This window comes from Capricornis sumatraensis, chromosome 1 (genome assembly GCF_032405125.1).
Source record: "Capricornis sumatraensis isolate serow.1 chromosome 1, serow.2, whole genome shotgun sequence".
Taxonomy (NCBI): Eukaryota; Metazoa; Chordata; class Mammalia; order Artiodactyla; family Bovidae; genus Capricornis; species Capricornis sumatraensis.
The window spans coordinates 89,836,849-89,981,027 of record NC_091069.1 but is presented as its reverse complement, the minus strand read 5'-3'; positions in this window follow the sequence as shown (position 1 = coordinate 89,981,027).

Genomic DNA, 144,179 nt, shown 5'->3' with positions numbered 1-144,179 from the left:
AGCTTGTGTTACTTCATATATATATATAAATTTTTTGACTTTTTTTTTCTTTTCTTTAATAGTTTATTTTTGAAAATCCAACCTCTATTCTAGATTTTTAATCTTTGCTTTTTGGTATTTGTTATCAATTTTGTACCTTTAAGAACCCAATCTTCAGTACTTATTTTTATGTGGGAGTGAGATTACTGGCTTGACTGTTCTCTCCCTCTTTGGACTCTCCTTTTTCTCCACCAGATCACCTCTATCTCCTCCCTCCCCTTTCTCTTCTCTACCCAACTCTGTGAATCTCTTTTTGTGTTCCGGGTGGTGGAGAACACTTAGGGAACTGATTACTGGCTGGATCTGTCTCTTTCCTTTTCATTTCCCCCTTTTATCCTCCTGGCCACCTCTGTCTCCTTCCTCCCTCTTCTCTTCTCTGTGTAACTCTGTGAACATCTCTGAGTGGTCCAGACTGTGGAGTGCACATAAGGAGGTGATTACTGGCTAGCTTGCTCTCTCCTCTTTTGATTCCATCTCATCTCATTCAGGTCACCACTATCTCCCTCCTCCCTCTTCTCTTCTCCATGTAACTCTGTGAACCTCTCTGGGTGTACCTCACTGTGGAGAAACTTTTCATCTTTAACCTAGATGTTTTATCAGTGGTGCTGTATAGATGGAGAAGTCCTGAGGCTACTGTAAAAATAAGACTGAAAACCAGAAGCAGGAGGCTTAAGTCCAAATCCTGAGAACACCAGAGAACTCCTGTCTCCAGGGAACATTAATTGACAGGAGCTCATCAAATGCCTCCATACCTACACTGAAACCAAGCACCACCCAAGGGCCAACAAGTTCCAGAGCAAGACATAGCATAAAAATTCTCCAGCAACACAGGACCATAGCCCTGAGCTTCAATATACAGGCTGCCCAAAGTCACTCCAAACCCACTGACATCTCATAACTTATTACTGGACACTTCATTGCACTCCAGAGAGAAGAAATCCAGCTCTACCCACCAGAACTCCAACACAAGCTTTCCTAACCAGGAAACCTTGACAAGCCACCTGTACAACCCCACCCACAGTGAGGAAACTCCACAATAAAGAGAACTGCACACATTGCCAGAATACAGAAAGGCCATCCCAAACACAGCAATATAAACAAGATGAAGAGACAGATGAATACCTAGCAGGTAAAGGAACAGGATAAATGCCCACCAAACCAAACAAAAGAGGAAGAGCTAGGGAATCTACCTGATAAAGAATTCTGAATAATGATAGTGAAAGTGATCCAAAATCTTGAAAACAAAATGGAATCACATATAAATAGCCTGGAGACAAGGACTGAGAGGATGCAAGAAAAGTTTAATAAGGACCTAGAAGCAATAACAAAGAGTCAATATATAATGAATAATGCAATAAATGATATCAAAAACACTCTGGAGGGAACAAATAGTAGCATAAGGGAGGCAGAAGATAGGATTAGTGAGGTAGAAGATAGAATGGTAGAAATAAACGAATCAGAGAGGAAAAAAGAAAAATGAATTAAAAGCAATGAGGACAATCTCAGAGACCTCTGGGACAATGTTAAACACCCCAACTTTTGAATCATAGGCGTCCCAGAAGAAGACAAAAAGAAAGACCATGAGAAAATACTTGAGGAGATAATAGTTGAAAACTTCCCTAAATGGGGAAGGAAATAATAACCCAAATCCAAGAAACCCAGAGAGTCCCAAACAGGATAAAGCCAAGGCGAAACACCCCAAGACACATATTAATCAAATTAACAAAGATCAAACAAATTAACAAAGATCAAACAAAAGAACAAATTAATAATTAATCTAATTATTAATTTGATAAGTTATTTGATACTTTTATATTATTTGATTATTAATAATTAAATTAACAAAGATCAAACAGAAGAACAAATATTAAAAGCAGCAAGGGAAAAATAGCAAATAACACACAAAGGGATTCCCATAAGGATAACAGCTGATCTTTCAATAGAAGCTCTTCAGGCCAGCAGGGAATGGCAGGACATACTTAAAGTGATGAAAGAAAATTACCTACAGCCCAGATTACTGTACCCAGCAAGGATCTCATTCAAATATGAAGGAGAAATCAAAAGCTTTACAGACAAGTAAAAGCTGAGAGAATTCAGCACCACCAAACCAGCTTCTCTAGACAGGAAACACAAAAAGGGTGTATAAACTCAAACTCAAAATAATAAAGTAAATGGCAAGAGGATCATACTTATCAATAATTACCTTAAACATAAATGGGTTGAATGCCCCAACTAAAAGACAAAGCCTGACCGAATGGATAAAAAAACAAGACCCCTATATATGCTCTCTGCAAGAGACCCACCTCAAAACAAGAGACAGATCCAGACTGAAAGTGAAGGGCTGGAAAAAGATATTCCATGCAAATAGAGACCAAAAGAAAGCAGGAGTAGCAATGCTCATATCAGATAAAATAGACTAAAACAAAGGCTGTGAAAAGAGACAAAGAAGGGCACTACATAATGATCAAAGGGTCCATCCAAGAAGATGATATAATAATTATAAATATATATGCACCCAACATAGGAGCACCACAATATATAAGTATGAAAAGGGAAATTAGCAATAACACAATAATAGTGGGAGACTTTAATACTGCACTCACACCTATGGATAGATCAACTAAACAGAAAATTAACAAGGAAACAGAAACTTTAAATGATACAATAGACCAGCTAGACCTAATTGACATCTATAGGACATTTCACCCCAAAACAATGAATTTCACCTTTTTCTCAAGTGCACATGGAACCTTCTCCAGGATAGATCACATCCTGGGCCATAAATCTAGCCTTGGTAAATTCAAAAAAATTGAAATCATTCCAAGCATCTTTTCTGACCACAATGCAGTAAGATTAGATCTCAATTACAGGAGAAAAACTATTAAAAATTCCAACATATGGAGGCTGAACAATATGCTTCTGAATAACCAATAAATCACTGAAGAAATCAAAAAAGAAATAAAAATATGCATAGAAATGAATGAAAATGAAAACACAATAACCCAAAACCTGTGGGATACTGTAAAAGTAGTGCTGGGGGAAGATTCATGGCAGTACAGGCATACGTCAAGAAACAAGAAAAAAGTCAAATAAATAACTTAACTCTACACCTAAAGCAACTAGAAAAGGAAGAAATGGAGAACTCCAGGGTTAGTAGAAGGAAAGAAATCTTAAAAATAAGGGCAGAAATAAATGCAAAGGGACCAAAAGTGACCATAACAAAAATCAACAAAGCCAAAAGCTGGTTCTTTGAGAGGATAAATAAAACAGACAAACCATTAGCCAGACTCATCAAGAAACAAAGGGAAAAAATTCAAATCAATAAAATTAGAAATGAAAATGGAGAGATCACAAGAGACAACACAGAAATACAAAGGATCATAAGAGACTACTATTAGCAATTATATGCCAATAAAATGGACAACTTGGAAGAAATGGACAAATTCTTTAAAAAGTACAACTTTCCAAAACTGAACCAGGAAGAAATAGAAAATCTTAACAGACCCATCACAAGCACGGAAATTGAAACTGTAATCAGAAATCTTCCAGCAAACAAAAGCCCAGGTCCAGACGGCTTCACAGCTGAATTCTACCAAAAATGTAGAGAAGAGCTAACACCTATCCTACTCAAACTCTTCTAGAAAATTGCAGAGGAAGGTAAACTTCCAAACTCATTCTATGAGGCCACCATCACCCTAATACCAAAACCTGACAAAGATGTCACAAAAAAAGAAAACAATAGGCCAATATCACTAATGAACATAGATGCAAAAATCCATAACAAAATTCTAGCAAACAGAATCCAACACCACACTAAAAAGATCATACATCATGACCCAGTGGGCTTTATCCCAGGGATGCAAGGATTCTTCAATATCAGCAAATCAATCAATGTAATACACCATATTAGCAAATTGAAAAATAAAAGCCATATGGTTATCTCAATAGATGCAGAGAAAGCCTTTGACAAAATTCAACATCCATTTATGATAAAACCCTCCAGAAAGCAGGAAAAGAAGGAACATACCTCAACATAGTAAAAGCTATAAATGACAAACCCACAGCAAACATTATCCTCAATGGTGAAAAATGGAAAGCATTTCCCCTAAAGTCAGGAACAAGACAAAGGTGCCCACTTTCACCACTATTATTCAACATAGTTTTGGCAGTTTTGGGAACAGCAATCAGAGCAGAAAAAGAAATAAAAGGAATCCAAATTGGAAAAGAAGAAGTAAAACTCTCACTGTTTGCAGATGACATGATCCTCTACATAGAAAACCCTAAAGACTCCACCAGAAAATTGCTAGAGCTAATCAATGAATATAGTAAAGTTGCAGGATATAAAATCAACACACAGAAATCCCTTGCATTCCTATACACTAAGAATGAGAAAATAGAGAAAATAAGGAAACAATTCCATTCACCATTGCAATGAAAAGAATAAAATACTTAGGAATATATCTACCTAAAGAAACTAAAGACCTATATATAGAAAACTATAAAACACTGGTGAAAGAAATCAAAGAGGACACTAATAGATGGAGAAATATACCATGTTCATGGATCAGAAGAATCAATATAGTGAAAATGAGTATATTACCCAAAGCAATCTATAGAGTCAATGCAATCCCTATCAAGCTACCAATGGTATTTTTCACAGAGCTAGAACAAATAATTTCAACAGTTTGTATGGAAATACAAAAAACTTTAAATAGCCAAAGCAATCTTGAGAAAGAAGAATGGAACTGGAGGAATCAACCTGCCTGACTTCAGGCTCTACTACAAAGCCACAGTCATCAAGACAGTATGGTACTGGCACAAAGACAGAAATATAGATCAATGGAACAAAATAGAAAGCCCAGAGATAAATCCACACACCTATGGACACCTTATCTTTGACAAAGGAGGCAAGAATGTACAATGGATTAAAGATAATCTCTTTAACAAGTGATGCTGGGAAAACTGGTCAACCACTTGTAAAAGAATGAAACTAGAACACTTTCTAACACCATACACAAAAATAAACTCAAAATGGATTAAAGATCTAAACGTAAGACCAGAAACTATAAAACTCCTAGAGGAGAACATAGGCAAAACACTCTCCGACATACACCACAGCAGGATCCTCTATGATCCACCTCCCAGAATATTGGAAATAAAAGCAAAAATAAACAAATGGGATCTAATTAAAATCGAAAGCTTCTTCACAACAAAGGAAACTATAAGCAAGGTGAAAAGACAGCCTTCAGAATGGGAGAAAATAATAGCAAACGAAGCAACTGACAAATAATTAATCTTAAAAACATACAAGCAACACCTGAAGCTCAATTCCAGAAAAATAAACGACCCTCTAAGCCTGGTGGCTTAGAGGTTAAAGCATCTGCCTGGAATGTGGGAGACCCGGGTTCGATCCCTGGGTCAGGAGGATCCCCTGGAGAAGGAAAATGGCAACTCACTCCAGTACTCTTGCCTGGAGAATCCCATGGAAGGAGGAGCCTGGTAGGCTACAGTCCATGGGGTCGCAAGGAGTCAAACACGACTGAGCGACTTCACTTCAATCAAAAAATGGGCCAAAGAACTAAACAGACACTCTCCAAAGAAGACATACAGATGGCTAACAAACACATGAAAAGATGCTCAACATCACTCATTATCAGATAAATGCAAATCGAAACCACAATGAGGTACCATTTCAGGCCAGTCATAATGGCTGCGATCCAAAAGTCTACAAGCAGTAAATGCTGGAGAGGGTGTGGAGAAAAGGGACCCCTCTTACACGGTTGGTGGAAACGCAAACTAGTACAGCCACTATGGAGAACAGTGTGGAGATTCCTTAAAACACTGAAAATAGAACTGCCATATGACCCAGTAATCCCACTGCTGGGCATATACACTGAGGAAACCAGAATTGAAAGAGACACGTTTACCCCAATGTTCATCTCAGCACTGTTTATAATAGCCAGGACATGGAGGGAACCTAGATGTCCATCAGCAGATGAATGGATAAGAAAGCTATGGTACATATATACAATGGAGTGTTACTCAGCCATTAAAAGAATACATTTGAATCAGTTCTAATGAGGTGGACAAAACTGGAGCCTATTATACAGAGTGAAGTAAACCTGAAAGAAAAACACCGATACAGTATCAGTTCAGTTCAGTCACTCAGTCCTGTCCGACTCTTTGCGACCCCATGAATTGCAGCACGCCAGGCCTCCCTGTCCATCACCAACTCCTGGAGTTCACTCAGACTCACATCCATAGAGTCAGTGATGCCATCCAGCCATCTCATCCTCTGTCGTCCCCTTCTCCTCCTGCCCCAAATCCCTCCCAGCATCAGAGTCTTTCCCAATGAGTCAACTTTGCATGAGGTGGCCAAAGTACTGGAGTTTCAGATTTAGCATCATTCCTTCCAAAGAAATCCCAGGGCTGATCTTCAGAATGGACTGGTTGGATCTCCTCGCAGTCCAAGGGACTCTCAAGAGTCTTCTCCAACACCACAGTTCAAAAGCATCAATTCTTTGGCGCTCAGCCTCCTTCACAGTCCAACTCTCACATCCATACATGACTACTTGAAAAACCATAGCTTTGACTAGACAGACCTTAGTCGGCAAAGTAATGTCTCTGCTTTTGAATATGCCATCTAGGTTGGTCATAACTTTCCTTCCAAGGAGTAAATGTCTTTTAATTTCATGGCTGCAGTCACCATCTGCAGTGATTTTGGAGCCCTCCAAAATAAAGTCTGACACTGTTTCCACTGTTTCCCCATCTATTTCCCATGAAGTGATGGGACCAGATGCCATGATCTTCATTTTCTGAATGTTGAGCTTTAAGCCAACTTTTTCACTCTCCACTTTCACTTTCATCAAGAGGCTTTTTAGTTCCTCTTCACTTTCTGCCATAAGGGTGGTGTCATCTGCATATCTGAGGTTATTGATATTTCTCCTCACAATCTTGATTCCAACTTGTGCTTCTTCCAGCTCAGCGTTTCTCATGATGTGCTCTGCATAGAAGTTAAATAAACAGGGTGACAATATACAGCCTTGACGTATTCCTTTTCCTATTTGGAACCAGTCTGTTGTTCCATGTCCAGTTCTAACTGTTGCTTCCTGACCTGCATACAGATTTCTCAAAAGGCAGGTCAGGTGGCCTGGTATTCCCATCTCTTTCAGAATTTTCCACAGTTTCTTGTTATCCACACAGTCAAAGGCTTTGGCATAGTCAATAAAGCAGAAATAGATGTTTTTCTGGAACTCTCTTGCTTTTTCGATGATCCAGCGGATGTTGGCAATTTGATCTCTGGTTCCTCTGCCTTTTCAAAAACCAGCTTGAACATCAGGAAGTTCATGGTTCAGGTATTGCTGGAGCCTGGCTTGGAGAATTTTGTGCATGACTTTACTAGCATGTGAGATGAGTGCAATTGTGCGGTAGTTTGAACATTCTTTGGCATTACCTTTCTTTGGGATTGGAATGAAAACTGACCTTTTCCAGTCCTGTGGCCACTGCTGAGTTTTCCAAACGTGCTGGCATATTGAGTGCAGCACTTTCATAGCATCATCTTTCAGGATGTGAAATAGCTCCACTGGAATTCCATCAGCTCTACTAGCTTTGTTTGTAGTGATGCTTTCTAAGGCCCACTTGAATTCACCTTCCAGGATGTCTGGCTCTAGATGAGTTTTCACACCATCGTGATTATCCATGATTATCTGTGATTATCCGATGCAGTATACTAATGCATATATTTGGAATTTAGGAATATGGTAATGATAACCCTTTATGCAGTACAGCAAAAGAGACACAAATGTGTAGAACAATCTTTTGGACTCTGTGGGAGAGGGCGAGGGTGGAATGATTAGGGAGAATGGCATTGAAACATGTATAATATCATATGTGAAAAAATTGCCAGACCAGGTTCGATGCATGATACATGATGCTCGGGGCTGATGCACTGGGATCACCCATAGGGATGGTATGAGGAGGGAAGAGGGAGGGGAGTTCAGGATGGGGAACACATATACACCCGTGGTGGATTCATGTTGATGTATGGCAAAACCAATACAATATTGTAAAGTAATTAGCTTCCAATTAAAATAAGTAAATTTATGTTAAAAATATTTATTATTTAAATTGTCTATTTCCCCTCATTTTTTCCCTTTGTGAAGCTTAGTTGTCTACCCTCCAATAGGTTTTTAATGCTAACTTAATTTGAAATTTGACCCTTATATGGAAGCAATAGTTCTTTGTAAATGTTAGGATTTGAGGGAAATTTGTATCTCATTTTTTCTTTGGGGTTCATGCAAGTGCTTATTTCTTAGCTAAAAGATTGGAATATTAACTGTGGCTGACATTGGCAATTGCTTTTTAAACTCTGAAGAAAAATAATGAAAAATTTGACATTTATTCTCCCAACTGCCACTGGATTTATAATGACATGCTGACATTTAATGGTTTTAACACTTGTTACAGATGATCTAGCAATTTGTATGCTGATCATTAGGATCTAACTTTTTTGATTAAAAATTGGTTAAAACTAATTAAAGTGTGACACTTAAGACTTTGCAGAACTATAAAAGTCTTAACTATTAAGCATATCCAAGAGGGCCAAGTCTTAGATATAAAATTCCAAGTTTTGCTTAGATCAAGGATTAAATAGCAATAAATAACTTCACCTGCAATTGCACGCTTATTGTTTTCTAAGACAGTAAGCAAATGTTATATAAGAAAGAGAAGATCAAATTTGCATCAGTCAATATGTGACCTTGGGCAAACCATTTGCCTGTTGATTTCTTCATCTACAAAAGGGAGACTGATGGCTTTGTTACATATTTCAAAATGCCATGAACATTAATGAAGTAATATCTGTAAGACATAGAATTTGTGAGAATATTTCTTTTTATGACTCTTGCTAAATTCTCTGTAATTCAGCTCCTCCATTACTGGGCAGCTTTAATTGCAGGACAGTTCTTACTTATTTTAAGCTAAAATCTGTCTTCTGCTAATTTTTATGCATTTATTATAGTTTTATCCTCTGAAACCATGCTATCTTTAGTTCCTCTACTACTTGTTAACACTTTAAGTATTTGAAATAAGCACCTTAGTTCCTCTCTAAGGTTTTGAAAAATCTGTATTCCGCCTAAAAAAATATTTGCTTTTTTATTTATGAAAAAATGTAAAGAATCTGAAGGAATTTTCATTTTCTTATGTCAAATTGTGATCACTAAAACTATTCAATAAAAACTCAGCTACATATAATAACAAAATGACACATACAAATATTTTGTCATCATTCTATAGTTGTTTATAATACAGAGAAGGAAAATAATGAGGCTGACAGAAAGCAAAAGCATTCTGACAGCTGAGCGCATGCTGCATTTTTAAGATGAACTTGACTTACAGAGAATGCCTTGATCTGGCACAGAGGCAACTTTAGGGGGTGCAGAGTAATAAGGAAATGGGAGGAAGATCTAGTTTGCATTTGAGAATGAGTAGAGGTTGGACTAGAATGTAGAGAAATTTCTTTTCCAGTGCTATGGCTATAGCAAATGCTGAATATATTTATTTGACCTTCTGGTATGATGGTGTTTTGTTTTAGCCTTTTATTTGGGGTTGATGTAAGTGTAGAACCTATAGTACTATTTTGTTGCTGGTCATCTTTAATGTTTCTTCGTGAGATTTATATTTTATCAATTCGTATTTTTGAAGTATGCATTATGGATAAGATATTGTATGGGGATGTTAAAGTGAATTAGACAAGTTCTCTTTATTGAAAGAGCTGTATTATAGGTGAGTGAAAACAAGGAAGTGCCTTCCAGAAGTCCAGGCCTTCCCATGGAGCTGGATCACAAGGTAGAGAGGGGACCTCTCAAAGCTTCTCAGAGGAAAATTTAGGCTGGGTCTTGAAGTCTGAGTGAAAGAAGAGGACATTTAGGCATAGGGATGCAAAGGTGTATATGCAAAGGCACTGAGGATAGGCTCCACAAGGTCTATGTGGGTCACCAAATAAAGTTTGGAAATGACTTGAGATAGGGAGCTAGAGAGGAGCAGCGGTGGGAAATAAATCTGAAGAAGGAGCCAAGAGCATTATTGCACTGGCCACCTGCCAAGTCCTCCTTTAAAAGGGACTGTATTATGTTCTCTTCTTGCTTTCCATTGTTTCTGCCTTAGACTAATGTTTTCATCTTCTGCCACAAGACTTGTTCTACTGACAGCCTGGTTTGTTTTGCTCCAGTCACTACTTTTAAGCTCTTCTCCCTTTATGTCTCCATCTCGGTCCTCAGCCCCTAACTATAGGCCTTTCATTCGGGTTGCTAAGCCCTGGTTATAGGCTCTGTGAGCCCAGGCTACTTAATTATACTGTCTCTTGTCAGAGGCTTTATGGAACTCCTAAATAGAAGTTTCTATCAATCAGTATTAAAAAGAATATATTAGCTCATATTACTGACAATTTGCAATGTGCATCAGCATAATTCTTTCTTAGATATAGGGCTCAACAAATGGCAGCAGAATTTTGTCTGTGATTCTCCTGCTATTTGACTCTATTTTCTGCTGATTGTATGCTCAGGAAAACTCTCAATTTGGTGGCCTCTGGTAGCTCCAGATTGATGATATTCACAGAGTTATAATTCTCAGTATAAAGAGTATAAACTTCTGTTTCTCAACAGTTACATCCATCTTGAATTTGAGTCTCATTGGCTTGTATTGTGTCTTGTGCTCTTCCCTAAATAAACTACTATGGTCAGAGCTGAGACCAGGCCATTTTATACACCTGTATCAGAAGCTGGAAGCTTTGAGGTAGCTGAAGCCCAAACGACAGGCACAAAAGTGTACAAGAAGTGGTTTTGCCACTAGAATGCCATTACCAGGAGGAGAAATGTGTCCTTGGCAGCAAAAACATACATTTTCTAACCTAAAGATTTTAAAATTGAATATCTATTCATTCTTCTATCCTACAAAATTTGTTGAGTGGCTGGGATTTTAAGGTACCTGTGATAAATTAACATGGTTACTATCTTCAGAATGATCATAGTCTTTTGCTGGGAAGAGATATGTAAGGTCCCATATTAATCAATAAGAACAGCTATTTTTGGATCCTATTTATTCTGTCTTCAACCTGATCATGGGAAAAACTGTTATAGTTTTGCTGAAATTGTGTACTGAACGTACTATGAATGTCAGGGCTGAAATGAAAATATAAATTAAAAATTTTACTGCATTAAAAAAATTTGTAGTAATGTTTGGAATACTGTGGCAGAGGCAATGAATGAAGCTGTGATACATTCACTAGAGGGAACCAATGGGAATACAAACATGTATGGTGCTCAGTTGTGTTTAACTCTTTGCGACCTCATGGACTGTAGCTCAGCAGGCTCCCCTGTCCATGAAATTTTTCCAGGCAAGAATACTGGAGTGGATTATTATTTCCTACTCCAGGATATATTCCCAGCCCAGGGAGTGAACCTGAGTCTCTTGTATCACCTGCATTGGCAGGCAGTCTCTTGCATTTCCTGAACTGGCAGATTCTTTACCACTGTGTCACCTGGGAATCCCACATATGTGTATGGTGCTGTCATGTCCGACTTTTTGTGACCCATACATATATTACTTGGGTGTAAGGTTGGAAAATCTGTGGTACTTTAGAACCTTTTGAAAGAATAAAAGTATATGAGTTCAGCGATCTTGGGTGTAGAAGTAGTCCATAGAGTAGTTGAGGGTGATCATATTCTTGAGGAGCAATGACCCTCAGTGAATATTACAGATAGTTCAGTTCATTAGGTCGCTCAGTCGTGTCCGACTCTTTGTGACCCATGATTCGCAGCACGCCAGGCATCCCTGTCCATCACCAACTCCCAGAGTTCACTCAAACTCACGTTCATCCAGTCGGTGATGCCATCCAGCCATCTCATCCTCTATCGTCCCCTTCTCCTGCCCCCAATCGCTCCCAGCATCAGAGTCTTTTCCAATGAGTCTTTTCCAACTCTTCACATGAGGTGGCCAAATAATTGGAGTTTCAGCGTCAGCATCAATCCTTCCAAAGAATTCCCAGGGCTGATCTCTTTTAGAATGGACTGGTTGGATCTCCTTGCAGTCCAAGGGACTCTCAAGAGTATCCTCCAACACCACAGTTCAAAAGCATCAATTCTTCAGTGCTCAGCCTTCTTCACAGTCCAGCTCTCACATCCATGCATGACCACTGGAAAAACCATAGCCTTGACTAGACGGACCTTTGTTGGCAAAGTAACGTCTCTGCTTTTGAATATGCTCTCTAGGTTGGTCATAACTTTTCTTCCAAGGAGTAAGTGTCTTTTAATTTCATGGCTGCAATCACCATCTGCAGTAACTTTGGAGTCCCCAAAAAACAAAGCCTGACACTGTTTCCACTGTTTCCCCATCTATTTCCCATGAAGTGATGGGACCGGATGCCATAATCTTCGTTTTCTGAATCTTGAGCTTTAAGACAACTTTTTCACTCTCTTTCACTTTCATCAAGAGGCATTTTAGTTCCTCTTCACTTTTTGGCATAAGGGTGGTGCCATCTGCATATCTGAGGTTATTGATATTTCTCCTGGCAATCTTGATTCCAGCTTGTGTTTCTTCCAGCCCAGTGTTTCTCATGATGTACTCTGCATAGAAGTTAAAGAAGCAGGGTGACAATATAGAGCGTTTTCCTATTTGGAACCAGTCTGTTGTTCCATGTCCAGTTCTAATTGTTGCTTCCTGACCTGCATACAGATTTCTCAAGAGGCAGGTCAGGTGGTCTGGTATTCCCATCTCTTTCAGAATTTTCCACAGTTTCTTGTTATCCACACAGTCAAAGGCTTTGGCATAGTCAATAAAGCAGAAATAGATGTTTTTCTGGAATTCTCTTGCTTTTTCCATGATCCAATGGATGTTGGCAATTTGATCTCTGGTTCCTCTGCCTTTTGTAAAACCATCAGGAAGTTCATGGTTCACGTATTGCTGAAGCCTGGCTTGGAGAATTTTGAGCATTACTTTACTAGCATGTGAGATGAGTGCAATTGTGCGGTAGTTTGAACATTCTTTGGCATTACCTTCCTTTGGGATTGGAATGAAAACTGATCTTTTCCAGTCCTGTGGCCACTGCTGAGTTTTCCAAACGTGCTGGCATATTGAGTGCAGCACTTTCACAGCATCATCTTTCAGGATTTGAAATAGCTCCACTGGAATTCCATCACCTCCACTAGCTTTGTTTGTAGTGATGCTTTCTAAGGCCCACTTGACTTCACATTCCAGGATGTCTGGCTCTAGGTGAGTGATCACACCATCATTATTATCTGGGTTGTGAAGCTCTTTTTTGTACAGTTCTTTTGTGTATTCTTGCCACCTCTTCTTAATATCTTCTGTTTCTGTTAGATCCATACCATTTCTGTCTGTTATCGAGCCCATCTTTGCATGAAATGTTCCCTTGGCATCTCTAATTTTCTTAAAGAGATCTCTAGTCTTTCCCATTCTGTTGTTTTCTTCTATTTCTTTGCATTGGTCACTGAGGAAGGCTTTCTTATCTCTTCTTGCTATTCTTTGGAACTCTGCATTCAGATGCTTATATCTTTCTTTTTCTCCTTTGCGTTTTGCTTGTCTTCTTTTCACATCTATTTGTAAGGCCTCCCCAGACAGCTATTTTGCTTTTTTGCATTTCTTTTCCATGGGGATGGTCTTGATCCCTGTCTCCTGTACAATGTCACAAACCTCATTCCATAGTTCATCAGGCACTCTATCAGATCTATTCCCTTAAATCTATTTCTCACTTCCACTGTATAATCATAAGGGATTTGCTTTAGGTCATACCTGAATGGTCTAGTGGTTTTCCCAACTTTCTTCAATTTAAGTCTTAATTTGGCAATAAGGAGTTCATGATCTGAGCCACAGTCAGCTCCTGGTCTTGTTTTTGTTTACTATATAGAGCTTCTGCATCTTTGGCTGCAGAGAATATAATCAATCTGATTTCAGTGTTGACCATCTGGGGATGTCCATGTGTAGAGTCTTCTCTTGTGTTGTTGGAAGAGGGTGTTTGCTATGACCAGTGCATTCTCTTGGCAAAACTAAAAAAAGAACAAAAGTATTCTAGCAGAAACCTCTAAAAAATTCAACGCTCAGCTGTCTTTCTTATTGGAGTGCCACGACACTCATTCACATGAAATATACTACACATTTGAAGATGTAATATGTGTCTTTATAATGAATAATCCACAACAACATGGACTCTTGCATCCACATAGGTCTGTTTATCTGCAGATTCAGTCAGAGATTCTAGATAAGTGCCAAATGTAAGTGGCTTTCTCAAGATCATGCATCTTATTTTCTTGTTCTCCTAATGGTTTGAATAAAATTCTAATCCTATTATATATGTGTTTCAGCTTGCAGTTAAACTTGTTGTTATTGTTGCTGGCTTTGAAGATCTCCTAGAGAAGGATTACAAAGGAAAATACATAACACTCTGGAAGAACATAGGTTTCCTGGTCAAGAATCTCAGTACAGGAAGCATAACTTGCTTTTTCTAACTAGATTGTTCATAAGAAAGTTTATTGTTGTTGTTTAGTCTCTAAGTAGTGTCCAACTCTTTGCGACCCCATGAACTGCAGCATGCAGGCTCTTTTGTCCTCCACTGTCTTCTGGAATTTGCTCAGATCATAAGAAATACAAGTCCTCTTTTCTCTTTCTCTTTTATTATTAAGTAGATAGAATATTTAAAAATATGTGTTTAATATAAGACAGTGTTCCCACCACCTAATTTGACAAATGGAAAATTACCAGTAAGTTTGAAGGTTTCTTTCTTCTCTTCCCAAATTCTATACCCCTCTCTTCCTTCTTGCCTTGACTTCCTAAGTCACTTCAGTCTTGTCTGACTCTTTGTGACCCAATGGACTGTAGCCCACCAGGCTCCTCTATATGGGATTCTCCAGGCAAGAATACTTTAGTGGATTGCCATGCCCTCCTCCAGGGGATCTTCCTGACCCAGACATGGAACCCATGACTCCTGGGGCTCCCACATTGTAGGCAGATTCTTTATTGCTGAGCCACCAGGAAAGCAGTTAGTCCTTCTTATATAAGAATTTATTCAGCTTCCCATGTTTTTTAACTTTAAGATAAATGAAAGTGAGCTTTTGCTTCTCTTCTATGTGCTTTACTTTTTTCTTAACATTATATTCTTGAGATTTATCTATGTTATAGCTTTCACTGTAGTTTGTTCATTTTAAGTTGTCATTATTCCATCATATAATGGGCAGTATTGTACGAATATAACACAATTTATCATTCTACTGTTGATGAGTGTTTTATGTTTCCAGTTTCTGTTTTAAACAGTGGTAGGACTATTCTTGTCCATGTTTCTTAGATTGAATGTAACTGGAAAGTCATCAGTTCACTCGCTCAGTCGTGTCTGACTCTTTGCGACCCCATGAATTGCAGCATGCCAGGCCTCCCTGTCCATCACCTACTCTTGGAGTTTACCCAAAGTCATGTCCATCGAGTCAGTGAGATGCCATCTAGCCATCTCATCCTCTGTCTCCCTCTTCTCCTCCTACCCCCAAACCCTCCTAGCATCAGGGTCTTTTCCAATGAGTCAACACTTCACATGAGGTGGCCAAAGTATTGGAGTTTCAGCTTCAGCATCAGTCCTTCCAATGAACACCCAGGACTGATCTCCTTTAGGATCGACTGGTTGGACCTCCTTGCAGTCCAAGGGACTCTCAAGAGTCTCCTCCAACACCACAGTCCAAAAGCATCAGTTCTTGGGTGCTCAGCCTTCTTAACAGTCCAACTCTCACATCCATACATGACCACTGGAAAAACCATAGCCTTGACTAGATGGACCTTTGTTGGCAAAGTAATGTCTCTGCTTTTGAATATGCTATCTAGGTTGGTCATAACTTTTCTTCCAAGGAGTAAGTGTCTTTTAATTTCATGGCTGCAATCACCATCTGCAGTGATTGTGGAGCCTCCCAAAACAGAGTCTGACACTGTTTCCACTGTTTCCATATCTATTTCCCATGAAGTGATGGGACCAGATGCCATGATCTTCGTTTTCTGAATGTTGAGCTTGAAGCCAACTTTTTCACTCTCCTCTTTCACGTTTATCAAGAGGCGTTTTAGTGCCTCTTCACTTTCTGCCATCAGGGTGGTGTCATCTGCATATCTGAGGTTATTGATATTTCTCCTGGCAATCTTGATTCCAGCTTGTGCTTCATCCAGCCCAGCGTTTCTCATGATGTACTCTGCATATAAGTTAAATAAGTTTATTTATAACCTATTGTTCTCCAAGATTTCTCTTTGGAGAATTATCCATTTAAGTCTTGGGACCATTTTCTATTGAATTTTTGTATTTTTCTCATTGATTTTTGGTTTATATATTGAATAAATCTTCACTTTTTCATGACTTGTTCATTTTCCTCTGTCAGAACATTTTAATGAATAGAATACTGTAACTGCAATATACTCAAATGTAGCCATCCTTTATAGTTTTAACTTTAACCTTGTGTAAGAAATCCTTCCTTAATCCAAATAGACATTATTTTATTCTTTTCATAAAAACTTACAGTTTTGCTTTCTTGTCCCTGCCCTGCCACAGTTATGTTTTTAATACCCTGGAGTTGACTTTTCATAATGTGAGGGTAAAATTTCCTTTCCTTTATATGGATACCAGTGATTTCCGAGCCATTGAAGAAAATGGTGTCCTTTCCATACTGACTGACAATGTCATCTTTATCAGACATCTTTATTTCATATATGTGAGAATCTTTTATTGGGGCCCTTCATTCTATACCATTGGTCTATTTTTCTATTCTATGACTAACATGGTGTATTAACTGGCATAGATTCAAAATAATTATTATCAGCAATGGCATTCTTCACTTTATTTTCTTCTTCAACCTATGTATTCTATTTTGGGTCATTTGAGAGTAAGTCATGATACTATGAGAGTTTTGATCACAGTTGTGAGATTTTATATTGATATATTACTGTTATTCACTACACAGTCCATATTCACATTTCAACCATTGTTCCAATTATTCCTTTTATAGCAGCATCTTCCTCTGAATCCAGATCCAGTTAGTTGTTATATTCCTTTAGTTTCCTTTGATTTGGAACACTGTCTCTTTTAGCTTTAATTATAATGATATTTTTGAAGAGTATTGGCTGGTTCTTTTCTGAAATATCCCTCAACATGGGTCCAGCTGTACTTTTAATAGCAATGCTATATAAATTACAGTTTTTCCTTTTCAGTGCCTGATATTGGTTCAGTTCGGTTCAGTCTCAGTCATGGCCAACTCTTTGTGAGCCCAGGGACTGCAGCATGCCAGGCCTCCCTGTCCATCATGAAATCCTGGAGCTTGCTCAAACTTATGTCCATGGAGTCAGTGATGCCATCCAACCATCTCATTCTCTGCTGCCCTCTTCTGCTTTTGCCTTCAATCTTTCCCAGCATCAGGGTCTTTTCCAGTGAGTCAGTTCTTTGCATCAGGTAGCCAAAGTATTGGAGTTTCAGCTTCAGCATCAGTCCTTCCAATGAATATTCAGGACTGATTTCCTTTAGGATGGACTGGTTGGATCTCCTTGCAGTCCAAAGGACTGTCAAGAGTCTTCTACAACACCACAGTTCAAAAGCATCAATTCTTTAGTGCTCAACTTTCTTTATAGTCCAACTGTCACATCTGTATATGACTACTGGAAAAACTATAGTTTTGACTACATGGACCTTTGTTGGCAAAGTAATGTCTCTGCTTTTTAATATTCTGGCTAGAGGCTCTTATATTTCATCAAGAGGCTCTTTAGTTCTTCTTCATGTTCTGCCATAATGGTGGCATCATCTGCATATCTGAGGTACTGATATTTCTCCTAGCAATCTTTATTCCAGCTTGTGCTTCATCCAGTCCAGCATTTCTCATGATGCATATAAGTTAAATAAACAGGGTGACAATATACATCCCATCCTTGACCTACTCCTTTCCCAATTTGGAACCAGCCTGTTGTTCCATGTCCAGTTCTAACTGTTGCTTCTTGACCTGCATACAGATTTCTCAGGAGGCAGGTCAAGTGGTCTGGTATTCCCATTTCTTGAAGAATTTTCCACAGTTTGTCCTGATCCACACAGTCAAAGGCTTTGGCATAGTCAATAAAGCAGAAGTAGATGTTTTTCTGGAACTCTCTTGCTTCTTCCACGGTCCAACAAATATTGGCATTTTGATATCTGATTTCTTTGCCCTTTCTAAAACCATCTTGAGCATCTGGAAGTTCACGGTTCACGTACCGCTGAAACCTGGCTTGGAGAATTTTGAGCACTGCTTTGCTAGCATGTGAGATGAGTGCAATTGTCCAGTAGTTTGAACATCCTTTGGCATTGCCTTTCTTTGGGATTGGAATGAAAATTGACTTTTTCCAGTCCTGTGGCCACTGCTGAGTTTTCCAAATTTGCTAACATATTGAGTGCAGCACTTTCACAGCATCATCTTTTAGGATTTGAAATAGCTCAACTGAAATTCCGTCACTTCCTCTAGCTTTGCTCATAGTGATGTTTCCTAAGGCCCACTTGACTTCGCATTCCAGATGTCTGGCTCTAGGTTAGCGATCACACTATCGTGGTTATCTGGGTCATAAAGATCTTTTTTTTGTATAGTTCTTCCGTGTATTCTTGCCACCTCTTCTTAATATCTTCTGTTTCTGTTAGATCCATACCGTATCTGTCCTTTATTGTGTCCATCTTTGCATGAAATGTTCCCTTGGTTTCTCTAATTTGCTTGAAGAGATCTCTAATCTTTCCCATTATATTGTCTTCCTCTATTTCTTTGCACTGAGGAAAGCTTTCTTATCTCTCTTTGCTATTCTTTGGAACTCTGCATTCAAATGGGTGTATATTTCCTTTTCTCCTTTACCTTTCACTTCACTGGCTTCCCTGGTGGCTTAGAGGTTAAAGCATCCACCTGGAATATGGGAGACCTGGGTTCGATCCCTGGGTCGGGAAGATCCCCTGGAGAAGGCAATGGCACCCCACTCCAGTACTCTTGCCTGGAGAATCCCATGGAGGGAGGAGCCTGGTAGGCTATAGTCCATGGGGTCGCAAAGAGTCGTACACGACTGAGCAACTTTACTTTACTTCACTTCACTTCACTGGCAAAGAGAAGTATGTCTTTTCTTTTCTCCTTTTCCTTTTGCTTTGCTGATGAAGGATTCTTATATCATTGCCTTATATAAGAATGTCAATTTCTTTCATTATTTAGACTATTAATTTTGATTAGCTGGTTAGGTGGTATCAACCAGATTATTCTACTATAAAGTTTTAATTTTTCTCTTATGCAATTAATAGGCAGTCAGTGGAAAGATATTTTAAAATTAGGTAAATATTATGTGCCTTATCAAACTTTTATCTAACAGTTCTACCATCCATTGGTAATCTTGCCCAAATCAATACTATGATTTGTAATCAATTGTGTTTTAATCGTATCACTCCTTCTACACTTACCATTGCCATTACTAGCAATAAGATACAAGTTTGTTTTGTCCTTTTTCAAATCTCTTGACCACTTAAAAATATTTGCTGTTTACTTTTCTTTTATTTTGTTATCAATAAAAATTTAGCTCATGTTTTGTATTTTTATGTGTTCAATACTTTCAACATCTGATCTCTTTTTTTAATCTCTCCAACCTTTCTTATTTCCATAACATTGTGGGGAAATTACCAAGATGACACCAGTCAGGCTCTCTGGCCCCATGCTCTCACACCCTCTTGCCCCATGTCCTGTAAACAATGACTTTGCATCGTTATGTAACAGCTGTGCTCACTTATAGCACTGCATGCGTGTCACAGGTACTTGCTTGGTTGTGGGCTACTGTGTACAGAATGCCTGTATGAGCTTCACCATGGAAGCCCTGGCTGCTACTTCACTGGGGCTACACGGAGCTCCATTATGTTATGGCTCTGTTATGGTTATGTTGTGGCCAATGCTACAGCTGCCACATCATCCAGGAGAGAGGCTGTGTTATGGTTGCTGTGCCAGCCAGGAGAGAATGAATTTGTCTGCACTTTCTATGGCTCCTTGCATCTTCTTCCAGCCTCTTAGCTCAAGCCTTACCTACCTTGGGGTCAATGAACAGTGCAGACAGTATGAACAGCAAGACAGTTGGCATCATGAACAGGATCAGTGATACACACATATTCAAACATGAAGAGAAATTTAAAGAAAATTACAATCAATATCTTTATACTTTCCCCCTAGATCCAACAGTTTTTATCATTTTACCACATATATTTCATCATTATCCAATGCTCTATCTATATGTATTTTATATTGTTGATGAATGATTTAAAAATAAGTTACAGGTATAATACTTAACTCTTAAATATTTCAGTATGCATTCCTAACAAAAGGAAACTTCTCCTAGATGTCAATAATACCATTCCTATACCTAACAATGTCTGATTTCTTTTGGTCTGATTTTTCTATTTGGTGTTTCCTTGTATGTTTTGTAGTTTTAACTATGAATTCAATTTTCTTGCTACTTTGGCTGAGGCGATTTTTTGTCTTTTTCCAGGCACTTTTGGGAACAGTCAACAGTCTAACTTCCAAGCATTTTACCTTAGAGGTCATACCTGTGGGACCGCGTTTCATAGATGAAGTCTTCTGTGGCATTCCCTGACTTGGAGGGTCTTTGGCTTTATTTACTGTTCTGGTGTCCTGGGAGGTCCTGATGAGTGAAGGTCAGGTTCATCAGTTTTGGCTTTAAAACTAAATCTGATTCTGGTGATTTGCTCATCATTCTTAATTCCTGTTTCCACTTAACTTTTGGCCTCTGAATATTTCTTAGCATTAATTATCCACCGAAACATCTTAAAATAAGTTTTAATAATTTCTCTAGTCTTTTTAGTTGTTTTTTTTTTTCAGGCAGTTTGTTGGGTTCTGAGCCACTATACTGCTAGAAATGGATTTCTCCCCAGTCTCCTTATCTTCATATGAACCTCTTTACCTTTGATCAAATCATATAGACATGAACATGTTCAAATATACCAGTGGGAAAGACTTCAATGTGCCTGTTTGTTCTCATAGAATGATGCCTATACATTCTTTGGTGGTATAATGAAATAATTTCATGTAGTTCTTGCCTATAATCCAGTTTTACTGGTCATGTATTTCTTTTAACATTTTGACCACATTGATGAAACAGTAAGTAAAGTGTTTTGGTAGGGAATTAAATTAGATATTATGGTCCAAACAAATTTAATTATTCATTTACCCTTTTTCATTTCTAAATATTTGTTTGAAGTGACTCTCATAATAATAAACAGGCATTTCATAAATATTGATTGGGTAGGCAAGCAATGAATGAATGAGCAAATAAGTATTGTTCAATAGCTCAGCCTCAATTTAATATTCACAGGATAGCTTTCGGTTGGCTATCAAAGAATGAGTCAGGTTTATGTCTGGCCTCATCGATCTTTAGTACCTTCTACAAACCTGAAAATGGGAGGTTTGGATAGAGAGCTTTTCAGTGAAACATTGTGAATATTTGCCTCAGTTGAGCCACTAAATTGAATTTCCAACATAAATCCTGTCCTAGGCATCAACAGTGTAGTATTATTCAGAAGGGTACAATTGATGTAAATATAATTGCTGGCTATTTATCAAGTCATACCATTCTTTTTCCACCAAGAGCTAAACAGGTTGTAGCATTTGCTGTGATTGAAATACATTGAGTTTTCAAGAACTGCTTCATAAAGTCTGCTTATTATATTTGGAAACATTTTGCCTGAAATTTGGTCTGCTGCTTCTCTGAATAGGGTCGACTGTGAGAACAGTCAGAAATTATAATAGAATTATTAATATAAGGACCTTACAAATCTCAGAAGAGAACCTCAACTTGCCCTAGATAATAGCCCAAAGCAAGACAAAACATTTCCTGAGCGGGATAGAGAGACTCAGTGTCCATGGTCAGAAAAGAGTCATTTTAGTAACTGGCCTTTAGATAGGGACTTATCTAGAAAAAAGCAAAACTGGGTTTCTGGTACTTAGCAAGGCTTAAAATAGCATCTGAAATATTAATGGAGAAATGCATTAGACTGCAGATCAGCTCCATCTAAGCTTCTTACAGAGGTTATTCCTTCCACCCCACTCCCATCTCCCACTCTTCTTTGAACAGGATACAACAGTTTTTACTTAATTTCTGAATCTTTTTGTATCTAAAATGGTAATAAAAGCCTTACTATTCAAATACGTTAGCATAGTGGGCTTTTCTAAGGAATTTCCTGTGTGGTATGCTTCAGAGGTACCCAGAGTCCTACAAGACTAGGCATCCTACATTCTAGAAACCAAGTTTTAAAGGTTATGAAAGTCTTGACTGCTAAATAATTCCTTAATTTCAGTTATAAATAAAAATATTATTACTACTTTCCTCCTATAATGTTAGAGCCAGTGGCTCAATGGAAAGTTACCTATTTGTAGGTTGCCTAATTTCTATTACCTCTAAGTAATTCATTTACCTAGGTAGTTCATGTTGACTTTGGTCAAATAGTTGATGAAGATTATAGTATTCCAAAGTTATTTAATTTATTCTTTATCTTTGCCAATGACTGAGGCTTGGAGGATTAAATGTATAAATTTAAAATAGCTACTTATATTCAAATATTTGGGGTTCATTAACCAAGTCTATAAGTTGTTTGGTACCAAAAACTCTACCAGATGTTACTTGTAGATATTTGGCTGCTAAACATGATGGTAGTATGTTCTGACAGCTGAAATAGACACAATGGTGTAAAGATCTTTATGTTTTGTAATGATCTGTGTCCCTATAACCATTCACTGATCTGGGAAATAAGCAATTGTGTGAGATTTATTAAATTTAGAGAAAAGTTCTGGACATAAGAATGTTGAAATCACTTGAAAAACACCTCTATAATGTCTTGGCACAATTTTAATCCAATAGACAATTTAACGTGATTTGAGTTTTCTTAAAAGTGTGTTGAATTGTTCTCTTAAAAACATGTAGAGGCAATATTAGAATGGCCAGGTTGCATCCATTTCACTTATTCTATTTTCTTGATATGAACAGATAATCCATACAGGACAAGACTAGTCCAGAATTTGCATTGTCTAGTTTAATTTGGCTTGGTTGCTTAGTTCAGTTCAGTTCAGTCACTGAGTCGTGTCCGACTCTGTGACCCCATGGACTGCAGCGTAACAGGCCTCCCTATCCATCACCAAATTCTGGAGTTTACTCAAACTCATGACCATTGAGTCAGTGATGCCATCCAACCATCTCATCCTTTGTTGTCCCCTTCTACTCCTGCCTTCAATATTTCTCAGCATCAGGGTGTTTTCCAGTGAGTCAGTTCTTCGCATCAGGTGGCCCAAGTATTGGAGTTTCAGCTTCAGCATCAGTCCTTCCAATGAATATTTAGGACTGATTTCCTTTAAGGTGAACTGGTTGGATCTCCTTGCAGTCCAAGGGACTCTTAAGAGTCTTCTCCAGCACCACAGTTCAAAAGCCTCAATTCTTCAGTGCTCAGCTTTCTTTATAGTCCAACTCTCACATCCATACATGACTACTGGAAAAATCATAGCTTTGACTAGATGGACCTTTGTTGGCTAAGTAATATCTCTCCTTTTTAATATTCTGGCTAGGTTGGTCATAATTTTTCTTCCAAGGAACAAGTGTCTTTTAATTTCATGGCGGCAGTCACCATCTGCAGTGATTTTGGAGACCCCCGAAAATAAAGTCTGACACTGTTTCCACTGTTTCCCCATCTATTTCCCATGAAGTGATGGGCCAGATGCCATGATCTTAGTTTTCTGAATGTTAAACTTTAAGCCAGCTTTCCACTCTCCTCCTTCATTTTCATCAAGAGGCTCTTTAGTTCTTCTTTGCTTTCTGCCATAAGGGTGGTATCATCTGCATATGCAAGGTTATTGATATTTCTCCCAGCAATCTTTATTCCAGCTTTTGCTTCATCCATCCCGGTGCTTCTCATGATGTACTCTGCATATAAGTTAAATAAGTGGAGTGATAATATACAGCCTTGATGTACTCCTTTCCCAGTTTGGAACCAGTCTGTTGTTCCACGTCTAGTTCTTAATGTTGCTTCCTGACCTGCATACAGATTTCTCAAGAGGCAGGTCAGGTGGTCTGGTATTCCCATCTCTTGAAGAGTTTTTCACAGTTTGTTTGGATCCACACAGTCAAAGGGTTTGGCATAGTCAATAAAGCAGAAGTAGATGGTTTTCTGGGACTCTCTTGCTTCTCCCATGATCCAGCACATGTTGTCACTTTGCTCTCTGGTTCCTTTGCCCTTTCTAAATCCAGCTTGAATATCTGGAAGTTCATGGTTCATGTATTGTTGAAGTCTGGCTTGGAGAATTTTGAACATTCCTTTACTAGTATGTGAGATGAGTGTAATCGTGTGGTAGTTTGAATATTCTTTGGCATTGCCTTTCTTTGGGATTGAAATGAAAATGCACCTTTTCTAGTCCTGTGGCCACTGCTGAGTTTTCCAAATGTGCTGGCATATTGAGTGCAGCACTTTCACAGCATCATCTTTCAGGATTTGAAATAGCTCAACTGGAGTTCTGTCACCTCCTCTAGCTTTGTTTTAATTGATGCTTCCTAAGGCCCACTTGACTTCCCATTCCAGGATGTCTGGCTCTAGGTGAGTGATCACACCATCGTGATTATCTGCATCATAAAGATCTTTTTTGTATAGTTCTTCTGTGTATTCTTGCCACCTCTTCTTAATATCTTCTGCTTATGTTATGTCCATACCATTTTTGTCCTTTGTTGAGCCCATCTTTGCATGAAATATTCCCTTGGTATCTCTAGTTTTCTTGAAGAGATCTCTAGTCTTTCCCATTCTATTGTTTTCCTCTATTTCTTTGCATTGATCACTGAGGAAAACTTTCTTATCTCTCCTTGCTGTTCTTTGGAAGTCTGCATTAAAATGGGTACGTCTTTCCTTTTCTCCTTTGCCTTTAACTTCTTTTCTTTTCTCAGCTATTTGTAAATCCTTTTCAGACAACTATTTTGCCTGTTTGCATTTCTTTTCCTTGGGGATGGTTTTGTCCCTGACTCCTGTACTATGTCACGAACCTCCGTCCATAGTTCTTCAGGCACTCTATCTATCAGATCTAATTCCTTGAATCTATTTGTCACTTCCACTGTATAATCGTAAGGGATTTGATTTACGTCATACCTGAAAGATCTGTTGGTTTTTCCTACTTTCTTCAATTTAAGTCTGAATTTGGCAATAAGGCCTTATTGCCTTATTTCCATATTGGTTTCTTAACTATAATCTAAAACCTTACTTTATGTATTTCCTGGGAGGGTATCCAGGTACAACTCCAAAATGTGAAAGATAGATGATACATATATTTGACAGAACTGCTAATTAGAAAAATTTTAAATCCTGAGATGGAGGAGACATCCTAAAATAAGATCATACCTGGAGAACAACATGTGTAATGTTAGGAGAGGCAGCTTAGTCAAAGATTAACCCAATAATTCTCAGATTGGAGCAAACTTAGATAGTGGAAACATGGCTTAGGTAGATTGAAGAAGCTAAATGAACCAGGATTTTAACAACAAAATGAGTTGCCAGTATTTTCAATGTTATGATTTGTGTGCACTGGCTTTTCTGAAGAGGGCATTGAATAGTGGTGATAATAACTATAATATTAATAGTTACAGCTAAATTTTATTCAGAACTTACTGTTTTACTCCTTGTTACTATTTTTTAAATTCCTTATAATGACCTCACAGTGTAGGTACTATTATTATAATCCCTATTTTACAGATAAAGAAATTGATGTTTAGAGATGCTATGTAATTTGTTCAGCTGGGACTAAGGAGCCAGGATTTGAAAATTGTGCTTTAAAAATTACTAAATTATGTAATCAGTCAGTGAATTTAGAGAAGCATATTCCAGGAATAGAGCACAGAGCACAACTGGGAGTAACAGTCATTTTGCTTAGATAGCACATTGAATAGGATGAAGTGGAGTCTGGAAAATAATTATAGGGATATTATTTTTACATATCAGATGGATGAGTAAGCAGTAAGACATGTTTACATGTCTTGGCTATTGTAAATACTGCTTCAATGAACACAGGGGTGCATATATCTTTTCAAATTAGTGTTTTTATTTTCTTTGGAAAAATACCCAGGAGTGGAATTGCTGGATCATATGGTAGTTCTTCTCCCCCGCCCTCCACACTTTTGTTGTTCTTTTCTTAAAAAATTTTAATTGGAGGATAATTGCTTTAAAACATTATATTGATTTCTGCTCTGCAACACTGTAACTCAGCTCTAAGTATAAACACATCCCCTCCCTCCTGAACCTGCCTCCCACCCTACCCCCAGTAGTTCTATTTTTAACATTTTGAGGAAGCTCCACATAATTTTCCAGCGGCTGCACCAATTTAGATGCTCACCAACAGGGCACAAGCATTCCTTTTCTTCAACATCCTCACCAGTACTTGTTCTTTGTTGTCTTTTTGATAGTAGTCATTCTGACAGGTGTGAGATAATATCCCATTGTGGTTTTGATTTGCATTTCTCTGGTAACTAGTGATATTTTGTATCTCACAATTGCCTCTCTTTTTTTAACCTAATATATAAATACTTAGGTTTTGCACTTTGGTCTTTATTTACATATGAGAGCTCCTATCATGTGAAACTTATCATAAATATATTTGTGTGCTTTTTTTCTTGTTGATTTATTTTTTTGTTACAGAACCCTAGCCAAGAATGTAAGATGGGCAGTGGGAAAATTTTTCCTCCCCTGCAGCAACATAGTGGAAAACAAGGCAAGAGAGATTTAAGAAGGAAGGTGTGGTCCATAGGAATAATGCCCCAGAGTAGTCACATAATGTGAAAACAACAAAACACCAGAATTGCTATCAATAAGGATTTCTATCCAGCACTTACTTGATTTCATTCATTGTTTAGCACTTTATACACATCCTCCACTTAATTCTCACAGCAGTTCTATGAAACGTTGTTGTTGTTGTCCTTATTTACAGATTGGGAAACTGACACTTAGAGAATTATGCCAAAGATCACACTGCTAGTACAAGATTCAGATCGAGATTTTTTTGGCTCTAAAGTCCAAATAGTCACCATGATCATGCACTGCAATGTGAAGAAGAGCGATGAGAGGTTTCGGGGTCTAGGTTACCTAAGAGGATACTTCTGAAGTGCTGAGCTCACCAGTATGGTTTATTAAGCAGACACTGGATAATCATCTAGTAGGGATATTGTAGACAGGATTCTTAAATCAAATGGGAAGGAACATAAAAGATTCTCCTGAAAAAGTTTACCTGTTGAGTTTGGTGGTCTTTCCAAAGAAGAGGTAAACATTCCTATTATAAGAAGGTACTGTGTTGTCATTTTGAGTATCTCATATTTTTTAAGTGATATAATGCATGTCTCTGGCTATCATATCTGGAGGCATTCTGTATTTTATATAAATTATATCTATACATGACTTTTAAAATAAGAGGTACAGGTCATTAATGTTCATTACTGGTTTGTAGGACAGTGTTTAACCTTAATATGCTATTCACTCTAGGACTACAAAATTCTGAATGGGAGAAAATACTCTATACTTACATTCCTGGATATATTTAGATTGACTTCTGATTTACCGAATTTATAACAGGTCAAGTGTTTCAGCCATCTTTGTACATTTATTTGTCGATAACCTTCATAATTTAGGTAAACATAAGTAGTGGTTGGTGGCTGCACACTTATCGATAATTGTAGCTGCAAAGGCTTCTGCCTTCCTATAAGTGACAGTTACATTTCTTTAATCAATTTGAAGTGTATTCTGGATTTACTGCTAATCTACTGACTGTGGGCTCTGTTCAGTACAGGTCAGGAAAGTAATCACAACAGAAATGTAAAAAACATAATTATGGTACCATCCAATCCAGTCAAATCAAAGCAAATAGCTAATTTTCATTTTTATATGGTCTGTCAAATACATTTAAAAGACAATAGTCATTCATAAGTATGGATAACAAATTCTTGAAAGCATAGACTGTGTCTAATTTATCTTTTCTGCAGCAACTCCCACAAATCTTGGCTCAATAAACAGTGTATACTCATACACAGTTGTGATTTGCAATAATAATTAATCTCACCTGCAACTATGAAAAACTGTGTTGATTTTTAATGTAAAATGAACCGAGTAAAAAGATTTTTTTCTTTCAGGTTTAATTAGTTGTGTGTTTAAGTGATGACTGTTAGAGAGATTTGATTAAACAAGTTATCAATTTGTGATTTTAGTGGGAATATTAAATTTCAATTTTTAGTACTATTACAAAATTTATAATATAAAAACAATTTAAGATGTTTAAAAAAACTTTTTGAGGATAAAAGAAAGCTTTAGGCTCGAAAGAGATTGGAAAGTGTAAGGATTATTCTCATTTCCTGAGGGGTCAACAGGTAGATTGGGATGGAAGTTGTACTTGTTTTTAGTGGCATTCTGGGGACTTCCCTGTGGGAAATTGGGAAGAAGGGACCGGGGACCATATGAAGGGCAGAGTGTCAGGAGGAATTGGATGCTATCTTGTTTTCCTCTTCCATCCCTCCTTGTTCCCTCTTTCTCTGGGAGAGACTCCAGTCCCTTCCTCAGCCCCTGCCTTCCTCCTTCCCTTTCACCTTCCCTCGTTCCGTCTCTATTGGTGGGAAAAGACTCCAGTCCCAAGAAAATGGACACTCCATGCCTGGACATAAGTTTGATATCCTTCCCCCTTTGGATTTGGAGGAGAAGGGGCATGGGAGGAAGGCCTGGAGACTCTTTGGTTCCAGAGCTAGGAAAAGCACAAGTGGGTCTCAGTGTTCAGTGTAGTTCAGTTGCTGTACTGATGAGGCTTGAGGGGAGCTGAGACCCCATGGAGTGAGCTCTGCTCTTGAGCCAGGTGCTCTGGCTACCTCTGACCTGGAAAGGATGAGCTAATTTCTTTTCTTTCTTTTTTTTTTTTTTTTTGAGTAAAGGTACCACTTGCTTGTCCAGTTCCTGTCTATTTGGGCTGCTTCTGCCCAGAGGGGAGGCCCTTTACTTCTGCACATAGGGGTCTAGATAGACAGAGAACAATGGATAGGGGCATGTAGGGGTATCTCCTGAAGCCCTATCACGTGTCCAGGGCCCCTGGATTGGGACAATGGTGTTTTCCTTAAGGCAGCCCCAAGCCCAACAGTGAAATGGATGCTTCCATTTTCTCCCCTAAGAAAGCTCATTAGAGTTTCAGACCTTAGTACTCCACTGCAACCTGACTTTCAGGTTTTCCCCTAGTTCTACATGCTCAGGGTCATGCTCTTCCCTAAGTTGGCAGCGTTAATGATATATAAATGTTTTATTATGACATGCATCAAACATGCAGAATATTATAGAGAAACACATTACCAATGTCTATCTACCCACCAGGTCAGATCTGTTTATTTTGCCATACTTGCTTTAGATTTTTTTTTCAGAATTAATACATTCAGGTAGAGTTAAAGCATTAGGAGTGGCTCTCACTGATTCTATTCTTCTTTCTGCCCTGAAAGTAACCATTACTTTGAATTAGTGATTGCCATTCCTGTGCATATTGTTAATAAATTATCATTACTACACAAAAAGAATAGAGAACACTGTTTTTTATGTTTTAAAAATTCATCTGAACAGTATCATGTATCATTTTACAATGTACTTTTTTAGCTCAGCATTTTGAGATTTACCCATGTTGATGCTTGTAACACTTGTTCATTCCTTTTAACTGAATATATCATTGGTGTAAGGTATAGTTCTGGCCGAGGCAGAAAGGAAGGAGAGACGTCCTCAGTGGAGGTCAGTCAGTCAGTCCGTTCAGTTGCTCAGTCATGTCCAACTCTTTGTGACCCCATGGGCTGCAGCACTCCAGGCCTCCCTGTCTATCACCATCTCCTGGAGTTCACTCAGACTCTTGTCCATCGAGTCGGTGATGCCATCCAGCCATCTCATCCTCTGTCGTCCTGTTCTCCTCCTGCCCCCAATCCCTCCCAGCATCAGGGTCTTTTCCAATGAGTCAGCTCTTCGCATGAGGTGGCCAAAGTACTGGAGTTTCAGCTTTAGCATCAGTCCTTCCAGTGAACACCCAGGACTGATCTCCTTTAGGATGGACTGGTTGGATCTCCTTGCAGTCCAAGGGACTCTCAAGAGTCTTCTCCAACACCACAGTTCAAAAGCATCAATTCTTCGGCATTCAACTTTCTTCACAGTCCAACTCTCACATCCGTACATGAACACTAGAAAAACCATAGCCTTGAATAGATGGACCTTTGTTGACAAAGTAATGTCTTTGCTTTTTAATATGCTGTCCTGTCCAGGTTGGTCATAATTTTCCTTACAAGGAGTAAGCGTCTTTTAATTTCATGGCTGCAATCACCATCTGCAGTTATTTTGGAGCCCCAAAAAACAAAGTCTGACATTGTTTCCACTGTTTCCCATCTATTTCCCATGAAGTGATGGGACCAGATGCCATAATCTTAGTTTTCTAAATGTTGAGTAGGTTACCTTTATTCAGGCAAGGCAGGGCAACAGTCAGCCTAACGACCAGGTGAGCGAGAGAGGAATCAAGCAGGCTTCATATTTAAAAGGAGGTTTGTGGAAGTGATAAGGGAAACGTTAGTCAGGTGGGATGTTTGGGGTATTCTTTAGTTGAGATGGCATTTGTAGTTGAACAGGGGATGGAAGGTTTTGCGCAGGGGGTGATATGTCCCTGGCAGATGTAGGGGGTGGAAGGTTTCTGGACAGAGACTGATAAGTCCCAAGTAGATGTAGGCCCGGAGCATCAGGGTGGGACCTAAAGTTCGGTTTTGTTTTCTCCGAAGTTAGATGATTCAACAAGGGCCTTTGAGACCATTTTTTTCCCCCTCTAGGCCCAAAGACTCCTTCAATTGAGTTGTAATATTTATTCAAAGGAGGATCATTTTTAACCCCCAAAGCTCCCAGGTCACTTACCATAGCCATGTTGGCTATTTGATTATTTAACATGAATTTGTTCAAGGACTGTCTATAAAGAGATTTCCAGCTTGTCAAGCCCTATTTTCCCTGCTGGGACACAGAAATAAATATGACACAGCTGTGGTATAAAGTGGAAGACAGGTATGTAAACAAGCAGGGGTTCTGCAGCCTGAGCTGTGCAGTGTTGAGGTACGTACAGTGTGCTTGGGATCATAGAGGAGGCATGGAGGGATAAAAGTAGGAAGACAGCAGTTAGACAAGCTTTCAAAGAAAAAGTGACTTTTCAGCTGCTTTAAAAGAATGAATTTCCTGGGAACTAAAGTGTGGGGAGAACTACCCTTATAAAGAGATTGGCACCTGTAAAGAAAGGCAAGTGAATTTTGAAAGAGAAGAGTATAGTCAATAAATTGTAAGCAGATTAGTTAGGCAGGAACTGAGGGGGAAAATCACCTGGCTTTTATATGATTTTCCTTCCCTCAGAATCAGATGGATATTTGGTGCCTACTACTCATAGCACTTGTAGCAGCTTCTTATTGCCATTGAGAAATACGGGTATATGAGTACATCCCCCTCATTGAGATAGTTTTCTAAAACTCTCCTGTATTTTTTTTCTAGAGGTTGATAGAATGGCTTTCAGGGTCCAACAGACCTGGATTTAAAACACAGCTCTCTTATATTCTAGGTGTGTGACCTCGACTCTTCTGAGTCTCAGATTCCTCATCCGTGATTTGGAATAATAGTAGTTTCCCTGCTATTTCACTAGTTCAGAAAGATAATAGCATAGTCATGGACTCTCCAGGCATTTCTTCTCTCTTGGGCTGGCAGGATTCCTGCTTTGCAAGACTCTTAAGACAGGGGATGTGCAAGTCACTTCAGTCATGTCCAACTCTGTGCAACCCTATGGACTGTAGCCCGCCAGGCTCCTCTGTCCATGGGGATTCTCCAGGCAAGAATACTGGAATGGGTTGCCATGCCCTCCTCCAGGGGATCTTCCCAACCCAGGGATTGTCTCTTATGTCTCTTGCCTTGGCAGTTGGGTTCTTTACCGCTAGCGCCACCTGGGAAGTAAGACTGCAAAGTCTTTTGTGTTCTGTACTCAGTTTAATCAGGAAATGGGGTGGGCTACTTGATACAATATTTTCACAGATCTCAGTGCAGAATGTTTATGGGGATCCCAGGAAAACAGTTTCTCTTACCCTCGGAAGATTTTGAAAAGCTAGGTTAAGCAAAGTGTGACAACTTTTTGACTGCAAGATATCTCAAAAACTTTCATATGTTAATATTTTGCATCTCAAAGAATGAAATCATGGTACAGAACATTTCCCAAACTTATTTGATCATGGAATTCCTTTTCTGGATACCTACTTTTATTGATATTTTTGAACCACAGTGCTTCACAGAACAAAGCTTGGGACCTGACTTAGTGCTTGGTCAAGACACAGTGTCAGGACATGAAGCAAATTATTAGTTTCATCCTTGAATCTTAACAACTCAATTTTTTCCTCTGGAAATGACAACAGAGAATGATGCATAGTAGAAATTGTGTTTGTCCTGTGGGATATTAATTTCCAAATGTTTGTGATGCCTTAGAGAAAGATCTCAGGTTTTTTATATTAGTCTAATATAACTCTATTATCCCATTCTGAAATTTCTATACATCTTTATTTTTTTAACTTTTAGTTTTTAAATTTTATTTATTTTTTTAACCAATGTTGTGATAGTTTCAGGTGAACAGTGAAGGAACCAGTCATACATACACATGTATCCATTCTCCTCCAAACTCCTCTCCCATCAACACTGCCATATAACACTGAGCAGAATTCCAACGTGCTATATAGTAGGTCCTTGTTGGTTATTCATTTTAAATGTAGCAGTGTGTATGTGTCCATCCCAAACTCTCTAACTATCACTTTCCCCCATTGTTCTCCCTGGCAGCCATAAATTTGTTCTCTAAGTCTGCAAGTTCATTTCTGTTTGGTAAGTTAAATTCATTTGTATCATTTCTTTTAAGATGCCACATAAAATGATGCCATACAATATTTCTCCTTCTCTGTCTGGCTTACTTCACTAAGTATGACACCCTCTAGGTCCATCTCAGTTCAGTTCAGTTCAGTTCAGTCACTCAGTCGTGTCCGACTCTTTGAGACCCCATGAATCGAAGCACACCAGGCCTCCCTGTCCATCACCTACTCCCGGAGTTCACCCAAACTCATGTGCATCGAGTCAGTGATGCCATCCAGCCATCTCATCCTCTGTCGTCCCCTTCTCCTCCTGCCCCCAATCCCTCCCAGCATCAGGGTCTTTTGCAATGAGTCAACTCTTCACATGAGGTGGCCAAAGTATTGGACTTTCAGCTTCAGCATCAGTCCTTCCAATGAACACCCAGGACTGATCTCCCTTAGGATGGACTGGTTGGATCTCCTTGCAGTCCAAGGGACTCTCAAGAGGCTTCTCCAACACCACAGTTCAAAATCATCAATTCTTCGGCACTCAGCCTTCTTCACAGTCCAACTTTCACATCCATACATGACCACTGGAAAAACTATAACCTTGACTAGACAGATCTTTGTTGACAAAGTAATATCTCTGCTTTTGAATATGCTACCTAGGTTGGTCATAACTTTTCTTCCAAGGAGTAAGTGTCTTTTAATTTCATAGCTGAAATCACCATCTGCAGTGATTTTGGAGCCCCCCAAATAAATTCTGACACTGTTTCCACTGTTTCCCCATCTATTTGCCATGAAGTGATGGGACCAGATGCCATGATCTTCGTTTTCTGAATGTTGAGCTTTAAGCCAACTTTTCCACTCTCCTCTTTCCCTTTCATCAAGAGGGTTTTTAGTTCCTCTTCACTTTCTGCCATAAGGGTGGTGTCATCTGCATATCTGAGGTTATTGATATTTCTCCCGGCAATCTTGATTCCAGCTTGTGCTTCCTTTAACCCAGCATTTCTCATGATGTACTCTGCATAGAAGTTAAATAAGCGACGTCCTCCTTTTCCTATTTGAAACCAGTCTGTTGTTCCATGTCCAGTTCTAACTGTTTCTTCCTGACCTGCATATGTGTTTCTCAAGAGGCAGGTCTAGGTTCATCTATATTGCTGCAAATGGCATTATTTCATTCTTTTTAATGGCTGAATAATATTCCTATGTATATGTTTATCCAATCCTCATCAATGGACATTTAGGTTGCTTCCATGTCTTTGCTATTGCAGGGAACATTGGTGTGTGTGTATCTTTTTGGATCGTATTTTTCTCCAAATGTATGCCCAGGAATGAGACTTTAGGGTCATAGGGTAGCTCTGTTTTTGGTTTTTTAACAAACTTCCATACTATTCTTCATAGTGGCTATACAAATTTGCATTCCCACCAACAGTGTAGGAGGGTTCCTTTCTTTCCACACCCTCTTCAGCATTTATTATTTGTGAATTTTTTGATGATGGCCGTTCTAGCTGGTGAGAAGTGATATCTCTTTGTGGTTTTGATTTGTATTTCTCTAACAATTAGCAGTGTTGAATGACTTTTCATGTGCCTTTGACCACTGTATGTCTTCTTTGGAAAAATGTCCAGGTTTTCTGCCCATTTTTCAGTTGGATTGTTTGTTTTGTTGATGTTAAGCATCTCAAGCTGTTTGTAAATTTTGGAGATGAATCCCTTATTGGTCACATTATTTGCAAGTATTTTCTCCTAATCTGTGTGTTGTCTTTTCATTTTGTTTCTTGATTCCTTTGTTGTGTAAAAGCTTTTGAGTTTAAATTGGTCCCATTTGTATATTTTTGTTTTTATTTCCATTATTCAGGGAGACAGATTGAAAAAGATTTCTAGTTGTAAAAGAACTTGAGCAAAAATTTTTAAATTTGTATAGAGACACAAAAGACCCTGAATAGCCCAAACAATCTTTATTTATTTATTTCAGTTTTTTATTTTTTATTTTAATTTAATTTTATTTTTTTACAATATTGTATTGGTTTTGCCATACATCAACATGAATTCACCACGGGTGTACACATGTTCCCAATCCTGAACCTCCCTCCCCATACCATCCCTCTGGGTCATCCCAGTGCACCAGCCCCAAGCATCTTGTATCCTGCATTGAACCTAGACTGGCGATTCATTTCTTATATGATATTATACATGTTTCAATGCCATTCCCCCAAATCATCCCACCCTTTCCCTCTCCCACAGAGTCCAAAAGACTGTTCTATACATCTGTCTCTTTTGCTGTCTCACATACAGTGTTTTCATTATCATCTTTCTAAATTCCATATATATGCGTTAGTATACTGTATTGGTGTTTTTCTTTCTGGCCTACTTCACTCTGTATAATAGGCTCCAGTCTTTGAAAAGAAAAACAGAGCTGGAGGAATCAGGCTTCCTGACTTCACACTACACTACAAAGCTGCAATAATAAAAACAGTATGGTACTGACATGAAAATAGAAATACAAATCAATGGAACAGAATAGAAAACCCAGTAATAAGCTCATGCACCTGTGGTCAATTAATCTATGACAAAGGAGGCAAGAGTACACATTGGAAAGACAGTTCCTGCAACAAATAGTGCTGGGAAAACTGGATAGCTACATAGCTTAAAAAAAGTGAAATTAGATCATTCCTTAACATTATACACAAAAATAAACTCAAAATGGAGTAAAGACCTAAATGTGAGACCAGACACTATAAACCTCTAGAGGAAAATATAGGCAGAACACTCTCTGACATAAATCACAGCAATAGAAATCTTTCTTAAATCTATTAGATTTTTTATTTGAATCATATCTTAGTACTATAACTAAAGACATGTACTGTTTTATAAATATGGTACTCCTTATTTGTCCTCAAGTTACCTATCTCAAGGGCTTCCCTGGTGGGCTCAAACAGTTAAGAATCTGCCTGCAGGAGACACAGATTTGATTCCTTGGTTGGGAAGATCCTCTAGAGAAGGGAATGGCTACACATTCAATATTCCTGCCTGGAGAATTCCATGGACAAAGGAGCCTGGTGGGCTACAGTCCATAGAGTCACACTGAGTCAGACACAACTGAATGACTAATACATTACCTGTCTCAGACTTGAAATTGTGCCTTATTTGAACATTTTAGGAATCTCCACTGTTAAAGAGTGTCAAGTGTGGATCCTTCATTATATAAAGAAAACAAAGGGTTAAAAAAAAGCTCTCTGGATAGGGATGGGGTGGGGAGGAAGGTAGGTGTGGGTTCAGGATAGGGGGACACATTTGCACCCATGGCTGATTCATGTTGATATACGGTGAAAACCACCACAGCATTGTAAAGTAATTATCCTCCAATTAAAATAAATAAATAAATAAATTTTAAAAAGCTCTCTGGATAGTCTAAATTTCTGATCTGGCATATCAATAATATCATTTCTTAATGAGAAATTCAGAAGGGAGTGTACATTAAATATTAATGGTGATGAATGACAAAATATGATCTTATTCTATTTATAATTTATGATATAGTTCTTCTTTCCATAAAGAATTTGAAAAGTTTACAAATAAAAGACACATTTATAGTAACACTCTTAATCAGAAAGAAACAATTACTAACAGTAACAAACTATATAGATGGGGAAAAATATATGTGTTACAATGTAGGTTAATGTTGTTACAGCAATTGAAAATTAAATTGGTGCAGGTCTTCCTGGCAGCTAAGGGGAAAAAAATTGGGGGTGGGAATAGTGCCTTATGAAGTTATAACATTAAAGCTTTCATCAGCAAAGTTATTATTTTTATTTTTATTTTTTTTGGGTTTAGCTAATGCAATCAGAATACATTGCTTGCTGTTGTGTTAACTGGGTCCAGGGGTAAAATTAAGAATTCCTAGAAGAATGAAAGGATCATATATTCCTTGGGTTTTAGTAATTTTCACTGGATAGGAAAAAAGCACCCAGTAAAGATGCTTTTATTTAAAATTATTGTGTTATATTGCTTAATCTTTTTACTATGAGCAAAGTAGAGTATTGCTCATTTAGGCCATGGACCAAACAGCCAGGAAATACCATGGATTAAATCGAGTACAATTTGCTTAACCTCTATATGCTGTTGGAAGGATATCTTCAACCTTTTTAGATGCATAGATCAGAAGGCAGCCCCACTTGGGGCATAGCTCTCTTTGCTATATCCCAGATCACAGCATGAAAACAATTTAGAAATAAAGGTTCTGGGGTTGTCCACATGTTTCCTCATCTAGAACCCACTGCTGCATCAATTCTGACCCCTTGAATAGCCACATTCCTGGGAGTTGACACCTGCCACTGGGAAGCATTCTTATCACTTCCTGAGACCCTGAAGCATACTGTTTTCTGGCCTACCCTTTTAAACTTTCCTACTGCTTTGAGGCTTAGAATTATTTGCCCATGGTTGTTCCCCTGAGCAGGACATGAGTTCCACAGGTATGTCAATAATGTGTTGCCCCTTGGAAATAATACACTTCAAAAAGTCATTGATTATTTATTTAGAAGGAAGGTAGAGAATGTGAGGGAAAGGGGAGAAGGAGATTCTCTGGTACTGGCACTTATTCTCTCCTCTGTGGCCAGGTCTGGTCTCAGACATTCACATCACACTTAGCGAAGCAAAAATGTACAGCTGACTGAATACAGCAAAATGCAGTGGTAATGCTGATTCCCTAGGTGTCTGAGGTGTGCCACTGGAGGCTTCAAGTCCCATCCCATGTGGCTTATCAAAAACACTTTCCTAATAACTCTTATGGTCTTCCTGAAAGGACTTCTGGTAAATGCAAGCTTCTCTATTTAATCACATTTCAGCAATGTTCTAATGCCTTTTATTGATTGGTGCCCCAGTCAGCTGCCTGGCTGGCCTTCACTTTAATCAAGCTCTGGTAGGCTTCAATGGAAATTTCTTTGGGGTCTTTTACATACGCATCTATGACCCTTTTTTTAAAGCTGTACTGAAGCTACAGAAATCATATTCCCCCAAAAAAGGTCAATAGTGAAGTCACTTCATTTCAGCAAATGAAGCATTAAAAAAAACCTTGCCTGAGGAAATGTGGAAGAAACTTGGCCTGTTTTGGCCCCTGATTACTCCTTCTTTGATGTGATTTTGACTAGGGAAAAGAAAATAGAAATTTGGGCAGTTTAAAAACCAACCAGCACGTTCATAGATGCAGCATACACAAGATCATCTACCACAGGATTAGTTCTCTGGCGTTAGGATGAGTGCTACCTGGAGGGTGTTTAAGGTTATTTAAACTTTCTAAGTGAACGTGTCGTCTTTGATTAATAGTGCCTGTTGTATTCTGGGAAAAGCAGTAATACTTGGGAAAATCGAAATTGCTGAACATTAAATGGAAGAAAGAAAGAATATTGGAAATAAAATTTAATTAAATGAGACTTGATGTTTAGATGGAAAATACGTTATTTTCATATGGTTTGCCATCCATCACTGCCATCCAATCCTCTTTACTATGGAACAATTCAACTTATATGGTCCAGATGTCAGAAACAAAAGGTACATATATCTTTTGGTAAATTTGAAGAAGTGAAGAAACTGGATTGTGTATTTTTACCTTTTTCAAAGAGACTCATGTTTTCAGTTTTTCTGAATGTTTTACTTAATTGTACAACTTGCATTCTAGGAGTCAGAAAAGAGCCTTCTGCTCAATATAATGGACTCAATATAATGATCTCCCACCTATGAGGGCCCTGAAGGTGTTTACTCATCTGTTCATTTATATAACATGCTCCCCTGTCTGTTCCTTCTCTTAATCCTCATTCTCATATTCTGGTGTACCCTGGGACAGGTAGCAAGATTAGTGTTATGTAGAACATGCTCTTAAAGAATCCTTATCTGAATGTGTGCCACAGATTAATAAATGACAGAGCACATGCTTTGATGAATCTGAGTGAACTTGCTAGGAGAGAACTAGAAGAGAACAACTTTCTCTGAAAGATGAAAAGCAGTAGGCAGGAAGAGGAAAGGGTGAAGCCAAAAAAAGAAAAAAGAAAGAAAAAAAACTTCTTAGAGGAAGAAATATGTACCTTGAAGGATTAACTACAGTTAGTCAAACTGAACTTGCTGTCTCTCTGAATGTTTTTGGTTTGTATATGGACTTATAAAAATCATAAAAATGTGGGATGCTATTTTTTTTTTTAAAGACTGAATGAAAACATGATCCTCCAACTTGGAATGTCCATAGTCTTCTCTTAATGCAGTTAACTGTAGTAATAATGGTGATTGATTAGAGTTGGTGAGACCCATTTTTCGTCTCTGCTGTCTGATCCCTTTATTTGATAGAATTAGAAACTGAGGCCCTGGTTTGGGAATTTGGGACCATAAAATGATGTGTCTACTAACACTGTATGAGTTCAGAGCTCATCTGGGATCAAGTCCTTTTTCTTCTAACTTCTAATCTGAAATCCCTTCTGCTCTACCATACAAACTGCTTCAAATTAACTTTTAACCAGAGAATAATACTGCATGGTATATATTCAGGAGATTTGATCAGCATAGTATCCATGATTGTAACACATTTTCTGGGGTTTTATGATCAATAGATATCAGAAAGTAAAGTTATTATATGTACCTAACTTGAAGGTGATTTCAGAGTGTGGTTAATCTCCTGTATACAATGAGTTTTTTTTAAAAGATTCATTTTATTGGTAGACAAGGCAGTGCAGAGCAGTGAGTCTAAGCAACAGTGCTTTTTAGGTCCAGCCAATTTCTGATTCTCTGAGGCTAAATTCTATTAGGCATTAAAACTCAAATTTCAGGCGCCTTGCATTGTGAACACAAGGAACATCTATAGCAAATGTCTCATCTTATAACTACTGGGTACTGATTACTTTTAGAATAACTAGGCTTATAATGCTTATGGGCTAAAATGAAGAAAAATTAATTTCTAAAAACATGTAAGTATCTTTCTTCTATGCTTGAACTGAACTGGGAGGACGGTAGATGATACTGATGAAAACAACCTGCAAGTTCTCAGTTTGGTCTTTTTTCCTCCAGAGCATTTATAGGGTTACCAATAGACATGTTAATAATAAGTACCATTAATTGGGCATCTACCACATTCTAAACATTTTAGATACATTATTCCAATGCACATAGTAATCCTGAAAGTCAATGTATCATCTTAATTTTACAGATGAGAACAATAAGGCTCATACAGAAGTTAGGCACCTTGTCTTGAAGAGGAAAAATTAAAATTTTACCTCCTTCTCCTTCTGCCTCTGTAACTCAGCTTGCTCCTTGCAAAGTCTAGATCATGTAGGTCTCAGAAAGTGGGGACTCACAATACTAGGAACTAGAGCTTATCTCACTCCCTTGTCCTGCTCTTTGCAATAGCCCCAGCCCCTGCAAACCAACAAACCTGCTTGATCGTGCCTGTCCATGTATAAAAACTCTGTAACCCCTTTGTTTGGGGCTCAGAGCTTGGAGTGTTAACTCCCCTGGGCCTGCCAGTGTAATAAGCCCGAGTTCTCCAACTCTCCAAGTGTAGCGCTTTATTTCTCGAGTACTGGTTTTTGCAACATTTCTGGAGGCCCCAGTGAAATTCCAAACACACTGGCCCCTTGAGCTGCTGGACTGGTGGCTCAGCCAGGTCAGAGTAGAGGAGCCCCAAGATGAACGAGGAGACATGCTGCCTGACAGTATTCTGGGTTCTCTTTTGGACCAGTGTTCTGACTCTCTGGGTTGCCAAGCCCTGACTGGACTCATTGGAGGGACGGCTCAATGGTGTAGCTTTATGGCCTTCATGGCTATGGAGTCCAAGTGGGCCCTAGCCAGGGTCAGAGCCATTGCCAGACAGCCCACCTCCCTCTGTGTCCCCTGCACCACCTCATGAGCAAGATTCCAGCCCTGAGCCAGTAGGGAAGCAGCTCCGCTCGGCCAAACGATCTAACCCGCTGACTGCGGTCCTTCAGATGCCACTGCGAGAAACTCAAGGTCCTCAACAAGTGAGCGAGTATGGCTCAGTCCCTGATCGTTCCATCCTCTTTACCAGCCCTTCAGCACTACTGATCTCCTAAACTGGAAACACCATAGCCCAGCATACTCTGATGAACCACAGGCTATGACTGACCTCCTAGAGTCCATTTTCCACACCCATCAGCCTACATGGGGACAACTGTCACCAGCTCTTCATCACTGAGGAAAGGTGACGCATCTTGACCGAAGCCCAAAAATGGCTCTGAAGACAAGCCCCCCAGAGGTCTTAGATGTAGAAAGATGGGCATGAGAAGCGATGCCAGAGACGAGACCTAATTGGGATTTTAATACCAAAGAAGGACAAGAAACCCTGGATAACTACCATGATGCCCTTTTACATGGACTTCGAGTGGGGGCCAAAAAGTCCACCAATATGTCCAAAATTACAATGATGATCCTAAAGGCAGATGAGACCCCCACCGATTTCTATGAAAGACTGTGTGAAGCGTTCCGGACATACACCTCATCTGACCCTGAGACCTCCGAGAATCACTGGATGATTAATGCTGCCTTTGTGGCTCAATCCTGTGCAGACATCCAATGAAAGCTCCAAAAGCCAGAAGGTTTTGCTGGGATGAATGCCGTACAGCTCCTAGAGGTAGCGAATAAAGTCTTTGTGAACCGAGACCCTGAAGCCCAACAAGAAGCAGAGAAAAAAAAAATGAAACAGAAAGCAGCCCTGCTAGCAGCAGCACTGAGGAGCTCAGATCCAGTGAAATCGACTGTTTGCTCATGGAAAGGAGAAACTAAGAAGAGACCACCACTACGCTATGACCAGTGTGCCCATTGCAAAGAGACCAGACCCTGGGGGAATGAGTGCCCCCATCACAGAGGGACATCTAAAGGGTCAAAGAAGTTCAGTCAACCCAACAAGAAAGGTACCAGCCTGAGCCGGCTGTCCAAAGCCTTATTGGCCTGGCTAGAGCAGAACCAGAATAGGGAAGACCGGGCTCCCTGATCCTGGGCCCCCAGGAGGCCATGGTCACGATGAAAGGGGGCCAATCAATGACTTTTATGGTGGATCCTGGAGCTGAACACTCTGTGGTAACTACAGCTGTGGTTCCCCTCACAGGCTGAACAGCAACTATTGTTGGGGCCACAGGGGACATGGCAGCCTGCTCATTTTGCAAGTCCTGTTCATGTCAGCTAGGGGGCCATCTAGTGACTCATGAATTTCTGTACTTGTCTGGAATGCCTCATTCCCCTGCTGGGTAGAGACTTACTGACAAAACTGGGGGCAGAAATCACCTTTGCCCCCAGAAAGCCTGCAAGCCTCACCTTGGGGAGCCAGTCGGTTCTGATGATGGCCGTGACTGTGCCCAGGGAAGATGAACGGCATCTCTATTCATCAGGGAAGGAACAAATAAGTCCCCCCAGACTGCTAAAAGAATTCCCTGATGTCTGGGCAGAGAAGGGCCCCCCAGGTGTAGCCAAAAACCATGCTCCAATTGTAGTGGACCTGAGACCAGGAGTCACTCCTGTTAGACAAAAAAAAAATATCCAGTACCGCAGGAGGCATGCCTGGGAATTTGGGACTGCATTCAGTGCCTATGAGATGCTGAAATCCTAATCGAATGTCAGTCTCCCTGAAACACTCTGCTCTTACCAGTCAGAAATCCTGGAGGGAATGACTACTGCACCATCCTGGCCCTCTGCCCCATCAACAGTGCAGTAATCACCATCCATCCAGTGGCCCCAAATCCTTACATTCTCCTGAGTCTCTTACTCATTCAGGCAAGATAGTTCACCTGCCTCGATCTCAAGGATTCATTCCTCTGCCTCTGGCTGTCACCAACTAGCCAGCTCTTGTTTGCCTTTGAATGGGAAGACGCACACACCGGGAGAAAGACACAGCTGACTTGGACTCGACTGCCACAAGGCTTCAAAAACTCACCTACCCTGTTTGGTGAAGCCCTGGCTGCTGATCTTGCTGCCTTTCCCAGGAAACCTTTAAACTGCACCTACTCCAGTACGTGGATGACCTGTTGCTAGCAGTGCCACCCAAGGGGACTGCTGGAGAGGTACCAAAGCCCCGTTGGCTCTACCCTCCACCATAGGGTACAACGTGTCATGGAAAAAGGCTCAGATCTGCAGACAGGAAGTCAAGTACCTGGGGTTTGTCATCTCAAAAGGGCATCAGGTGCTCGGACATGAGAGGAAGCAAGCCATCTGTTCAATGCCTTGGCTGAACACCAAGCAAGAAGTTCATGAGTTCCTAGGGGCTGCCAAATTCTGCCAGACCTGGATACTGGGTTTCTCTGAAATTGCCAAGCTTTTGTTTAAAGCCACAGCAGGGTCTGATAAGGACCCCATAGAGTGTGGACCTGACTAGGAAAAGGCCTTCAAGAAGATAAAGAGACTCTTGACCAGCACTCCAGCATTAGGGCTGCCAGATGTGATTCAGGACTTTAATCTCTTTGTGCATGAGAAAAATCACACTGCACTGGGGGTCCTCACATAAACAATTGGGCCATGGCAGTGCCCAGTCGCATACCTGTCCAAGCGGCTGGATCCAGTAGCTGCAGGATGGCCGCCATGCTTCCGGGCATTAGCTGCCACCGTGGTTTTGGTCAGAGAAGCAGATAAGCTTACTCTAGGACAAAATATAAATGTAAAGGTTCCCCATGCTATTATTGCCCTGATGAACAGCCAGGGGCATAAGTGGCTGACCAACTCCAGGATGACTCACTATCAAGGACTGCTTTGCGAAAATCCATGGGTCCAACTTGAGACTTTGTGGACGCTGAACCTCATCACCTTTGTACCTACAGAAATGGGAACCCCTGATCATAATTGTGAGGTCACAGATGAAATTTTCTCGAGCAGGCCAGACGTGACAGACATTCCCCTCCAGAACCCAGAACTGGAACTGTTCACTGACAGAAGCAGTTTCATTCAACATGGGCAGTGCAAAGCAGGCTATACCATAGCAACAACTGATGAGAGAGTGAAGGCTGCGGCCTTGCCATGAGGGTGGTCAGCACAGCGGGCTAAGCTATGGGCACTTGCCAAGGCGCTAAGGTACGCCGAAGGGAAACGAGTCAACATCTATACTGATTCAAGGTATGCCTTTGCTACTTTTTGTGTACATGGAGCCATTTATAAAGAAAGGGGACTATTGACAGCTGGGGGGTGGTGCAGGGGTGGAAAGGAGATTAAAAACCAAAAAGAAATCCTTCAGATGTTGGAAGCAGTCTGGAAGCATTCCCAAGTGGCAGTCATCCATTGTAAAGGCCATCAACAAGGAACTGATCCAATCAGCAAAGGAAATCAGTTGGCTGACCAGGGAGCCAAGGAGGTGGCAACCCAACCAAGCCCCACAGTGGGCCCTGAGTCAATCTTTAAGGTCCTCTTGACCCAAGAATTGCCTCTGTCCCTGAGATACACCAAGGAAGAAGATCAATGGGCTCTAAATGAGGGAGGAATAAAAGAAAAGGAGGGCTGGTGGAAGCTTCTAGACCAAAGACTCTGTCCCCAGCAATTTAGCAATCCAGCTGGTAAAGCAACATCATGAAATGACTCATTTAGGAAACTGTGCTGGAGAGTTGACTGAGCTGCTACTGTTTCATTCCTAAGCTCCCAACCCCATGTGCCCAGATCAGTGCTAGATGTGTGACTTGTGGGCAAAACAATGCCAGCCAAGGACCAGGACCCAACCCAGGGGTGCAGACAGTTGGGACACTGCCCTTTGAGGATCTAGAGGTGGACTTGACTGAAGTCAAGCTCTATAGGGACTCTAAGTATTTACTTGTGGTATCTGCACCCACGCAAGATGGGCTGAAGCCTACCCCACATGCACTGAATGGGCACGAGAAGTGGTCAAGGCCTTATTAAGAGACTTAATCCTGAGATATGGGCTGCCTCCCTCCGTAGGGTCTGACAATGGGCCAGCTTTTGTGTCTGAGATAATCCAAACTTAATCCAGGACACTGGGAATCAAACAGAAGCTTCACACTGCTTACAGGCCAGAGAGCTCAGGGAAAGTTGAATGCATGAATCAGACCCTCAAAACCACATTAGCTAAACTCTGCCAGGAGACCCAGTTATCTTGGATTGACATATTACCCCAGCCTTACTCTGAGCCAGAAGCACCCTGAGGTGCTCAGGCTATTCCCCCTTTGAGATCTTATATGGGGGAATGCCCCCAGTGATAGGAAAATCCAAGGGAAACCCCCAACAACTAGCTGACCTGGAGATGTCCTGACACCTCTAGGCCCTGGGAAAAGTCTTCCACCATATCGCCTGAGAAACCTTAGAAAGGACACCCATTCCTTTGGACAATTGGGTTCATCCCTATCAGCCAGGAGATGAGGTATGCGTTAAAGATTAGAAAAAAGAACCACTTCAGCCAGTTTGGACAGGCCCTCACATGGTTGTCCTGGCAACCACTGCTGTTAAAGTTACAGGCATCATCCTTTGGTGTGACTTGGTGTGACTCACCACACCAGAGTCAAGAAGGCAGCGGCTTCCTGTAATGAGGACACCTGGAAAACAGTTCAGGACCCCATAAATCCCTTCAAGGTCTGGTTCCAAAAACAATGGCCTTCACCCACGAAAGAGGCTTAAACCTGCTCGAGTCACTCTGGAAGCTGACTAGTCCGTGCACAGCAGAAGCTTAAGGATTCTTCAGCCTTGCTCCAGCCACACTCCAGCAGCTGGCTGGTCAGTGCACAGCAGAAGCTTGAGGATCTGGCTATTAAAATATCAATGGATTTTCATCGTCAACCCTGGACTCTATCCCTGATTGGTATTATTGCTGTGCTCTTTGCTGCAGGACTATCTTCAGTCACACCCTGGGACTGGGATTTGTGTCAGAAGCTGTGGTTAGCTGTGTTATCTCACTGTAGTGGGAAGCCTCATTCTTATTAGATGTCTCTTATGATCAATTCTCCCTATTAACTAAATTGCTCCACAGTATAACTGACCCCCCTTCATGATAAGGTCAGTTGCTATAGCCATGACAACCCAGAGATGGGGAGAAAACCTTTTGTTAGTGTTCAGTTATCTGTTATGTGCAGGCTGCTTTGCAGCCTTTTGGTGCCCTTGCTCTTACAGATGGTGCTGTTCCTTATCTATCAAGTACCTGTCAACATTACAGCCAACCCTTAAAATTGCTTACTTAACCATCAGCTAGAACAATGTGTAATAGCCAATCCTATAGGCCAGTCACCTACTGCCTTCGTAACCCTGTGATGTATGTCCAGGGGCCTGGGCTCCACAAATGCTTTCCAGTCACACCCCCTGCTGCCGCTACCTTTCCCCCACCTGAGGATCCAACCCCGGGTGGCATCCCGACACCATGGCATTGCTATCATCATGCCCCTGGGCCTCCATCTACCCCAAATGCCATGCAGATGTTACAACCCGGAACAGGTGTCCAAATAAATGGAAAGCCTACCTGACAGGGACAGTAATGCAGACAAGTGAAATCACGGACCAACTTTGCCCTAAAAAATCAGGCTCTCCCTGTTGGGGTTGTGACCCAGGTTACAGGGTTAACCCCCCTTAGGCCCTCATCCATACCAGGTTCTCAATGCAACTCATCGCCTTCTCAATGACACCACCCCCAGCTGGCCAGGGACTGCTGGCTCTGCTTATCCTTAGGAGCTCCACGGTACTTAGCTACACTAGTACCATTAAATAATGCAACAGCCATGGGAACTCATATAGATCCAGCCTTACAAGGGCCAGTCTTAAGGGCAATTGAATTGACTCAAAAGGCTCCAGAGTGCTTTACAAATGATGGAGGAACTGAACCTTAGGCAATTTAGCCAGGAATCAACGTAATCAAACTTTAAAAGGTGAGTGGCCCACTCATCCTCTCACAAACACAGTATGGTGCCGCCCCCATCAAGGCCTTTTCTTTGTTTGTGGGACAGATGCTTACTTATGTCTACCAGTCAACTGGATGGATATCTGCACCTTAGCTTTCCTCACTCACTGGATGAATATTGTCTCTAATAGCCAGACTCTCACTGTACCTATGGCAGTGTATACATGGTCAAAAAGAGCCATCCAGTTTCTACCCCTACTAGCTGGTCTAGGAATCATGGCTGGGATCAGTTCAGTTCAGTTCAGTTGCTCAGTCGTGTCCAACTCTTTGCGACCCCATGAATTGCAACACGCCAGGCCTCCCTGTCCATCACCAACTCCTGGAGTTCACTCAGACTCACATCCATTGAGTCAGTGATGCCATCCAGCCAACTCATCCTTGGTCGTCCCCTTCTCCTCCTGCCCCCAATCCCTCCCAGCATCAGAGTCTTTTCCAATGAGTCAACTCTTTGCATGAGGTGGCCAAAGAACTGGAGTTTCACCTTTAGCATCATTCCTTCCAAAGAAATCCCAGGGTTAATCTCTTCAGAATGGATTGGTTGGATCTCCTTGCAGTCCAAGGGACTCTCAAGAGTCTTCTCCAACACCACAGTTCAAAAGCATCAATTCTTCGGTGCTCAGCCTTCTTCACAGTCCAACTCTCACATCCATACATGACCACAGGAAAAACCATAGCCTTGAGTAGATAGACCTTAGTCGGCAAAGTAATGTCTCTGCTTTTGAATATACTATCTAGGTTGGTCATAACTTTTCTTCCACGGAGTAAGAATCTTTTAATTTCATGGCTGCAGTCACCATCTGCAGTGATTTTGGAGCCCAAAAAATAAAGTCTGACACTGTTTCCACTGTTTCCACATCTATTTCCCATGAAGTGATGGGACCAAATGCCATGATCTTCGTTTTCTGAATGTTGAGCTTGAAGCCAACTTTTCCACTCTCCTCTTTCACTTTCATCATAGAGGCTTTTTAGTTCCTCTTCACTTTCTGCTATAAGGGTGATGTCATCTGCATATCTGAGGTTATTGATATTTCTCCCAGCAGTCTTGTTTCCAGCTTGTGCTTCTTCCAATCCAGCGTTTCTCATGATGTACTCTGCATAGAAGTTAAAGAAGCAGGGTGACAATATACAGGCTTGACGTCCTCCTTTTCCTATTTGGAACCAGTCTGTTGTTTTAGAACCATGTCCAGTTCTAACTGTTGCCTCCTGGCCTGCATACAAATTTCTCAAGAGGCAGGTTAGGTGGTCTCGTATTCCCATCTCTTTCAGAATTTTCCACAGTTTCTTGTGATCCACACAGTCAAAGGCTTTGGCATAGTCAATAAAGCAGAAATAGATGTTTTTCTGGAACTCTCTTGCTTTTTCCATGATCCAGCGGATGTTGGCAATTTGATCTCTGGTTCCTCTGCCTTTTCTAAAACCAGCTTGAACATCAGGAAGTTCATGGTTCACGTATTGCTGAAGCCTGGCTTGGAGAATTTTGAGCATTACTTTACTAGCATGTGAGATAAGTGCAATTGTGCGGTAGTTTGAGCATTCTTTGGCATTGGCTTTCTTTGGAATTGGAATGAAAACTGACCTTTTCCAGTCCTGTGGCCACTGCTGAGTTTTCCAAATGTGTTGGCATATTGAGTGCAGCACTTTCACAGCATCATCTTTCAGGATTTGAAATAGCTCAACTGGAATTCCATCGCTTCCACTAGCTTTGTTTGTAGTGATGATTTCTAAGGCCCACTTGACTTCACATTCCAAGATGTCTGGCTCTAGACTAGTGATCACATCATCACGATTATCTGGGTCATGAAGATCTTTTTTGTACAGTTCTTCTGTGTGTCTTGCCACCAATAATACACAGAAGTATTCTTAAGTATTAAGAAGTATTCTTAATATCTTCTGCTTCTGTTAGGTCCATACCATTTCTGTCCTTTATCGAGCCCATCTTTGCATGAAATGTTCCCTTGGTATCTCTAATTTTCTTGAAGAGATCTCTAGTCTTTCCCATTCTGTTGTTTTCCTCTATTTCTTTGCATTGATTGCTGAAGAAGTCTTTCTTATCTCTTCTTGCTATTCTTTGGAACTCTGCATTCAGATGCTTATATCTTTCCTTTTCTCCTTGGCTTTTCATCTCTCTTCTTTTCACAGCTATTTGTAAGGCCTCCCAGACAGCCATTTTGCTTTTTTGCATTTCTTTTCCATGGAGATGGTCTTGACCCCTGTCTCCTGTACAATCTCATGAACCTCATTCTATAGTTCATCAGGCACTCTATCTATCAGATCTAGGCCCTTAAATCTATTTCTCACTTCCACTGTATAATCATAAGGGATTTGATTGAGGTCATACCTGAATGGTCTAGCGATTTTCCCTACTTTCTTCAATTTGAGTCTGAATTTGGTAATAAGGAGTTCATGATCTGAGCCACAGTCAGCTCCCAGTCTTGTTTTTGTTGACTGTATAGAGCTTCTCCATCTTTGGCTGGAGAGAATATAATCAATCTGATTTCAGTGTTGACCATCTGGTGATGTCCATGTGTAGAGTCTTCTCTTGTGTTGTTGGAAGAGGGTGTTTGCTATGACCAGTGCATTTTCTTGGCAAAACTCTATTAGTCTTTGCCCTGCTTCATTCCGCATTCCAAGGCCAAATTTGCCTGTTACTCCAGCTGTTTCTTGACTTCCTACTTTTGCATTCCAGTCCCCTATAACGAAAAGGACATCTATTTCGGGTGTTAGTTCTAAAAGGTCTTGAAGGTCTTCATAAAACCGTTCAACTTCAGCTTCTTCAGCATTACTGGTTGGGGCATAGACTTGGATAATTGTGATATTGAATGGTTTGCCTTGGAAACGAACAGAGATTATTCTGTCATTTTTTAGATTGCATCCAAGTACTGCATTTCCGACTCTTTTGTTAACCATGATGGCTACTCCATTTCTTCTGAGGGATTGTTGCCCGCAGTAGTAGATATAATGGTCACCTGAGTGAAATTCACCCATTCCAGTCCATTTTAGTGCTCTGATTCCTAGAATGTCGACGTTCACTCTTGCCATCTCTTTTTTAACCACTTCCAATTTGCCTTGATTCATGGACCTGACATTCCAGGTTCCTATGCAATATTGCTCTTTACAGCATCGGACCTTGCTTCTATTACCAGTCACATGCACAACTGGGTATTGTTTTTGCTTTGGCTTCATCCCTTCAGTCTTTCTAAATTTATTTCTCCACTGAACTCCAGTAGCATATTGGGCACCTAATGACCTGGGGAGTTCCTCTTTTGGTATCCTATCATTTTGCCTTTTCATACTGTTCTTGGGGTTCTCAAGGCAAGAATACTGAAGTGGTTTGCCATTCCCTTCTCCAGTGGACCACGTTCTGTCAGACCTCTCCACCATGACCCGCCCGTCTTGGGTTGCCCTGCAGGCAATGCTTGGTTTCATTGAGTTAGACAAGGCTGTGGTCCTAGTGTGATTAGATTGACTAGTTTTCTGTGAGTACGGTTTCAGTGTGTCTGCCCTCTGATACCCTCTTGCAACACCTACCATCTTACTTGGCTTTCTCTTACCTTGGGCGTGGGGTATCTCTTCATGGCTGTTCCAGCAAAGCACAGCTTCTGCTCCTACCTTGGACGAGGGGTATCTTCCTACCGCCGGGAGGAGCTACCCTGCATCTGAGGTCAGTGCGGCCAGGAGGAGACACCTCGCACCCGAGGCCAGTGGCGGTGACCCTGAGGAGCCACCCCAAGCCTGAGGCCAGACGCGGTGACCCTGAGGAGCCACCCCAAGCCCGAGGTTAAGGGTGGCAGCTGGGAGGAGACACCCGTGACCGAGGCCAGGGCCAGCGGCCGGGAGGAGCAACCCGAGGAGCGGTGGCTGTGCAGGCGCAGGAGGGCCTAGAGGAGCTATCCTACATTGAAGGCCAGGAATGGTGGTGGTAGGGAGAAACCGCTCGTCCAAGGTATGGCTGGGATAGGTATGGGAATAGGAGGAATTGCGTCATCAACCACCTTTTACCACACACTCTCCAAAGACTTCACAGACGACGTTGAGAGAGTGGCCAAATCTTTAGTGGCCTTACAGGACCAAGTAGACTCCCTGGCTGAGGTGGTTTTACAGAATAGGAGAGGGCTAGACTTACTGACAGCTGAAAAGAGAGGACTCTCCTCTTCTTAAATGAAGAATGCTGCTTTTATGTAAACCAATCAGAAAGAGTCAGGGACATAGTTCAACAGCTAAGGGAATGAATCATAAAAAGGAGAGAGGAACTAGCAAATTCCTGGGGTAACTGGAACAATATCTGGAGCTGGGCATCATGGCTTCTCCCTTTAGCCGGTCCTCTCTTTGTGGCGCTCTTGTTTGGCCCTTGTATCCTCAATGAAGTTACGTAGTTCATAACCTCTTGGATTGAATCCATAAAGTTACAGCCTCCTAAACAATGGAGACCTCTGAATGTCCTACCAAAACATGAGATGATTCTTTCTACAATGAGTGATAGAAGCATCAAGGGGCGGGGGGAATGAAGAAGAAAAGTTAAAATTTTACCTCCTTCTCCTTCTGCCTCTGTAACTCAGCTTGCTCCTTGCAAAGTCTAGTTCACATAGGTCTCAGAAAGAGGGAACTCTCAATAGTAGGAACTGGAGCTGAGCCTGCTGCAGTTCTTTGCAATTGTCCTAGCTCCTGCAAACCCACAATCCACAATCATGCCTGTCCATGTATAAAGACTCTGTAACTCCTTTGTTCGGGGCTCAGAGCTTGGAGTGTTAACGCCTCTGGGCCCACTGGCGTAATAAACCTGAGTTCTCCAACTCTCTGAGTGTGGTGCTTGGTTTCTTGAGTACTGTTTTCTGCAATAGTCTCAGATATGACAGTTAGTCAGTATGCCAGTTAGAAGGTGGATGGAGCTAACCAAACCAGGCTGGAGTGACGCTATGCCCTTTACATGTTTCCAGAGATTGTCTGATTTGTTTTTGTATCTTCAAGTCCTAGCCAGTGCCTGGTCTAGGAAGCATACATTCAGTTGTTTGAATTGGCTTTAGTTAAACAGTGAGGATTTTGATGTCTAAAAATTTATGTATCTGAAAATGTCAGCTGAGAAATAGTCTGTGAATGCAGTATGCCCAGCTTTGACTAAAAAGCTGATTATTCTCTGCCATGTATGTATGTTACTTGCAGGCGAAAGGCAACCTGAAGCCCACAATGTCCATTCCAGCTAGAAGAAGTCAGAGGCCTGCAGGGGAATCTCTGGCAGAGGGAGGAGAGCAGTCATCAGTGCAGCCTCTTACTCTGCCTCTGAGGCTGTTCTGCTTTCTCTCTCTTTCTCTGCTTGCCCCTCCTAATGCTTACCTACTAGACTTGATCTTTTCCTCTTCCCAGTGTCTTGCCATGTTGGCCCAGATTAAGAGCTTAGTCTGGACTGAAGATTCCCACATGCTCCAGCCTGCATTGTGAATTGACAAATATTCGCTGAGAGGTGATTGTTCTCAGCTAGTTTTCTCTTTTTAGATTTGTGGCTTCATCCTTTTCTAATTTGTTCTTGCCAGCAGTTGCCATGACCTGATGTCAGGGGGATCAGAAGGAAGGATTGATACAGAGAATAGTAGGCCTAGGAGTTAGAGGGCAGGAATCTGTCCTTGAGTGGTAGGAGGCCAGGAATTAGTTAATCCCTGTCAGGAGGACTTAGGAGGAGGTGTGGGGATTGACTTAGGGGATAGACTATATTCCCTTTAAAGAAACTGAAGAGCAGGATGGAAAATTTTAAGACATTCTTTGGATGCAAATTACATGATCAAAATTTGGGTAAGCTAAGTACCAAAGGATGATACTTGGATGCCCTGCAATATCCAAAGACAAAGGCATCCACCTCTCAGGAATAACCTGGAAAGGGGGACCTGAAAGCCGCTTCCATTATCCATCTCTCTCTCCCTTGCTTCTCTCTGGCTCTTTACCTTGTTTTTCTCCCTCTCCAGCATCTAGTCCCAGGAAGTGTGGGCACCAAGATAATCTTAGCCTTACAGTTACAGGTACAGAAACTGAGAGACTAGCCTCTTTGGTTTTTACCCTTTCATTTTTCTTCTCTTGTCTTACTTTCTTCTTTTTTACCTCTCTCTCCCTTCAAGTTCCATAATTTTCAGGAATAAATAGTCAAATCAGCTTGGGTCACAATGTTAACCCTTGAACCAATTATGTGGCAAAGGGCACAGACACATTATAGAAACATGGCAGGCTTGCTGCTGTCATGCTGTTGGGGTGGGGAGTGACGATTTTCTGGAAAATGGTACAGGGAACACAATTCATAATTACCACCCTCAAAATCCAATCAGTGGTCCCTTAATTAGTGTGATGATTATGTGTAATAATGCAAACAGCCAATTTTATTGGGCCCAACCAGAATTACGCCAATTCTAAGAAGTAGTTAGTATTACTCTCATTTTATAGATCAGGAACTAAGCTCAGTATAGCCCATACTATTAATTACCACACTATACTGCCTTACCTGATAACTGGGTAATCATTATAGAACTATAACATGAACTATTTGAAAAGGTTTATTAAATGATAGTGCAAATTAACTCTTTATAGTACACTTTTGTGATCAGCACACCAAATAGCTGCACTTTAAGCCACAATGCAGCAACAAACTATCCAAGATACATTAATAGTGCCCTGTGATTGTGCAATGTTTTTTGAGTGTTTCAAAATTGTCAACTGTCTATTTCTATCCCAACTGGGTAAAGTAAGACTTGGAAGTATGATGTAATCTAGTGAACATAAATCCAGTGCCAAAGTGAAAAATAAAATTTAGTTTTCTGATTGCCCAGATTTTCTGATGTCAGTTCTGCTTTTCAGTTGAGTAGCTAGAGTTTGTCCCCCACCCCACCCCCCCATGGTGGGGGGAAATGATTCTGTGGTTCTGAATAAGAACTAACTTCTGTTTTGATTTTTATGATGATGGAAAGGAATGGTAATGTCTGAAGTTTCAGAAAACCTGGTAGAAAGACCTTTTATAACCTAGGGCATAAGCAGCAGCACCTCAATAAGTATTTTTTGGTTGCAGCTTGATTTAGCGCAATTTGATTTAAGGGTAAGAAAAGGATAAACTGGGACAACTGGAATAGTTGTAGCCTTGAATCTGTTCAGACAACAGTCTCACTGACCAAATATTTCCGCATTAAAGAGATGTCATGATTTAGACTTCAAAGATCTTAGTTCTAGTCCTGTCTCTCTTCTATTTACTAGTTGTGGCATATTCATTGAGGCTTGGTTTCTTCATTTATAAGATGAAATATTGGTAACAATTACTTTCACTATCTCAGTTTTATCCTACACACCAAATGAAATGATTTATATGAAAGTACCCCTCTAGATGTTAAAAATGTTACAAAATTTTACCTTTTATGATTAAGATTTATTTAAGAGATTCAAAAAAAGTATAGAGAATTATGAACACACACTTCTGGATCTACCACATAGTTTAAAAAAGAAAAGATTGCTGATGATTTGAAGTTCCCTCCTACCGCACCCTAGTATACTTGTCCCTGATCCAATTCCTTCCTCTTTGTCTCCAGAATTAATTATTTTAAATTTATTCAGCATTACAAAGCATTTACAAATAATTTTATAACATATGCATGTCTCTCTAAAAAATATGTATTTGATCAATTAGGTAGGTCGTGTGCATTCTTCTGTTTCCTGCTTTTTCCACTTGATTTATTTTTACAAATTTTGTTTTATCAAAGAATTTGTTTAATTGTAATTTAGTAATTTGAATTTAATTTTTGTGCAATTTAGAAAATGTATTCATTCTCTCATTGTTGGAACACTAACTTGTTTCTTGTTTTCTTTTAAAAGTTACTGCTGTGCACAATGCTATCTGTGTTCTTTTAGAATCACCTTATGCACAGGAACTTGCTACTTCACAAGTGGAGGTTGTTTTGTTCTTCCTGCTCCCTCATATCCTTGGCCGTGGAGGTAAAATACACGTGTGTCTCAGGTGTCCTCCTGCCTATACTACCTAAGTTTGACTGTCCTCTCAGGCCATAGTGCCTGCTGTCCCCCGTTGTTGTTGTCTGCTATTCCCCTCTTCACTCTCCTGTCCCTCAGTTCATTCTTCCTTATCTGTCAGTGATTTTTGGTCCTGTTCACTATCCCCAAGAGTACATCAAAATAAGACATACCCTATAGTACAGTTGGCAGAGACAGTATAGGAACACTTATCCATGTCTTCAGAAGGCGGTTGATCCTGCTATGCAGTAGCACATAATGGAAAGCAGTCTCAGTGTAAGTTGACACAGGATGACTAGCTTTGTTTCCATTTGACTTGGAACCTGGAAATAATCTAGTTGTGCCTAACTGTAAAACACCGGTTTATAACAGTTCTCTGGTATATGGACAAGGGCCAGTTCTTTTTTGATAAGGCATGGTGATAACCTCTGTAATTCTTACCAATTTGTTCTGTAAGGAAATAGTATCATATCATGACCACACTTAATTATGATGTAACACTGGCATTGTTGGTAAAATTCTATGACTTTATGTAAACCAGTCAGTCATATGATAACACTGATATTGATGATCAGATGTATTAGAAGGTTGAATTAAAACCTTCCTAGGATGTAATGCCAGAAAAACTAGATTTATCTAATTATCAGCTAACTTCCATCTTTTAAAATTTATTTTAATTGGAGGATAATTGCATTTCAATGTTGCCTTGGTTTCTGCTGTACATCAACATGAATCATACCAGCTACTTCTAAATCAGTTCAGTTCAGAAGCTCAGTCGTGTCCAACTCTTTGCATACCAGAGTTTATGACCCCATGGACTGCAGCATAACAGGCCTCCCTCCACTCCATCACCAACTCCTGGAGTTTACCCAATCTCATGTCCATTGAGTCGGTGATGCCATCTAACCATCTCATCCTCTGTCGTCCCCTTCTCCTCCCGCCCTCAATCTTTCCCAGCATCAGGGTCTTTTCCAATGAGTTAGTTCTTCACATCAGCTAGCCAAGTATTGGAGTTTCAGCTTCAGCATCAGTCCTTCCAATGAATGTTCAGCACTGATTTCCTTTAAGATGGACTGGTTGGATTTCCTTGCAGTCCAAGGGACTCTCAAGAGTCTTTTCCAACACAGGAGTCTTCTTCAAAAACATCAATTCTTTGGCGCTCAGATTTCTTTATAGTCCAACTCTAGAAATCCATACATGACTACTGGAAAAACCATAGTTTTGACTAGACGGAGCTTTGTTGACAAAGTAATGTCTCTGTTTTTAAATATGCTATTTAGGTTGGTCATAATTTTTCTTCCAAGGCATAAGCATCTTTTAATTTCATGGCTGCAATCACCATCTGCAGTGATTTTGTAGCCCCCCAAAATAAAGTCACTCACTATTTCCATGGTTTCCCTATCTATTTGCCAAGAAGTGATGGGACCAAATGCCATGATCTTAGTTTTCTGAATGTTGAGTTTTATTTTTTATTTTTTAATTTATTTTAAATTTTAAAATCTTTAATTCTTACATGTGTTCCCAAACATGAACCCCCCTCCCACCTCCCTCCCCATAACATCTCAGTGGGTCATCCCCATGCACCAACCCCAAGCATGCTGTATCCTGCGTCAGACATAGACTGGCAATTCAATTCTTACATGATAGTATACATGATAGAATGCCATTCTCCCAAATCATCCCACCTTCTCCCTCTCCCTCTGAATGTTGAGTTTTAAGCTAACTTTCACTCTCCTCTTTCACTTTCATCAAGAGGCTCTTTAGTTCTTTGCTTTCTGCCATAAAGGTGGTGTCATCCACATATCTGAGGTTATTGATATTTCTCCCAGCAATCTTGATTCCAGCTTGTGCTTATTCCAGCCCAGCGTTTCTCATGATGTACTCTGCATATAAGTTAAATAAATGGTGAAAATATACAGCCTTGATGCACTCTTTTCCCTATTTGGAACCAGTCTGTTGTTCCATGTCCAGTTCTAACTGTTGCTTCCTGACCTGCATACAAATTTCTCAAGAGGCAGGTCATGTGGTCTGGTATTCCCACCTCTTGAATAATCTTCCACAGTTTGTGTGATCCATACAGTCAAAGGCTTTGGCATAGTCAATAAAGCAGAAATAGATGTTTTTCTGGAACTCTTGCTATTTTGATAATCCAATGGATGTTGGCAATTTGATCTCTGATTCCTCTGCCTTTTCTAAAACCAGCTTGAACATCAGGGAGTTCATGGTTCACATACTGTTGAAGCCTGGCTTGGAGAATTTTGAGCATTACTTTACTAGCATTGAGATGAGTGCAATTGTGTGGTAGTTTGAACATTCTTTGGCATTGTCTTTCTTTGGAATTGGAATGAAAACTGACCTTTTCCAGTCCAATGGCCACTGCTGAGTTTTCCAAATTTACTGGCATATTGAGTGCAGCACTTTCACAGCATCATCTTTCAGGATTTGAAATAGCTCAACTGGAATTCCATCACCTCCACCAGCTTTGTTCTTAGTGATGCTTCCTAAGGCCCAGTTGACTTCGCATTCCAGAATGTTTGGCTCTAGATGAGTGATCATACCATTGTGATTATCTGGGTCATGAAGATCTTTTTTGTATAGTTCTTCTGTGTATTCTTGCCACCTCTTCTTAATATCTTCTGCTTCTGTTGCTGCTGCTGCTGCTGCTAAGTTGCTTCTGTCATTTCTGACCCTGTGTGACCCCATAGACTGCAGCCCACCTGGCTCCTCTGTCCCTGGGATTCTCCAGGCAAGAATATTGGAGTGGGTTGCCATTTCCTTCTCCAATGCATGAGAGCAAAAATTGAAAGTAAAGTCGCTCAGTCATGCTCGACTCTTCACGATCCCATGGACTATAGCCTACCAGGCTCCTCTGTCCATGGGTTTTTGCAGGCAAGAGTACTGGAGTGAGTTGCCATTTCCATACAATTTCTGTCCTTTATTGAGTCCATCTTTGCATGAAATATTCCCTTGGTATCTCTAGTTTTCTTAAAGAGATCTCTAATCTTTCCCATTCTATTGCTTTCCTCTATTTCTTTGCACCGATCATTGAGGAAGGTGTTCTCATCTCTCCTTGCTGTTCTTTGGTACTCTACATTTAAATAGTATGTCTTTCCTTTTCTCCTGTGCCTTTTACTTCTTTTCCAAGTTATTTGTAAGGCCTCCTCAGACAACCGTTTTGATCCTTTGCATTTCTTTTTCTTGGGGATGGTCTTGATCCCTGTCTCCTGTACAAAATCATGAACTTCTGTCCATAGTTCATCAGGCACCTGTCTATCAGATCTAATTCCTTGAATCTATTTGTCATTTCCACTGTATAATCGTAAGGGATTTGGTTTAGTTCTTACCTGAGTGGTCTAGCGGTTTTTTGGTACTAGTTCATCATAGGGCTTCCCTGGTGACTCAGACTATAAAGAATTTGCCTGCAATGTGGGAGACCTGGGTTCAGTCCCTGGATTGGGAAGATCCCCTGGAGGAGGGCATGGCAACCAACTCCAATATTCTTACCTGGAGAATCCCCATGGACTAAGGAGTTTGGTGGGCTACAGTCCATGTGGTAGCAAGGAGTCAGACATGACTGAGTGAATTTATCATAAGGGCTAAGTAACAGTTGACGGAGGGGAGAGAGATTAGTTATCAGATTAGCACACAAATATAAAAATGTAGGTAATGGATATAGGCTGGATTAGCTTTTCTTTAAATCTGTCTATAGCCCACACTGGCTTCTCCAAATGTTAGGCATATTCATATTAATACTATTATATAGTATTATATACTATTATATAGTATTAATACAATTATATAAATGCTTAGCTTAATGTAGATACTCAAAGAGAAACATTTTGCTATAAGAGAACTTAGGTGAAGGGCCAGGTACTGCCCTGTACAGAAAGGTGCTGGGGTCTCAAACTTTGCACATTCCAAAGAAAGGACTAGCCTTTGGCCAGCTTCAGAGAGATAACCTCCAAGCCCTAGAATATCTTTCTTGGTATGTGTATCTTTGTATACCTGGGCCTTTGGGTCATGACAGAGAGTTAAATGTCTCCTTGTTATAAGGAAGGACCTTTACAATTACATTTGGCCCACTTGGATAATCTAGTATAATGATTCTATTTCAAGATTCTTAACTAAATTAAACCTGCAAAGTCCCTTTTTGCCATGTAAAGTAGTTGGGTTTTTGGAAATTAGGATGTGGACATCTTTGGGGAACCATTATTCAGCCTACCACACTCAACAAAGTAAGCATGTGTAAGAGAAATTACTTCTGAAAGGTGACACCCACCCAAGCATCTGTGCATCTGGTAACAAGACACTGTGGGACTGTGTGAAAGGGGAGAGCACCTGTGCTGTCTAAAACAGGGCAGTCCTTGCTTAGAACTGGTGATTGTTGCTGTGTGGGAAGGTTGGCCTTTAGCTGCCAGAGAAGACAGGAAACTGAATGTGTGTATAAAATAGCCCAGTGTTAAAATGTTGACAACTTAGTCAATTTAAAAATAAACTGTGGGGATCAAACAAAGCAAAAACAAAGCTGGTGTTCTCTGTTGTTTACACCTTCACGATGATAATAAAACTTTGAATGAAGTGTGGCGATAACTTTGCTGTTCCCTCACTAAAGGCTGGGATTGCCTCCCTCCCCATGAGAAAAACAATATTTTATAATAGTGCAAATGTAATATAGAAAGTATTACATTGGCCACCTCATGTGAAGAGTTGACTCACTGGAAAAGACTCTGATGCTGGGAGGTATTGGGGGCAGGAGAAGAAGGGGACGACCGAGGATGAGATGGCTGGATGGCATCACTGACTCGATGGACGTGAGTCTGAGTGCACTCCGGGAGATGGTGATGGACAGGGAGGCCTGGCGTGCTGCGATTCATGGGGTCGCAAAGAGTCGGACACGACTGAGCGACTGAACTGAACTGAACTGAATGTAGAAAGTGCTCCTGCATCTAATCCTTATGACTCCTGTGTAAGGTTGGTTATACTCCCTGTTTTCAAGGGAAGAGTCTAAAGAATTAGCAGGTAAAAAAGGGCTTGTCCAAGGCCACTGAGTGAGGGTGAAGGGCAAGGCCAGGGATTTATCCCAGGTCTTTGCCTTCCAAATTCTATCCTTTATCCACTAATTTTTTTTTTTTTTCACTTCCTTCTATGTATAACTAAAGTGAAAGTGAAAGTGAAGTCGCTCAGTCATGTCCGACTCTTTGCGACCCCATGGACTGTTGCCTAACAGGCTCCTCTGTCCGTGGGATTTTTTGGACAAGAACACTAGAGTGTGTTGCCATTTCCTTCTCCAGCAGATCTTCCCAACCCAGTGCCTGAACCTGGGTCTCCCACATTGTAGGCAGGCGCTTTAAGGTCTGAGCCACCAGGGAAGTTCATGTATAACTAAATCTTGCTAAATTAATTAAACAAGGATACCGTTAGACTGAATTGTCTTTAATGCTGTGGAGATCTGGGTAAGCAAACTAAAATCTACGCCTGTAAATATCTGAAGGTTATGAAATCAAAACCCAAGGAGAGCCAATCAGCCAACAGGGCTTTAAGCTATAGCCAGTCAGTGCTTTCTTTGCTTTCCTTCTGCCTTTTCTGTATAAAGTTTTCCCCCACCTCCAGCCCCCAGGCTCCCCTTGGTGGTGTGCTCCTGACCACTTCATGTTTGGTGCTGCCTGATTTGGGCCAGTCATTGCTGAAATAAACTCTTGACATTTTAAAATATGCCTCTTTTATCTTTTTTTAAAATTAATTTTATTTATTTATTTGGCTACAGCACTCGGGATTGTTTGTTGCAGTATACAGACTCTCTAGTTGTGGTGTGCGGGCTCAGTAGTTGAGGTGCACAGGCTTATTAGTTGCTCCATGGCATATGGGATCTTAGTTCTGTAACCAGGGATCGAACCCACATCCCCTGCATCACAAGGTGGATTCTTAACTACTGGACCACCAGGGAAGTCTCCTGCCTTAGTTTATCTTTTAACAGTCTCAACCACAAATTGACACTTGCCGTGGGTGCTTGTCATCTACCTCTACGAGGATTAAACCATATGACACTGAAGCTGCTAACCTCCAACACCCCCTAAAGGAGTTCAGGATGGAAAGCAGAAATGAGGCACTTGGTGCTCCTGGAAACTGTCAGCACAGGTCTTTAGATAGTTAGATATTCTCAGGAGCTGACTTTATGAGCCCAGTTCTTACACCTTCTCATGATGACGATTGTTTCTCCTGACTAGCAGAAGCTTCATGACACCAGCAGAAACTTTCTACAGAAAATATGTGCTTGATGGCACATATTCCCCCTTTACCAAAATCACATATACACTGCCTTTTCCCCCTACCTCTTTGGAACAGTTTCTCAGAGCTATCTGAGGTGCTCTCTCCTGGGCTGCAGTCCTCTTTTTGCCCCAAATAAAACTTGCAACTCTCATGTTGTGCAATTTTTTTAGTTGACATATGTCAGTCAGTTGCTCTTAAGAGTTTTTCATATAGGTCCTGCTGTTTCACTGACTCAACTTTTCTCACAGAGAGGTACAGGATTACATGGTGTCTTCCCAGCTCTGTTCATGGAGCTGCGGATAACAGCTCAAAGGGAGAGGATGGAGTCCTGGAGAAAGGAAGAAAATGATTAGGATCCAGCTTGTATCTGTCGACTGAAAAATAGAGTCACAACCTGAAAGTAGATATTTTATTTGGTGGGAATGTTTCAGACTGTGAGCCTGGGAGAGGAGCATCTTAGTAGCTTTGAGAAAACTGCTCCAAGGAGGCAAGAGGGGAAGTCAGGCTATATACATACAAGTTTGCAACAAAGGGGACAGGGAGTCTGAACATCAAGATCAGGTATCAAGGGATTTAGCTTTCTATGTATGGAAAATGCAAGCCTCTGGGCTCACTGAATTCATTCTTTTCATATGCTCCTTAGCTATCTGGGGCTAATCTTGTTGCCTTGTTCACCTTGCTTCTTGCATTCCCCCAGCTCCTTAGCAATCATCACGGTGTGTGTGTGTGTGTGTGTGTGTGTGTGTGTGTGGCGGGGGTGGGGTGGGGGGGGTGGTTGGCAGTAGGTGGGGTGGTGGTGGCAGCATGCTCTGGATAGCCTTGAGCCCTCATTCACATTTGGAGGCCAGAAATAGCTAATGGCTGTGACATTTCTTATTTATTTATTAATATGGCAGGAGATGCTTTCATTTCACATATTCAAACCTGAACTACTGTCCATGTGCATCAAGAAAATGCATTTTCCACTATTCTTGCATTTTAGATAAGCATGATAAAACCAGCTCATATTTTCCCTCCTCCTCCAAAAGAAATTTAGAAAGAATTTGTAGCTCCATTTTTTAGCAAGGGCTGTGAAGACATGCAATGTGAGAGATCAGTGCAGAGAATGAACAGGAATGCACTCTTTCTTTGACATCTCATTTTAAAGTCTCACTTCCCATTTCTTAAACTGAGCAGGCCTCTTGATCAGCATTTCAATCTCTCTTCTTTCCTCTCCTGCAGTTATATTTTGTGTACACCAAACACTTACAGTTGTTAGCCATTAGTCAACTTGTACTATTGATTATTTTTCCTTTGTTGCTTTTTTTCCTTTGAAAGCTTCATTCAGCACTCTGGCATTAAAAAAGCTTGGCATGAATAAAAACAACATAATTGTCCCTCTTTCTGACTCTGTGAGAAGCCAACACAAGAACAAGTTGCATACATCTTCTGTGGCTAAAACGACTTTTAAAACCTGTGGCTGTGCTCAGGGTACTGAAGAAGGATGTGCAGAGCACTGAAAGAGGGCCATTAGTCAGTGAGTAAACTTTCCTGCACAGATATGCAGGAAGGGCCTGGAACACTGAATTTTTGTCTTTATTGTTTCCTGTTTACTGCCAACTACCAGTTACAAACTGGGTACAAATTTCTCAACCTTTGGCCAGCAGCACTCAATTTCATGCTCTCTAATTTATATGTAAACAAAGTTGCAAATTCATCTAATTATATTTCCCTCAAGTTTTTCCACATTATTATGGATGGGGTTGTTTTGCTTGTGATTTATTTCACTCTGGTTAACTCCTGACTTTCTGGAACATTCCACAGCATTTCTCAGGAAATTACAACTTGTAAAAATAACCACCCATTCTGCCTGATCTGAGCACCAAATTATAGCTTCCCAATCTTAGACTATTGCTTAGAGCTGAAAACAAAACCTTGAAGACCCTAAATCAAAATTTATAGCACCATTTGAAAAAATAGTAATTAGTAGCACAATCTTCACCAAATAATAATAATAAGAAGAAGAAATGGGGAAGAATTAAGTGGAGGCAAATATGACTCTGAGAGCTATCTAGAAACCTCTCCCAAGAGAAAGGAATTGAGAAATAAATTATTGCCTGCTGTATCAGTAAACAAAGGATTTAGCCACCACCTAACCACTGCTTCAAAGGTGAGCCTCAAGGGAAACCAGGAAGGAAACAAAGAATTCCTGCAATCTAGCAGTCATCAGACTGCATGCAGCCACTCCTGACTGGACTGTGTAGCCTAAGAAAACTCAGGATGTGAAAACACAGGATACTGGCCCCAGGTAGCTGAAGTGCATACCAAAGAAATGATTTCAGTTCATTTCAGTTCAGTTGCTCAGTCCTGTTTGGCTCTTTGTAACCCCATGGACTGCAGCACACCAGACTTCCCTCTCCATCACCAACAGCCAGAGCTTGCTCAAACTCATGTCCATTGAGTCGGTGATGCCATCCAACTATCTCATCCTCTGTCATCCCCTTCTCCCCTTCTCCTCCTGCCTTTAATCTTTACCAGCATCAGGGTCTTTTCAAATGAGTCAGTTCTTCCTATCAGGTGTCCAAAGTACTGGGGTTTCAGCTTCAGCATCGGTCTTCCCAATGTATATTCTGGACTGATATCCTTTAGGATGGACTGATTAGATCTCCTTGTAATCCAAGGGACTCTCAAGAGTCTTCTCCAACACCACAGTTCAAAAGCATCAATTTTTTGGTGCTCAGCTTTCTTAATAGTCCAACTCTCAAATCCATACATGACTACTGGAAAAACCATAGTTTTGACTAGACAGGATTTCATTGGCAACATAATGTCTCTGCTTTTTAATATGCTGTCTAGGTTGGTCATAACTTTCCTTCCAAGGAGTAAGCATCTATTAATTTCATGGCTGCAGTCACCATCTGCAATGATTGTGGAGCCCCCCAAAATAAAGTCTCTCACTGTTTCCACTATTTCCCCATCTATTTGCCGTGAAGTGATGGCACCAGATGCCATGATCTTCGTTTTCTGAATGTTGAGCTTTAAGCCAACTTTTCCACTCTCCTCTTTTACTTTCATCAAGAGGCTCTTTGTTGTTCTTCGCTTTCTGCCACAAAGATGGTGTCATCTGCATATGTCAGGTTATTGATATTTCTCCCAGCAATCTTGATTCCAGCTTGTGCTTCATCCAGCCTGGCATTTCATATGATGTACTCTGCACATAAATTAATTAAGCAGGGTGACAACATACAGCCTTGATGTACTCCTTTCCCAATTTGGAACCAGTCTGTTGTTCCATGTCTAGTTCTAACTGTTGCTTCTTGACCTGCATACAGATTTCTCAGGAGGCAGGTCAGGTGGTCTGGTATTCCCATCTCTTGAAGAGTTTTCCACAGTTTGTTGTGATCCACACAGTCAAAGGCGTTGGCATAGTCAATAAAGCAGAAGTAGATGTGTTTCTGCAACTCTCTTACTTTTTTGATGATCCAACAGATGTTAGCAATTTGATCTCTGGTTCCTCTGCCCTTTCTAAATCCAGCTTGAATGTATGGAAGTTCATATTTCATGTCCTATTGAAGCCTAGCTTGGAGAATTTTGAGCATTACTCTTCTAGCATGTGAGATGAGTGCAATTGTGTGGTAGTTTGAACATTCTTTGGCATTGTCTTTCTTTGGGAATGGAATGAAAACTGACCTTTTCCAGTCCTGTGGCCATTGCTGAGTTTTCCAAATTTGCTGTCGTATTGAGTGCAGCATCATCTTTTATGATGATGCTTTCACAGCATCATCTTTTAGGATTTGAAATAGCTCTACTGGAATTCCATCACCTCCACTCTAGCTTTGTTTGTAGTGATACTTCCTAATGCCCACTTGACTTCTCATTCCAGAATGTCTGGCTCTAGGTGAGTGATTACACCATCTAGGTTATCTGGGTCATGAAGGTCTTTTTTGTATAGTTCTTCTGTGTATTCTTGCCACCTTTTCTTGATATCTTCTGCTTCTGTCAGGTCCATACCATCTCTGTCCTTTATTGTGCCCATCTTTGCATGAAAACACAGGATACTGGCCCCAGATAGCTGAAGTGCATATCAAAGCAATGATTTCAGTGAACTAAAACTCTTGCCTCTTTCCATAAATAGAAAAAACTAAATTCCTTAACTTGAGATCGTTTAGTTTTCTTTTATTAATAGTAATTTTCTGTTCCAACTTCCTGGTATCCTTGCAAAAACTGCTGTATATCCTGCCTTCCTCTTTGCCTCCTGGGAACAGTTATTAGAGATGCTGTCTTCTGGGCTTGAAGTCCTAAGAATGTCTGCCAAATAAAATGTAGCTGTCAACTTTTAGGTTGTGCATATTTTTCAGTCGATATGATTTTTATACTTTTCCCATCCCAAAGAGGAGACTGATATTTGCATATCTGATGTGCGCTTAGTCTATAGCTTTTGTCTTTCAAACTCCATTCTCAAGGAATAATATCCTCCCAAAGTCAGCCTGAGTTCTATGGAACGTTGTGTGTTGGCTGCTGTATTCGTTTCCTAGGGGTGCCATAACAAATTACTACAAACTGGATGGGTTAAAGCAATAGGAATTTATTATCTCACAGTTCTCAAGGCTAAAAGTCTGAAATCAAGGTGTTCGCAGGATCATGCTCTCTCCACAGGTTCTAGAGAAAGATATTTCTTTGCCTCTTTTCTAGCTTCTGGTGATAACAAGCAGTCTTTAGCATTTGTTGGCTTATAGACATGCCCTTCCAATCTCTGCCTGTTTTCACTTGGTATTCTCCTCTGAATCTCTGTGTATTTTTTCCTCTTATTGTTAAGACACCTGTCATTGAATTTAAGGCTCAACCTAATCCAGTTTGCTTTCATCTTAACCAGTTATATCTACCAAGACCCTGTTTCTGAATAAGATCACATTCTGGGGTTTCTGGACAGGTATAAATTTTGGGGAGACACTGTTCCACCCACAGCAGTTGTTCATTTATTTAAAGTTAGTGTACATGATGCCAAGTGTGAGTATTTTGATCACATATCTGAGAGTTTTGTTTATTCAATTATCTCATTTGAACATTTTGAGGATGGAGACTCCTATATATTTTAGGGATACTATCAAGTTTGGTAGATAGAACCCATCCTGTCCACTGTTCACATGTGGGCAGTGTCCAGGCCTTTTCCATGTGTCTAGCACAATCAAATAATATACTTGAGCAATCAAGACAGAAAGGACTAAATCCAGAATGCAGGAGGATAATTTTGAATCCTCCCTGCTAAGGGCAGTGCAAAGAAGCACCACACTAAGTCCCCAAGAGGGGTTTAGGCTAAGACCTATATTGTTATTTTCTAAAAGTCCTTCTTCCTAAGTTTTTACTTGTAATTGAGTTATTAGAATTGATATTTAGCATGTGACCTACACTTTCAAGATCAAATGGAAAGCCTATCTATAGCTGAAGTGGATAATCAGTTCAGTTCATTTCAGTTCAGTCACTTGGTCATATCTGACTCTTTGTGACTCCATGGGCCCACAGCATGCCAGGTCTCCCTGTCTATCACCAACTCCTGGAGTCTACTTAAATTCATCTCCATTGAGTCGGTGATGCCATCCAACCATCTCATCCTCTGTTGTCCCCTCTCTTCCTGCCTTCAATCTTTCCCAGCATCAGGGTCTTTTCAAATGAGTCAACATTAGTCCTTCCAATGAACACTCAGGACTCATCTCATTTAGGATGAACTGGTTGGATCACCTTGCAGTCCAAGGGACTCTTAAGAGTCTTCTCCAACACACAGTTCAAAAATAATAACCCCTTGCATTTCACACTGGGAAAGACCTATCTGTGTGCTGCTAAATATTTTAATGATTATTAAATTATTATTAATAATAGCTAATACAGAGCTATTAAAATTTACTCAGTAAAATATTTCAACCTTGAATGAAGTACTAATATTAACCCTTTCTATTTGACCCAGTTCAGCCACTTCTGGTACATTCTGAGAAAGAAAGAGAAAAGCACAAATGCATCGAGCTGCTTTCTTTACAGGTTTCTTAATTTCTGATCTTTAATTAGTCTCTCGCCCTCTCTTCTACACATGCAGATGTTTGGTTAATAGAGTAAGCTGATGATAATAAGGGAAATTTGTTACCAGTAATAAAGTTCCTGAAGGTGTTGCCACTGTGTATGGGTGATGGGAGATCCTGAACATTAGAGAATATAAAAGATTGGCCTCAATGAGAAAATGTTGGGAGTCAGAGAAGTGCTATCTTGGAAAATAGCAGATGGATCTAGGCATAGTGGATGTCAAGAAACTTAAAGCACAGGAACCTGATGAATTCCAAGATGGGCATACTGAGATAGCTATAGTTAACCCACATCTTAAAAGCATTCATTGAGTGTTCAATCTTCAGTTTTTCCCAGTAACAACTATTTCTCTATATCTGATAAATTTATGCAGCTATCCTTGGATTATCCAGAGGGAAGTGGGATAAATGATAAAGTTTGCTTTATTATATTACAATGAGGTGACATCATTAATTAGAGTTTGTTAATTCCTGGATTATCAGTTGCTCAGCTATGATTATTGCAGGGTTTTGAAATGAATTGTGGATTCTTTTCTGAGTATGGGTAGGATATGGAATTTTTAAAAAATAGTCTTTTCTTACTATCCCAATTTTCTTTACTAGAACAAAAGAGGAAGGAGAAATTAAAAGGCTACAGCAGTTGTTCCAAACTGTCTTTCTAAACTTGATATGGCACCATTTCTAGAGCATGGTCTGTCTTCATTAAGGTCCCTGAGAAGAAAATAGGATATGGATATTGAAAAGAAATTTTATTTTTATTTTCCTCCCATGCCAATCACTTTCAAGTTCACCATATTTCTGAATTGTGTTTATTAGTCATTCAGTAACTACATTAGCTAATTCAGTAAATTAGTAGATTAGTTAAGAAACTGAAACATAAATTAATCAGTGCACTTTCAATCATCATACTGTCTGCAGTTTCAAACATCATAATATTTGTACAATATGAAAAGACTATTAGATGACTGCTAGGATTATCTGCTTTGAAGAGACTTATTAAGTTTGCAGTTATTTTACTTACAACATCAAAATTAATTTATTTCAGATTCTTAGAAATCAACACACTTGTAAAGATGTGGTTTTTGTTTCTGGGTATTTATTATAGATATTCACCTCACAAAAGGAAAAGCACTTCAGGCAAATAATTAGTTTGGGTCATAATAACCCAATGACCTAATTTTCATCTATTTTTAAGCTAAATCAATGGTTATTTGTTTGAGAATCGACATATGTCACTGACTATTCTAGACACCAGTGGTATAGGGGAAAAAGCAGATCCTACTTGAATACTTTCCTGGTAGTTCAGATGGTAAAGAAGCTTCCTGCATTGCAGGAGACCTGGGTTCAATCCCTGGGTCGGGAAGATCCCCTGGAGAAGGAAATGGCAACCCGCACCAGTATTCTTGCCTGGAGAATCCCATGGACAGAGAAGCCTGGTGGGCTCCAGTCCGTGGGGTTGCAGAGACGTGGACGTGACTAAGCTGCTGACACAGGCACTTGAACGCTGGGCCTCATGTTCTAGCAATGTGTAGTCAGGGAGACAGACAGCGAGCAGCAATAGCGAATATGTATCGTCTTGAGTGCCGTCAGACTGTAAAGTACCACGAACAAATGGGAAGCAGAGTAGGAGGATGCTGAGAGAGACAGGATGGTGGCTTTTCTTCAGAGACTTAAAGGAGTGAACGAATGAGCACAGGGCAGAGGTGGACTTACTGTGAAGCGAATGAAGCTTGTCTGAGAAACTTTCACTTACAGGGATCTCTGGGAGTGATGGGAGGTGCTGGACGCTATAGATTGTCCTTATGCGGAGGGGGAACTGGATTGCTATGAGGAGTCAAGTAACATGCCAGTGTTTTTGTTTTCAAAAAAGAATGGATGGAGGTTGCATTTACTGAGCTGGGGACTTGAATTGAGAGTTCAGCTTTGAAGATAGTAAGTTCAAGATAGACATCCGAATGGAGATGTAAAGTGGGTTGTTGGTTACATGTATCTACCACAGTTATCATGTCATTTAATCCTCAATGCAACCCTATTGTGTAGGTATCATTATGCCTGCATAAAAGTTAAAAAAAAAAGTGATTTAAATGTTATCCAATATCATCCAAAAATCTATGGCAATTCAGCAAGACTTGAACTTAGATCTTCTTGGTGTCTGATTTCTTGCTCTTCCCATTGTGTTATCTTTCTTCACCTTTTCATTCTTTTTCCTCTCTCTCTTCCTTTGCATTCATTCATTCATTCGGTATATACTTATTAATCCACTCTCCAGTGGTAGGTATTAGGTTACAAACATGAGCAAGACACGGTCCCAGCCTTCAGTTCACCTATGATCTTAGTAACCTTTTGGATATATTAAAGTGTAGAGGAAACAAAACCCAGTTAAACTGGTAACTTGACATTTTCTTGAGTCTAAGTAAACATAAGTTTTATTTATTTATTTATTTTAGTTTAGGTTTTAAAATTAATTTTTATTGGAGTATAGTTGCTTTATAATGTTGTTAGTTTCTACTGTATAGCAAAGAGAATCAGATATATGTGTGTGTGTGTGTGTGTGTGTGTGTGTGTGTACATCCCCTCTTTTTTGAATTTCTTTCCTATTTAGGTCACCACAGAGCATTGATTAGTTCCCTGAGCTATGCAGTAGGTTCTCATTAGTTATTTATTTTGTACATAGTATCAATAGTGTATATATGTCAGTCCCAATCTCCCAATTTATCCTGCCACTTGTTTTCTGTATGTTTGTTCTCTATGTCTGTGTCTCTGTATTGCAAATAAGATCATCTATACAATTTTTCTAGATCCTACATATATGTGTTAACATACGATATTTGCTTTTCTCTGTCTGACTTACTTCATTCTGTATGACCGTCTCTAGGTCCATCCATATCTCTACAAATGACCCAGTTTCATTCCTTTTTCTGGCTGAGTAATAATCTGTCATATCTATGTACCTCATCTTCTTTATCCAATCCTCTATCAATGGATATTTAGATTGCTTCCATCTCCTGGCTATTGTAAATGGTGCTGCACTGAATACTGGGACATGTGTCATTTTGAATTATAGTTTTCTCTCAGTATATGCCTAATGGTGGGATGGATGGGTCATATAATAGTTCTATTTTTAGTTTTTTAAGGAACCTCCATACCATTGTCTACAAACAGCTCATGCAGCTCAATATCAAAAAACCCCCGAAAATGGAAGACCTATAGACATTTCTTCAAATGGTCAATAAACACATGAAAAGATACTCGACATCATTAATTATTAGAGAAATGCAGATCAAAACTACAATGAAGTATCACACCAGTCAGAAAGGCCATCATTAAAAAATCTACAAACAATAAATGTTGGAAAGGGTGTGGAGAAAAGGGAACCCTTTTGCACTGTTGATGGAATGTAAATTGATACATCATAAGTTTAAAAAAATAGAATTCATAGTAATTTTCTGGGGGAAAGAAAATTACTAAAATTAACATAAATTTCAATTTTAAGACACTGACTTTAGATAGAACAGATAAAAATATATCTTAGAATTCAGAAAATGCAGTGCTTATAATTAACATTTATTGGGCCCTGTTAGTCTAAGCCCTGGTGTGCTTCATTTCAATTAATCATCACAACAAACCTTTGGGGTAGCTGCTATTGTTATTTTTTTAATCTTACAAGTGAGGAAACTAGGTGTAAAGAGGATGTCAAATGGCAAAGTGAGGAAGCAAACTCAAAGTATCTGATTAAAAGGTGTCATTTAATGACCCCTTTGAGTCAAGACTTGGGTTCTAGCCTAGATTTGGTTTCTAACTTTGGGATTTCTTGAGTCTTTGAACCTTAGCATCTTCATTGGAGAAGTTAGATTTGAAAATCTGGGTATCTTATATTCTTTACCAAGATTATAACAATAGTTACTACATTTTATTGTGAAATAAACTCATTTAGAAAATGACTGGACAATAAATCATCATTTATTCAATACCTACTCTGTGCCAGGTTGTTAGGTGCTTCATATAGCTTATATTCTTCAATAATCACAATACCCTGCAAAGGTCAGATTTGTTACACGTGTAATAGATGAAGAACAATTAATTTGCTGAAGGTCAAATAGCTGGTAAACTTTGGAACTAGACCTAACTCTGTTCTGAATCCAAATTCCATAGACTTTACACCATTTTGGTTTTTGCCAGAAAAGTAGGGATTATCTTAGATGTAAAAACTCAAAAAATGTCAACTCTCAGGAAAAAACAAGACATTTTTGGAAGTGTTGAGTCTAGTTAGCAGCAAAGGGTGTTAAAACGTTAAAGTGTTTCTTTTTCCTCCCACAACTTCAGCCTAGTGTGAGAATCTCAACTAACTTAATGTCTTTGTTTGGAAAGCTTTTTGTAGATAAGACCTGTCAAGATTCTTTATTAGCAGAATCTCAAAATCTATAAATTTACCTTTTCCAGACATGTCATATCAATAGAATTACACAATATGAACTTCCTTAGGAAGTTCAGATGTCATTAATATAATATTGTGTAAATTATCTTGTAGGCACAAACAGTCCCATACTGAGCCTTTTTGGAAGTCTACATAACAACTTTAATTGCCTAAAGGGCCACTTATGAGCATGAAGTATACTGATACTTATGTACATCAGTATTCTTAATTTCAGATATAAACAGAAGAGGAAAGAATAATATAATGATCCTTATCACACAGTACCAACAGTTATCAATGTATTGCCAATCTTGGCTCATACATATTAATAACTTCCTGTAGCTTGCTCCTTAAAGTTTTTATTTTTCAAAGCTTTATTGAGGCATAATTTACACTCCATAAATCAATCCTTTGTAAAATTCAGTGAATTTCAGTAACTTATAGTGTTATACAACCACCCCCATAATCCTGTTTTAGAATACTTCTGTTACCTCAAACAGATTCTCTCATGTCCATTTGCTTTCAATCAATCTCTTACATCCATCCCCCGGGAAATCACTTATCTTTCTGGGCTTTCTGTATCTAGAAATTTGCCTTCCTTCATATTTCATAAAAATAGAATCATGCAATATTTGTAATTTTGCATCTAGTTTCCTTCACTTAAAAAATTGCTAAGTTTCCATTAATATTTTAATGTTTGTTTTATTTTTATTGCTGAGTAGTATTGCATCATGTGGATATATCTTCTTTTGTTTAAGCAAACAATTAATTAGTCTAATTCCTTTGAATGTTCATACAAATTTTAGAATCAGCTTGTCTATGTCAACAACATTTCCTACATAAATAACATTAAATCTGCAGGTCATTTTTGGGATAATTGACATAATAACTATGTTGAATCTTCCAATTCACAAAACAAGTATGTTTCTTTACTTAGATGAAAGAAAAGAAAGTGAAAGTTGCTCAGTCATGTCTGACTCTTTGTGACCCCGTGGACTATACAGTCCATGGAATTCTCCAGGCCAGAATATTGGGTGAAGCTGTTCCCTTTGCCAGGGGATCTTCCCAACCCAGGGATCAAACCCAGGTCTCCTGCATTGCAGACAGATTCTTTACCAGCTGAGCCACAAAGTAAGCCAAAGAATAATGGAGTGGGTAGCCTATCCCTTCTCCAGGGGACCTTCCTGGGGTCTTCTGAATTGCACGTGGATTCTTTACCAGCTGAGCCACAAGGGAAGCCGTTATTTAGCTGAGGTTTGATTTATTTCATAAGTGTTTTATGGTTTTCAGCATATAGATACAATTCATGTCTTGCTATTTTATACCTCAGTATTTCATTTTTGAAGAGAGCTGTTGAAAATGATGTTTAAAGTTTAAATGTTTTAAAAATTTAGAGTTTCAAATTTTCATTATTAACATGTAAAAAGAAGATTGAGTTTTGTATTTGATATTGTATCCTACAATCTTGCTAAACTCACTGAAACATATTGGGATTTTTTTTTTTTTTTGGTAGAATTCTTGGGATTTTCTACATAGACTTTTGTGTTATCTGTGAATAGGAACAGTTTTATTTCTTCCTTTCTAGTTTTATATGCCTTGTGTTTATTTTCTTGTTTCATTACATTGGCTATAACTGCCAGTATGATGAATACAAATGAGTAGAGTGAACATCTTTGCCTTGTTCCTGATCTCTGGGTAAAGCAAAACCATGAATTTTTTTTTTTTTTTTTTCTTTTTTGGCCTCACTCTTGTCATGAACAAAGCAGGACAATGTGGTCAGTGGCCATAGGCTGGGAAACATCATGCACTACCTGACCTGTGTATATACTTGTGCTAATCACACTTATTGGGGGGCTGCGCACTGCATTTCCTAATTTGTTTATTTGTTTTGTTATTGGTTTTTGTAGATGCCTTTTTATTAGACTGAGTAAATTCCCTTCTATTCCTAATTTTTTGAGAGTGTTTGTCATAGATGGTTGTTTAATTCTGTCAAATGCTTTCTCTGTTTCAAATGATATTATCACAGTTTATTTCTTTACAGTGTTTATATGGTAGATAATGCTGATTTATTTTTATATTTTAAACCAGTCTTACATTCCTGGGATATCCTCTGTTTGGTTATGGTACTTACAGTACTTTTTATTTTTCTTTTTAACTCTGCTTTAATTCTGTTTGCTCATATTTTATTGAGGACTTTTGTGTCATCCTGGCATTGGTGGCTATTGATGTTTTTTCCCCTTGCTGGTTGGATTTTTCTGGTTTTTCATATGTAGAGTAATTTTGAATTGTACCTATGCATTTGAACATTATGCTATGAGACTCTGCTATTGTTTAAATATCTTTGACAATGTTGAAAATTTTTGTTTTAGCATATAGTCAATCCTGTACAGTACAGTCTGTAAGTTCCAAATGGTTATAGTTTCAATATCAGTTTTGTTTTGTTTTTTTTTTTTTCCCCGCCCTTGGCCACTCTGCAGGTCTTCCAGGGTCTTAGTTCCCCAACCAGGAATTGAACCTGGGCCCCAGCAGTGAAAGTGCTAAGTTCTAACCCATAACACCAGGGAATTCCTTCAGTTCCATTTTCAAAGCTCTTGCATTGTTATTTATATCTATTCTGTGTGTGTGCTACTGAGTGGTAAGTGTGGGATTTGGGCAGTAGCTGGATCATGCCCCACCTTGGGACTATGCCCTGGCATCGTGGAGACTGTCTGAATAAGAGTTCTAAGCTACATGTTGATTTTCTTTCTTGTGGCTTTGTACTCAATCCATCCCTAGTACTAATTGGATGTGTAACTTTTTCCAGTTAGTGGGGAACAATTTTGGTGTTGAAGCAGCACAACCCTGTATGTGTCTTTGCAGAGATGCTCTATTTAGTGTTTATTTTTGGGATAAATGGATAGTCTGATTTAATATAATAAGCAAGTTTATGCTAAACAATTAAGCCCTTTACGTGAAGCAGTTATTAGTCTTTTCTAGTCTCTGGATCTTTATTTTGACTTTGATTTTGAAACCAACACCATGCAACTGGGTTTTAACCCATTTTCAATGAAATGGTAAAGAATGATCGAAAACACATATGTCAGTTCACTTGGAAGCTTGTGTATAGATTCAAGCTGATGGCTCCCTAACTTGAAAACAAAAAGGCAATTGGTCTCACTTAATGATGTAATGTATTCATAGGAGGCAATCGAACCACTGGAGAGATACACATATTTATAAAGCCAAAGAAAGTAAAGCTTACCACTTTGTGGATAAGAACCCTGTGGGACTTGGAGAGATTTAATCAACATTTGGAGTATAAACATATTCGGTGCCAATATTAGGTTATATTTATATTTTAGGTTAATTTCCCAAGAAGCAAGAGGTTCCGCACTTGTACCAGGATGTTTCCATATTTCTTTTTAAACCTGGAATCTCAGTTGCTTATTGTTTATAGAGGTCAATGGCATTGTTTTTGGAAATGGAAATGGAAAATTCTTCAGAATCTCTATGAGGTCAGGTCAGGTTCTCCCTGAATGTTGTTTGAGAGCTTGAGTTTTAAATCAATTGCAAGAATAACTTTTTTGATTGTGCCACTGTCAGGATGTTTTTTCTAGCCCAGAGCTCTTTGGTGGGCTTGTCTGGGCAAACAAAATTAGTCTTTTTAAGTAAACTTACCTACTTGTCCTTGAATTCTGAAGATTGAACTGAAAACTGGCCCAGGCTGTGGCTCAATAACCCTGTTTATTCTAATATAGTGAAGCAAAAAGTGTTATATGCCTTAGCAAGGCTTCATTTAGAGATTAACATGCCTGGTTCTTTTTTCTTCTTTTAGACTAAAGTCTATAGCTCTTTGAAAGCTTTCTGGAGACAGCCTCTGCCTAGGCTGTACTAGCCATTCTTTGCCTTCTCCTCCCTTCATTATTCTTATTCTTAAAAAAAAAAATTGTTTTATTCTTTGAATAGAAAAACCCACAAAGCCTCTGAAACTCCAGCTTTTTAATTTTCACTCTGATTCTGAGTTGTTAATTGGCAATCTCATGTTAACTCCTTTGTATACTGTCTTGCCATTTTAGAAATACCGCAGTGATTACAAACAGAGAAGTCTCCTTAGAAGAACTGATTCAGCAGAACTGAATCAGAAGAACTGATTCTCTCTGCAGAGAGAAAAGGCTATCTTCTTCCTATTCTTCACTGTGACCTGGGCAACTCAAATTATTTGTCCATAGGACAGACCTAGCTTGCTGGGAGCTCTAATGGGCATACAAATCAATGTTGCTTATACTAATATATCACACTCTTGGTAAGGGATTTCAACAGATTTTCCTTCTTTAAGAATCTAGTTAACAACATTTATACAACACCTGCAGTATGCAAAGCATGGTACTGGATATGGGAAAAGAAGGCAGGGAGTCCCAAGGAATGGTTCTTGCTCTTTAGAAGCCTCTCAGTTGACAGACAGATAAGGGTATTAGTTAGGGTTCTCTAGAGAAACAGAAGCAATAGTAGATCTATATCCACATCTATCTATCTGTCTATCTATCTATCTGTCTATCTGTCTATCTCTCTATCTATCTGTCTATCTTATTTTTCTGACTATCTGTAGTTGACTTTTGAACAACATGGTAATTAGGATTACTGACCCTCTGCAGAACCTGTGGTTCTTCATCTGTGAATTCTACCAATTGTGGATTCAGCTATCATAGGACTGTAGTATTTAATGTATGTAATGAGTAGACACACACAGTTCAAATCTATGTTCAAATGTCAACTGTGTGTGTGTGTTTGTGTATGTGTATGCAGAGAGAGAGAGAAAAAAAGAGAATAAATGAGAGAATGAGAGAGAGATCTATTTTAAGGAACTGGCTCATGTGATTATGGAGGTTGTGAAGTGCCAAGCTAGAGATCTAGGAGAGCCAATGGTATAAGCCATAGTCCAAGTCTAAAGTCCTGAGAACCAGGAAAGTCAATGATGTAAGTTCCAGTCCAAGGGAAGAAGACTGATCTTATAGTTCAAGTAATCAGGCCAGGTAGATTTCCTCTTACTCAGCCTTTTTGTACTATTCAGGCCTTCAACTGATTAGACAAAGGCCATTCACATTAGGGACAGCAATCTGCTTTACATGGCCTTCCCATTCAAATGTTATTCTCATCCCAAAACACCCAGAATAATGTTTGTCCAAATATATGGGCAGTCACGTTGACACATAAAGTTAAATGTAGACAGGACATGAAAAGCAAACAGTTTATGGATTTGATATGTACTGTTTGAGCTCATTCTCTAGTGCTGAGTGATATTAATCAGAGGCTGTTTGCCACCTTCCCAAGAATATTATGCAGGCCACAAAAGATAGGATAACATAGTAACTAGAGTCTCTTTCAGATGGGTCATGCAGGCAACAAGGATAGTCAATGAGTCAACCCTGGAGCAGGGATCTGAGGGAGATCAGAATCTAGGGACTAATCTGATTTAGAGGGCAAAGGAGGCAACAGTGTGGTCAGCTCACACTTCTGAAGTCAGGAGAATCAGAGAGAAGAGACCAGGCTGCAACCACACTGGGACTCTCAGTAACAGGACTGCTTCCTAGGGCATTTGGTGCCACCCAAAGCCTTTTTCTCTTTTTAAACCAAACTATCTGCCCAGGTCTATCAAGGCGTGTCTGGTTACCAAGACCAAGTATCTGCTTTTTTTCTTAGGAATCCTCTGATACTTACCTCAAAAAGTTAATTATAAGGCAGACAGAAAATAATGAGAGCCAGATGCAAATTTCCACTGATAACTTGGAGGTCTTTTGACCTATAATTCTGTAGTTGACTCAACATGAGATATAGTTTAGTTTGGATTTGAACAATTTGTACAGGACTGTGGACTGGCTCTTTATTTGACAGAGACATAAGTGGCAGGACAAAGTGGGTTGTCACAAAGGAGCTACCCAGGAAAAAGTAGTATATTAGAGTGAATAGTATGAAAAGACAGGAGTTGAGGGAAACTCAAAAGAAGGGAGACTTCTGCATTTTACAGAAGTCAGAAATCCATGAAGGCTCAGCATGGTTTAGAAACATGTAGTTTCTAGAGGCTGGGATGATAAGGAAATCAAAACTCCAGATAGTCAGGATATAGTCAAAGAAGTCAAAATGAGTTAAGTAAAAAAAGGTCCAGAAAAACAAGTAAGAGGAGACAAAATATATAATTAGGTTTTTGTGCTGTATAACTGGCATCTGGTCCCATCACTTCATGGCAAATATAAGGGGAAAAATTGGAAGCAGTGACAGATGTATTTCTTGGGCTCCAAAATCACTGTGGATAGTGATTGCAGCCATGAAATTAAAAGACACTTGCTCTTTGGAAGAAAGGCTATGACAAACAGCATATTAAAAAGCAGAGACATTACTTTGCCAACAAAGGACCATATAGTTAAAGCTACGGTTCTCCCAGTAGTCATGTACAAATGTGAGAATTGGACCATAAAGAAGGCTGAGCACCAGAAAATGGATGCTTTTGAATTGTGGTGTTGGAGAAGACTCTTGAGAATCCCTTGGACAGGAAGGAGATTAACCAGTCCATCCTAAAGGAAATCAACCCTGAATATTCATTGGAAGGACTGATGCTGGAGCTGAAGCTCCAATAATTTGACCACCTGATATGAAGAGCTGATTCATTGGAAACGACTCTAATGCTGGGAAACATTGAAGGCAAAAGGAAAAGAGAGCAGCAGAGGATAAAATGGTTAGATAACATCACTCAACAGACATGAATTTGAACAAATTCTGAGAAATAGTGAAAGTCAGAGGAGCTGTGTGCTGCAGTCCATGGGATTGCAAAGAGTCAGACATGCCTTAGTGACTGAACAACAAAACAACAACAGCAAAATGCCATATAACAAACGAATACAAATTTAGCAGCTAAAACAACACACATTTATTATCTCACAATTCCTGTGGGTCAAGAGTCTGGGCATAGTTTATGTCCTCATTTCAGGGCCTCGCAGGCTGCAATCATGGTGTTTCCAGGGATGTAATTTCATTAGAGGTTCAAGGTCCTCTTCCTAGCTCACTGGTTGGTGGCATAATTTAATTCCTTGTGGTTATAGGACTGAGGATCTCACCTAGAAGCTGCTCACCATTCCTTGCCATGTTTCCCTCTCTACAACATGGAAGTTTGCTTCTTCAAGGTCAGCAGAAGAGCATCTGCTGCTGCTACTTGTCTGTTACCTCTAGACCTTTTTCTAATGTGCCATGACTCCCTCTTAGGTCTACCTGGGAAAAACTCCATTTTGATTAACTCAAAGATAACTGAGTAGGCACCTTCATCCTCAATTATGTTTGCAATATAATGTAATTTAATCATGAGACTGACATTGATCATATTCACAGATCCCATCGTCACTCAATGGAAGGGGATTATACAAGGTGTGTATACTAGGGGCTAGGAATCTCGGGGGCCAGCTCAGAGTTCTATCTATGAAATGTTATCAATCAATTCAGTGTATCCTCTGACCTTCAGTTTAAGAAACAATTTGGTTTCTCCAAAGGAGAAGCCACAATTATCCTCATTTTCTATGAGGGGAATAGTGATTGTAATTATGGAGTTTACAAAAAAAGTAAGTAACCAGTTATAGGGCTGGAGTGTGTTTGAATAATAGGAATACAATTTTTAAGTCTTTGTTAGTATTTTTTTAAAAATGTGATAAAAGTTAACCTGTTGAACCATATTCCATATTGTCTAAGATCTCTTTAAGAGGCGAATTTAGGGGTCTGAAATGTACTTTAGAATTTATTTAAATAATCGGGCTTGGAGGAGAATCATGGTTGTACTTGAAAGCTCTGGGGGAAAAAGGGTAAGGATAAACATAAAACATGTATTTTTAAATTGAATCTATAGACATAGGAGATGGGTTGGATTATGAGAGAGTACAGGAATGTGAAAAAATAGGAAATATTTCTAGGGGTATAAAACAAAGAAACTAGGATAGAGATACTGATTTTTTTTTTTTTTTAATTTAAAGAATCTTTGGAGGACTCATGTGCAAAATAATGTGAGCGAGGGATATAAGGATATGATTTCTCTTCTTATGAGCTTAGAATAGTACAGGTAAAGAAAGAATAGTTGAGGAGTTCCTAGTATCAAATGCAGATGAAAATGAGGTTGGAGAAGAGATGTAGGTCATGAACATTTGTTTTCTCAATGACATGGACAGGAGTGCATCTCAAAAGGTAGTGGAAATAACTAGAGGATAGGCATTTGAGACGCAAAACTGGAAAATCAGTAGAAAAGAAACAAGTATTGTGTAGAAGGCATTTAAAGCAAATACTTTCCTTTGAACTTTAGAAGCAAATTTGCATGTTATTACACTGTTGTTATTATTATTGTTAATGAAAAAGGCTCTAAAGTAATTTAACCCTGGATTTAAACAGGTTTCCATGGAAGTGGGTCTCCTATCATTCTAGAGCTATCTTTTTTTGTTTTAATTTTTATTTTTACTTTATTTTACTTTACAATACTGTATTGGTTTTGCCATACATTGACATGAATCCACCACGGGTGTACATGCGTTCCCAAACATGAACCCCCCTCCCACCTCCCTCCCCATAACATCTCTGGGTCATCCCCGTGCACCAGCCCCAAGCATGCTGTATCCTGCGTCGGACATAGACTGGCGATTCGATTCTTACATGATAGTATACATGTTACAATGCCATTCTCCCAAATCATCCCACCCTCTCCCTCTCCCTCTGAGTCCAAAAGTCTGTTATACACCTCTGTGTCTTTTTTGCTGTCTTGCATACAGGGTCGTCATTGCCATCTTTCTAAATTCCATATATATGTGTTAGTATACTGTATTGGTGTTTTTCTTTCTGGCTTACTTCACTCTGTATAATCGGCTCCAGTTTCATCCATCTCATCAGAACTGATTCAAATGAATTCTTTTTAACGGCTGAATATAAAAGCAAAAATAAACAAATGGGATCTAATTAAAATTAAAAGCTTCTGCACAACAAAGGAAACTATAAGCAAGGTGAAAAGACAGCCTTCTGAATGGGAGAAAATAATAGCAAATGAAGCAACTGACAAACAACTAATCTCAAAAATGTACAAGCAACTTATGCAGCTCAATTCCAGAAACATAAACGACCCAATCAAAAAATGGGCCAAAGAACTAAATAGACATTTCTCCAAAGAAGACATACGGATGGCTAACAAACACATGAAAAGATTCTCAACATCACTCATTATTAGAGAAATGCAAATCAAAACCACAATGAGGTACAACTTCACACCAGTTAGAATGGCTGCGATCCAAAAATCTGCAAGCATTCTAGTGCTATCTTAAAGAATATATATTTTTATATTATATGCGATTTTGTATGTCTGAAATGAAGTCTTGTTTCAGGAAATGAAATGCTATATCTAAAATCTACTACATTCAAAGTTTAGAATTATTAGCAGAAAAGCACTCTAAAAATAAAAATGGACCACTTTATTTTGCAGATTTTTTCAGAATTGTGAGTTCAGTTCAGTTCAATTGCTCAGTCGTGTCCAACTCTGCGACCCCATGAATTCCAGCACGCCAGGCCTCCCTGTTTATCACCAACTCCCGGAGATCACTCAGACTCACGTCCATTGAGTCAGTGATGCCATCCAGCCATCTCATCCTCTGGACAGTCCCCTTCTCATCCTGCCCCCAATCCCTCCCAGCATCAGGGTCTTTTCCAATGTCAACTATTCACACGAGGTGGCCAAAGTACTGGAGTTTCAGCTTTAGCATCATTCCTTTCAAAGAACACCCAGGACTGATCTCCTTTAGAATGGACTGGTTGGATTTCCTTGCAGTCCAAAGGACTCTCAAGAGTCTTCTCCAACACCACAGTTCAAAAGCATCAGTTCTTTGGTGCTCAGCTTTCTTCACAGTCCTATTTTCACATCCATACATGACCACTGGAAAAACCATAGCCTTGACTAGATGGACCTTTGTTGGCAAAGTAATGTCTCTGCTTTTGAATATGCTATCTAGGTTGGTCATAACTTTTCTTCCAAGGAGTAAGCATCTTTTAATTTCATGGCTGCAATCACCATCAGCAGTGATTTTGGATCCCAAAAAGATAAAGTCTGACACTGTTTCCACTGTTTCCCCATCTATTTGCCATGAAGTGATGGGACCAGATGCCATGATCTTCGTTTTCTGAATGTTGAGTTTTAAGCCAAATTTTTCACTCTCCTCTTTCACTTTCATCAAGTGGCTTTTTAGTTCCTCTTCACTTTGCCATAAGGGTGGTGTCATCTGCATATCTGAGGTTATTGATATTTCTCCTGGCAATCTTGATTCCATGTTGTGCTTCGTCCAGCCCAGAGTTTCTCATGATGTACTCTGCATAGAAGTTAAATAAGCAGGGTGACAATATACAGCCTTGACGTACTCCTTTTCCTATTTGGAACCAGTCTGTTGTTCCATGTCCAGTTCTAACTGTTGCTTCCTGAATGTGGCTGTCTGGGGAGGCCTTACAAATAGCTGTGTAAAGAAGAGAAGAGAAAAGCAAAGGAGAAAAGGAAAGATATAAGCATCTGAATGCAGAGTTCCAAAGAATAGCAAGCAGAGATAAGAAAGCCTTCTTCAGCGATCAATGCAAAGAAATGGAGGAAAACAACAGAATGAGAAAGACTAGAGATCTCTTCAAAAAATTAGAGATACCAAGGGAACATTTCATGCAAAGATGGGCTCGATAAAAGACAGAAATGATATGGACCTAACAGAAGCAGAAGATATTAAGAAGAGGTGGCAAGAATACACAGAAGAACTGTACAAAAAAGATCTTCATGACCAAGATAATCACGATGGTGTGATCACTCACCTAGAGCCAGAATCCTGGAATGTGAAGTCAAGTGGGCCTTAGAAAGCATCACTACGAACAAAGCTAGTGGAGGTGACGGAATTCCAGTTGAGCTATTTCAAATCCTGAAAGATGATGCTGTGAAAGTGCTGCACTCAATATGCCAGCACATTTGGAAATTCAGCAGTGGCCACAGGACTGGAAAAGGTCAGTTTTCATTCCAATCCCAAAGAAGGGCAATGCCAAAGAATGCTCAAACTACCACGCAATTGCACTCATCTCACACGCTAGTAATGTAATGCTCAAAATTCTCCAAGCCAGGCTTCAGCAATATGTGAACCATGAAATTCCAGATGTTCAAGCTGGTTTTAGAAAAGGCAGAGGAAGCAGAGATCAAATTGCCAACATCCACTGGATCATTGAAAAAGCACGGGAGTTCCAGAAAGACATCTATTTCTGCTTTATTGACTATGCCAAAGCCTTTGACTGTGTGGACCATAATAAACTGTGGAAAATTCTGAAAGTTGTTGAGTACTTTAACTATAATCAATGTCAGTTAATGAATCTAAAATCAAGTAAAAATATCAAGTAGAAAATGACAGTGAATTGAAATATAATTCTAAAGTATTATTTATTGTCACTGTTATCTCGTGATATTTTGCTAAAGTTTATATGGAATAAAATGTGCCTCTGTATAGTATATATCAGAACACTATAGCAATTTGGGGATTTCCATAGAGAATCATGACTTGAAAAATGCTTTTTAGCAAGTACCAATGTACCTTGTGACAGATTAGTACCAAGAATAATGATTGTATTCCTCAACTCTCAGTTCAGTTCAGTTCAGTTGCTCAGTCGTGTCCAACTCTTTGCGCCCTCATGAATTGCAGCATGCCAGGCCTCTCTGTCTATCATTAACTCCCGAGTTCACTCAAACTCACGTCCATCAAGTCGGTGATGCCATCCAGACATCTCATCCTCTGTTGTCCCCTTCTCCTCCTACCCTCTATCCCTTCCAGCATCTGGGTCTTTTCCAGTGAGTCAACTCTTCACATGTGGTGGCCAAAGTATTGGAGTTTCAGCCTCAGCATCAGTCCTTCCAAAGAACACCCAGAACTGTTCTCCTTTAGGATGGACTAGAGCCTACTGAATTTTAGTCTCCAAAAAGGCAGCAATCATGTCTTATTTAACTTTGTTTCTTCCATGGAACCCAGAGTGTAATTCTGGGAATTATTATAAAAACATTAATTGAATTGTGTGTTCATCTTAAAAGCCAAGTTTCCACTTTCCTCAGAGACTATCATGAAGTTAAAGACTAGGCTTGAGAAAACATAATGCCTTCCCCCGTTTTGAAGGCATGACCTAGTCAGGTCTGGCCAACTGAAACACTGTAAAAACCTTGTTATTTGAGCCAGAGGGAATTCTAACTTCTGTATTATTTCACAAGAGGCAATATAATACAGTTGTTGAGCCTTCAAATCTCAGAGAAGGAGGAAGCTGAGTGGGACATAATGAGATGCTTTCCTATATCCCCAAAGGTTCCAGTTATCAGTTTCTAATTCAGAAAAGAGGCTGTCTTTGTCTCCAGATCTGGAGAATCATTACCTAAAGAGCCTGATTTTGATTGTCACTTCAGGGAGGGCTTTCCAGGTGGCTCAGATGGTAAAGAATCTGCCTGAAATGCGGAAGACCTGAGTTTGATCCCTGGGTCTAGAAGATCATCTGGAGAAGGGAATAGGTACCCGCTTCAGTATTCTTGCCTGGAGAATTTCATGGACAGAGGTTCTGGTGGACTACAGTATATAGGGTCACAAAGAGTTCAACAAGACTGAGCTAACTAACACTTTCACTTTCCAGGGAGTTCATTGAATTCCAAAGGATTTTGCCAGTATCACCAACCCACCTTATCTGACAAGGATGGAAAAGAGCATGTATATTATAGGATATTCACATCACCCTGGATAAAACCTGGTCACCATCTGTTCCATTTTACTTTTTTATTATCTTTGTCGCATTATTCCTATAGGAAATTTAAAATTATTCATTTGCTTACTGCTTTAATATTGATCTGCCCTTGACAGATAACCATGAGAGTAGAGATCTTGTCTGTTGTAGTGACTGTTGAATTTTCAATGTTTAAAATGGTGCTCAGTGCAAGTAAATACTCAAATATTTGTGCTGTATAGTTAAATGATAAAGTGGCCCCAATATGAAGTGATTACATATATGAGGACTAATTTAAATGACATGTATATACTCTTTAGAATAGCACCTGACACATAGTAGGCAAACTATAAATGTTCAGTGTCTCTCTAGCCTTCCTTATGAGGGAGGGTAAATGATCTCTTTGCAAGTGCTACTTGAGCAGCACTTAAATTCAGGTATCACAGAGTTGGTTACGCTTTTCTTTACCTGTTTATTTAAACACAAGATAATCTGTAACTAAGACCTGCTCTTTTTGCACTCTGGGCAAATGCCTATTTCTGTAATGATTCTTTGACTATATTTTGAACTCAGAGATTTCACGAAGTTTGAGTATCCTTTTATCCTTAATTAGCATTTGCCAAAATTATCTAAGCCAGGCTTCAACAATATGTGAATCGTGAACTTCCTGATGTTCAAGCTGGTTTTAGAAAAGGCAGAAGAACCAGAGATCAAATTGCTAACATCCGCTGGATCATCGAAAAAGCAAGAGAGTTCCAGAAACACATCTATTTCTGCTTTATTGACTATGCCAAAGCCTTTGACTGTGTGGATCACAAGAAACTATGGAAAATTCTGAAAGAGATGGGAATACCAGACCACCTGACCTGCCTCTTAAGAAATCTGTATGCAGGTCAGGAAGCAACAGTTAGAACTGGACATGGAACAACAGACTGGTTCCAAATAAGAAAAGGAGTACATCAAGGCTGTATATTGTCACCCTGCTTATTTAACTTCTATGCAGAGTACATCATGAGAAACACTGGACTGGAAGAAACACAAGCTGGAATCAAGATTGCCGGGAGAAATATCAATAACCTCAGATATGCAGATGACACCACCCTTATGGCAGAAAGTGAAGAGGAACTAAAAAGCCTCTTGATGAAAGTGAAAGTGGAGAGTGAAAAAGTTGGCTTAAAGCTCATTCAGAAAACGAAGATCGTGGCATCTGGTCCCATCACTTCATGGGAAATAGATGGGGAAACAGCGGAAACAGTGTCAGACTTTGTTTTTTTGAGCTCCAAGATCACTGCTGATGGTGATTGCAGCCATGAAATTAAAAGACGCTTACTCCTTGGAAGAAAAGTTATGACCAACCTAGATAGCATATTCAAAAGCAGAGACATTACTTTGCTGACTAAGGTCCGTCTAGTCAAGGCTATAGTTTTTCCTGTGGTCATGTATGGATGTGAGAGTTGGACTGTGAAGAAGGCTGAGTGCCGAAGAATTGATGCTTTTGAACTGTGGTGTTGGAGAAGACTCTTGAGAGTCCCTTGGACTGCAAGGAGATCTAACCAATCCATTCTAAAGGAGATCAGCCCTGGGATTTCTTTGGAAGGAATGATGCTAAAGCTGAAACTCCAGTACTTTGGCCACCTCATGCGAAGAGTTGACTCATTGGGAAAGACTCTGATGCTGGGAGGGATTGGGGGCAGGAGGAGAAGGGGACGACAGAGGATGAGATGGCTGGATGGCATCACTGACTCAATGGATGTGAGTCTGAGTGAACTCTGGGAGTTGGTGATGAGCAGGGAGGCCTGGTGTGCTGCGATTCATAGGGTAGCAAAGAGTCGGACACGACTGAGCAACTGAACTGAACTGAATGAGAATATTAATGAGAGTGAAACAGTGGCCACAGGACTGGAAAAGGTCAGTTTTCGTTCCAATCCCAAAGGAGTGAAGTGCCAAAGCATGTTCAAACTGCCAGACAATAGCACTCATTTCCCATGCTAGTAAGGTTATACTTAAAATCCTCCAAGCTATGCTTCAGCAGTACATGTACCGAGAACTTCAAGATGTACAAACTGGGTTTAGAAAAGGCATAGGAACTAGGGAACAAATTCCCAACATTTTTTTAATCAGAGAAAGCAAGGGAATTCCAGAAAAACTTCTACTTCTCCTTCATTGGCTAAGAGAAAGCCTTTGGCTGTATTGATCACAACAAACTGTGGAAAATTCTTAAAGAGGTGAGAATACTGGATCACCTTACCTGTCTCCTGAGAAACTTGTATGCGAGTCAAGAAGCAGCAGTTGGAACCTTGCATGGAACAATTGACTGGTTCAGTATCAGGAAAGGAGTATGACAAAGCTGTATATTGTCACCTTGTTTATTTAACTTTTGTGCAGAGTACATCATGCAAAATGCCAGGTTGGGTGACTCACAACCTGGAATCAAGATTTCTAGGAGAAATATCAATAACCTCAGATATGTAGATGATACCATCATGGCAGAAGTGAAAGTGAAAGTCACTCAGTTGTGTCTGACACTTTGCAACCCCATGGACTGTTTAGTCCATGGAATATACACTATATATAGTATAATATAGTCCATGGAATTCTCCAGGCCAGACTATTGGAGTAGGTAGCCATTTCCTTCTCCAGGGAATGGGAGGAAGTGAAGAAGAACTAAAGAGCCTCTTGATGAAGGTGAAAGAGGAGAGTGAAAAAGCTGGCTTAAACTCAACATTCAGAAAACTAATGTCATGGCGTCTGGTCCCATCACTTCATGGAAAATAGGGGGAAAAGTATAAGCAGTGACAGATTTTATTTTCTGGGGCTCCAAAATCACTGCAGATGGTGACTGCAGCCATGAAATTAGAAGACACTTGCTTCTCGGTAAAGCTATGACAAACCTAGACAGTGTATTAAAAAAACAGAAACATCACGTTGCTGACAAAGGTCCATCTACTCAAAGCTATGGTTTTTCCAGTAGTCACGTATGGATGAGAGAGACTATAAAGAAGGCTGAGTGCCAAAGAATGGATGCTTTCAAACTGTGGTGTTGGAGAAGACTCTTGAGAATCCCTTGGACAGTAAGGAGATCAAATCAGTCAATCCTAAAGGAAGTCAACTCTGAATATTCATTGGAAGGACTGATGCTGAGGCTGAAGCTCCAGTACTTTGGCCATCTGATGCAAAGACCTGCTCATTGGAAAATAACCCAATTCTGGGAAAGATTGAAGGCAGAAGGAGAAGGGGACGACAGAGGATGAGATGGTTGGATAGCATCATTGACTCAATGCACACGAGTTTAAGCAGACTCTGGGAGATGGCGAAGAACAGGGAAGCCTGGTGTGTTACAGTCCATGGGGTCACAAAGAGTCAGACTCAACTTAGTGATGGAACAACAACAACAATGAGAATATTATTAAACTATAGAATTAGGTTGACAAGAACAAGTTTTAACTTAATAAGATTGTAGTATGCCCATTGTATTTCATATATTTCACAGTCTTATTCAGATAAGAATGGATGTACAAATATTTATATATTCACAAAATTAGACTATGACTCATCTGCTATATCAAAAGAAATATGTATCAGCGCTATTGGCTCTATTTACACAAATTAGGCCTACCCGATTCTTTCTAATAAGGAAGCTCTAATAGCTCGGTTGCACAGCTTGATTAAGCTTCTACATAGTAAGCGTATTGCCCACTGATTTCTTCTTGTTCTAATTAAAAAAAAAAGATTTTGGAAAAGGAGATGCCTCAGACTCCAGATACAGAAAATCATTACTAAAAACATCTGGTTTTGACATTTAATCCAGGGAATATGATGAATTCCAAAGGTTTTCTTTGCTAATATTACCAATTCACCTTTAACTAGCCAAGACTAAAAAGATTGTGGATGATGTAAGAATGTTACCACCCTTTAAGAAATTGAAGAGCTCTTCTGTTGAGAAAAATGAGAAAGCCAGAGTTCCTTTGTGCACAGTGGGCAGGAAACATCATTGCTATCCTAGACCTTTCTTTCTCTCCCTCTCTTTTGTCTTATAGAGCCCTTTAAAAATTTCTGTGTAGGCTTCTACCTCCCATATTTATGTGCTCAAGCCATTGCTAGCAGTTGGGAGACTCGTATATCATATTGTTTGGGGACTAGTATATTTCTGCTTCCACGAGAAAGGGGCTCAGGGTTTCTGTTTTTTTAGTGATGGCATGCCTGGAACTTAGACTCCATCCCAGGCTCATTGACCTATGAGAGGAAGTAAATCCACAACCTCACTTCTGTAGGACTGTAGCATCAGTACAAAGGACCTAACATGGTGTTAGGTTGAAGGGCAAAATCTATAATTCATTTTTGTGTGGACTGGTAGATTATCTGAAACCCATATGTATGGATTACTTATATATCTTCTATTTTCATAATGCAAATTGGCTGTCATAGGATTGAGTAATCTAGGGGTGCAGTTTGCATTCTGAGGACCAGTGTAGGTTCATAACTTGAACTACTTGGAAATTAGCATTGTTCCTGGAGGAGAGGATATGGTGGAGCTGTTGATTTCTTTGAGTAGGTTTGCACTTTGTTTTTCATGATGCTGAATGATGAGCCAGTAGAACAAGCTTGTGCTAATGGATGCCTTGGAGATGAGAAAGGAGTATTCCAATATGGGCCACAGGTATGTGCTCAAGAGCAGGGACATTCACTCAGGCATGTTTTGATTCTATGAATAAACACTCTTGCTAGAAAAGTGAAGCATTTAACTGGTTTGAAACTCCCCTAGTCCCTTTCTGACATTTATTTAAAAACAGAGTGCAATAAGTCCCTGTATGCTCAGCTCCAGGGACATACTGGTAAACTAAAAGTTAATTATATTCAAACCTAATATTTGTTAGTCCATGTTATTTTAAGACTCCAAATTTATTTAGGAGCAGGAGGTTGCTTTACAGCCACAATTCTCTCATTATTGAAGAATAGACTAGAGCTCCCCCAATGCATTCTGGTGTTTTCTCTGTTTCCCCTCTACCTCTAATGTATGTTCTTGAGGAACATCAGGTCAAGCATCAAGCGCTCACCATAGTCTAGAACTCTGAAAGTTTCTGGGACAAAGGAAATAAAGAAGGTCCAGTTATTTCCTTTATGGAGCTCACACTGATTTCAGACCGTAAGTGATAAATAATGTTACACCATGATGTAATAAATGCAGGTATAGGGGTCAGCCCAAAGCCCTTCAGAGGGTGAGCTACAAATAGCAGAGCTGGGAAAGCTGCAAAGGAATCTCACCGACACAAATGAAATGATAATAAATTATAGGTTTGTTTGGGAACTGAGATACAGTATTCTATTAATAGAACACTTAACACATAGTAATCCTGCCTGCCAGTTAGTTATTATGATGATTTTGATAGCTTTGCTTCCAACTAACTCTTGAGCTGGAGAAATTTTATTTACATCTATGTTAACACTCCCAGAATATTGCCTATTTGCGTTTTCTTCACTCTTTCCTTTAAAAGATGCTCCTTTGTCTATTTTTCTTCTTTTCCATCCCTAGGATACTTGTCTATGATAATGTTTCTGTATTTTAACTTAAAAGATCTAAGACAGGAATGTGGTGGGAAATGAAATTGGGGAAATGAAGGCAAATGGGAATTAGAATATTGCAATTCTACATGCATCATTGCCTATCCATAGAGATTGGATATATGTACAGAAAGTGTTCATAGAATTTGAATATTTCTCTTCTTCTGTATCTGAGAATAATAAGATTTGTCAGTGGGAACTGGCTTGGGTTTTTCAGTTCATGGATTGAAAGCACAGGATAGACACGGTTTTCAACATGTCTATAGTTCTTGAGTGGGAAGACAGCAAGTGGGTTTAGAAAAATAATTTGTACTTACAGGGATTTTTGGAAAGGTACTTAATGTAATATCTGAATGCAACATATAAAAAAGTATTTTTCTAGGGACAAAAAAACATGTAAGGATAGCAATGTACATGGTAGCTATAAATAGATATCATCTTTGAAATGTAGTTAGGGCAATAATGAATTGCCTGAAAACGATCAAATATAGGTGAAGTTTTAATATATTTTTTTTACATTTGGTAATCAGTTTTTCTACAGAGTTGAAGATGGTTAAGGGGCAGTATTATATCGAGGTTAAGGATACAGACAGAGTCTATCATTAACTATGAAACCTTCAAGTATCCTCTTCTTTATCTCTAAAATGAGAGAAAAAATCAGTTATTATATCACAGGGTTTTGTGAAGATTAAATTGGAAAATGCTCTTAATATGTTATTGTCGCACAGCAAGCACTCAGCAGATTTTTGCTATCACCAAATGATCAGGCAACATCTATAATTATTAAATAACATCATAACATGACATGGAGCACTCATTTCTAAAGACACAGATGTTATTTTTTTGTAATATTGTTCTGTTTCACTTTTCAGCTATTTTGAGGATAAGGAATATAACTATGATAATGTTTCTGTATTTTTGGTTTGAGAGCTCTTTGTTTTTTGGCTGCTTGTATATGTTCCAAGACTTGGGAGTCCATAACTTTTCTCACCTGGCACTCAGTCTGCTTTAAATGTGCTAGGTGGGTTTGGGCCTTGTAGCTCATTTGGGTTTGTTATAAAAATCAACACTTCCTCTGCAGTCTGCCTTAGAGGAGACCAAGCCAACAGAAACACATGCTGTCTCTCAATATGGGGTTTGACCTGGTGTCTGCACAGAAGCAAATTTCTCTGTTTGCACCAGGTTTTAGTGGCAGTATGTCATTGAGTCATGTTATGCAGTTACTTGGGACATGAGTTGAAAGCCTGTACCACACTTGCTTTCCTTGTGGGAAGTGTTGATCAGGATAGAGGGATCTATCTAGAGTCATTCCTTATATGTGAGTTGGCATTATATAAGAGACATACTTTTAGAAGTGGTACTTCTGGAAGTAGAAGAATGAATCCTAGATGATACTAGATGAAAACTACTGATCTTAGAGAACTTTGTTGTTACTCCAGATTGATCTGGCCAAGTTTGCAGAATGCCCTAAAACTTCCAATCCATCTTTCACCTGTCAATGAGCTATTGCCTCACCACATTTGCTATGAGCAGGGCAATCATCCTGTTTTACAAGGACTTAGACTGACGTGACTTAGCAGCAGCAGAGTGATTTGTGTCATTAGCTCTAAGGATTCACAGGAGTGGATCTAGCCTGGGCATGAACTAGGGTGGCCACTGAGATGATGGGATGTGTTTAAGAACCATATTTTCAGCACACGCCCTGTGACATTTTAATTTGTCCAGATACAAATTCTGATTTTAGTAATTTTGGCTTAGTGAACTTGTCAAATTATTTTAAAAAATCAGGTCCTGATAATTTTTTTTTTACCATTTATTTTCTTGGTTCTTTGAATCAGCCAAATCAATTGACTGTGTTATTAAAAAGCAAAACAAAACACACAGTTGCAGTTGCTTACGTCAGAAAAGTGGAAAAAGAAAAGAACAGAGGAGTCAAAGCCTTATTTTCTGTTAGGAAAATACTAGTTTTAATGCCAACTTCATAGGTTTAAAAAAAATAATTTGGGTAAGGAAATATTTGATAAAATACGTGAAAGTGCTTCATGCCAAGACAAGACATTTCCAAACAGGAGCTCATGTTGGTGCGCAGAGTTGAACTGGAAGTATAGATTTGGAACTCTCCATCTAGAAAATAGGGTTGAAATGGAGTGAAGGAGGTCCTAGAGGAGATGGAAGGTTGTGTTTGTGTTGAGAGACAGAGAGAGAGAGAGAAAGAGAGAGGGAGAGAAGGAAATGGAGGAAGTAGATAAATGAGAGGAGAGATGTACAATTTACAAAAGGTGAATGAGAAGAAGACTCTTTATCGCATAGGATGGGACTCGTCTGCTGATTGCCCTGACCTTAGAAGCTCGGTTCCCATCACCATCTCCATCCCTGTCCTCAAAGGGAAGTTTCATCTCTCCGCAGTTGCTACTTGTTTTTGGAGCTTTCTTATTCCCCATCATCGTGTATGTGATTGAAATTTTTTTTAGAGTAATTATATAAACTGTAGTAACAAAAGCAAGTTCAGAAATATAAGACTCCTGAACCAAGACTACTAACATGTTTATTTTCTTATGATAATCTTGCTGCATGTTCAGGGCTGACAGCAATAGATACGTGCAGTAAGGGTGCAAGGCTTGTTTTTAGCTGGCATTCATTCTTACTTGCTGGTGCCAATAACGGTGGTGGTGGTGGTGGTTTAGTCACTAAGTCGTGTCCAACTCTAGCAACCCCATGGACTGTAGCCTGCCAGGCTCCTCTGTCCATGGGATTCTCCAGGCAAGAACACTGGAGTGGGTTGCCATTTCCTTCTCCAGGTGCCAAAAGTACTGATTGTTAATGTTTTAAAAGTCATTTCTGTCTATATTTAGCCCAATGACCTCCCATTCCTCTTCTATTCAAATATAAACAAGCTTTCTTAGTTAGTCCCAGGCCTCTTTCTAATAATACCAGGAGCCATTGCCTAGGGTGAAGTATGTTTGTCAAAGATATCTTCATGCTCTAAAATAAATTCTTAGAAATTCAAGCTTATTGTTTCATAGAAAGAATGTAAACTCTGCCAGCTTCCATAGGAAAATACACTATTTTCCACCGTTTTCAAAAATAAGCCTTTCAAGTTGGAAGATAATCAAGACCTTGTGTATGAATTAATGTTGAAAGTTTATAAGACGACATCTCTTTTAAAATTAGTGTCTCTAGAACTTGTCAAAATTATAAAGGAGTAGACAGCTGCCGACTTCTTTAGTTTGTAAAACAAAGGAGGAAAGCATTTACCAACATCTCTTATGTAGGCATATTGTCTAACTGCAAGGCTTGGGTGAAATTTGCCTTAGAGTTCTTTGATATCCTTAGTAGCTAATGTGGAGCTCTTTATCAAGCTTCATAATAATCTTAGTTCTGTGAGTGAACACCAGATCCATGGATGTATATTGCAGTCAATTAATTTTCTCTGCTTTGTCTAAGCCTCTAAAGGGTACCTTGGGTAGGCTGAAGAGTGATTCAAAGATATCCAGATATTAACTTCTGAACTTGTGAATGAGTACTTACATGAAAAAAGGGACTTTGTAGATATGGTTAGTTTAAGGATCTTGAGATGGGGAAATTATTACACATTATTCAGATGGTCTCTAAATGTAATAGCACTTGTCCTTATAATAGAGGGGGAGGAGAGAGAGAGAGATTGAGATTTGACTATAGAAGAGAAGTTGTTGATGTTACAATGGAAGGAAGAGGTTGTAGTGATTTAAAAAAGGGACATGAGCCAAGGAAAGCAGGAGACTTCCAGAAGCTAGAAAAGGCAAGAAAACAAATTCTCCCCAAGAGTCTATGAAAGGAACCAGCCCTACCTGATTTTAGACTTCTGACCTCCAAAACTGTTATAAAACTGTGTTATTTTATGCCAGCAAGTTTGTGGTAATTTGTTACAGCAGTCTTGAGAAACTATTACAGGCACCTTTTCCTTTCCCTTTAAAACCAGTTTCACTGCCCAAGACCAAGAGATTTGAGTAGGCAAGTTAAGGACACAGAGGTAGGGTCATTTCTCTGTTGCCTGGAGCTTCTCTGGGGACAATTTTGGTGTCTGTCATTAATTTTGGAAAGTTCTTTGTCATTTTTACTTCAAATATTTCTTCTGTCATATTCGTTATTCTCCTTCTGGTGTTCTAATTATATGTGTGTTATTCTTTTGAATACTGTATCACAGTTCTTAGAGATCCTCCTTATTTTTTTTCTTTTGTATTTTGGTTCAAAAAGTTTCTGTTGACCTGTCTTCAAGCTCACTGATTATTTCCTCAGCTATGTTGTGTCTAGTGAAAAGTTCATCAAAGTCATTCTCCAGTTCTGTTACTGTGTTTTTTATTTCTATCATTTCCTTTTGTTTTTTTTTCTTAGAATTTCCATGTCTCTACTGATATTATCAGTCTGATCTGTTGTCTGCCTTTTCTGTAAGAGCCTTTGACATATTAATCCTAGTTATTTTGATGACCTTGTTTGAAAATTCCAACATCTGTTTCATATTGGAGCCTGGTTCTAATGAGTGCTTGTCTCTTTGAAGTGTGGGGTGGAGAGTGGGGAGGAGGGGGTCTGGGGATGGGGTAGAGAGAAGAATCCGTAACTTGACCACCTGCAAAAGAGAACTGGACAAGACGGAGGCATAAGTAAAGCATGTCAGCAAGTGTTGTTGTCTTTTCTCAACTCAAAGAATAAGGAAATGCAGTAGGAAATGAGGAGAGGAAAATATGAGATGGGGTGAAGGGAGCAATTACAAAAGAAGCTGTCACCAAAGTTGAAAACCATTGCCTCCTATCTTCAAAGCTTTTCAATTGGCCATGATATTGCTCCTTGCAGGGGACTTCTTGGGAACTGTATGGTGCAACTATAAATTTTATAAAAAGCCAGCTTTTGAATCTGTGCAATAAATGTTTATGTTGGAAAAAAATGTTTTTCCTCTGCTGTTATGCTAGCAATTATTTTCTCAAATTCTCATATCTTCTCAGGGAATGTATGTTTTATTTATCATTTTTTTCAAGGTTAAAAATCTTATAAAAAAGTATAATAATTAGGATTTTTGACTCTGCAGTCTCACAATGGCCATTAATTAATTGTTTATCTTAGATAAGTTATTAATCTTAACCAAAATTTAGTTCTTTGTCTGTAAAATCTGGATAACACACATCTTACAGAATATTGTGAAGTTTCAATGAGATATGTATGTAATAAGTATGGTTAGTGCTAGGCAGTGGAGTAGTAAATAGTAAATACTAAATAATGAGTAGCTATCATATTATTATAGTTTCTATTGTTATATCTGATATTTTTCTCTATAAGGAAATCCTGCCATCATCTAAAAATGACAAGACCTTATTTCTGGGTTTCCAAAAAAATCAGTTTATATGATTAGCTTCTAGCATAGTTAACATAGTTAGCATAGTTAATAAAACTTTGTGTAAAATATATACATCAGTCAGTTCAGTTCAGTCGCTCAGTCGTGTCTGACTCCTCATGACCCCATGAATCGCAGCACGCCAGGCCTCCCTGTCCATCACCAACTCCCAGAGTTCACTCAGACTCACGTCCATCTAGTCAGTGGTGCCATCCAGCCATCCCATCCTCCGTCGTTCCCTTCTCCTCCTGCCCTCAATCCCTCCCATCATCAGTCTTTTCCAATGAGTCAACTGTTCGCATGAGGTGGCCAAAGTACTGGAGTTTCAGCTTCAGCATCATTCCTTCCAAAGAAATCCCAGGGCTGATCTCCTTCAAAATGGACTGGTTGGATCTCCTTGCAGTCCAAGGGACTCTCAAGAGTCTTCTCCAACACCACAGTTCAAAAGCATCAGTTCTTCAGTGCTCAGCTTTCTTCATGTGTGTATATATATGCATGATTAAATATACACATATTTCTATATGAATATGCATATATATACACACACACTTGTGTTTGCTTAGAAAAAAATTCTGGGAGAACACACAAAAAGCTTATTACACTAGTTATTACTGGAGAGTTGAGATAGAAGATGGGGAAGAGAATAAAGAAAATTTTACTTTTTATCTTATATGCTTTCATTTGTTTAAAGTTTTGTAACATAAACAGTATTACTTCTTTTTTTTTTTGCAATTTTTTTTTAAATTAATTTTTTTTATTTAATTTTAAAATCTTTAATTCTTACATGTGTTCCCAAACATGAACCCCCCTCCCACCTCCCTCCCCATAACATCTCTGTGGGTCATCCCCATGCACCAGCCCCAAGCATGCTGTATCCTGCGTCAGACATAGACTGGCGATTCAATTCTTACATGATAGTATACATGATAGAATGCCATTCTCCCAAATCATCCCACCCTCTCCCTCTCCCTCTGAGTCCAAAAGTCCGTTATACACCGCTGTGTCTTTTTTCCTGTCTTGCATACAGGGTCGTCATTGCTATCTTTCTAAATTCCATATATATGTGTTAGTATACTGTATTGGTGTTTTTCTTTCTGGCTTACTTCACTCTGTATAATCGGCTCTAGTTTCATCCATCTCATCAGAACTGATTCAAATGAATTCTTTTTAACGGCTGAGTAATACTCCATTGTGTATATGTACCAAAGCTTTCTTATCCATTCATCTGCTGATGGACATCTAGGTTGTTTCCATGTCCTGGCTATTATAAACAGTGCTGCGATGAACATTGGGGTACATGTGTCTCTTTCAATTCTGGTTTCCTTGGTGTGTATGCCCATCAGTGGGATTGCTGGGTCATAAGGTAGTTCTATTTGCAATTTTAATCTGAGAATATTTTCTTTATTTCAGTGCATACCAGATTCAGGTCCTCCCCCTAAGACACGAGTATATTAAAGGCTCAGAGAATTCCCACTATAAATAAATGTGTAATTTTGTTTTACCTTTTATTCCAAATGTATTTCGCCATAGGATCTAGAATTCTGTTTTCTTGGCATAACATTTACATTTTGAGGACTACTAGTGTACTACAGGACATATTTGGGAAATTGTTCTAGGTTGATATAGACTAAAACAATATTCTGAGTACCATTTCATGCTTACTCCTTTCATTTCTACTCATTATCTTTGGTGATACTTTTTTCTGGATAACATTAAATATAATATTGAGTTTTGGGGAGGTTTAGATCTTCCTATAAAAGTAACTTATTCTTCTTTTAGAGCACAGTCAAAGTTTCTGTATATTTTGGAGAGTAATTACCTGTCTTATCAAAAGATTCAATGTCTGACCACTGTCTAAAGGGACTTATTGTGGTTTTCTCTGTTTTTTTTTTTTTTTTAATTTTTATTTTACAAGTAATTTGTAGCAATTACAGAAAAATTGGAAAATACATGCCATAAACAAGAATTACCTATATAGAAAAATATTTTATTTTTTAATCATTTTAAAAATTATAGTTAATTTGAAACTCCCTTTAGATGTCTGATATGTATATATATATGTATGTGTGTGTATATATGTATATATATATATGTGTATATATATATAGTTAGAGTTTTCATACCTGTGAAACTTTTTCCTTGCTTTGGAGTCATTCAAGAAAAAGTATCTGGTAAATGGTATCATTTTGTAACAGAAGCAATAAAACTTGAATATGTTTATAAACAATCCTTGAACTATACAGATACATAAACAAGAAAGGATCACAAAATTTAAGTTAATCGTTGTTTTAATAATTATGCTATATATTAAATTTTATTGTGATAAGATGAGTGGGAAAATGGTCTTCCTATATAAGTGATTTAAGAAAAGTTCTCAAAATATCAGGAACTATTTTGGATATGCTGTTGGAAGCTTCAGCAGTGGGAAAGTGTTAGGGACCAAATGTGCTTTTCCATGTTGTCACTGACTTGACTCACATCAAGAGGAGACTGTGGAGACTTCCTCAGGGCATAGAACACAATTCTGTGTTTTATTGGATGGGACACAAATCCTTTTGGTTGTCTGACCAAATGCTTCATTTGCAAGTTCAAATCTTTCAGGAAAAAATAAGATACCCAGTTAACACCCTCTTCTTTTAAAAAGAGAAAAAATAGCCTTTGGGGTATTTTATTGAACATGCAGCAAATCCAGCCCTTTTCTTTTGTTGCACACTCTGGATCTAGATGTAAGCACCCATAACCCCTCTCTCTGTAAGCCTTTCCCAGGCACTAAGACTCTTTGCATACTCCACTGGGACCCGACACCACATAAATCCTGACTTGCATTTGGCATTTAGTTCATATAGGGATGGGCTAATTATATCAAAACAGGTTTTCTGGTGCAGTGATGATGATTTGAGCCATGAAAGACATGTTATCAGCACTGACAGTTTACATTCCTCACCAGCGAATAAACACAAGCCCGAGAGTTATATGCTAATACTGCCCTCCAATCCACAGTTTTAGAACAACTTGTACTACTAAGAGACTAAAGAACTGGGGATATGTGAAGATACATTTTGTCTGATTTCTTAGCTTCAGACTGTACTGCCATTCTGTTCTTTTCCTCTATTTCTTTGCATTGATCACTGAAGAAGGCTTTCTTATCTCTTCTTGCTATTCTTTGGAACTCTGCATTCAGATGCTTATATCTTTCCTTTTCTCCTTTGTTTTTCACTTCTCTTCTTTTCACAGCTATTTGTAAGGCCTCCCCAGACAGCCATTTTGCTTTTTTGCATTTCTTTTCCATGGGGATGGTCTTGATCCCTGTCTCCTGTACAATGTCACGAACCTCATTCCATAGTTCATCAGGCACTCTATCTATCAGATCTAGGCCCTTAAATCTATTTCTCACATCCACTGTATAATCATAAGGGATTTGATTGAGGTCATACCTGAAAGGTCTAGCGATTTTCCCTATTTACTTCAATTTCAGTCTGAATTTGGCAATAAGGAGTTCATGATCTGAGCCTCAGTCAGCTCCTGGTCTTGTTTTTGTTGACTGTATAGAGCTTCTCCATCTTTGGCTGCATAAACTATAATCAGTCTGATTTCGGTGTTGACCATCTGGTGATGTCCATGTGTAGAGTCTTCTCTTGTGTTGTTGGAAGAGGGTGTTTGCTGTGACCAGTGCATTTTCTTGGCAAAACTCTATTAGTCTTTGCCCTGCTTCATTCCACATTCCAAGGCCAAATGTGCCTGTTACTCCAGGTGTTTCTTGACTTCCTACTTTTGCATTCCTGTCCCCTATAATGAAAAGGACATCTTTTTTGGGTGTTAGTTCTAAGAGGTCTTGTAGGTCTTCATAGAACCGTTCAACTTCAGCTTCTTCAGCGTTACTAGTTGGGCATGGGCTTGGATTACCGTGATATTGAATGGTTTGCCTTGGAAACGAACAGAGATCATTCTGTCATTTTTGAGATTGCATCCAAGTACTGCATTTCAGACTTTTTGTTGACCATGATGGCTACTCCATTTCTTCCGAGGGATTCCTGCCTGCAGTAGTAGATATAATGGTCATCTGAGTTAAATTCACCCATTCCAGTCCATTTTAGTTCGCTGATTTCTAGAATGTCGATATTCACTCTTGCCATCTCTTGTTTGACCACTTCCAATTTGCCTTGATTCATGGACCTAACATTCCAGGTTCCTATGCAATATTGCTCTTTACAGCATTGGGCCTTGCTTCTATTACCAATCACATCCACATCTGGGTATTGTTTTTGCTTTGGCTCCATCCCTTAATTCTTTTGGAGTTATTTCTCCACTGATCTCCAATAGCGTGTTGGGCACCTACTGACCTGGGGTGTTCCTCTTTCAGTATCCTATCATTTTGCCTTTTCATACTGTTCATGGGGTTCTCAAGGCAAGAACAATGAAGTGGTTTGCCATTCCCTTCTCCAGTGGACCACATTCTGACCTAATAGAAGCAGAAGATATTAAGAAGAGGTGGCAAGAATACACAGAAGAATTGTACAAAAAAGATCCTCACGACCCAGAAAAATCACGATGATGTGATCACTCACCTAGAGCCAGATATCCTGGAATGTGAAGTCAAGTGGGCCTTAGAAAGCATCACTACGAACAAAGCTAGTGGAGGTGATGGCATTCCAGTTGAGCTATTTCAAATCCCGAAAATGATGCTGTGAAAATGCTGCACACAATATGCCAGCAAATTTGGAAAACTCAGCCGTGGCCACAGGACTGGAAAAGGTCAGTTTTCTTTCCACTCCCAAAGAAAGGCAATGCCAAAGAATGCTCAAACTACTGCACAATTCCACTCATTTCACACGCTAGCAAAGTAATGCTCAAAATTCTCCAAGCCAGGCTTTAGCAATACGGGAACCATGAACTTCCTAATTTTCAAGCTGGTTTTCAAAAAGGCAGAGGAACCAGAGAGCAAATTGCCAACATCCACTGGATCACGGAAAAAGCAAGAGTGTTCCAGAAAAACATCTATTTCTGCTTTATTGACTATACCAAAGCCTTTGACTGTGTGAATCACAATTAACTATGGAAAATTCTGAGAGAGATGGGAATATCAGACCACCTGACCTGCCTCTTAAGAAATCTGTATGCAGGTCAAGAAGAAACAGAACTGGACATGAAACAACAGACTGGCTCCAAATAGGAAAAGGAGTACATCAAGGCTGTATATTGTCACCCTGCTTATTTAACTTATATTCAGAGTACATCATGAGGAATGCTGGACTGGAAGAAACACAAGCTGGAATCAAGATTGCCAGGAGAAATATCAATAACCTCAGATATGCAGATGACATCACCCTTATGGCAGAAAGTGAAGATGAGCTAAAAAGCCTCTTGATGAAAGTGAAAGAGGAGAGTGAAAAAGTTGGCTTAAAGCTCAACATTCAGAAAATGAAGATCATGGCATCTGGTCCCATCACTTCATGGGAAATAGATGGAGATACAGTGGAAACAGTGTCAGACTTTATTTTGGGGGGCTCCAAAATCACTCCTGATGGTGATTGCAGCCATGAAATTAAAAGACGCTTATTCCTTGGAAGAAAAGTTATGACCAACCTAGATAGTATATTCAAAACAGAGACATTACTTTGCCGACTAAGGTCTGTCTAGTCAAGTCTATGGTTTTTCCTATGGTCATGTATGGATGTGAGAGTTGGACTGTGAAGAAGGCTGAGCGCTGAAGAATTGATGCTTTTGAACTGTGGTGTTGGAGAAGACTCTTGAGAATCCCTTGGACTGCAAGGAGATCCAACCAATCCATTCTGAAGGAGATCAGCCATGGGATTTCTTTGGGAAGAATGATGCTAAAGCTGAAACTCCAGTAATTTGGCCACCTCACTCAAAGATTTGCCTCATTGGAAAAGACTGATGCTGGGAGGGATTGGGGGCAGGAGGAGAAGGGGACGACAGAGGATGAGATGGCTGGATGGCGTCACTGACTCAATGGACGTGAGTCTGAGTGAACTCTGGGAGTTGGTGATGGACAGGGAGGCCTGGCATGCTGTGATTTGTGGGGTCACAAAGAGTCAGACACAACTGAGTGACTGAACTGAAATGAAGTGAACTGTACTGCCCACTCTCGGTGGCTAACCCGTAAATGTGTGCACCTCATCGGGAGGGGGTGACAGGGGTAGGTCAGAGAGGGGATGAATGAATTTTTGTAGATCTAAAAACATCCCCAGAGTGGAATACCACAGGCCCTGTGTCAGTAGATTTATCTTTCAAAGAAGAGAAGCCCAGACTCAGAACTAGAAGTGCCTTTAAAATAATGTGGACCAAATCCCCCTTGTTACATATGAGGAAATTGAGGCCCAGACAGATGATATGAGTTATCTAAGGGAATAACAGTTCTGATCAAATAAATCACATTCTTTGGTATTCTGATAATTAGTGAATACTTATTATAAGTTCATTTCTTGAGTATTTCAAATTGATACTTGCTGTATCTATAAAGACATATAAATCTTTGTCTATATGTCAATTGGTTGGAATTTAAAAGCCTCCATTCTGTTTATTTATTTATTTGATGGTGAATTTAATCTCACTGAACTTTCTGGATAGCTCAGTTCGTAAAGAATCTGCCTGCAATGCAGGAGACCCTGGTTCAATTCCTGGGTTGGGAAGATCCCTTGGAGAAGTGATAGGCTACCCATTCCAGTCTTCTTGGGCTTCCCTTGTGGCTCAGCTGGTAAAGAATCTGCCTGCAATGCGGATGACCTGGGTTTGATCCCTGAGTTGGGAAGACCCTCTGGAGAAGGTAAAGGCTACCCACTCCAGTATTCTGGCCTAGAGAAGTCCATGGACTGTATAGTCCATGGGGTCTCAAAGAGTCAGACATGACTGAGTGACTCTCACTTTCACTTCACTTTAGTCTCATTACTGAATTGTATGTCCTGTGTGGTGTTGATCAACCTTTGGTTTCTTAACTGGTTATTCAGTTGGCTTTGTAAACAAACACCTTCGGTGATGAGTAGGATGCTGCTACTGCTGCTGCTCCTAAGTCGCGTCAGTTGTGTCCGACTCTGTGCAACCCCATAGATGGCAGCCCGCCAGGCTCCCCAGTCCCTGGGATTCTCCAGGCAAGAACATTGGAGTGGGTTGCCATTTCCTTCTCCAATGCATGAAAGTGAAAAATGAAAGTGAAGTCGCTCAGTCATGTCCAACTCTTAGCGACCCCATAGATGGCAGCCCACCAGGCTCCCCGGTCCCTGGGATTCTCCAGGCAAGAACACTGGAGTGGGTTGCCATTTCCTTCTCCAATGTATGAAAGTGAAAAATGAAAGTGAAGTCGCTCAGTCGTGTATGACTCTTAGCGACCCCATGGACGCTCTTCTGTCCATGGGATTTCCCAGGCAAGAGTACTGGAGTGGGGTGCCATTGCCTTCTCCAGAGTAGGATGCTAAAGGATAATATTTGGGCTGGCAGACCACAGTGGGCTCCATAATGACCTTTGAGTATCTACTTTGAAACTGCATAAAACTGCTTCTTGTCCTCACAAAATCCTGCAAACTAACTTTTCCCTTCTGATTTTACAGACTTTTAAGCTTAGAAAGTTAATTTGCTTGTTCATGATCACACGTTTAGAGGTTCTGTTAGTGTGCTTGGGCTGCCATAATGAAATAGCACAGATTGGGTGGCTTAAACAACAGAAATTTGTTTTTTTTCACAGTTCTGGAGGCTAGAAATTCAAGACCAAGGTGCCAGCAGTGTTGGTTTCTGGTAAGACCTTTCATTTTGGCTTGCAGATGGTCTCCTCACTGTGTCATTGGATGACTTCCTCTGTGTGTGCATAGGAGAGAGATCTTTGATGTCTATTTCTCTTCTTATAATACCAATTCTATTGGATTAGGGCCCCACTTTTATGTCCTCATTTAGCCTTATTATCTTCTTAACAGTCCTTTTAACAAGTACAGTCACAATAGGGTTAGGACTGAAACATGAATTTTGGGGAGACACAATTCAGTCTGAAACAGAAATGAAAGAGTTGGACTGTGAACTTGAATCTTCTGACTTCAAAGTTGTATTTATTCTGTAATACCTGCTGATTCTTAGTGTGTGAAATTAGTGTATAAAATGGCAGCAGTAGTATTTTTCTCCCATCAGGTTAATGGACTTGAACCATAGTTAAAAACTTAACTCTATTGTGATTCTTCTCACCATTCCTGCCATGTTGATTGGAATAGCTGATAAGCCTAGCTAAGTGATACAAAATAAAAAAAATATTGACTATCACTAATATACTTTATCTCCAGAAAAGAGATTCCTTTTGGGGCTGTGAGTGCTTGTGTGTTGATCTATCATCATCTTGTTTTAACTATCAGAAGAACTTGGCAAACAGGTGACACCATTGACTCAGTCCAAACAAGTGCAGTCATTTAATATTGACTCTATCCACAAAAATACATTGGAATGCTTACTATGTGCTTGATGCTCTTCTAATGGAGATATGGCAGTAAAAAAAAACCAAAAACCAAAAACCTGATAAGGTCCTTGTTCTCATGGAGAAGACAGGGGGAGGTAAGCAAAGAAATAAAAATTTCCTACAGGATTGGTGCGCTAAAGAAAATGAAGTAAGGTAACAGGATAGAGGGCATTGGAGGTGAGGTAACATTTAGTTAGTTTGGTGCTCAGGGAAGGCTTCTATAGTGACATATAAGCTGTATGATAAGGTGTATCTGTCAGAGTTTTCCAGAGAAATTGAATAATAGGATGGATAGATAGGTAGATGAATAGATAGATAGATGGGTAGCTAGACAGAGATTTATTAAGAAAGACTGGTTCACGTGTTTATGGAGGTTGTAAATCTGCCATCAGCAAACTGGTGGCCCAGGAAAGCCAGTGGTGTAATTCTAGTACAAAGTTGAATCCTTCCAACCAAGAGAACCAGTGTTGTAAGTTCCAGTCTGAGTCTAAGGGCCCAAGCATCAGGAGTTCAGATGTCCAAAGGCAGGAGAAGATGGATGTCCTGGCTCAAGCAGGAGAGCAAATTCATACTTCCTGAGCCTTTTGTTCTATACAGACCCTGAACAGTGTGGATGATGCCCAGTTACAGTTGGTGACCTTTATTCAGTCCACCAATTCACATGCTAACCTCTTCCAGAAACGTCCTCACAGACACCCCAAAATAATGTTTTAGCAGCTGTCTGGGAATCCCTAAGCCCAGTCAGGTTGATACAAATGACCATCATAGAAGGTGTTAGTCATGGAAAAATTTGGGAGTTAAACAGTCCAACCAAAGGGACTGTAAAGCAGAGGCTCCAATTGGGGGAAATTTACTTGAGAAGCAAAAAGTCACTGTGGCTACACGCAGCAAACAAGAGGGGTCACGTGCCAAAATGAGATGGGAGAAGTTGGCAGGGGCCAATCGCAGAAGGTCTGGTTCAATTTTGTTTAGTTCAGTTCAGTCACTCAGTTGTGTCTGACTCTTTGTGACTTCATGGACTGCAGCATGCCAGGCTTCACTGCCCATCACCAACTCCCAGAGTCTACTCAAACTCACGTCCATTGAGTCGGTGATGCCATCCAACCATCTCATCCTCTGTTGTCTCCTTCTCCTCCTGCCTTCAATCTTTCCCAGCATCAGGGTCTTTTCAAATGACAATATGCAAAGGGTCTGACTTTGATTCTGAGTGTGTTGTGACTTTCTTGGCAGGAGTTGTGCAGGAGGTTCACCTGGTCTGATTGGAATTTGGAAATGATAATTTTGCAGTGTACATACCACTTTCAATGGTTGTTATTTTCTGTCTCTTCTCACCATGAGCATCTTCCTGTGAGGCAGAGGGGCAATGTAGTCTGTGGAATGTTCAATTTAAAATTAGTTTTTGAAGAGCTATGATTATATTTGTATTAGTTATTTACATTAATACAGAAAATTAGACTATTTATATGAATGGAGATCTATTTAAACTTTGCTCTTAGTTAACTCATGTCTAGTGTGTTAAGTTCAGCCGCTTGTTTGTCATTTCCCCTCTTGTTTCTCCACTGTGCAGATAATCTGGAATATATTCTAATGAGGAGCGATGTACAGCTTCCTTTCTTACTGCCTCTTTTCCTTCCGTCTTTCTATCTACCCTTCTTTCTTTCCTTGTAATGAAAAAGTCATTCTGCAATTTCTGTCAATAGATGCTCTTTCCTCTAAGTAAATTTAGCCTGTCTCAATATATTTTCTAGGCACTGATTTCATTGTTTGCTTATAAACTCTTCCAGTTACCGAGTTATCAGAATTCAAGAGTGACAATGGCAGGGAAATCTGAACCTGGCAGATTAATGGGAGGCTAGCAGATACTTGCTGCCTGCTGGGAGGCAGTTGCTGTGAGGCAGACTCAACCACCTAAGGATTCTCAGAGAGGGGGCTGTGTGGCCTTCCCTGCTAGTACTCACCTATCCTGGTCTCTGTGCTCTGATGACCAGCTGGCCTGTTGTGTAACAGCAGTGCGGTTTGGGGACATCTGTGGCTGTTACTATAGCATGCTCCCGAAGAACAACTGATGGCTGTCAGCATCACCCATGGGTGAGCAAGGAGAATAAGAAAGCAGAGCTAAAAGTCTGTAAACCTGGAAGATCAAAGGAGTAATGGAGACAGGATGAGAAAAAGAAAAATGAGAGGCAATAAAGTGGTGCTGTAGATGGTAGTAGGTTTAAATCATAAATAAGCAAAGAACACAATGAAATCAATGATACTTGTGACTTTATCAACAGTAGGAATCACAAATACTTCCATATTATATTGCAATTGGCCCAGATATCTCAAAATATGTTCATACCACTTCAATATAATGGAAATTATCAGACTTATCACACTAGATCTCATTATTTAATGTATTAAGTCACTCAATCTTGTCTGATTCTTTGCGACCCCAGGGACTATACAGTCCATGGAGTTCTCTAGGCCAGAATACTGGAGTAAGCAGCCTTTCCCTTCAGCAGGGGATCTTCCCAACCAAGGGACTGAACCCAGGTCTCCCACATTGCAGGCAGATTCTTTACAAGCTGAGCCACCAGGGAAGCCCAAGAATACTGGTAGCCTATCCCTTCTCCAGGGGATCTTTCCAACCCAGGAATTGAGCCAGGGTCTCCTGCCTTGCAGGCGGATTCTTTACCAACTGATCTATGAGGGAAGCCCTTTGTGGGGATAGAAGAGGTAATTCCAATTTAATGTGATCAAATTGCAAATGAACACTGCAATGAAAGATGGCAGGGGTCAGGGAGAGTGCCAGGATATGTTCATTTGTGCTTGTTCCAATTGTCCATAATACTGAAGTCCAGCTCTTCTCTGAACATAGGCTTCATGTGCTAGCACAGACTTCTGGCTGACATCTTTGGTTCTTGGCAGCACAACATTCAGTTCAGTTCAGTCGCTTAGTCATGTCCTTTTCTTTGCTGTCCTATGGACTGCAGCACACCAGGTTTCCCTGTCCATCATCAACTCCTGAAGCTTGCTCAAACTCATGTCTGTCAAGTCAGTGATGCTATGTCATCCTCTGTCATCCCCTTCTCTTCCTGCCTTCAGTCTTTCCCAGCATCAGGGTCTTTTCCAGTGAGTCAGCTCTTCATATTGGTTTGCCAAAGTACTGGATTAATCAAGTGCTGTTTTATGAGGACCATCATAAGCATCTGAGTGCCTTTCTTTCTCCTGCAGGAGCGTATACTAACCTAGACAACATTACCCCTAAAGTACATCAGCCCTGAAGATGTCTTGGACCCCCTCTGTCTTTTTTTCTCTTCTTACCCCTTCTTCCTTTTCTTCTTCTTCTGGTACCATGTGTCCTTATGTACCAAGTTACCTTGTAGGGCAGGTGAATTATATATAGAAATCCATAGGGCTTCAGTGGAACCCAGCAATAGTGAAATATGCTATTCACATTTTAAATAACAAATGTGGTATGGCAACATATGTGCTTTCTTATCATATATTAAATAATGAGATCTAGTGTGATGTCTTGTAATTTCCATTATATTAAAGTGGTATGAATATATTTTGAGATATCTGGGCCAATTGCAGTATAATATGGAAATATTTATGATTTCTATTGATGATAAAGTCACAAGTGTCATTGATTTCATTGTGTTCTTTGCTTATTTATGATTTAAGTCATGCTAAATTTCAGTCAGATCACAGGCCTCCTATTTTCTGTTCAGTGATCTTGGGTTAAGAGTTAAGAATCATGGCTCTAGTTGGTTCCTGAGGTAGAGATACTAAGGTAGAGATATTAAGATATTAAGCTAGCCTACCCATTCCCAAATTGGTAGGATGACTCTGGTTCTGGATCCTCTTCTTCCATAAGAGTTTTAAACATCACTGAGGAAATCAGATAATTTTAATGACACCTAGAGCTTTACATATTCTGAGGGTATGCTGGGGCAGTCATTATAAACTGGACATTATCAGAATCACCTGCATTAGGGCGACTAATGCAGACTCCATACATAGTCTCCTCAAACTGACCTGCTTCCCTATTGACCCGTAATCCTTGTATTAGGTTAAATCACCTGTGGGTCACTGCAGGCTGAAGTTATTTGCACATGTACTTCATAATGGGCTTCCCTGGCGACTCAGTGAGAACGATTCTACCTGCAGTACAGGAACCATGGATCTGATCCCTGGGCCATGAAGATCCCCTGGAGGAGGGCATGACAACCCACTCCAGTATTCTTGTCTGGAGAATCCTATGGACAGAGGAGACATAGTCCTCCAGACTGGTGTGCTGCAGTCCATAGGGTCAAAAAGAGTTGGACACAACTGAAGTGATTTAGCTCACATGCATGTACATCATAATAGCACCAGGGCGGTTCCAATGCAAGCACCACAAACCAGAAGAACATTTATTCACATATCAAAGTAATTTAGAAGAAATGAAATTGACTTTCTTTCTATCAGGTTAGTTTTCATTTATAAACATCAGGCCATGGCAACCCATATAATATTAGACATGAAGCAATGGATATTTATTTTAGGAAATGTTTAATGATGTCAGGGATTTCCAGATGGCTCAGTGATAAAGAATCTGTCTGCAATGCAGGAGACACAGGAGATGAGGGTTCCATCCTGAGTTGGGAAGATCCCCAGGAAGAGGAAATGGCAACCCACTTCAGTGGGTTGCATGGAAATTCTTGCATGGAAAATCCCATGGACAGAGGAGCCTGGCGTGCTACAATCCATGGGGTAACAAAGAGTCAGACACGGCTGAGCACACACACGGGGAAACAGAGGTGCTGCCATACTGAGTGGTCCATTTCCTGCCTAGGATGTCTGAGGACCTTCCTACTGTCTCAGCGCACAGAGGAAGGGTGGCAGCCTCACAGAAGGACGGCAGACAAGGGGGCTCAAGTTGAATGGACAGAGTCTAGGTCTAAAAAGTCAAGATTTATCAGTATTATGAGTCCTGGATCTTAAAGAGAGCATTTTACTACAGGACCTACTCTGCAGGACTCCAGAGCAGAATCTATTATAGTCTGCCAGTAGCTTCTCATGGCAAGCAGCAAAATCAACCTCATCTAGAATGGAGGTGGCCTTCCATGCTGTGGCTTTGGCCTTCCCTCAGACCTCATCCTCTTCTCCTCTCCCCCTTGTTCACTGTTCTCCAGCTAGATTTTCTGTCAAAGTCTTTGTTCTTGCAGTCCTTCTGGTCAACCTGTTCCTCCTCCTCCTGCTGCTAAGTCGCTTCAGTTGTGTCCGACTCTGTGCGACACCATAGACAGCAGCCCACCAGGCTCCACCGTCCCTGGGATTCTCCAGGCAAGAACACTGGAGTGGGTTGCCATTTCCTTCTCCAGTTCCTCCTCCTACCCCAGGATTAACTCTAGACCAAGTTTCATATCATTCCCCACCCCGCTCATTTTACCTGAACCAACTTAATTTCCCCATGGGGAATGTCTCTTTGTTCTGTCCACGAGGACATTCCCTCTTCAGACCTTTTCACTTGTTCTTCCCACAGCGGAAACTTTCACCAGATAATCACCTCACCTTACTCAGATCATTGCTCAGCTGTCACCCTCAGGAAAGCCTTTCCTGACCTCCCTGTTTAAAATGATTTCCTTTCCCCTTGTCTTCCTATTCTTCCTGCTTGATTTTTCCCCCTGTCATTGTCTCCATCTGATGTTCTTTATTTATTTATGCTGTATTATCTCTAGAATATAAACTCTATGAGGGCAGCTTTTTGTGTTTTGTTCAATGCCATAGCCACAGTTCCTAGATCAATGTCTGGCATATAGTAGGCATTTAATACAATTTTGAATACATGAATCTTCTGCCACGTGCAGTCCTTGTTTAGCTATACAGGGTGGTAGGGTGAGGTTGTTCTGAAAGTTTGTCTTCTCCTTACACAGAGTTTTAACCACCTTCACCAGGTTTACAACTACTATCTATATCCTACTCTCAGAGGTATTGCAATTTCTTAGTCTTTCCAGGTTCCTGAAGTGAGACTGGAAAGACCTTTTGCTCTCAATGCTCTATCATCTAATAGACTTATTCCAAACTTCCTAAGATATGCAAAGTCAGTTACATCTTACATACTTTCTATCTTACAAAATTTTGTAGTCCACTCTTTTTTTCCTGTCTTTTTGCCTTACCAAGTTATAGCTCTGCCTAATAAGAAAAATTGCTGTGTACTTTAATGCAAAGAAAATGGCAAATCCAAATATTCTGTGTTTTTGTTGTATGGATCTGAGATGATATACTCAGGAGGAAATGAGATTACTAGAGGTTTCAAATAGGTTGTGTGTGGGAGATATTGTAGAAGAGACAAAAGCCTGGGTATGTGTTTGGACTAGATTATCTTTTTGGTCACTTTCAGCCATAGATGTCATGATTCAGTGATTCTGTGCAATGCTCTGAGCTGCTAAGATAAAAGGTGCTATGGATACAAACAGCATTATTATTAGGTCCATTTTTTTTTGAAGTGAAGTTATAATCTTTGTTCATTTTCAGTTTTATTATTCATTTGAGCTTAGTGAATTTTCTCACCAGTTCCCCTTTTGTCTTATCACAATATCTAACAACTTTAATCAGCCAATTTGTCTTGACAAAAATTACATGCATGGCTGTCTCTATTCTTAGCCCTGTTTTGTTTTGTAAATCTCTATTCAGCCATAGCCTACCTCTCATAGAATACCCAACATGTATAGTCAGTCTCGGTGTTTTGGTTTCACCAGAGGGCCCTTATCTGTTTTCCACAAACATAACCAGCTTTAATACTTATTGTCTGAGAGCATTGTTTTTAATCACTCCATATTCATATGGAACTCATATGTAGCTCCATTATCAAGTTTCAAAATGAACCAGAATTACTTAATGGAATTTTTAAATAGATTGTTGGAAATAATTTTATTCCCTTGTGTTATTTAGTCCCATGTTCCTATTTTGTCAAGAAATGTACTCCCTTTTACCTAGCCCTGGCAGACTTGATTATTAGAAAGGAATGAATTAATAAGGTAAAAATCTAGTCAAGATTAGAATCTTACATGAAGCTCAGTGTTCTGTCTGCATTGGAGTTATCTAGAATATGGCTATATACTCAGTTTTAAGTTGGTTACATTGCTTTCTTGTTGGTGAACATTCAGCCTTATTGCCACAAGGCTCAAGTTCTCTGGACTGCTGATAATCTATCTATCTTAATGGATTTGTATTATGCATTTCTTGTCTTGAATTGGTTTTTTAAAGTTTGTTTTGTGAGATAATGATGATAATTGCACAAGTTTCTAAACACCCTGGCCATGATCCCTTGGGGGGCTACACAGCAGTTGGGACCCTATAGACCAGATGGAACAAATCTATTTTCATGAATTGCCTCTAAAAGCAGAAATGCAAGCTGGCCAGTGAATTCATCTCTATTCCTTGTAAAAGTCAGTCCCAGGCCAACCAAAGGAATGCTGAAAGTATAGATATTCTTTTTGAGGTTCCATTAAAAAAAAAAGAAATTTTTAAAATACAGAGAATAGGTTAGTGAGTACCATAGGGAAAGTTGGGGGGAGGCAAAATGGGTAAAGAGGGTCAATTGTAAGATAATTGATAGAAACTACTTTTGGGGGTGAACACTGTAGTGTAAGTAGAATTTAAAATATAATGTTGTACATATGAGACATATAATATTGAAAACCATTGGTACTTCAATAAATAAAAGTTTTTAAAAAGTGAAATTGGTTTGTTTGAAAAGAATCAGTGTACAGTACTTACCCCTAAAATCTTCTATTTCATTTTGAAGTCAGAAGACTTGCCTTTTGTCAGCCTCCAGGATATTTTCTCAAGACTTCCTCCCTGACTATAGCATGTGTTGAGGTTCTATTCCTGAATCTACTTCTCATAGAGATTCTACTTAATATTATTAAACTTCTGTTTATGTGCATGAAAAATTAGATTTCTAATGCCTATCTTTGTATTGTTAAATAAAATTTAGTCAAGAGCTAAGATGAAATAATTTTAGAATTATCTACTATTTGGTATTGTTTTCTGCTTCTTCCACTGGCATGAGTAATTTATATCTATCTATATTTTAGTATTGTAGACAGATACTTTATAGATAAGAGATTGCTGCTGCTGCTGCTGCTAAGTCGCTTCAGTTGTGTCCAACTCTGTGCGACCCCATAGACGGCAGCCAACCAGGCTTTCCTGTCCCTGGGATTCTCCAGGCGAGAACACTGGAGTGTGTTGCCATTTCCTTCTCCAATGCATGAAAGTGAAAAGTGAAAGTGAAGTCGCTCAGTCGTGTCTGATTCTTAGCGACCCCATGGACTGCAGCCTACCAGGCTCCTCTGTTCATGGGATTTTCCAGGCAAGAGTACTGGAGTGGGGTGCCGTTGCCTTCTCTAGATAAGAGATTAGGATAACTTAATTATAAGCTTTAATATGGGAATGACTCTTAAATTACTCAGATATTCATTTTTCTATTTGCCCACAGAGGCAGCCAAATACAAGCATATTTAGCTCCTACAGTGGCTGTGTTTCTCTGAATTTGCATTTAGTCAACTGCTAGCAAATCAAATCATATTTCTAGTACATGGAAGTAGGATGTGGAGGTGGTGGGCTCTTTAAATAAAGCTTTTTAAGAATTTAACAACTAACCCCCTAATACACCTACTTTTATACATTTGGGTTTTTAAATAATGGGTTTTGGAAAAAGTATTTCAAGTTTTATAAATGAAGTCATATTTCAAATGTACTACAAGAGCATTCTTTTAAAAACTGTTACTTTATCTTGAATCCTTCTATGTGTATATTTTCTGATTCATTTCATTTTTTATACTTTTGATAGATTTAAATTTTTATAAATCAGATTTAGTTTTTCTTAAAGTAGGACACAGCTGGATTACTCTTTATCCTACAGATGCATAACATAGGGTAATTAGTTAATATCCACAGCTTTCTGGTGAGATGAATAAAACACGGAGCTCTATATACTATCAGTCTCCTCTCTCACCTTTTCTTCTCACGTGCAGGCAAGTTTTTTGTGGTTGAAAATTGACAGGGAAATGTTGCAGGTTAATTTCCTCTATCTCAAGATAGAGTGCTCTCTTTAAGATACATTTTTATTTTATGAAAAGAAGTAAAAATAATTTTAGTAGAAGTAAAAGAAAACAAGTACAATAAAAACTTGAAATCTGCAAGTTTATTACAAATAAAAGAACTAGCATAGAAACAAAAAACACCCTGAATTTTGTCAGGATTAAATTTCTTTTTAAGCCCTGAGTGCATTAGTGAGAACAAAGACATACTTTCCACTTTCTTGTCTTGTATGTTTCTTTCCCGAGCATAAGGAACCTCTGCATCATGTCTAAACTGTTCTAGAGAAGATTCAAAATGTTCTCCGGCCCTGATGTCCTTCTTACCTCTCTCTGAATCTCTTCATCACCCTCCCTCCCTGGTGTGCTGCACCCCTTCCTGCCACCCTCCCCCCACAGGTATCTCTGTTACTCTTTCTTACTTGGGCTTGTACCACATTTTCACTGAATTCTCTAAGTAGGTGATCTTCACTTTCTTCATTGTACAAATGAGGACACCACTGGTATCCCAGGCATTTTCTCACTGTTCTGATTTTAAAATAAGATGTTTGAAGGTTCTGAAAATATAGCAGTTGTGATGAAGATTTTCCTTTTTTGCAGCTCTAGCCTTGTGTAGGCTTAAAGGCTCCTGAAAGAAATGTTCTCTACAGGCAAAAGGTTTTAACTGAAGAGCAAAGGTCAAAGAGTTGACCCTCTTAACTCTGGTTTCAGTTTCCTGCTTAGGCTTTAAGGCATATTTGAGGACTGAGAAATCTGGGTTCTGGGTTCTCATTTCTAGAAACTGACCATTATCTTTTTATATAATATTCTCATGCCTAAAAACCTTGCAGGCTTTGATCTGATGCTCCTTTCAGGGAACTAGTTAGACCTTGCCCAGGTTTTGGGACCCTTACTATTTTGTAGGAAAATAGATGCCTGCTAGATTTATATTGCCTACTTCCTGTAGTTTATAGTGCCCTCAGTTTATATCAGCTAATGGAAATGCTTCTGGGTAAAGGCATCAGCTAGTACGGCTATCATTGAGAGCCACAGACCCCCCACCCTACTACCAAAGTAGACCATAAAGCGTAAGAAATTTCCCAATGGCATTGAGGTGTCTTAGGGGATTTTTGAAGCAGAAATCTTAGGGATCCTGCTTAGGTTCTGGATCAATATGGAACCATGGGTAAGTTGTTCCTCCTTCTGAACCTCTAGACTAAAAATGAAATATTTTTTTCACTAGGGAGATAACTTATACTTGTTGATATTTTTCTTTGCTTGGATTGCTTTTTAAAACAGCTTTGAATTAATTGAGATATAATTCACATGCCTACAGTTCATCCATTTACAGTTTCAATTTAATGATTTTTAATAGCCACCAGAGAAGCCCCCAAATACTGGAATGGGTAGCCTATCCCTTCTCCAGGGATCTTCCTGACCCAGGAATCTAACTGGGGTCTCCTGCATTGCAGGTGGATTCTTCACCAGCTGAGCTACCAGGTAAGCTCCATATATTCATAGGGTTGTGCAACCATCACCATAATCTAATTTTGGAACACTTTCATTCCCTCTTGAAACCCTATACACATTAGAATTAAATCCACATTTCCCTCCTGTCTTCTTTCCCCTGCCCTAAGCAACCTGCCGATGTCCAGCCTCAGCAGAGTCCAGGGATATCCTCAGGATGGATGACGTTGGCGAATGAATGACATGGGGAGACCAAGCTTCAGTGAGCAAGGCCCGTCACTTTATTTTCAGAGAGGGCTTTTATACCCTGAGTTGTACATTGAGCAAAGTGAAAAATGCAGAGTCAACTCAACATTCCATCAGTATTAACTTTTATCGATACTAGGTTTCTTCCTGTAGGAGTCTTATTGTTTGTACATTATCTTCTGGCCTGGAGACTTGTTGATATTTTATGACCTCTTTTTGATAAAGGTTGGTCAGCCAGAACAATAATTTTTCCTTGAAGTGTTTCTTTTTAAATTCCTAGCCTGCGTCACCCTTAAAGTAGAGTTACATTTTTATGGAGCAAAGATTTAGTGGGTTACAGCAAAGAAAGAACTTATTAACTCAAAGTCTAATGTTGCTAATGCTAAGGCTACTGCTTATTTTTTTCTACATCCTGACTATATGCACTCCCAGGAACCCAATGGATAAGGGATGTGGGAACTTAGTAGCAAGCATTGGCTCAACAATGTTGCAAGAGTCTGGATAAACCTGCCAAGTAAGCTAGAATTGCTAACAGGGGGTTTGAAATACTCCTTTCATGCCCAGGAGATTTATCAACTAGAGCCCTAAGTTAATTTTTTCCAGAAAAATGTTGTCGGGGATAGCCCCCTGTTAATGTCAGAAGAGTTGGTGAAATGCATAAAATAGTAAGACAGACAGATTCTGGTTTTGGGGTAGATGCTCAAGCAAGTCCAAGGGGTCCCTCAAGTCCTGATCCACCTTGCTAGTCAGGTCTCTCCACATGACCTTGTCATGGGTGGGATCAGCCCAGGGAGTCCCTCGAGTCCTGCATGACCTTGTCATGGGTGGCATCTCCCGTGCTGGCCCCTGGTAGCAACCTTGGGCTTCCCAGGTGGATCAGTGGGTAAAGAACCTGCCTGAAGTCCAGGAGACACTGGAGATATGGGTTTGATTCCTGGGTTGAGAAGATCCCTGAGAGGAGGGCATGACAACTCACTTCAGTATTCTTGCCTAAAGAATCCCATGGACAGAGGAGCCTGGTGGACTACAATCCATAGGTCACAAAGAGTTGGACATGGCTGAAGCGACTAAGCACAGCACAGCAGGCAACCCCTAATATACTGTTTGTCTCTGTATATTTGATTATTCTGTATATTTTCTTGTAAATGGATTTGTATAAAATATGGCCTTTTGAGACTGTTTCCTTTTATATAGCATAATGTTTCCAAGTGTTAAACATGTAGCATGCATGTATCAGTACTTCATTCCTTTTATGGTTAAATAATGTTCCTTTACATGGTTATATAACATTTTACCCATTCATCAGTTGATGGCAATTTAGGTTGCTTATGCTATTTGTATTGAGATATAAATCCTCTATCACATTTATGATTTGCAAAGGTCTTCTCATACTCTGAATTGTCTTTTCATTTTTTTTTGGTGGTATCATTTGCAGCAAAAAGTTTTAATTTTGAGGTAGTCAATTTATACGTTTTTATTTTGTTATCTACTTTTTGGTATCAAATCTAAAAAACCATAGCCTAACCAAGTTCGTGAGGATTTACACTTTGTTTTCTTTTGAAAGTTTTATAGTTTTAGCTTTTGTATTATGTCTGTTATCCATTTGCCTGTCATTTCACAGTTGATCTAAAAACTGAATAATATCCTTGAAAAAATTGTCAAAACAGCCCAACTCCTACCTCCAAATAGCAGAAAAGTTGTCAAGTGTGTTCAGAATATTGTTTCAAGCAGTATCATGATTCCATACTCCCATCTATTTTTTTCTTTTTTTTACTTATACCTTTACTATGAAGAGTAGAGAAAACCACTAGACCATTCAGGTATGACCTAAATCACACCCCTTATGATTATCCAGTGGAAGTGGGAAATAGATTTAAGGGACTAGATCTGATAGACAGAGTGCCTGACGAACTATGGACCGAGGTTCATGATATCGTATAGGAGACAGGGATCAAGACCATCTCCAAGAAAAAGAAATGCAAAAAAGCAAAATGGCTGTCTGAGGACGGCTTACAAATATCTGTGGAAAGAAGAGAATTGAAAAACAAAGGAGAAAAGGAGAGATATAATACAGAGTTCCAAAGAATAGCAAGGAGAGATAAGAAAGCCTTCTTCAGAAATCAATGCAAAGAAATAGAGGAAAACAACAGAATAGGAAAGACCAGAGGTCTCTTCAAGAAAATTAGAGATACCAAGGGAACATTTCATGCAAAGATGGGCTCAATAGAGGATAGAAATGGTATGGACCTAACAGAAGCAGAAGATATTTAGAAGATGTGGCAAGAATATACAGAAGAACTGTACAAAAAGATCTTCATGACCTAGATAATCATGATGGTGTGATCACTCATCTAGAGCCACACATCCTGGAATGTGAAGTCAGGTGGTCCTTAGGAAGCATCAGTATGAACAAAGCTAGTGGAGGTGATGGAATTCCAGTAGAGTTCTTTCAAATCCTGAAAGATGATGCTGTGAAAGTGCTGCATTCAATATGCCAGCAAATCTGGAAAACTAGCAGTGGCCACAGGACTGGAAAAGGTCAATTTTCATTCGAATGCCAAAGAATGTTCAAACTACTGCACAATTGCACTCATCTCACACGCTAGTAAAGTAATGCTCAAAATTCTCCAAGCCAGGCTTCAGCAATACATGAACCATGAACTTCCAGATGTTCAAGCTGGTTTTAGAAAAGGCACAGGAACCAGAGATCAAATTGCCAATATCCACTGGATCATCAAAAAAGCAAGAGAGTTCCAGAGAAATATCTGCTTCTGCTTTATTGACTATGCCAAATCCTTACTGTGTGGATCACAATAAACTGTGGAAAATTCTGAAAGAGATGGGAATACCAGACCACCTGACCTGCCTCTTGAGAAACCTGTATGCAGGTCAGGAAGCAACAGTTAGAACTGGACATGGAACAACAGACTGGTTCCAAACAGGAAAAGGAGGATGTCAAGGCTGTATATTGTCACCCTGCTTATTTAACATACATGCAGAGTACATAATGAGAAACACTAGGCTGGATGAAGCACAAGCTGGATCAAGATTGCCAGGAGACATATCAATAACCTCAGATATGCAGATGACACCACCCTTATGGCAGAATGTGAAGAACGAAACAGCCTCTTGATAAAAGTGAAAGAGGAGAGTGGAAAAGTTGGCTTAAAGCTCAACATTCAGAAAACAAAGATCATGGTATCTGGTCCCATCACTACATGGCAAATAGGTGGGAAAACAGTAGAAACAGTGGCAGCAAATTTTTTTTGGGGGGGGGGCGAGGGGGGCTCCAAAAACACTGCCAATGGTGATTGCAGCCATGAAATTAAAAGATGCTTACTCCTTGGATGGAAAGTTATGACCAACCTAGACAGCATATTAAAAAGCAGAGACATTACTTTGCCAACAAAGGTCCATCTAGTCAAGGCTATGGTTTTTCCAATAGTCATGTATGGATGTGAGATTTGGACTATAAAGAAAGCTGAGCACTGAAGAATTGATGCTTTTGAACTGTAGTGTTGGAGAAGACTTTTGAAATTCCCTTGGACTGCAAGAAGATCCAACCAATCCATTTTAAAGGAGGTCATTCCTGATTGTTCCTTGGAAGGACTGATGCTGAAGCTGAAACTCCAATATTTTGGCCACCTAATGTGAAGGAGTGACTCATTTGAAAAGACCCTGATGCTGGGAAAGATTGAAGGTGGGAGGAGAAGGGCCGACAGAGGATGAGATGGTTGGATGGCATCACTGACTCAATGGACATGAGTTTGGGTAGATTCTGGGAGTTGGTGATGGACAGAGAGGCCTGGCGTGCTGCAGTCCATGGGGTCACACAGAGTCGGACATGACTGAGTGACTGAACTGAACTGATACTTATTTTTAATTCTAATTTTGTTCTCTAATTTTGCTGGCCAATTTAAGAAATAGTTTCCATGTTCAAGTCTGGAACTGATAACTAATGGGTATTGAAACAGAGCATGTGCATGTTGTGTGCTAAGTCACTTCGGTTGTGTCAGACTCTTTGCAACCCCATGGACTGTAGCCTGCCAGGCTCCTCTGTCCATGGGCTCTCCAGGCAAGTATACTGGAGTGTGTTGCTATGCCCTCCTCCAGGGGATCTTCCTGACCCAGGGATCAAACCCGCGTCTCCAACATGAGGGCAGATTCTTTACTGCTGAGCTAACAGGGAAGCCCGAAATAGAACATGCCTTTTTGCTATTGAAGTATTACATATTTCTATGATTTTATTTTTTGCTCTTTTTTCTATTTACTACCCTAGTCTTTTATCATCCTCTAAAACCATTTTCAGTTTATTCTTTTCACATGAATGTAAATATACCATTTCCTAATCTCTTTAGTTTCTAATTTTTATGATAATCTCCTGAATGATATTTTAAAATCCTTCATTCTTTGACAGGGATTAAAAAAAAGATAATAATGTTGTCCTATTTAGTTATTCTGTGGTGTTTACAGCTTTTAATATTTTGTGAACATTTAATTTACATTAAACAGTAAAATATTTATGGTTGGCCTTTATGGATGAATATCAACTGGGTTAAATTTACTAATCAGTCAATGATATGACCTCACTGGTGCCTCCAGATTTAGTTAGTTATCCCCCTACCCCCAACACATAAAACTGACTGTTAATCTGAACAAGAGAATGAAATAATTAACTATTGAGGACATTCAGCAATGGTCAGACTTTCTTTCCAGTATTAGTCTCATCTTGCAAAACCTTGACCTCTACGTTTCTTTATAAAGTTGATCACACAAATTATTAAGGGAGCCCTTGGCTTGTCCCCTCACCTCTAGGGAAGCAATTATCTCTATTGTATTTAGAGAAACTGTATCCCACATAGTGGTTGTCTTTCTACTCCCTAGGAAATAATCTGCCGGAGTTCAAAATACAATTACCATGCTTGACCACCTTCCTATATCCTGGAGCTGACCATTATTAATGGCATCCAATTATTCATAGCAATCAAGCATCTGACTTTGCTAAACAGATTACAGCAGTGGATATTTGACAGTCAGTATGCTGGCTGGGTGTAATAGGAGGAGACAATGTCATATCCTGGTCGTCTTGAGCAAAAACAGCATGTCACTTGCAGATTTACCAGAATACTATAATAACTTGATTGCAAGATTTAGCATGTCATTATTTTAAAAGCATATATTTACATATACTGGCAGGAGCAGAAAAAAAATCATTGATGCAGTTAAGATTTACTTGTGGGAATCTCTGGCTTACCCAACATCGCTGCTAAATAGTCTAAGTTTTAATTTCCTCAACTCTAATATGAGGGCATTTTGCTTGCTTTCAAGGTTAGTTGTGAGGATTGAATGATGCAAAAACTAGGAAATGATCAGGTACATGGAAATTGCCCAGTCATTGTCTGTTCCCTCTTCATGGAGTCAGCGTGAACCCCACCTCCAGCAGAGGTAAAAAGCATAGCACAAAGCCTTTTTATTCTTCACCAAAGTGCAGGGTAGGTTTTGACTCTCACATGAATGCTGCTTTTTCATTCTGTTTTTCCCACAAGCCCACAAGTCAAAGGTTTTCCTTTGTTGTTCAGTGGTATTAAAGTGTGATATTTGTTTGTGGTGAAGGAGCCTACACATAAAAACTGACATAAATTTCCAGGTGGTTGGCTTTTGACCCTTCCATTTCCTTGGCTGTATTTTCCCTTTGACTTGGCATGATGTATAACAGTTCTGATTCAGCTGCAGGAAGGAGCAAATTGTTTACTAATGGAAGTACATAAATTCCCTCCTGTCGCTAGGAGGGGGATTTTCACAAGGAACTAACTTTATGTAAATTTTGAGCTACATGATTTAAAGGGGGATGGAGAAATTCACACGGTTTACATTCACCAGACGGTCACTCAGTTCAGTTCAGTCGTCCAGTTGTGTCTGACTGCGACTCCGTGGACTGCAGCACGCCAGGCTTCCCTGTCCACCACCAACTCCTGGCATGTCTAATTCAAAGTGGCCAGAGAATTCATTCATTATGCCCTACTTCCTTGTCTCCATTTAAGATGCTCCAGTATGATTTACATCCCAATTAGAAAATATTCTCTACTTCTGTAAGGCTGCTGCAGTAAAGGTTAAAAAAAAAATCTGTTAGGATTTCTTATACACACTGCTTATCAGTGGTGGATATCCAGTGAGTTTAATTTGCCATGAACACTATGAACATCAAGTAAAACTTACTAAGAGAGATAGGAACATAATTTTAGAGACGGTGGGTAACAGTGTCAGATTAGCGTAGAATGTAGTTGGGAATGGGCTTCCCTGGAGGCTCATGTGGTAAAGAATCTGAGTTGGGAATTGTGAAATAGCTTCTATTTTTGTGCTCCAGGTGGGCCATATGCTGTGTAAGCAGGTAAGGGGAAACACAAGATTTAGTGTGGCTCAGGACTCTGGTATATTCAGCCTGTGAGATTGGGCAGTTCAGAAAGTGGCCCTGTCTGCTGTGTAGGCAATAAAATGCCATGTTAAGGGAATAGTCTTAAATCCTAACACACTGAATTTCAAATGCTTGTTTTCCCACTATATTTATTAAAGTTTTTAAATTTGAGAAAGGTTAGTAACTGTTAGGAATTAAGAAAATCATAAATGCACTAGTATCCAGATGCTAAATGTGGTGGGTTAAATAGTAGCCCCCAAAATATATGTCATGTTCTGATTCTTTGGAACATTTGACTGGGACCTGATTTTCAAAAGGGATCTTTGTAGATGTAATTAGATTAAGGATCTTAAAATGAGACCAACCTAGGTTAATCTGCTGGGTCCTAAATCCAGAGACAAGTATCCTAGTATAAGACAAAACATAAAAGACAAATACACTGAAGAAGAGGCAATGAAGACAGAAGCAGAGTTTGAAGCGATGCATCCACAAGCAAAGGAATGTCAACAGCTCCAAAAAACTGGAAGAGACAAGACAAGAATTTCTATTAGAATATCTGAAAGGAGTGAGGATCTATTAACATTTTGATTTTTGATTTCTGGCCTCCAGAACTATGAGAGAATACATTTCTCTTATGTTTAAGCCATCGTTTTGTGATGATTTGTTGCAGAGGCCATAGGAGGAAAAGAACTAAGCATAGTGTCTGGTAAATTGTCAATGTGCCATAAGTTGTAACCTTTATTTTCAAACAAATGAGAACTTTTTTTGTGAAAAAAAAAAGTGTGCTTTCAAAAAATCCTTTCTTTACTCTTTTCTTTCCTGGTTCTTGTAGCTTTGACTTAACTTGCTTATTCATTCATTCAATCATTTGGATTTTATTAAGCAACTTCCATGTGTTAGGAAACTTAATGCTAAATGTACTAAATACATTTTAAAATATTGAGATAACAGACTGGCTCCAAATAGGGAAAGGAGTACGTCAAGGCTGTATATTGTTACCCTGCTTATTTAACTTATATGCAGAGTACATCATGCGAAATGTCAGGCTGGATGAAGCACAAGCTGGAATCAAGATTGCCGGGAGAAATATCAATAACCTCAGATATGCAGATGACACCACCCTTATGGCAGAAAGCAAAGAAGAACTAAAGAGCCTCTTGATGAAATTGAGAGAGGAGAGTGAAAAAGCTGGCTTAAAACTCAATATTCAGAAAACTAAGATCATGGCATCTGGTCCCATCACTTCATGGGAAATAGATGAGGAAACAATGGAAACAGTGATAGACTTTATTTTTGGGGGGTCTCCAAAATCACTGCAGATGGTGACTGTAGCCATGAAATTAAAAGACGCTTGCTCCTTGGAAGAAAAGTTATGACCAACCTACATAGCATATTACAAAGGAGAGACATTACTTTGTCAACAAAGGTCCATCTAGTCAAAACTATGGTTTTTATAGTGGTCGTGTATGGATGTGAGAGTTGGACCATAAAGAAAGCTGAGTGCTGACGAATGGATGCTTTTGAACTGTGGTGTTGTAGAAGACTCTTGAGAGTCCTTTGGACTGCAAGGAGATCAAACCCGTCCATCCTAAAGGAAATCAGTCCTGAATATTCATTGGAAGGAGTGATGCTAAAGCTGAAACTCCAATACTTTGGCCAACTGATGCAAAGAACTGACTCGTTTGAAAAGACCCTGATGCTGGGAAAGATTTAGGGCCGGAGGAGAAAGGGATGACAGAGGATGAGGTGGTTGGATGGCATCACTGACTCAGTGGACATGAGTTTGAGCAAGCTCCAGGAGTTGGTGTTGGACAGGGAGGCCTGGCATGCTGCGATTCATGGGGTCGCAAAGAGTTGGACACCACTGAGTGACTGAACTGAACTGAACTGAACTGAACTGAAGTTTCATATGTACAACAATTTTAATTCAATTTCTGAATACACTACTGCATGTTCACCACTGAAACTCTAGTTTTTATTCATCACCATATAGTTGACCCCCTTTACCCATTTCACCCTCCTTCAGTCCTCTTTGCTTCTGGTAACCACCAGTCTCTTTTCTGTATCTATACACTTGTTTTGCTTTTTTTTGTCTGTTTGTTTTGTTTTAATTTTTTAATATTCAACATATGAGTGAGTAAGATCATACGATATTTGTCTTTCATCCATTTCTTCTAGATTGTCCAGTTTGTTGGCATATAGCTTTTTGTAATATTCTCTTATAACCCATTGTATTTTTGTGGTATCTGTTGTTATTTCTCCTTTTGTTTCTGATTTTATTTGTCAGCATTCTTTTTTTTTCTTAACAAGTCCAGCCAATTTTGCCATATCTTTGCAAAAAACCAACTTTTATTTTTATTGATCTGTTCTATTGTCTTTTTAGTTTCATTTTTATTGATCATCATTCTGATTTTTATATTTACTTCCTTCTATTGACTTTGGGCTTTATTCTTCTTTTTCTTGTTCCTTTAAGTATAAGGTTAGATTGTTTGAGATGTTAGTAGTTTCTTGAAGTAGGCCTGTATTTCTGTCAAGTTTTCTTTTTGTGCCACTTTTGCTGTATCCAACAGATTTTGGTACGTTATATTTCATTTTCATTTGTCTTCAGGTATTTTTGATTTCTCCTTTGATTTCTTTGTTGATCCAACAGTCATTGAGCAGCATGTTGTTTAGTCTCTACTTACTTGTGATTTTCCCTCTTTCTACTTGTAGTTGGTTTCTAGTTTCATATTGTGCTTAGAGAAGATCTGATATCAATTTTTTAAAATTTATTGAGACTTGTTTTGTGTTCTCACATATAGCTTTTAAAATGTATTTTTAATTGAAGGATAATTGCTTTACAATATTGCATTGGTTTCTGCCATACAACAACATGAATCAGCCATAGGTATACATATGTTTTAATCATTGAGAATGCTCTATGTGGACTTCAGAAGAACATGTATTTTACTTCATTAGGGTGAAATGTTTTATATAAATCTGTTAAGGCCATCTGATCTAATGTTTCATTTAAGGCCTATGTTTCCTGTTGACATTCTGTTTGGATGATCTATTTGTTGATGTAAGTGGAGTGTTGAAGTTCCTTGTCATTATTGAGTTATCATATTCTCCTTTTAGGTCTATTAATAATTGCTATAATGTTTTTGTGTTTCTATGGTTGGTATATATGTATCAACATTTAGTATGTGTTTTTGATCAGTTGTTCCCTTTTCATTATATAATGCCCATCTTTGTCTCTTGTTATCTTTTTAAGATTGCAGTTTATTTTGCCTGACATAAGATGATGAGCTCTGCATTATTTCAACTTCCATTTGCTTGGAATATTATCTTGCATCCCTTAATTTTGAGCCCATGTTTTTCTTTAGAGCTGAGGTATATCTCCTGGAGGCAGCATATACTTGAGTCTTACTTTTTAATTCATCTAGCCACTGTATTTTGATTGGTGAATTCAGTTATTTACATTTACAGTGATTATTGATAGATGAGGCCTTAGTATTGCCACTTTATCTTTTGTTTTCTGGTTGCTCTATAGCTCCATTATTTTTTCCTTGTTCTTGTCTGCCATTTTACTTTGGTAGTATTCTATAATGCTTTACTCATTTCCTCCCCCCTTTTTTAAAGTGTTTAATGTCATCACTCCAGATTTGTTTCTGTTATTACCATGAGGTTTTCAGAAAACATCTCATAGATAATATAGTCCTTTTTCTGCTGATAGCATCTTATCTTCATTTGCCTATATGAATTTTATTTTTTCCTTTTTCCCTTTGATGTTTGTACTGTCTCAAAGTATCCCTTTTTATGTTGTGAGTTTGTTATCAAGTTGAAGTAGCTATAGTTATTTTTGCTGCTTTTTCCTCTCTTTAACCTTTATGCTATAATCAGTGTTCAACAACATTCTGATATAGAGCTGAAATTTTCTGATTCTGTTTATCACCTTACCAAAGTTTTGTGCACTTTTTCCTTTTGGTTTCAAGGAGAAGAGCTCCTTTCAACATTTTTTTATTTTAAAAGGCAGGTCTAGTGGTAAGGTGTTCTTGCCTGGAGAATCCCAGGGACGGGGGAGCCTGGTGGGCTGCCGTCTATGGGGTCACACAGAGTTGGACATGACTGATGTGACTTAGCAGCAGCAGCAGCAGTGGTAATGAACTCCCTCAGCTTTTTTTTTTTTTTTTTTTGCCTGGGAGAGACTTTATTTCTCCTTCATGTCTAAAGGCTGACATTGTTGGATAGAATATTCTTGGATGATCGGCTTTAGTTTTTCAGTATTTTGGTATGTTATTCAGCTCTCTACTGGGCTGCAATGTTTCTGCTGAGAAATCTGCTGACAGCCTAATGGGGTTTCTGTTGTAGGTTGTCATCTTTTTTTCCCTTTAAAATTCTTTCTTTAACATTGACTTTTGACAGTTTTAATATAATATGTTTTGAAGAAGGTCTTTTTGCATTGAGATAATTAGGTACTCTCTTAGCTTTGTGGACTTGTGTATACAATTCCTTCTCTAGGTTTGGGAAGTTCTCAGCTATTGTATTTTTAAATAAACTCTCTGCTCACTTATCCCTTTCTTTTACTTTTGGGATCCTCATTATCCTTATGTTGCTTTTCCTGATGGAGTTGAAAAATTATTGTAGTTTTCTTAATTAAATAAAAAAGATACCCTTTCCTCTCTTACCTGAATCATGTCTATATTTCTGTCTTCAAGCCTGCTGACTTTCTCTTCCATATGGACTTCCTTATATCCAGTGCTTATTATTGCATAATTCATCTCATTTATTGAGTTCTTTAGTTCCAGAATTTCTGTTTAACTTTCTTTTTAGAGTTCCAGTCTCTTTGGTAAAGTATTCCTTCTGTTCATTAATTTTATTCTTCAGTTCATTGTACTGCCTTTCTGAGTTTCCTTGGAGCTCATTGAGCTTCTTCATGACAGCTATTTTGAATTCTCTATAAGATTATAAAATTCTATGACTTCAAGATTAGATTGTGGAGGATTGTCATTTTCTTTTTGTGGTACTGTGTTACTGTGTTTTTCATGGTGTTTGATGAACTGTTCCTCCACTTGCACATTTGAAAGAGCTAACACTTGTTTGTTTGTTTTTTTTTTTTTTTAATTTGGCTACACCAGCTCCTAGTTGCAGCACATGGGGTCTTTGATCTTCATTGCAGTATGTGAGATCTTTAATTGCAGCCTGCCAACTCTTTGCTGTGGCATGTAAACTCTTAGTCTGTCATATGGGATATTCCCTGATCAGCGATGAAACCTGGGCCCCCTGCATTAGGAGCAAGGAGTCTTAGCTACTGGACTATCAAGGAAGTCCCCAGCTAACCCCTTTTAAATTTAGGTAACGCTTTTTAAACTTTGATTCTAACAATTCAACAGTTAATACAGATTTTTTTGTTTAGTTGTTTTTCAGTGGGTGGTGCCATAGCTCAAGTTTTTGGTTTCTCTTACCTGAGCTGCCTCTGGCCATATTTCTACCCTCTACCATCTCTGCCAGAAGTTATGCCAGTGCCTTCATCATTATAACTCTTCGTGCCTCTCAGGACACTGGTGTCCTGCTGCTGCCTGGGTTGCTGATGTTGCTGGGATCACCAGTGCGAGGAAGGCCTTCACCACGTCAAGGGTTGCATGGGTTATAGGTACTGTCATTAGGGCAGAGGAGGAGAAGTGTGTTGGGGGGAGTTGGGTGCCTCTGCTATATCTGGCATTGTGGCATTCATGGGTGTCACAGCTGCAAGCAATAGAACTGGAGTTATGGGGATTACTGCAGCTGAAGGGACTGGGTTGTTGGCCCTGTGGCTCCTACTCCCAGTTCCTTATGGCTACGAGTCCACAACAAGCTGTGGAAAATTCTTCAAGAGATGGGAATACTAGACCACCTGACCTGCCTCTTGAGAAATCTGTATGCAGGTCAAGAAGCAACAGTTAGAACTGGATATGGAACAACAGACTGATTCCAAATTGGGAAAGGAGTACGTCAAGGTTGTATATTGTCACCCTGCTTATTTAACTTATATGCAGAATACATCATGCAAAATGCTGGACTGGATGAAGCATGAGCTGGAATCAAGATTGCTGGGAGAAATATCAATAACCTCAGATATGCAGATGACACCACCCTTATGGCAGAAAGCAAAGAAGAACAAAAGAGTCTCTTGATGAAAGTGAAAGAGAAGAGTGAAAAAGTTGGCTTAAAGCTGAACATTCAGAAAACTAAGATCTTGGCATCTGGTCCCATCCCTTCCTGGCGAATAGATGGGGAAACAATGGAAACAGTGATAGACTTTCTTTTTTGGATTCCCAAATCACTGCAGATTCCCAGATCACTGCAGCCATAAAATTAAAAGATGCTTACTCCTTGGAAGGAAAGTTATGACCAACCTAAATAGCATATTAAGCAGAGACATTACTTTGCCAACAAAGGTCTGTCTAGTCAAAGTTATGGTTTTTCCAGTAGTCATGTATGGATGTGAGAGTTGGACAATAAAGAAAGCTAGGCACCAAAGAACTGATGCTTTTGAACTGTGGTGTTGGAGAAGACTCTTGAGAGTCCCTTGGACTGCAAGGAGATCCAACCAGTCCATCCTAAAGGAGATCAGTCCTGAGTGTTCATTGGAAGGACTGATGTTGAAGCTGAAACTCCAATACTTCGGCCACTGCAGGTGAAGGGTTGACTCATTGGAAAAGACCCTGATGCTGGGAAGGATTGGGGGCAGGAGAAGAAGGGGACGACAGAGGATGAGATGGCTGGATAGCATCACCAACTCAATTGACTTGAGTTTGAGTAAACTCCAGGAGTTGGTAATGGGCAGGGAAGCCTGATGTGTTGCAATCCATGGGGTTGAAAAGAGTCGGACACTACTGAGCAACTGAACTGACTGAACTGAATAGGTCCTTCTGTGGCCAGGAAGCTAGAGTTGTGTTCTCTAGCTCCCTTGCTGCTGCTGGGTTCTCTGAGCTGTGGGCTTAGCTCCTGGGGACCATAGACTGGAATCATGGCCACTGCCTCCACTGTTCCTTGGTCTGCCTCCTTCATATATTTAATCCACCCACCCTCAGATGTGCAAACATGTGGATCCCTCTTTGTATGTTGGGCAGAGGAACATTTGTTGAGTTATGGTTGTTTTCCTAGTTGTAGACTGACGGGGAGAGACAAAGGGAGTGTCTCAAGCTGCCTTGTTGCTCATGTCACCAATCACTAAATATTTTTGAAAGAGTACTATAAGATGGTGATGGTGAAAAATATGTTTAGACTCCAGCTCATTGAGTATACTCTCTAGTGAGAGATGCAAACAAATAGAAAATAAATTCTCACTGCAGGGAGTGCTTGGAAGAAATCTGTTTGGGACTGGGGCCAGAGAAGAATAGAATGGATTAAATAGGATAATCAGAATAGTGGGTTCCCTTCAAGGAAGAAAACGGAGAAAAGTAGAGGTGCTGTTTTATACTAAGCCTGAAGAACCATGGGAGGCATTTTAGAATGAAAAACAGAGGTATTTTTATAGAAAGCTTCTGTGCTAAAGCAAAATTTTAACTTTTAAATTTGACTTTGTATAAGGGATGGGAAACAGAACGTATTTCCATTTGTGGGATGGAATATGGGCCTCAGGCAATTTCCTTGATGTCCTAGGCCAGGGATAAGCAAACTTTTTCTCTGAGGGATCAGATAGTAAGTGTAACTTGTGGGTTATATGGTTTCTATTGAGACATTTTGACTTTGCTATAGCAGGAAAACAGCCATAGACAATATATAAACAAGTGAAGCTGTGTGTGTGCTAGGTTGTGTCCAGCTCTCTGCAGCCCCATGGAACTGTAGCCTCCCAGGATCTTCGGCCCATGGAATTTTTCAGGCAAGGATACTTGAGTGGGTTGCCACTTCCTACTCCAGGAACTCTTCTTGACTCAAGGATCAGTCATGTCTCTTGTGTCTCCTGCATTGGCAAGTGGATATTTTACCCCTAGGGCTACCTGGAAGCTGGCTGTGTTTTAAATTTTATTTATTGCATGCTGAAATTTGCATTTCATATAATTTTTAAATGTTTTGAAAATTTTTTTTCTTTTTGCAACCATTTAAAAATGTACTAATTATGCTTATTTCTAGAACTAAAAACAGGCAGAACAGGCAGGCAGTGCACATAGCCCACTAGGTGTGGTTTGCTGACCCCTGTTTTAGAGTGAAATTTCTGTTCTTACTAGGAACAGAACAACTTTCTATGCCTAGAAATTCTGCCTTGAAAGCAGCAGCCAGCAAACAGGGGTAGACATTGATATGGGAAAGTGGAGACCCCTTGGGAAGCAGTGTGATGTCTCTGCATAATTCTCTGTTCTTGCTGGCCTGATAAACATGGGCTTGAATTAAAAATGATGTTTTATTTTTTTTTTTAGCTTCATGAATCAACATTTAATGATAATGTTTCTTTTTGATGTTTCAGCTATAAAAGTGCAAATTATGCATGAAATTGATGTACATTATTCCATAATGAACTAATCTGATAGAAAAACATATTAGTATTTAATTGGAAACAAGTCATTCATAACTATTAGGACATTTTGAAATGGAGACTCATGTTCCAGAAAGCATGAATGACTGGAAATTGGGGCCATTTGGTTATGACCAGGGAGATGGAGTGCTGTGTTCCTCACCCTGCTGACATTGTCTAGTTGCCTTTATGACCATAAATTTTGAAATAATGAAATATATTTTGTAAAATTTCTTATTCCATAGTATCATTTCCTAAATAATAATACATAATGCATTCCTATATACTACTACATTTACCATCTCCACCACACTTGGGGATCTGGAAATATGCTGATAAACAAATGGTTATGAACTGGAGTTTGTCAAATGCTTTGTGGATTCAAGTGCCTTATCATTCAGAACTCATAGGTATGGCACAAATTATTAAGTTATGGCTTCTCTATTCTTAAGCATCTGCTTTCTATTTTCCTTTAAAACTTCAGGCTTTAGCCGTACTAATGCTATATTGGTACTTACAGAAAGTGCATTCTAAGTTTTTATATGTTTGTTTGTGTGTCAATAAGCTTTTGTATGTTTAACGTTAAATGTCAGTTTAAATGGAGGTACTCTCTACAGATCATAGATTTTTAGAGCTTAAGGAGGCCTCAGAGATGATCTAGCCCACCTTCTTCATTTTAAACCTGAAGGAAATAATGGTGAAATGACTTCATAATTCATTAGTTTTACCATTAGCTGTAACTACTTTCTATTTAACTCTGTAATTAGCTCAGATGTCCTCTGCACACTCAGAAATGCTCTCTCAGTGGTTTGTTGAGGGAATAAAATGATCCTGAGCCTCTCTCTTATAGTCTCTGTTATCCTGATAAACCTATCTGGGGAGATTGGGAAATCACAATGGGTTGTCTTAGTAACTTTCTTTTCATATAGCCCATGGCTTGAACCTTGACACTAAGAACTGCTTCATGTAATATAGTTACTCCTATTAAGTGAGTGTTAAGAGGGTGTATACTATCCTTGGAGAGTGGAAGCAAGCTTATTCTAGAGGGACCTGCTCTGTGAAAGCGGCTGGGTGAATGTTCTGTAAGTATTAAAGTAGACTCAGTTCAGTTCAGTTCAGTTGCTCAGTCGTGTCCGACTCTTTGCGATCCCATGAATCACAGCACGCCAGGCCTCCCTGTCCATCACCAATTCCCGGAGTTCACTCAGACTCACTTCCATCAAGTCAGTGATGCCATTCAGCCATGTTATCCTCTGTCGTCCCCTTCTCCTCCTGCCCCCAATCCCTCCCAGCATCAGAGTCTTTTCCAGTGGGTCAAATCTTCGCATGAGGTGGCCAAAGTACTGGAGTTTCAGCTTTGGCATCATTCCTTCCAAAGAAATCCCAGGGCTGATCTCCTTCAGAATGGATTGGGTGGATCTCCTTGCAGTCCTAGCAAGTAGCTAATCAAATGGTTAAGACTGGTGATGGGGTTAATGCGCGTGGGTGCAGGACTTAGTAGTCAATAGCAAGGTTTCTGGTTGGTGATGGACAAATGAAGCACTCTAGAAAATGATTGACGTTTGTCTTTAAGCCGGCAGCAAAGAGAAATCTACACCAACTTCAGAACTGAACCCTGAATTTGGGGCCAGGATTCAATTCTTGGGAGAATTTCTAGCAAGAGATACCTATGTCCTCACGGGGAGTCTGCTGCGGCTGCTGCTGCTAAGTCGCTTCAGTCGTGTCTGACTCTGTGTGACGCCAGAGATGGCAGCCCACCAGGCTCCCATGTCCCTGGGATTCTCCAGGCAAGAACACTGGAGTGGGTTGCCATTTCCTTCTCCAATGCATGAAAGTGAAAAGTGAAAATGAAGTCGCTCAATCGTGTCCAACTCTTAGCGACCCCATGGACTGCAGCCTACCAGGCTCCTCTGTCCATGGGATTTTTCCAGGCAAGAGTACTGGAGTGGGGTGCCATTGCCTTCTCCCACAGGGAGTCTAGGATACTTGAAATGAGACTTTTTCAGAATTTGGGAAGAGAAGGCTAGAGAGGAGCCCAAAAGTTTGGCAGTAAAAGAAAGGCAATGAGAAAGGACAGGGAAAGCAGTTAAATGATTAAGCACATTTTCCCCATGTCTGTTTGGGCTCAGGGAGTGTGAGTCCTCAGTGAAGTCAGCTTTATAGGGAGAACAGAGGCAGCGTTGAGGGCAGTGACCCAGTCCACCCCTGTCACTCCATGATAGACCGTGCTCAGCATTGTGCCTGATCTCTGCCTGCCTTCAGGTGCTCTGTTGAGCATGATAGTGCTTATTTGTTCTCTAGAGATTGGAGCCTCTATTAGGAGACTTCTGTGAAAACAGATTCTTCATAAAATCTGGAGATAATCAATGGTCTTTTAACTACTTTTATTGTAGAGGAAAATAGACAATAATATTTCATTTAATAAACATCTTTTACTAATATGGTAGACATGGCCTTTTATGTGTTTAAGTTTATGCTCATAGGGTTATCAGATTTTTAGCCCATGATTTTTATCTTTGTTGTAGTTCTTCATTCAGCATTTTATGAAATTATTTTAGCACTATTGATATTTATAAATAGCTGAATTATGTAAAAGATACATAAAATTTAATGTTCTTTTAAACCTCTTTGAAAAACTCAGTCTTTATGGTAGAAATGGTCAGGTAGTATTTTTGTTCCTAGTAAGTGAGCCTTTCCATCTGATTGCTGTATTTTTCCTGGTCTTGGGTCTGCTCCTGGGAAGGTTGCATATTTCAGAGGATCTTGGGTCAGCTTCAGGCCCAACTTTTTACTCATTTTCCTGTTAACCAGGCTACTCATATGTAGATCCAGGTGAAGCTTCATATACATAGCAATTATGTGTGCTTATCTGCTCAGTGGTTATATTTATATATCCAGGATCTCATTTTTTAAAAGTCTTGGCTAATCTATTTGTCTTGGTTTTCCTTGCCGAAATGTAGTTGCTTTTGGTGGGATTTTGATTTAGACTCGTATGTACCTCTAGGTCTAGCTTTTTGCCTGTCATCCTAGGTTCATCCCTGAGTACTTGGAACCTACATGAGGCTTGATCTGTACAGTTTATATTCTTCACCTGCTTTTTATGTTCTTTTTTTCTATAGTAATTGGCAAACCTCCCTCTTATCTGTTCTTTTTGGTTCTCTGGGCTCAGATTCAACCTTTCTTTAATCATTGCTTCCAAATTACTTTTTAATGTCTCTATGCCAGTGTTTTGATTTTTTTACTCTTCCAGCATATTTTTTCTTCTTCTTCTTTTTTGTCCTCTGGGCTTCTTAATAACCACTTATTAATACCTCTTTAATACTTTTGACTTTGATCATAGATATCCAAGACTCTTCTTGTTCTTTGTTGTCTCAATCCATATCACGTTATACATGTCAGCACCAGATGCCTTCCCTATTAAAATCCAAACCAAACCAAGCCATATTTACTTAAAGAAAACATACACAGCACCATTCTACTACTGGATTAGTAAAAAAAAAAAGATCAAGCCTACATAGCCTTATGGTGCTACTGCTAAGTTGCTTCAGTCGTGTCCAACCCTGTGCGACCCCATAGACAGCAGCCCAGCAGGCTCCCCTGTCCCTGGGATTCTCCAGGCAAGAACACTGGAGTGGGTTGCCATTTCCTTCTCCAATGCATGAAAGTGGAAAGTGAAAGTGAAGTCACTCAGTCATGGCCGACCCTCAGTAACCCCGTGGACTGCAGCCTTCCAGGCTCCTCCGTCCATGGGATTTTCCAGACAAGAGTACTGGAGTGGGTTGCCATTCATATTATAGCTCGGCCAGTTTTATCTTGATAGATTATCTACTCTAAATAGAAATATTTTTTTTTGTAGAGTGCTAAATACAACATGGAAAACAACCTTGAGTTCTTTCCATACATCCTATTTGAATGAGGAAAGAATTTGACTCACCAGTACTCTTCTCTTCTTTGAGATGACTCATACAATTTCCATAAAATATTTCAATTATTTGAAAGAACGTTCTAGGACTTTTTATTATTTATTGCTTTTGATATAATATAAACACATTGCTTGCAATATTCTCAAATATTCCGGTTTTCAGAATATTTGAATTTTGATCATTTACTTTTTGATATATTAGTCAAAAAACTTTCCTTACTAACAGGCTTTCTTTCATATATCGTGGGATATTACTTACTTTATGAAATAACCTGGAAAAGAAAATAGAATACTAATTTTTAAAGTCCAATTGATGACATTATTTTAGTTGGATTGTGTCATCCAACGTATGAGGTCGGTTTCCTTATACCTATTAAGAGGCTTCTTTCAAAATATTTTATTTTTATAAAGGAAGAATGTCAATATAAACTTTTTTCAGTCTTTTAAAATTATTATAACCTGATTTATGATCAACACATAGTTTATCTTGGTGAATATACCTTGTGTACTTGAAAGTGTATTTTCTGTCATTGAAATATTTTATGAATGTCAGTTTATAGTTATTTCAGTCTTCTATATTCGTACTGATTTTCTGTCTACTGTTTTTGTCAATTACTGAGAAAAGAGTTTTGAAATATTGAACTATTTATTTATTTCTCCTTAAAATGTCAGTTTTACTTCATTTTATTCTACTTTTAGGTACACATATATTTAGGATTGCTATGCCATCTTGATGAGCTGATATTTTTATCATTAGGATTCCTTTACCTCGGAAAGTGTTAGTTGCTCAGTCATGTCCGACTCTGCAACACCATGGACTGTAGCCCTCCAGGCTCCTCTGTTCATGGAATTCTCTGGGCAAGAATACTGGAGTGGGCAGCCATTCCCTTCTCCAGGGGATCTTCCCAACCCAGGGATCAAACCCAGGTCTCCTGCATTGCAGGCAGATTCTTCGCTGTCTGAGTCAACTTATCCTTGCTAGTATTTCTAAAATTTGTATTTGTAAAATTTGTAAAATTTATTTTGTCTAATCTTAATACAACCACCCCGGAGATTACAGACTGAAGATTTGTGTCTCCAAAATTCATATGTTTAAATAACAATATCTAGTGTGATGGTATTTGGAGGTTGGGCCTTTGGTAGGTGATTAGGTCATGAAGGCTGCACCCTTATAACAGATGGTAAGATTAGTACTCTTATAAGAGGTATTCAAGAAATCTCCCTTGTCCCTTCTGCCAGGAAAGAACACAATGAGAAGACAGGCTTCTGTAAATCAAGAAGCAGGCCTTTACCAGACATGGAATCTGCTGGCACGCTGATCTTCAACTTCACAGTCTCTGAGATTGTGAGATAAATACCAGGCTATGACAGCAACTTGAACATACTAAGATGCAGCTTTATAATTAATATTTGTAAAGCATGTGCTTTTCTATTAATTTACTTTAAATCTATCTATATCTTTATATTTGAAGCATTTTTTTAGGATAGTATATAATTGGGCCTTGTATTTTTATATATTCTGACATGTCTTCTTTTTAATTGAAATGTTTGAACCATATATATTTTAGGAAAACATTGGCTTAAGATTGTAGGATTGTAGTTATTTTTTTTCTCAAATATTTGATGGTACTTGCCAGTGAATTTCAGTTTTGCTGGTTTTCTTTTTCTTTTTTTTTTAATTTTCTTTTTTTTTATTTTTTATTTTTTTAATTTTTATTTTTACTTTATTTTACTTTACAATACTGTATTGGTTTTGCCATACATTGACATGAATCCACCACAGGTGTACATGTGTTCCCAAACATGAACCCCCCTCCCACCTCCCTCCCCATAACATCTCTCTGGGTCATCACCGTGCACCAGCCCCAAGCATGCTGTATCCTGCGTCGGACATAGACTGGCGATTCGATTCTTACATGATAGTATACATGTTACAATGCCATTCTCCCAAATCATCCCACCTTCTCCCTCTCCCTCTGAGTCCAAAAGTCCGTTTGCTGTCTTGCATACAGGGTCGTCATTGCCATCTTTCTAAATTCCATATATATGTGTTAGTATACTGTATTGGTGTTTTTCTTTCTGGCTTACTTCACTCTGTAGAATCGGCTCCAGTTTCATTCATCTCATCAGAACTGATTCAAATGAATTCTTTTTAACGGCTGAGTAATACTCCATTGTGTATATGTACCACAGCTTTCTTATCCATTCATCTGCTGATGGACATCTAGGTTGTTTCCATGTCCTGGCTATTATAAACAGTGCTGAGATGAACATTGGGGTACATGTGTCTCTTTCAATTCTGGTTTCCTTGGTGTGTATGCCCAGCAGTGGGATTGCTGGGTCATAAGGCAGTTCTATTTGCAATTTTTTAAGGAATCTCCACACTGTTCTCCATAGTGGCTGTACTAGTTTGCATTCCCACCAACAGTGTAGGAGGGTTCCCTTTTCTCCACACCCTCTCCAGCATTTATTGCTTGCAGATTTTTGGATCACAGCCATTCTGACTGGTGTGAAGTGGTACCTCATTGTGGTTTTGATTTGCATTTCTCTAATAATGAATGATGTTGAGCATCTTTTCATGTGTTTGTTAGCCATCCGTATGTCTTTGGAGAAATGTCTATTTAGTTCTTTGGCCCATTTTTTGATTGGGTCATTTATTTTTCTGGAATTGAGCTGCATAAGTTGCTTGTATATTTTTGAGATCAGTTGTTTCATTTGCTATTATTTTCTCCCATTCAGAAGGCTGTCTTTTCACCTTGCTTTTATTTTCCTTTGTTGTGCAGAAGCTTTTAATTTTAATTAGATCCCATTTGTTTATTTTTGCTTTTATTTCCAGTATTCTGGGAGGTGGTTCATAGAGGATCCTTCTTTGATTTATGTCGGAGAGTGTTTTGCCTATATTCTCCTCTAGGACTTTTATAGTTTCTGGTCTTACATTTAGATCTTTAATCCATTTGGAGTTTATTGTTGTGTGCAGTGTTAGAAAGTGATCTAGTTTCATTCTTTTACAAGTGGTTGACCAGTTTTCCCAGCACCACTTGTTAAAGAGATTGTCTTTACTCCATTGTATATTCTTGCCTCCTTTGTCAAAGATAAGGTGTCCATATGTGTGTGTATTTATCTCTGGGCTTTCTATTTTGTTCCATTGATCTATATTTCTGTCTTTGTGCCAGTACCATACTATCTTGATGACTGTGGCTTTGTAGTAGAGCCTGAAGTCAGGCAAGTTGATTCTTCCAGTTCCATTCTTCTTTCTCAAGATTGCTTTGGCTATTCAAGGTTTTTTGTATTTCCATACAAATTTTGAAATTATTTGTTCTAGTTCTGTGAAAAATATGGCTGGTAGCTTGATAGGGATTGCATTGAATTTGTAAATTGCTTTGGGTAGTATACTCATTTTCACTATATTGATTCTTCCGATCCATGAACATGATATATTTCTCCATCTATTAGTGTCCTCTTTGATTTCTTTCATTAGTGTTTTATAGTTTTCTATATATAGGTCTTTAGTTTCTTTAGGTAGATATATTCCTAAGTATTTTATTCTCTTTGTTGCAATGGTGAATGGAATTGTTTCCTTAATTTCTTTTTCTACTTTCTCATTCTTAGTGTATAGGAATGCAAGGGATTTCTGTGTGTTGATTTTATATCCTGCAACTTTACTATATTCATTGATTAGCTCTAGTAATTTTCTGGTGGAGTCTTTAGGGTTTTCTATTGTAGAGGATCATGTCATCTGCAAACAGTGAGAGTTTTACTTCTTCTTTTCCAATTTGGATTCCTTTTATTTCTTTTTCTGCTCTGATTGCTGTGGCCAAAACTTCCAGAACTATGTTGAATAGTAATGGTGAAAGTGGGCACCCTTGTCTTGTTCCTGACTTTAGGGGAAATGCTTTCAATTTTTCACCATTGAGGATAATGTTTGCTGTGGGTTTGTCATATATAGCTTTTATTATGTTGAGGTATGTTCCTTCTATTCCTGCTTTCTGGAGAGTTTTTATCAAGGTTGAACAACACACTTCTGAATAACCAACAATTCACAGAAGAAATCAAAAAAGAAATCAAAATATGCATAGAAATGAATGAAAATGAAAACACAACAACCCAGAACCTGTGGGACAGTATAAAAGCAGTGCTAAGAGGAAAGTTCATAGCAATACAGGCATACCTCAAGAAACAAGAAAAAATTCAAATAAATAACCTAACTCTACACCTAAAGCAACTAGAAAAGGAAGAATTGGGGAACCCCAGAGTTAGTAGAAGGAAAGAAATCTTAAAAATCAGGGCAGAAATAAATGCAAAAGAAACAAAAGAGACCATAGCAAAAATCAACAAAGCCAAAAGCTGGTTCTTTGAAAGGATAAATAAAACTGACAAACCATTTGCCAGACTCATCAAGAAGCAAAGAGAGAAAAATCAAATCAATAAAATTAGAAATGAAAATGGAGAGATCACAACAGACAACACAGACATACAAAGGATCATAAGAGACTACTATCAGCAGTTATATGCCAATAAAATGGACAACGTGGAAGAAATGGACAAATTCTTAGAAAAGTACAACTTTCCAAAACTGAACCAGGAAGAAATAGAAAATCTTAACAGACCCATCACCAGCACGGAAATTGAAACTGTAATCAGAAATCTTCCAGCAAACAAAAGCCCAGGTCCAGACGGCTTCACAGCTGAATTCTACCAAAAATTTCGAGAAGAGCTAACACCTATCCTACTCAAACTCTTCCAGAAAATTGCAGAGGAAGGTAAACTTCCAAACTCATTCTATGAGGCCACCATCACCCTAATACCAAAACCTGACAAAGATACTACAAAAAGAGAAAACTACAGGCCAATATCACTGATGAACATAGATGCAAAAATCCTCAACAAAATTCTAGCAATCAGAATCCAACAACACATTAAAAAGATCATACACCATGACCAATTGGGCTTTATCCCAGGGATGCAAGGATTCTTCAATATCCGCAAATCAATGTAATTCACCACATTAACATTGAAAAATAAAAGCCATATGATTATCTCAAAAGATGCAGAGAAGGCCTTTGACAAAATTCAACATCCATTTATGCTGGTTTTCTTTAATGCTTGTTTACATTATACACCAGTGATTTCCACATTTATGTTATTCTTTCTTCCCTTTACTTACTCTGTTTAATTTGATCTTATTTTTCCTTGTTATTTATAGTGAGTCATAGATCATTGATTTAAAATGTTTCTTCTTTAATATATGCATCTAAAGATATAATTGCCCTTTAAAGTCTATCTTAATTGCATCCCACACAATTTGTTTGTTGTTTCCCTTATCATGCAGGTAAAAATATTTTGTTTTTCTGTGACTTTTTTCTTAGACTCATGTTTTGTTTAGAATTATACTTCTTACTTTCCTAATATATGGGCTATTACAAGTATCTTTTTATTGATTTTTAATATAATTCTGACTTAGTTTGAAATTGTATTCTGTATATTTTCAGTCCTATAAAATTAAGGCTTGTTTTTCTGGCTCTCTACCTGGTCTATCTTATAAATGTTCCATGTGTGCTTCAAAAGAACATGAATATTGCAGTTGGTTTCTATAGTGTTGTACAAATCCCACTTAACCTGTTTCAATTAATGTTTTTAAAACTGTTTGATAATGCTTTTCAAATCTTCAATATTCTTTGATCCTTGTATCATTAAGACAAAGATGATCCTTGTATCATCTTTTTTAAAAACAGAAGTTTGTTTTTATTTGTCTAGAGAACTGAAACTGCTGACTTTGAGCCTTGGTAGACTTATTCATAGATTTTTGAAAATTACTTTTTATTGGAGTATAGTTGGTTTTCAGTGTTGTGTTAGTTTCTGCTGCACAGTAAAGTGAATCAGCCATACATATACATACATTTCCTCTTTTTTAGATTTACTTCTGTTTACATCACCACAGAACATTGGATAGAGTTCCCTGTGCTATACAGTAGGTTCTCATTGGTTGCCTGTTTTATATATGGTAGTTTATATATGTCAATCCAAATTTCCCCATTCATCCCACTCCCCCTTCCACCTTTGATATCCATTCATTTATTCTCTACATCTATGTCTCTGTTTCTGCAGATAAGTTCATCTGTTCCAAATTTTTAGATTACACATACAAACTATATTATATAAGGTTTGTTTTTCTCCTTCTGACTTACTTCCCTCTTACAACAGTCTCTAGGTCTATCCATGTCTCTGCAAATGGCACAATTTCATTCCTTTCTAAGGCTGAGTAATATTCCATTGTTTATATGTACCACCTCTTTTTACCCATTCATCTGTGGATGGACATGTAGGTTGCTTCCATGTCCTTACTTGTAAATAGTGCTGCAATGAACATTGGGGTGCATGTATCTTTTTAAATTATGGGTTTCTTTGGGTATATGACCAGGACTGGGATTGTTGGATTTTATGGTAGTTCTATTTTTAGTTTTTTAAGGAACCACTGTACTATTCTCCATAGTAGCTGTATCAATTTAAATTGCTACCAACAGTGCAAGAAAGTTCCCTTTTCTCCACACCCTCTCAGCATTTATTGTTTGTGGATTTTCTGATGATGGACATTCTGACCAGTGTGAGGTGATACCTTATTGTAGTTTTGATTTGCATTTCTGTAATAATGAGCAATATTGAGTATTTTCTCCATTCTTTGTTTTTTCCCCTCCTTTTCTTTCTTATTTTTGATTAATTAAATATTTTTTACTACTTTTTCTTTATACATCCTTATTTTATTTATTTGAGATTTTGCTGTAGATTTTAACATATACATCTTTAACTTATCACAACTTAACTTGAGTTAATATTATTCCATGCTATGGACTGCATATTTGTATCCCCCTCAAATTCATATGCTGAAGCCCTAATTCCAACCCCCCCTGCCCCAGCCACACATGATAGTATTTGGAGGTGAAGCTTTTGAGAGGCATTTGGTTCATGAGGGTGCAACCACCATGTTGGGATTAGTACCCTTATGAAAAGAGACATGAGAGAGAAGATTTCTGTCTTCTCCACATGGGGATACAGCAAGAGATTGTCACCTACAAACCAGGAAAAAGGCTTTCATCAAGAACAGAATTAGCTAGCACCTTGCTCTGGGACTTTTCTGCCTCCAAAACTGTGAGAAATTAATGCTGGTTGTTTAAATCATCCAGTCTATGGTATTTATTATAGCAGTCTGATTTTATACATACCCCTTCATATATAAGAATATTACAGTGCTGTGCTTTAATCTGGGGGCTTTCCAGGTGGTACAGTGGTAAAGAATCTGCCTGCCAATGTAGGAGACAGAAGAGACGGACCAAGGAGCCTGGTGGGCTATCATCCATGGGGTTGTAAAGAGTCAGACAAGACTGAACACAAGCACATGCTTCTATTTAGTCCCACTGTATTATTTCTCCTATTATTGTCATATGTTTTACTTCTATGTGTGCTGAGAACTCAGAATCCACTTCTATTACTTTTGCTTTAACAAATTAAAATAAAGTGGAAAAGGAGGAAATGTGATTTTTTATATTTGTCTGCATAGTTACTATTTTCAGTGCTTTTCATTTCTTCTGAGAAATCAGAGATCTGCACAATTTTTCTGTAAAAGGCCAAAGAGTCTATATTTAAGGCTTTGTGGGAATTGAATTTTAGTCCTACCTGTTTTGGAATGATGTTGTGTAGCTCACAATATTTCCAGGCCTTGCTTTCTTCCCTGTGATGGTCAGTGATCTTTAAGTTCTCTTGCTGCTTCTGCTGCTAAGTTGCTTCAGTCATGTCCGACTCTGTGCAACCCCATAGAAGACAGCCCACCAGGCTCCGCCGTCCCTGGGATTCTCCAGGCAAGAACACTGGAGTGGGTTGCCATTTCCTTCTCCAATGCATGAAAATGAAAAGTGAAAATGAGGTCGCTCAGTCGTGTCTGACTCTTCGCGACCCCATGGACTGTAGCCTACCAGGCTTTTCCGTCCATGGGATTTTCCAGGCAAGCGTACTGAAGTGGGATGCCATTGCCTTGAGATGTAAAATTTGTGATTCTCTGCATGTCTTTGTGTACCTTTTGTGCCTGTCTTCTGTGTCATGCAACTAGGACATACATAGAAGAACACAATGTTTCTGAGATTCTGCATTTTGAATGTGATTTTGGTTATTTAAAATATGAAATGTTAGAATGCACTTAAGTTGCAAAAATTGGTTTTCTAAACATAAGAGCTAAGTACCTTACATGTATGCTTTTATGTGTCCTCTGAGTCATATCTGCCCTCAGTAGCTGCTGACAAAAGAGGATTTTACTGCTGAAAGAGAAGCAGATCTAATATTGCTGCAAAAGAGCAGGCTGAATTTTATTTTGCCTTGGGTCATCAATAAAATTCTAATCATGCTCTGATTCTACACTCTTTATTGTTCCCCATGATACATCACAGGTAAAAGAAAAACTTCACTTTTTCAGGCATTGCAAAATTTAAATGAAGAATTGAAAAATACCTAAAAAGTCAAAATCTTTGAGAGCTTAGAAAGCTTTCTCCCTGATTAAGTGACACATGTAAATGGGTGTATTTGTTAGGGTAATGATGACTGCTATAATAAATCACCCACATATAAAGTGACTTGCAACAATAGAAGTTTGTCTCTTGCACACATGGTAGTGTCTGGCAGGTGAACATGTGAGCAGTGCAGGTCTCCTTTTTGTGATCATTTAGGAGCCCATTTTGATAGGCTCTGCCATTATTCAGGGATGTAGGCAGATAGGGACTCTGTCAACACCACATGCCATGTCCTTGGCTACTGGAGTCATATCCATTCCACTTAGTCAGAAATGGGGAAAGAGCACGAAGAAGTTCCTGAGAGGTTTCTGTGAGACATTCTTCTTCAATTCCATTGGCTTCATCATTCTAGAAAACAGGTGGAGAAATATTAGAATCAAGAAATAGAGCCCAAACTGTTTGACGTTGGAGCCCATACCCTTAAATCTTCTGCATTATCTTTTCTGATCTTGAAGTTATTTGTCTACCTTAGTCTATTTGGGCTGCTATAACAGAATATCATGGACTGGGTAGCTTTTAAAACAAAGAAATTTATTTCTTACAAAGCTGGAGGCTGAGAGTTGAAGAATAAGGTAGCAGCAGATTTGATGTCTGTCTCATAGCCTTCTTTTTGCTGTGTTGTTACATGGTTTAAGCAGTGAGGGGACTTTCTGCAGTTTCTTTTAGAAGGGCACTACTTCAGTTTGTGAGGGTGTGGCTGTAATGACCTAATTACCTCCCAAAGGCCCCACTGCAGAATATCACCACATTGAGGTTTAGGCTACACATATAAATTTTGTCTATAGCATTATCCAACTCTGAAATTCTACCAAATAAACTGTTGCAGTCTTGTATGAAATAAACTATGCAGTCTTGTATGAAACTATACTAATGGAGAGCAATGAAATTTTTATTTGAATGTTTCCTATGATTTTCCAGATTTTTCCCCAAAGGCCCTCTATCTCTTATTTTCACCCAGCTTTAAACTGAATGTGAGAGCAGAGCTTCCTCCTTTTCATAACTTGGAGATCTAAATAAGCCCTGGGAAAATTGGGGAGCCCAGATAGGCATGTGATCCAAAATCAGCAGCTGTTTCTGTCCTGGACTGCATTGTTTGTATTTTTTAGCTTAATCTATACCCCAAGAGGAGCTACTCAATGTTCAAGGTCAGGAGGGCCGGCTGTGAGGATTTACCCCTTGTCCAAGGGAAGGAGCAGTGGCTGCGCTTTGTTGCAGCAGCCGTGAAGAGATGCCCCACGTACAAGGTAAGAGAAACCCAAGTAAGATGGTGGTGTTGCGAGAGGGCATCAGAGGGCAGACACACTGAAACCATAATCACAGAAAACTAGCCAATCCAATCCCATGGAACACAGCCTTGTCTAACTCAATGAAACTAATCCATGCAGGGTGGGGCCACCCAGGATGGGCGGGTCATGGTGGAGAGGTCTGACAGAATGTGGTCCACTGGAGAAGGGCATGGCAAACCACTTCAGTATTCTTGCCTTGAGAACCCCAAGAACAGTATGAAATGGCAAAATGATAGGATACTGAAAGAGGAATTCCCCAGGTTGATAGGTACCCAATTTGCTACTGGACATTAGTGGAGAAGTGACTCCAGGAAGAATGAAGGGATGGAGCCAAAACAAAAACAATACCCAGCTGTGGATGTGACTGGTGATAGAAGCAAGGTCCAATGCTGTAAAGAGCAATATTGCATAGGAACCTGGAATGTCAGGTCCATGAATCAAGGCAAATTGGAAGTGGTCAAACAGGAGATGGCAAGAGTGAACGTTGACATTCTGGGATCAGTGAACTAAAATGGACTGGAATGGTTGAATTTAACTCAGATGACCATTATGTCTACTACTGTGGGCAGGAATCCCTTAGAAGAAATGGAGTAGCCATCTTGGTCAACAAAAGAGTCCAAAATGCCGTACTTGGATGCAATCTCAAAAATGACAGAATGATCTCTGTTCGTTTCCAAGGCAAACCATTCAATATCACAGTAATCCAAGTCTATGCCCCAACCAGTAATGCTGATGAAGCTGAAGTTGAACGGTTCTATGAAGACCTACAAGACCTCTTAGAACTAACACCCAAAAAAGATGTCCTTTTCATTATAGGGGACTGGAATGCAAAAGTAGGAATTCAAGAAACACCTGGAGTAACAGGCAAATTTGGCCTTGGAGTATGGAATGAAGCAGGGCAAAGGCTAATAGAGTTTCGCTAAGAGAACACACTGGTCATAGCAAATTCCCTCTTCCAGCAACACAAGAGAAGACTCTACACATGGACATCACCAGATGGTCAACACCGAAATCAGATTGATTATTTTCTTTGCAGCCAAATATGGAGAAGCTCTATATAGTCAGCAAAAAAAAAAAAAAAGACTGGGAGCTGACTGGCTCAGATCATGAACTCCTTA